General features: G+C 37.1%; 7 protein-coding genes across 8 annotated transcripts in view; 3 read left to right on the top strand and 4 right to left on the bottom strand.

The window, feature by feature from the left end:
• Positions 1 to 15666: 15666 nt before the first annotated feature.
• LOC129741494 (translation initiation factor eIF-2B subunit gamma-like) lies at positions 15667 to 17334 on the bottom strand. 2 transcript variants are annotated; one of them, XM_055733237.1, is made up of 3 exons: positions 17242 to 17334; positions 17019 to 17175; positions 15667 to 16958 (listed from the first exon to the last, which is right to left on the bottom strand). In XM_055733237.1, the coding sequence occupies exons 2-3, from the start codon at positions 17172 to 17174 to the stop codon at positions 15750 to 15752; spliced, it is 1365 nt and encodes a 454-aa protein (XP_055589212.1). In that variant the 5' UTR covers position 17175; positions 17242 to 17334; the 3' UTR covers positions 15667 to 15749. The 2 variants fall into 2 exon arrangements, with proteins under 2 accessions (XP_055589212.1, XP_055589219.1); XM_055733244.1 differs by lacking the exon at positions 17242 to 17334 and having other exon boundaries at positions 17019 to 17192.
• Positions 17335 to 18281: 947 nt separating this feature from the next.
• LOC129741508 (glutathione-specific gamma-glutamylcyclotransferase 1-like) lies at positions 18282 to 24594 on the top strand. Its single transcript, XM_055733253.1, has 4 exons — positions 18282 to 18833; positions 21709 to 23016; positions 23585 to 23620; positions 23693 to 24594. The coding sequence occupies exons 2-4, from the start codon at positions 22795 to 22797 to the stop codon at positions 24206 to 24208; spliced, it is 774 nt and encodes a 257-aa protein (XP_055589228.1). The 5' UTR covers positions 18282 to 18833; positions 21709 to 22794; the 3' UTR covers positions 24209 to 24594.
• Positions 24595 to 24749: 155 nt separating this feature from the next.
• Positions 24750 to 26879, bottom strand: LOC129739483 (nucleoporin Ndc1-like). The gene is made up of 3 exons (XM_055730956.1): positions 26741 to 26879; positions 26359 to 26679; positions 24750 to 26298 (listed from the first exon to the last, which is right to left on the bottom strand). Exons 2-3 carry the CDS (start codon positions 26673 to 26675, stop codon positions 24867 to 24869), a joined length of 1749 nt encoding a protein of 582 aa, XP_055586931.1. The 5' UTR covers positions 26676 to 26679; positions 26741 to 26879; the 3' UTR covers positions 24750 to 24866.
• Positions 26880 to 29024: 2145 nt separating this feature from the next.
• Positions 29025 to 78930, top strand: LOC129741529 (unconventional myosin-Ia-like). The gene is made up of 20 exons (XM_055733273.1): positions 29025 to 29830; positions 35588 to 35846; positions 35911 to 36026; positions 43140 to 43449; positions 43507 to 44094; positions 44160 to 44223; positions 44313 to 44326; positions 44396 to 44480; positions 44545 to 44639; positions 44699 to 44846; positions 44984 to 45333; positions 45399 to 45652; positions 45720 to 46052; positions 46110 to 46476; positions 46540 to 46626; positions 51911 to 52291; positions 52353 to 52505; positions 53081 to 53140; positions 74382 to 74509; positions 74596 to 78930. The coding sequence occupies exons 2-20, from the start codon at positions 35733 to 35735 to the stop codon at positions 74720 to 74722; spliced, it is 3774 nt and encodes a 1257-aa protein (XP_055589248.1). The 5' UTR covers positions 29025 to 29830; positions 35588 to 35732; the 3' UTR covers positions 74723 to 78930.
• On the top strand, positions 64294 to 68010 carry LOC129741520 (uncharacterized). Its single transcript, XM_055733263.1, has one exon. It carries the CDS (start codon positions 65783 to 65785, stop codon positions 67922 to 67924), a length of 2142 nt encoding a protein of 713 aa, XP_055589238.1. The 5' UTR covers positions 64294 to 65782; the 3' UTR covers positions 67925 to 68010.
• A 173-nt stretch (positions 78931 to 79103) lies between the features above and the next one.
• Positions 79104 to 79919, bottom strand: LOC129740032 (28S ribosomal protein S24, mitochondrial-like). The gene is made up of 3 exons (XM_055731614.1): positions 79791 to 79919; positions 79556 to 79733; positions 79104 to 79466 (listed from the first exon to the last, which is right to left on the bottom strand). Exons 1-3 carry the CDS (start codon positions 79818 to 79820, stop codon positions 79177 to 79179), a joined length of 498 nt encoding a protein of 165 aa, XP_055587589.1. The 5' UTR covers positions 79821 to 79919; the 3' UTR covers positions 79104 to 79176.
• A 5797-nt stretch (positions 79920 to 85716) lies between these two features.
• Positions 85717 to 144179, bottom strand: part of LOC129741546 (CCR4-NOT transcription complex subunit 6) — a 307192-nt gene continuing 248729 nt past the window's right edge. Inside the window, exons 4-7 of the mRNA XM_055733291.1 lie at positions 93929 to 93997; positions 90047 to 90153; positions 89776 to 89981; positions 85717 to 89291 (exon numbers count right to left, since the gene is read on the bottom strand). Coding sequence (XP_055589266.1) covers positions 88508 to 89291; positions 89776 to 89981; positions 90047 to 90153; positions 93929 to 93997 — 1166 coding nt within the window. The 3' untranslated portion in view covers positions 85717 to 88507. The remainder of the gene's footprint in view (positions 89292 to 89775; positions 89982 to 90046; positions 90154 to 93928; positions 93998 to 144179) is intronic.

Here is a 144179-nt window from a genome sequence, read left to right on the forward strand (position 1 = left end):
AAAACAACTATTGAATGATTGATTGAATGATTGTATTATTTGAACTGATAAAACACTCATTTGAGTTTCAGGATTCAAACCATTCAAAATCTAGCCAACTATTTTTTGATTTCCTTAACCTGAACTAATAGTTAATTGTAACCGACAAACTGCGTTAATAAATTACAAATTACATGAATAATTCCTACAATAACATATTATGTGAGTAAAATGTAAAACAAGTTAATAAATCAAAATGAGTGAGAAAAATGGAGCGTGTGTTTATGTAAACAACAATTTTCGACCACGTGGTGACGGAAATTCAAAACATTATCAGGGATGCCAATTTGATGAAAATTTCATTATTCCTTAAAAATCTTGGGCAACAATTCGATTTACATTACTTTGGGATAATTCCTCTAAAGAAATGGTATCTAGTGTAATGATACCGGATAGGCTGGTTTTACGCGGATTTTCTAAGAAAAAAAATTAGGAAAGCGAGGTTTGGGGGTGGTATGTATTTGAAGGAAAAAAGCTCGATTTTTACCCAGGATATATCCACAATTTTGGCGAGCTCCTATAAAACTAACGATATATGATTTTTGCGTCAAATAACAATTTTTGCTTAATTAAATTGAACTTATAACCATTTTATAAAATTATAAATAAGATCAATGCCACTCAGGTGTCTCGAGAAAATATAATTTTTCATGTTTAAATTTCGCAATTCCTGAAATTCTATAAAAATATTGGGATTTGGACTGATTAGCCCGGTTTTTAATTTGAAAATTTTGAGTTCCAATGAGCGGATTTTGCAAAGATTTTTGGTCAATATGTCCAGGTTTGTGCGGCCTGGATACGTTCTGGAAAGGTTAATCATGTGACATTTTGGATTTTGTCACTGTCCTGAATATATCCAAAAACTCTATAAGATTTCACAATCATTTACCCACAAGGTTTAGCGTAGGAACAACAAAACTATACTTAACAAATAGCTACAAAAGTAGAGACAAAATTTCTATAATTTTCCAACAAAAACTAAATATCACTACTATCATGTTTGCGATGGTGATCAAATAAGTCTTAAAAGTAAGTTTGGATAACCATTTCTACTACGGTTTCATGTAAGCTGGGTTGAAGTGTCATTTAAAAGCCAAACAAAAACTATATTTAAAACAATAAATTGATAAGAAAAAATTTCAAATAATAAAATCTTTTCAATGATTAATCACAATTATTAGCGCTTCTTTTCAATCGCTCACTGTCATCATCTACGTTTCCCCTTCTGTGGAAAAAATCTACGATGTTTCCTGTATTCAAAAAAGGGAATAAACAGGACATACAGAACTACCGAGGGATTACATCTTTGTGCGCTGGCTCAAAGCTATTCGAGATATTCATTACCCAAAGCATCCTGAGTCAAATTAAAACGTACATTTCTTTTGACCAGCACGGTTTTTTTCCCGGAAGATCAATTTGTACTAACCTCACCCAGTTTACATAATTTTGCCTAAAAAATATTGAGAACGGACTTCAAATTGATACGATATACACAGATTTAAAGGCAGCATTTGATCGAGTGAACCACCAACTGCTACTAGCAAAGCTTGATAAACTCGGTGTTTCACAAGCTTTCATCACTTTGCTAGCGTCCTACCTCCAGAACAGACAAGTGACGGTTAAACTAGGATCTTATGAATCTACTGAATTTTGCAATCCATCTGGCGTGCCGCAAGGCAGCAATCTAGGCCCGTTACTTTTCTCGCTCTTTTTTAATGATATACTGCTCAATCTACCGAATGAATGCCGACTTTGCTATGCAGATGACCTGAAGCTTTTCCACAAAATAAAATCCGAAAGCGACTGCACCATACTACAATCCATCATTGATACATTTGAGCATTGGTGCACGATTAATAAGCTGACAATTAGTGTGTCAAAATGTGCTGTTATTTCATTCGCACGCAAAACTAATGTAATTAATTGGACATACAGAATCTCTAACGTGGCGCTAGAACGAGTATCCTCGTTTAAGGATCTTGGAGTCATTCTCGACGAAAAAATAACATTTCGTGAGCATTTGAACGGTCTTATATCGAAAGCCAACAGGAACTTGGGATTTATAACAAGACTATCGAAGGAGTTCAAGGACCCATACTGCCTTCGTTCGCTGTACTATTCGCTGGTTCGTTCCCACCTTGAAACAGCTTCAATTGTGTGGTGCCCTCATACAGCATACTGGTCTCAAAGAATCGAAGCAATTCAATCGAGATTTTTGAAGTATGCCCTACGATTTCTTCCATGGAACAACCCAAACGAGCTTCCAGACTACAAACACCGCTGCCTCCTTTTAGACATGGAAACACTCTACGAAAGGCGTGTGATAGCACGTGCTGTTTTTGTGAAAAAGCTGATCAATGCAGAAATCGACTGTCCAGCCTTGCTTAGACAGGTCGATATCAATGTACGCCCTCGTACTTTTAGGAGTTCGGAATTTCTTCGGATCAACTTTCAGCGGACCAACTACGGACAACAAGAGCCACTACGCGCTATGTTTAAGGTGTTCAATTGGTTCTACCAGTTAAACGATTTTCACACGTCCACAGAGACTTTCAAATCAAACATAAGAAAATCTCATCTATTACGCAGCTATACTCATGTAAATTGTTGATGTTTCTTATTGTATAGTTTTAAATTACCTTAGTTTGTTAAGAATTCATGTAGACTCAGAATGTCAGATGAAATAATAATAATAATAATAATAATTATTATTTCGTCTATAAGCTGAAATTTTGGGTTAATTTGAATTGATTAATATTTAATCTTTCTGAGATATTTTAGTTTACAATATTAGAAAAACTTTGTTTTCGAAAGTATTTCTAGTAAATTAGAAATCGACGTATCTCTATATGAAAATTCAATAAGTTTAACACAGTTCGGTTGTAAAATTTTGTCATTTTTTCAATGTAGATGCTAAATATAGATAAAATCCGGTTTTCCAGCTCCCAGCGTTTGTTAGTTTCTATTCAGTTATAATAATGTTTAGAATAAAAGAAATAATAGTTTAAGGAATTATTAATTGTGGCAAAAATTTTACGAAAATAAATTAAACATACTGCAACTGGCAACTTTGCCACCGTCCAAAAAGTAAACAAACCGGGAAAAATTCGAAAAGTTTTTCGCGATTTAAACCATTTTCACCACCTCATTCGGCATCAACACCGAGCGCAAATGATGCGGGACATTAATGGAAATCTTTGGAACTCTTCAAAAAGTGTGCCACCCTCACCGAAAAAAAAAGAAAAATGCAAGTAGATTTTTTTCCATACAAAGTTTTACCAAAAAGAACCAATTTGATCAGCGCTACCTGTTAGTGAATAGTGAACTAGGGTGTCAAAAATCATACGCCATTGATCCCTAATATATGGGTACAAATGATCCCGGTATATTCTTCTTCTCAATGGATCGTGGTCATTGCTGATTACGGGATTACTAATATTTATCCAATAGCTAATATTCATCCATCAATTATCTGAAGAAAAGGGGCAAAATAATTGATTTTCTCTTGTTTATAAAAAATTGCGCCGGTAAGTATGAAATGTCATAAGGGTTGAGAATAAGCTATAGAATTTTTTTTCTGACAATTATAGATTGTGAAATGAGAACAAAAATGACCAAAATAGTCAATTAACATTCTATCTTGGGGTTTTGTTTGGTTTTTTTCCATGGATTAGGGCTTCCTGAATAAGGGATCAAGTCTCCCTTAACTTCAAAAATATCGCAATTTTTTTACTCCCACGAAAATGCTTCTAGTTCATCTACGGGTTCAAGTATCGTTCTAATTTTAGGAGCACAGAAACTTGAAGTTACACGCTGTCAGAAAACGTAAAAGAGTGCGAGTTGCAAAAATTTTCCAAAAAGATACGGTGAAAATAAGAAAAGGGGATCAAGTATCCCCACTATCCCCTATATTTGAAGATATTTATTCCAGTATTATGAAATTAATGACTCATCAAAGCTCAAAACTCATTTCTAAGATTGTAAATTTATTTCAATATTCTACGAATTTATTCCAAATATTGGTCTTTGAGTGATATTTGTGACTGATTGATAGTAATGAAAATACCATGGGTTAATACACTGACTCGATTTGTAAGAGTAAATTCAATATTTTGTATTGAAAAATCAACATCATTTTTGTTTTCCGTGGAACCGAGTCTGTTAATGGTTTTTGTTTCAATTTATAAATTCTCTAAAAAAAATTTCCGTTGAACAACTTCGTATAAGACCGTAACTTCGTATCTTGTTAGGCAAAAAAGTTATTAGGTTTTGAATAGGGGCATGTCTTTTAGCATTAAAAATAAATAATTTCAATTGACATTACTGCTAGATGCCCAGCAAGGTATTGGATGATAACTTTGAAGCTCAACAAATCAAAAACCAATGTTTATTTAGTAAATTATTTTACTAAAGGTAACAAATTGCATCCAAAATCATGAATCACACTAATAACGGAGATATGTTAAAAAAATCCTAAACCAAAGCACGAGTTATCTAAATACGCCAAACATCATCTCACATCTGGCGGTACCTTGAGATAAACCGATCGTGCCTTCTGTTACTTTTCTCTCGTTTAAAAAAAAACGAAAACGATCGCCTTTACCAACAGAACAAAATTCACGCTTTTTCTCCTTACCCTAACCCGAGCGGACGAAAAACAACATTCAAAGCAAAGAAAATTTCGTTTTGTTGTGACACTTTTTCTCGAGCTCCGTGAAAAGGGACAAATTGGTTGAGGAGTGTTGTAGCATCTCTATAGGCTTTTCCAACATCTCGCGTCGCGGGCCCTCATTTGTTGTGTACTTATTAGTTGTTGCATGTGTGTGTAAATCTCTGGGAGGAGGAGCCAGATTATGTATCCGCCTCTTCCCTCTCTCTCGACGCTCAGTTTTTCAAAAAACAAGTAACAGACGGTTGGATAACTTTCTTCAGATAAGTCAGATCTAAATTGTTGTCAGGCAGCAAATCACTTGAGACTAAGCTCTCATATTTTCTTAGCATAGCTTTAGGCGTTTCCAGAGCTGCTAATTTGCAACGCTTTACCGATATTCATGATCCAATCCTGGAAGTTACAATAAAAATGCGTGATTTAAACTTTTTAAATTTGGTCATTTTTTGTCACCTTTATCATTTTAGTATTTTTTCCATCTGTCATTTTAGTTAGTTTTATCGGTTTTATCATTGTTTTTATTCTTGTCATCTTTGTCAATTGTCATTCTTGTAATTTTTATCATTTTTTCTATTTATGCAATTTTTGTTTTCGTTTTTGTCATTTCATCATAATTTTCAAGTTTTGAAGTGTTTTTTTCTCAACTGTCACTTTGTAAGATTTTTTGGCCCTTTTCGTTTTTAAACTCTGTGTAATTTGTCATTAGTGAAATTTCCATGACGCGAACCACAAAACCTTAAAATGAAATTGATAGGGTTTAGATAGAGCAAAAATGATGTAACTTGTTTTAGCGTGTATCCATGAGCATAAAAATAAAAACAGAATCCCTTTGTACGTTGTAGAGTAAACACGTTGCTTTTATTGCTGCTACAATCCGGCCGAAAGTACTATCGCGTAACTCCTGGTTACAACAGTTATTGGCGACGAGACGGAAGAATCAACGTGTGCCTACAGCAGGAATCTTCAATCAAGTCGGAATACTACACGGTTTCACGAAATTTCGAATTCCGGCAGCATCACCCAGAAAATTTCGGACGCATCATCATTTGGCCCCAAGGCGTACCACCAAAGCCGTTGACGTTGGATAAAGGGATTGCCATAACACACACCACGTTACACAGTGTGTTGTGGACTATTATTGCTGTTACCAAACCAAACACCACGATACACAAGGTGTTGGAAAAAAGTATTGTCATAACACACGCTACGTTACACAGTGTGTTATGGACTATCATTGCTGTTAAACACCACGATACAATAGGTGTTGTACAAATACATTGACGTGAAGGCGACGTTTTTTTCTGGCGATACCAAAGTCATCGCATTCATCGCAAACGTCATTACTGCTGTTGTTGGGAACGTTGCTGCTGCTGCTACTAAACGATGGCCAACCTACAAGATCCTGCTGTTGATGCTGCTGCTGGGAGAGAAATGCTGGGTAACTTCACCATCGAACCGTACGACAAAGACAAAACGAAGTGGGCAAGATGGGTGAAGCGTCTTGAAGGAGCATTTCGAATTTTCAATGTTCCCGAAGAAAGGATGAAGGATTTTCTGCTATACTATATGGGTTCCTCCGCTTACGATTTGTTATGCGATCACATCACCCCAGCCGAACCGGAAGAAAAAACGTACCAACAATTGGTTACGATACTTACTGCGTTTTTTGATCCCGAACCGTTGGAAATGGTTGAGGTTTGGAGATTCCGGTCATTGAATCAAAGCGAGGGAGAGTCCATTACGGAGTTCATCACTACTTTGAAAAGGGAGGCCAAATTTTGCAAGTTCGAGAATTACTTGGCGAAGGAGCTCCGAAATCAGCTGGTGTTCGGCATACGTTCGGAAAGGATCCGAGCTCGTCTGATCGAAGAAAGAGAATTAACCTTTGAACGAGCCAAGGACATTGCTATTTCCATGGAAGTATCCGGAGAAGGTGCCAGGGCGTTGGAGAAAAAGGCACATAGCGTTAACTACACCGAGCAGAAGGCGTTTCACCGAGGATTAGGAAATAAGGTAACTAACAAAGCTAACACTAAATACTGCTATAGATGCGGAGATGAAAATCATCTCGCAAGTACTTGCAAATATGTTGATGCTATTTGCAAATATTGTGGCAATAAAGGCCACCTTTACAAAGTTTGTCTAAAGAAAGAATTAAATAATAAAAGTAGTCGAATAAGAAAAGAAAAAAGTAAACTCCATACAAATATGATCGAAAAGGAGGATGATAAAGATTTGTCTTCGGAGAGTGGAGAATCAGATATAGATGAGGTTTGTGTCTTGGACATTTGTACTGTAAATCAAAAATCAAAATCCCTCTCGAAGATACTTTTGAAATTAAATACGAACAGAGTAGTTATTGAATATGAGGTAGACTGTGGATCGCCTGTTTCGGTAATGAGTTTGAGCGATAAGAAGACTTTTCTGACTGACTTAAAATTACATCCAACGAATATTGAATTGAGGAGCTATTGCGGTAACAGAATTGAGGTATACGGATTTGTAAATGTAGAGGTACAGTACCAAAACATAATCAGCTATTTACGTTTGTTTATTGTTGACACTAAACGACATCCATTGTTAGGTCGGGAATGGATGCGTGAAATACAGATCGATTGGAATAAATTAATTCGTAATTCATACTTCAGTGTAGATACTATTTCATTACGTGTTCCTCTAGCGGGAGATGTGAAGAATCTCATTGAGAGGTTTCCGAATGTGTTCGCTGACTCAGTTGGTACAATACGTAACATTCAAGCTTCTTTAGCCTTAAAACCGAATAGTAATCCGGTATTTTTGAAAGCTCGCACCTTGCCATTTTCTATTCGCGATACCGTAGAACTCGAAATTCGTAACATGGTCAAAAACGGAATTCTAGTAAAAGTAAACCGAAGCTCTTGGGCCACACCGGTGGTTCCCGTCGTGAAATCTGCTGGCCGTGTGCGTTTATGCGGCGATTATAAAGTAACCGTCAACAAGTGTCTCCACGTGGATGAGCACCCTTTACCTACGATCGATGAGCTTTTCGCTAACATGGCAGGGGGGAAAAAGTTCACAAAATTGGATCTTGCACAAGCTTATTTACAGATGGAAGTGCGGGAAGAGGATCGCGAGCTTCTCACACTAAACACTCACCTAGGTTTATTTCAGCCAACGAGACTGATGTATGGGATTTCGTCGGCCCCGGCTATATTTCAACGTGAAATTTCACAGGTTTTGGGAAATCTCCCCGGAGTTTCTGTTTTCTTAGATGATATCAAAATAACGGGACCCGATGACGTCACTCATTTGAAAAGACTTGAAACCGTTTTGAGGATATTAGATGAATATAATATGCGTGTGAATGTCTCCAAATGCGATTTTTTCGCGGATCGTATTGAATACTGTGGGTTTGTTATCGGTCGCGACGGTATACGTAAAATGAAAAACAAGGTCGACGCGATACAAGAAATGCCGCGTCCAAACAATCGCGATCAAGTAAGAGCCTACGTTGGCCTTATAAATTATTACGGTCGATTTATTAAAGATCTCAGCACACACATCTACCCTATTAATAATTTATTGAAGGAAAATGTTTCTTTCCATTGGGATGATAAATGTGAAACTGCTTTCCAATGGGTGAAAAGAGAAATGCAGTCAGACAATGTACTCGTGCATTACGACCCAAAGCTACCCCTAGTTCTCGCGACAGATGCATCGCCTTATGGTGTCGGTGCTGTTCTGAGCCATCAGTTCCCGGATGGAACAGAAAGGCCAATTCAATATGCCTCGCAAACCCTGAATAAAACTCAACAAAACTACATGCAAGTAGATAAAGAGGCTTACGCGATTATTTTCGGAGTAAAAAAGTTTTACCAATATTTATATGGTCGTAAATTTATACTTGTTACAGATAATAAACCTGTTTCTCAGATCCTTGCGCCGAATAAAGGTCTTCCTACGTTATCCGCTCTTAGAATGCAGCATTACGCTGTTTTTATGGAATCGTTTGATTATGAGATTCGGTATCGGACTTCGAAAGCAAATGCTAACGCGGACGGCATGTCGCGCCTTCCTATCGTCGACACACGGAATAAGAATCGCGTTGAAGAAGTGGATATCGTCGAAATAAATCAGATTGAAACATTACCGGTTACGGTAGACGAACTTGCTGAATGTACACGGGAGGATGGTAACGTACGGAATCTTTTACAAGGACTTAAGTTTGGGAGGATAATCGAAGGCCGCGATAGGTTTGGTATCAACCAAAATGAATTTTCACTTCAGAAAGGTTGTATTTTAAAAGGCATCCGCGTATACATCCCACCAAAACTGCGTAAACGTATTTTGGATGAACTTCACACGGGTCATTTCGGTATATCACGAATGAAGTCATTAGCGCGATCTTACTGTTGGTGGGAAACTGTAGACCGGGATATTGAAGACGTTTCAAAGAATTGTACTGATTGCGCTTACGTTCGGAAAAATCCACCTAAAGTTACAACTCACTCTTGGGAAAATCCAAAAGAACCTTTTCATCGTGTGCACATCGATTTTGCAGGTCCATTTCTTGGATTATATTTTCTGGTAATAGTAGACGCGTTTACCAAATGGCCTGACGTGAAAATAGTGCCAGATATTACAACTGATACGACAATAGATCATCTTCGCGAATATTTTGTAACATATGGTGTCCCTAGTGTTATCGTAAGTGATCGTGGAGTGCAATTCACTTCAGAACAATTCCAGACTTTCCTTAAAAAAAACGGTGTAACTCACAAAATGGGTGCACCATATCATCCGGCTACAAATGGTCAAGCCGAGCGTTTCGTGCAAACATTTAAAGATAAATTAAAGTCCCTGAAATGCGAGCGAAAAACTGTACGTGTCGAACTACATAAAATCTTGATGGCTTATAGAAGAACGGTACATCCTGCGACGGGTAAATCTCCTTCGATGTTAGTTTTCGGGCGTCAAATGAAATCGCGACTCGATCTCATTATTCCTTCCGGAGGGAACGATTTTTCTAGAGGGGAGGAAGGAGGAGTGCGAGAATTCGCGATCAACGATAGAGTTTCCGCTCGTGATTACTTGGGATCGTCCAAATGGAAATTTGGAACTGTTTCAGAGAGATTGGGAAAACTTCATTATATGATTGAGCTTGACGACGGGCGTCTCTGGAAGAGACATATTGATCAGCTGAGATTGGCTCCTGTTCGGCAGGCCTCTGAATCGGATTTGGATCCTATTAACGACGAGATTTACAACCGCAACCGCTGTATAGATGCAATACCTCCTCTACCGAGTCAAGCCCTGACTAGACAGACTAGGGATGACTCGGAAGACGGTGTAGACATAACTGTGACCACTGACGCTAACTTTGAAGATCGTATGAGATCGAGTCATCAAATCGCAGAAACTCCTATCGTTAACAAGGATAATTCGAATAACGATTCAGCCATAGAAATGGATCGCAAGTGTGACACTGTAATTGTTGATAAGCGCTTCACGCCAAGGCGATCCACAAGAGTAGTAAGACCCCCACAGAAATTAGATCTATAATCATTGTATTATTAACACTACTAACAACTGTATTCAGGACCTTGTTTAGGGATTTCTCTTTAAGGGGGGAAGAGCTGATAGGGTTTAGATAGAGCAAAAATGATGTAACTTGTTTTAGCGTGTATCCATGAGCATAAAAATAAAAACAGAATCCCTTTGTACGTTGTAGAGTAAACACGTTGCTTTTATTGCTGCTACAATCCGGCCGAAAGTACTATCGCGTAACTCCTGGTTACAACAGAAATGTTTTCTACTTGCACAATTTTTGTTTTTTTTTTTGTTTTCATTTACTTTCATAAAAGAGGGTGGCGAGAGTAACAAATAAAAAAATACGAATTTTAGATGCCTTATGAATAATAATTAATGAAATAGTTTGCATGTGATTTTTTAGCGAATTCAATACTCCATAAAAAGGCACTATAGCTCTATAGTTTTCCTAAAACCCTGGAATCTCCCAAAAAGTCTATTTTCTATTCGTTTTTTTAATGTTATGTTTCCATGTAAAACTGTTGCAAATCTGCTGTTTTATGAAGAATAAGGTTTGCTAAATAAATTTATTATTAAGTATCTAGCATTATTTATAGACATATGGACATGAGAACTGTTACAGTAGAGGATGTAATTTGAACATTGACATCTTTGATTCTCTTGAAGTATGGGGTTCAGCAGAGTTCAAGAAAAACACGTCTTGGAAGTTTGAAGTTATATTTGCGAATGATTGAAAAAACTTAAAGCTAATGACATTGGAGTATCTCGATTGCTGTGATTAGTTTCACTTGAGATCGGCCTACTCCAACACTCCTCCTCGATCGGTTGATTGTAATCCAGCGTCGATCGCCAACTTCTTGAGTCGTGTAGCCGAAAGGGGTTTCGTCAATAGATCGGCTACCATGTCTTCAGTCGGGCAATAGACGACGTCGATCTCCTTCTTCTGCTTGAGGTCTCGAACGAAGTGGTATTTTGTTGCTATATGCTTCGTCCGATTGCTGAACTTCTCGGTATCCAGCATGTTAAGACAACTCTGGTTGTCCTCGTTGATCATAACGTCTCCATTCTCATCCATGTCGGCCAACAGGCGGGTCAGCCAGATCGCTTCCTGTGACGCCTCGGATAATGCGATGAATTCGGCCTCCGCTGTGGATAAGGAAACGCACGTTTGCTTCCTGCAGCTCCAGCTTATGGTACCTCCGCAAAACTTGAAGACTTGACCACTGTTGGATTTTCGGTCTTCAATGTTCTCCGCCCAATCTGAGTCAGCGAATCCTATCAGTCCGGACCTATCTCCAGCTCTGCTCAATCGAAGACGATAGTGGCTGGTTCCCTTCAGGTAGCGGATTACCCTTTTTACCTCGTTCCAATCTCTTTGCGTGGGGCAGCTGGTATGGCGCCTCCTTCCTTTCCTGTTTGATATATCCCGGATCCAACGGAATTTTTGAGTCCTTGGCATCCGCCATACCCGTCTCTCGAATGATTTGTTCGATGTACTGCTGCTGGTTAACGAAGAAATCGCCTTTCTCGTCTCGCTGAACCTCAATCCCGAGATAGTAATGGATGTCTCCGAGCTCACTCAGTTCGAATTGCTTCTTCAAAGCAGCAATCAAAGTTTCGCAAAGCTCAATTTCCTCGCTGGCTACTACCAAGTCGTCAACGTAAACCAGCACGTAACAGGCTTTTCCGTCCTTCACCTTCCGATAGAGACATGGATCTGCTTTGCAGCGCTGGAAACCCTGCTTGCAAAGCGCGGAATGCAGCTTGGAATTCCATGCCCTGGCAGCTTGTTTCAGGCCGTAGAGGCTCTTCCTCAGTCTGCACACCTTGTGTTCTGCTCCTTCTGCGATGAATCCGGGTGGTTGCCGCATGTATATCTCCTCCTCAAGATCGCCGTGGAGAAATGCGGTCTTGATATCGTACTGCTTAACCACCATTTTACGCTTAGCAGCAACGGCCAATAACGTGCGGAAGGTAGTCTGGCGCACCACCGGGGCGAATACTTCGTCGTAGTCGCATCCAAACTTTTGTGTGAACCCTTGGGCTACCAGGCGGGCTTTGTAGCGAATGATGGTTCCTCGTTCGTCCTGTTTCGTCTTGTACGTCCACTTGCAGCCAACGACCTTTCGACTTTTCGGTGGATCGACCAATTCCCAGGTTCCGTTTTTCATCAGCGCGTCGTACTCCTCCTGCATTGCAGCCGACCAACGATCGCCGTCATCACCGCCAAGGGCCTCTCGGGGGGTTTGGGGATCACCTGTTGACCGTTTGGATTTCTGGGCTCGTTTGGAACTGCGACACGTCACTACCAGCCCCTGCTTGGACTCGGATGCCTGAGCGTTACCACCAGTTGGCTTGTGGCGACCAGATCTGCTTGACTCGTGCGATGAAGCTGAAATTTCACGAGCAGGTATACTACCTTTGAAACCAATCAAATAGTCAAGCAACTTGCCTGGAACTGCGCGCTCCCGTCCGCTGCGCCTCAACACCTGTGACACGGGTGGATTTGAAGTAGAGTGCGGGGGGAGCGCAGTGGGAATAGTCACGTCACGTGAAGGATGTAGTTGTCGGTCTTCTTCATCTGATTCGTCATCGGTAAGGATGTCTTCCATTGATTTGGGACCCTCGGATGCCGGAACGTTTCGTGAAGTAGTCGGAACCATCGTCACAGGGGTAACTGGAACGTTTCGTGCAGGTTGCTGGTCCACCGGTTCCTCAAAGTCCAGCTGTATGTACACCGGCTGAGGATGTTGAACCCTGATGGCAACCGATGCAGATTGCGACTTTGCTCTCCCTTCATCCAGAAACGTAACATCCCGGACCTTCGTCGTAGAGCGTGTCTTGATGTTATACACTCTATACGCCTTGGAGTCTTCCTCGTAGCCAACAAGGATGCACTCTTCAGCTTTGGCGTCCCATTTGCGTCGTTTTTGTTTCGGAACGTGAGCCATTACCGTAGTTCCGAAAATTCTCAGATGCGATAAATCCGGCTTTCTTCCTGACCAGATTTCCTCAGGCGTCTTGGCGTGACCCTTGGTTGGTGACCGATTCAACAGGTAAACGGATGTGGATACCGCTTCTGCCCAGAAGCGCTTCGGAAGACCGGCTTCGAAGAGTAAACACCGGGCTCGTTCGACGATAGACCTGTTGACTCGCTCCGCCAAGCCGTTTTGCTCCGGGGTGTAATCGGTGGTTGTTTGATGTTTGATGCCAAGTCGTTCCAAAAACCTTTGGAAACCTCGATTTGTGTACTCCTTCCCATTGTCCGTTCGAATGGTCTTGATCTTGCAACCCTGTTGTCTTTCGGCCAAACTGTGGAAGGACTGGAACGCTTGTAGCACCTCGGACCCGGACTTCGTCGCCAAAAAATAGACGAAGATCTTCCTGGATTTATCGTCCACAAACGTGATGTAGTACCGATTCTTCCCAATCGAAGGTTCCTCCATCGGCCCGCAAACGTCTGAATGGACCACCTCGAGCACCTCGTTCGCTCGTGAACCGTCTTTGCTGAAAGGTAAACGGGTTTGTTTTCCAAGGGGACAAATCTTACATGCATCACCATCATCATCTTGAAATTGGACTCCGGATACCAGGCCATTTCGGAGTTGCTTCAGACTTCTTATGTGTAGGTGACCCATTCTGCTGTGCCAAATCGATTGAGTTCCACCGGACGAGCAAGCCAAAGAATGATGCGACTTCTGACCATCGAACTTGAATAAACCATTCACCTTCGTTCCGGTTGCGAAAACCTCTCCTTCGGAATTGACAACAGCGCACCCGCTGTTTTCGAAGATGACCTTGTTCCCGTTCTCGACAATTTGGCTAACGGACAGTAAGTTTGTCGAGAGACCCGGAGTAAACTGGACATTTCGAACTTTGATTTCACCTTGGTTGACTCGTGACTTCAGCTTCGCATCTCCGATGGATACAACATCCATCGCTTCTTGATTGGCAGCAACCACGGTACCACTGCCTCGGCGCCGATTCTCGAGCAGATTTTCGTCGTTGGTTAAATGGGATGTGGCCCCTGAGTCGAAGTACCACTCACCATTTCGAGCTTGATCCACCGTCGACAGCACCGTGCAAAATGCGTTGTCCTTTCTGACTCCTTTCCGGTTCCTCTTCGGGCAATTCCTGGCAATGTGTCCGACCTTCGAACACGTATGGCATCTCGGACCCTTCGGCTCTTCGTTGTGGGATTTCGATTCATGATGACTTCTCGGTTGGGATTGAGAATTGTGTTGGACCTTCCGGTAGTTCTTGGAAACGAATGCAGAACCTACCGCCGGATCCTCGCATTCTTGAGGCAGCTTGGTTTTGATGAGATCGCCTTTGATCTCGAAGCCGGAATTCGAAATCGCCATCACCATCGGACGAAACTCGGAGGGAAGGCCAGCAAGCAGCAATGCTCCAACCCATTCGTCGCTAACGTCAAATCCGATGCCTCTCAGTTGGTGGGACGTTGACATGATTCGATTAACGTACTCGGCCATCGAACCACAGTTCTCAAGCTTCGTGTTAATCAAGTTTCTCAGCAAACCAACCTTGCGTTCCGTGCCGGAATCTTCAAACGCTCTCTCCAGATTCGACCAGACCTCATGTGCAGTTTCGGCTTCCTGAACGTGCACATAATTAATCGGATCCAAAAGCAGGATTATCTTCGCCTTCGCCTTGCGATCTTTTCTAGGATCAATCGTTGGCCTCGCACCGGTAGCAGTAACGGTCGGCTTCACCACATCCCACAGCTCCTCCAATTCCAGGTATGTACGCACGGCAAACTTCCAACTGGACCAGTTGTCGCGCCCTGTTAGCCTTTGGATTCCGGGTAGACTTGAGATTGAAGCGCTCGGACCATCACCGCCACCAGAACTTCCAACTGCAGAAAACATCTTCGGTTCTTCAAATCTTCCTGACTGGGCCCATAACCTCTTGAAGTATGGGGTTCAGCAGAGTTCAAGAAAAACACGTCTTGGAAGTTTGAAGTTATATTTGCGAATGATTGAAAAAACTTAAAGCTAATGACATTGGAGTATCTCGATTGCTGTGATTAGTTTCACTTGAGATCGGCCTACTCCAACAGATTCTATCGGTTTCAACAAACAACACGTGATCAAAAACACATAGTTGAATTAGTCTTGCTGGCAGTTTTGCTGTCACTTAGTGAGAAATATTCTCTCTCAATTCACAATGAACTCTCTCAGATATCTTTTATTCTCATTTCTCTTTCAATCGTCTGAATAACAAAATAAACAGCATAAATGAACGCATTAGGGTGTGCAATTCCAAATTAGTCGCTGTTGTGCTGCCTTCTATTCAAATAATCATAATTATGATGGAGAAAAGTGAAGAATATTTAATGATCTTTTGCTCAAGAGGAGTAATTGAAACAGGGCCATAGAAACAGAGAAAAAACAACGAAACGAAACAGATTTCATCCAACAACACTGCTTTTATTATTCTTCGATTCTTTATTTCCAAGCATTTCCGTGATTGAAAAAGTTGTCAACTGTTCTTAAATTTCCATAAATCTTTCAGCATTGGAGAGGTGCTGATTTTCTTTCTTCGATCCGGTGGTCACGGTATAGTTGGATCCGATAAGGCAGTTCTTCAGCGTTACTCCGCTCTCCACGATTGTTTTTTCACCAACGATGCAGTTTTCGAGGATCACATTTTCACCGATACTCACATGATCCATTAGGGTGCAGTTAATCAGGCGTGACTTGGGATTGACAGTGCAATGAGATCCGATTATTGATCCGGAGATTGAAGTTTTCTCGCAAATTTTGGCCTGTTCTCCGATAGCAGATTCCATCAGCTGATTTGATTTAATATCTGAATTGGTTCCATTCAAGGCTGTAACCGGAAGATCAGTAACACTGGGGAAAAATTTCATCACTTGTTGATTTGCGCGCCAGTACGAAGCCATCGTATTAACACGTGTGCCAAAACTGTTTTCCGGGGCGATAACTACATAGCACCGTATTCGATTGTTTGCCAATAGGTCACTACCTTGATTGAAGATCGAAGACGAAGTTATCTTTCGATCCATTTCGGTATTTGGAACATAGTGATGAATGTTTCGGGCCTCAAAGTTTACGTTATGCTCGGATGTTGGTTTTTCCGTGCTCGCTTGTACCTTGGAACTGGAAGACATTTGCTTTTTCACAATCAATGGTAGCAGTTCACCTTTTAGGGTGGAGATATCCGTACTTGCTTCAAGGTAATCAAAAACCCATTTACTTATTACATAAATGTGCGTGTCCAACAGACCGCTTCTGATGTCCATTTCTTCGTTAAGTCTTAACAAGTGTCCCGATATTGTAAAATTCTCCTCAAAGTCGCTTTCCGAACCCATAAACAGCAAGCGATTGTTTTGAGAGTTGATTCCGAATAGATCCCTCTCCAGTTTGTGCTTCATCTTGGGTCCCGGTACGGTGACCTTCTGCAGCCCACCATTCTGGACCAACAGACTAACGAAGGAAGCTCTCTGTTCTCGGAACTGTTTCAACAGCGGATAAAGACTTAGCTCAACGATGGTATCGCTAGAAACTACCACCACGTCTGATTTTATTCTATCTGCCACCATGCGGAGGGAATCTGCAGTTCCGATGTCTGAATCTCCAGTAATCGTGAAAAACTCCAGCTTCATTTTGAGTTGCGTTTTTTCAATCCGTTGCTGTATTTCACTTTTTTCGTGTTCCAGCACAATCACGATTGCATCCTGAAAATTAAAACAAAGTAACAACGATTTCCATAGTATAAAACAGATTCATTTACTTACCTGGAATCCGTGTCGCTGGAGCATCCTGAGCGGGTACCATATCAGGGGGTACGTTCCGATTGGCAGCAGACACTTAGGTCGTCCCTCGAGCAGCTCCGGGAAACGACTTCCCTTACCAGCAGCCAGCACAACCGCTTGGAACTCTAGCAGACCCATGCTGGGAAAAACGGATTCACCTATGAAATGATTTCATTAAGGTTGTTAATTTTTTCGAATAACTTACGCTATATTTTGCAGAATATTTCAATGCTTGCACATAAATTCCGGACACGGTTGCAAACTTTGCGAAACGTCAAACTTGTTGTTTACATTAGGGTGGTAAATTTTTACTAACTTCTTTTTAAAAAAAAATAATAACAACGTAGCTCATGAAATTCAAAAATTGTGTATGTATTATGTATTTCTGTTCCTAATTTTAAAAAAAAAATATTCAAGATTTAAAAAATATGATTTCGAATTATCGTGATAGGAAAACTGATTCAAATTTAAATTTGACTCCATATCATGGTTCTCAACTCTCAACATATTTTTTTATCATTCCTTCTCGTTTAATTTTCTTACTCTCTTGATTACTGGCATTTCCATATTTTTATTATCAATTCTAATTTATATTTAAATTCTATGATTTCTAAAATTTTGAATCCAAAACCTTGAATATACAAATATAAACAGTAAAAAACAAACAGTTCAAATCTGATTAAAGATTTATGGTGTGAATTAGGCAAATTTGAGGTTTGAGTTTTGTTAATAAGTTTTCTGATTGCAAGTGGTTCTGAATTCTTTTTATTGCAAATTGTAATGATGAAGAATTTTGTTATAGAGTTTATATTTCGAGTTTTGATTTATAGATTATTTACATATTCTAGATAAACTTTAAACTTGTATCAAGAATAATGTGGAGTTATTTGTGTAGTTATCAGGTCTGAGAGTTAAATTTTAAAATTAAAATACTGCAGGCTGATGCAACATTTCTTACTTATTTCAACAAATGAACTGATTGCGATGAAGAATTTCCAAACGCTATGCTGTCAGTTTAACACACAAGAGAATTCTCCCTCTCAATTTCGTTCGGGTATATGAGAAACGTGAGCAAGCACATGGCAAAAATAAACAAATCACGGATGATGTTTTGAATACAAGTAACGGCCAGACAGCTAAATCATTTAGCCCGAGTTTAATCAGAGACTGGTCCAACAAGTGCATTTTGCTACTACGTTATCGAACTAACGGTTTATTGCGTATTTTTAGTGCTGTTCGGCTTTCGCGACTTGTGGGGTGCCAGCCAGAAGAGTAACCCATTCATATCGGTTGTTGTTGTTGCATCGATTTTCCCGTTTCGATTCGCAGCTGAGCTAGTGTCAGTCAGTTTTTCATCATCTGCCTTTGTGGTTGGGAGTGTTTGGGTTGTTGTGGGAGAAAACAGGAGTTCATCAGCATTGTCGTTTTTCCACGTCGGCAGCTATTGAAAAACCATTGCTACTTCTGCGCACACAAATTGCAAAAAGACTCAGAAAACTCATAGTGAACAAAAAACAGAATCAAATTCCGAGAAAACCAAAACTGCAATCGACAGTTCTTTGCCCTCTGCAGCTTCCCTCAAACCTGATTAAATTCCTCTGAAAAGGACTGCCGCACAAATCACGAAAAGACTGATCTCGTTTTTCCTTATTTGACATTGCTAAGAAGACATTCGCGAAACTATCACACAATGGCTGGCGGTATTTGTTGCGGTTGTAGTGGTTGTTTCTAAAACGACCGAGGGCACCAGCAGGCGATAATTTGGCAGCAGTTTCCCATCGGGCGGATCGACTTGGCGTAAGTAAAACTAAAGAAAAAAAAATTTCCCCTCAAAATATGACCGGTTTCACAACCCTTTGCCAAAAAGAAATGTCCTTGAAAGAAGGTCTTTGAAAGAGGGAAGCACAAATTGCGTTTTTGGTTTTGCTGTTATTAGAGAACAAGAATGCAATGTACGAATCTTATCAGTTTATGATAAATAATTTTAATTTAACTATCAATTTTATTTAGACACAAATTAAATTTGTCATTTAGGAAAAACTGTGTCCTCCAGAATAAAACCAGTTTTCAGAAAACCGAACATTCAAACTTTGCTGAGGGCTTTTTATGGACAGTGACTTAGGTACTTATACGTAAAAATAGGGTAACAAACATATAATTTCTTTATCGATTTCAACTCTTATGAACGGCACCGTAGATTACTCGACAATAGAAATTAATCTCCTAATTTTAAATCCTAATATTTGAAATCGTTAACGTACGACGAAGGCATAAAATGTGTGAAAAAAATTAAATGTACATTGTATATGTATTTATTTTTCCCTAATAAAAGGTAAACAAATTAGGTGGTCTTTCCACATCAATCAGCTTATCAGAACTTCACACTCGAAGGAGTCATTAACTCTTATCTCACACTTCCGACAGCGCGTTTCTATGGTAGAAATTAGATGGCCTCCTAATTATTCTATAAAAAAAAACACCCCGTATCGTAGATTGGTTAATCATTAGACTATCCATTAGTACCTGTTTGTCATAAATTGTGTATACTTGGCTCTTGAAAAATCCTTATAATTGATCTATTTACTTAACTGAAATATTATCTTTTGGTTTTACTGTTGGCCCTTGACCAGCATTATGGCTTTAAAAGTAGGTCATTGCTTGTAGATAACTTTTTTATCCAAAAAAAAAAAACGTGATATAATGGAGTTTGAATCAACAGTTGAGTATCATTAACAATCAAAAGGTGTATCTTTCAACTTTACCATTTCGGTTTCGATCGAAATGAAATTGGCATTATCTCCTCCCGCGGGATCCCGCCTAATGAATCGCGAAGATAACAAAAATCGGATATGTTAATCGTCTCTACCGCAAGGGGGTGTGTCTGCTGGCTGAACTAGTCCCCTACAGCTAGGGAATATTCGTCTTTACCCACCTAAATTCGCTACATATGTTTGTCAGACGAAATGTATTCACATTAAAATTAATGAACCTGTCCTTTTGTTAGCAGAAGCAGAAAAAAATAAACACCCACAAAGGCACGTTTCGTTCATACGATTGCTGATTAGCAAGAGCGTTGAAGCAGGTTTTCCACCCATCCTCATTTATACAAAGTTGTACGGTTTAAACTAATGCGCAAAATTTTCAACGGCAACCGTTCCTCGGTCGGAAAATATTTTCTATTTCTCTGAGACGTGACCCATTTTCGGTTTCGATATTTGTTTGTTGTGAGTTTTTTTTTCCTTGTATAGTTCGTAAGTCGATTCCCCATCCTTCTTATACTCTTGTTACCGCGCTGACAAAGGATTCTCGTGTCCGTCGTCCCTCCTGTCTGTATGGATGGTCAAGCGGGGCGCGCATTTCGCAAAACACAAGTCCATCGACAGCGACGTGCACACGGCACCAAACAGTCAGTGGTGTCTTCATCGCGCCGATTTGTGTCCGGTCCTGCGTCCGTGGCGAGGCGAGTGTGTGCGCGCACGAAGTTCCGAGAGGTGGCGGGCATGATGGATGGAAATTGGTGTGATTATTATGATCACGTTATGGTTGCATGATTTTTTCCCTACTTACTTTGCGCGTTTCTTTCTAACAAAGTCCAAGCCGAGATCATGGCCTCCGGTCATAGGTGCAGGAAAGTGGGAGTTATTGATGAACGATGCAGTGAGTAGTTTTTAATTGAAAACAAAGTAAATTGTTAGATAATCAAATCAACAACTGAATTATTCTGAAAAAAAAAACGAAATTATTTTTAAAAAAATTTACAAAATGTTAATCACCTTAGCCAACAGTTATAGCCAAGCATTACAAGCATTAGGTTCTTCAATTCAGTAACTAATGGTAGCGGCACTGGCATTCGATGGTCACTGATGTGAGGTTTATTTGAATGTTTTCAGCCCACTCTGAAGGTTCTACCAACTTAGGCCAGTGATTTCCCACATATGATGCCATTCTAATTAACCCTAACTCGTTCCGCTTATTACCTAGTAGATTCGGAAACACTTTTATGATAAATCCTTCATTGAACCTAATCGTAACTAATATGTATAAAACAAGTTAGTGGTGCTCAAACGAATAACTTCTAAACATACCAATATGCAGAAAATTGTTCTCAAATGTTTAACGATCTAAGAAAATAAGAAAAAAGATAGGCATTTAATCGTAATGTGAAAATATGCGTACATTATTTCCATGTTACTGACCAAATCTTTTTTCATCCCTGAGCCCTAATATTGAATCAGGTACCTATTATTAACCTTTTGTTAACGTCATAAATCTGAACCCGTAATTTTAAATTGGGATTCAAGATACAAAAAGTACATTCAGAGTTTTGTTTGTATGAATTCTGAATTCTAATTTCAAATCCTTGAAAATTTTTCGAACAAAAATTTAAATGGTGGATATTTTCTAACTAACACCCCCAATCATCTCCAAATGAATGCGCCAATGGGCGAGATTGTTTATTGCTTGTTTTTTTTTTTGTTTCTCTCGATACTGACGAGATTACGGACGCAGACTCAGTCGGTGTGCGCACGCACACAGACGAGCAGCATTCCAAGTGTGGGCTGGGTCTGTCCGGCTACTCACACATGAAAATGGAACTGCTATAGAAGAGTGTGTCGTATTCAACGTGTATAATACAGGTTTCGTTGATTGAATTTTTCGATTTCCTTTGCAGAATATGAAGGGGCCATCAGTAGCAGTTAGTGATAGCAGCAGCAGCAGCACCAGCAGTCGCAGAAGTATCGGAAATACCAACCACATCAGTCAACAACGGCAACAACTGCGCCCACAGCTGCGAGTCGTGAAGAACAGAATACTTCCGGATAGACACCAACAGCAGCAAGTTCAACACGTCCACCCGCTGCATGATCTGCAACAGCATCGCCATCAGAAGTGGCGCCATCTGTTTCCGTTCCGTCGTTTAGCACCACCGCGCGAAGAACGGGTGCCACCAATCTTGGCCATCTTTTAGTGATCTCACCGTTGGATTAATAAAAAAACCAAAATGAAAACAATCTAATCTCAAAGAAGGAAGCACAAGTGCACCACACTAGTGCTCTAGGGTATAGTGTAGTTTTGTTTTGAAGTTCTCGAGACGTAGTAGGCGCGCCTGGTAGGTTATACGCTGTCTGTGGTGATCGAATGGTGCGAAACAAAAAGGACAATGAAGATGCGCGTGTTGTACTGTGATGATCCTTTGAATCTAACTAGTTAGCCTCCGACGTGCCAATCTGTATCGCTCACATCACACGCCTACCACGATTGGTGACCAGTAGAAACAAAAAAAAAACGTTTTTCTACCTCTGGTGAAGAAAAGGCAACAAGTGCGGAGGAAAATCAAAACAGCATCACATGTCTGTGTCGTGTAAAAACTTGTTGATCGTGCATTTCAAGACCGCATTCGGACGTCCGTTTGTTGTCGCGCAAAATTAAAAGCAACAAAAAAATCCAAGCAAATTAACTGTAAACTGGCAAATTTATTTTTTACGAGTGCCCCAAGAGCCGGCATGTTAAACACGATCCTCGACGCGCATTAGTATCCTTTTAAAAGATGTATTAGCAATTGTGTTGTCTCGATTTTTAAATCCGGTTAAATCGTCCTATTCGTGATCGGTTAGTGAAAAAAAAACTAACCCGGGACAGAACCCCTAAAAAAGCATCACATTACAAAATTAAGTAACCGTGCAGTCTAGCCCGATTCTCGGCCGCTTTCGCAAGCACTCTAGTCGTAGACCCGAGATTAGACTAGCAGCACCACAATATGGCAGCCTGGCTGGATCGCAACGGAAACCCTGAAGCTGCTGCTGCAGCAGCCGACGGCGAAGAAAACACTCGGGACGACGCATCGGTTTGGATCTTTGGTTACGGTAGCCTCTGCTGGTATCCGGGTTTTGAGTACGAAAAGTGCATCACCGGCTACATACGTGGGTACGTGCGGCGTTTCTGGCAGGGTAATACGACCCACCGAGGAACGGCTGAGAAGGTGAGTGAGTGAGAATAAGACATCAACCATCGATCGAAACAACGACACGTTTTTGTGGCTTTGCCAACGTTTTAATTTCTCGCTTGAACCGCATTCGGGTTGGAGCACAGCATAACTGCTTGCTAGGTACCAAGCTTGTGGTCAATTTGTGAAAGCATTCGTCTCATATTCCAGCGTAGGGCTGAACTGGAAACATATTAAATAACGTCTAGCGTGACCTTCTCTCCATTTCACAAAAAGGTCTATTCTTTTAATGTTGTAGAATTCGACACACGTTGTTGAAATTGAAATTAACATTTTCATAAGGTCCAAATTGGGTCAACCTGTTTGTATTTTTGGACTTTTGGACTACTTTTCAATGATCGTCCGTCAATTTTTCTAATAGAAATAAAATTGAAAAAAAAAATTGACGTTATTTCGAAGAACAAATTTCGATTACAATTTAACATGCAAAACACAGCATTTTACACCAGCTATGGAAAAATACTATTGATCAAGCGAAATATGCAAACCTGCAGCATCACAAAAAAATTATTTTGTGTTTTTTTCTTTTATATTTTTTTTTCAGCCTGGACGTGTAGCAACATTGATCGAAGACCGAGATGTGAGTCAGAAACAAACGGAATCGCGTTTACGCCATTACTAATTAGTTCTATCGTTCCTTTCGATCCATCAGGGCATCACCTGGGGCTGTGCGTTTAAGGTGGTCGGTCAGCTAGCGCTGGATTACCTGAAGCAGCGTGAATGTACCCTCGGGGGATACGCAACGGATTACATTCGATTTTTTCCGCGCGTGGCCAGTGAAAATTCCGGCTTCAGCGGAGAAGCCTTCCCAGCACTGGTGTACATTGCCACTCCGAAAAATGACCTTTGGATCGGAGAGGAACCTTTGGTCCAAACGGCTCGCCAGATTTCCGAATGTCGTGGCCCGAGCGGACACAACGTGGAGTATCTCATCCGGTTGGCAATTTTTATGCGCGAAGAACTGCCAGGAGCCGCCGACGAGCATCTGTTTGAGCTGGAAGGACTGGTGCGACGCTTTGTAGCCGAAGCCGGCCTGTCGATGTTCAGCTTGCTGGGATCCAATCCTCGTCGCATCCGGCGCGATTCGCACGAAGAAGTACGGCGACACGTGTCCTTCGAGTACACTTCACGCGTACCGGAAAAGAATCTCAGGTGCTTGCACATCTAGTGGCTGGCTGAGTATTAAACATTACAGCGATCGCTTTTTCACTACTTCACTAATGGGCACATTTATTCCTTTTATCTATGATAATATAACGCCACATGACTCACAGAGCTGTTAAGATTTATTTAAGCTTTAAGTTTAGTAAGCGAAAAGATGTAATTGTTGTTCTTTTGTATAAATTCGAATAAGTTATAAATACAGGTTTAATAAGCAGTTCAAATTACATATTATATCGATAAGAAAAATATATTGAAAATTGCAAATGTCTATTGCATAAAAGTATACCCATAGGGCTTTTGCATAACATTAAATTCTGCCTCATGTCACAGCTTGTTGCGTGCGGAATCAACAGCTTAGCATACCTCATGAAATAATAATTATCAATGTATTTAGAACATAATCAATTGCCCAACCTTCTTCAAGATGACACTCCCGATTGGAACATTGAAATAAAATTAAAAAAAAAGCTCTTAAGTCTAAGCTTTTTAATACTCGGAATGATGGCAATGGCACTGTTTCGGATTACTACGTAACTCTGAGCATATTTTATATTCAAATTTTAATTTTATTCGCTAAGTCATAAGAAGTTAACTAAAAACATAAAGGAAAGAAAGAAAAATAGAAAAAAAAATCAAGCATACCTTACACTAGTCGGCCATTCTCAGATTTCCCTGTAGCTCACAAACCCTTGCAGAGCTTTAACGTCGTTCGGATCCAGCACAATATCATTCAGGTAGTCGGCAAAGGCATGAGCAATCCGGTAAAGGCTTCTCTTGGTCGCTGCCTTCAGGGCCACGTAGCGTCGATCCACTTTCTTCATATCCAGCTGGATGGAACCGACCTTGTCGACGACCTGTTTCAGCTGCAACAACGTTCGTATGATCAGTGGCAGATCGTTCTGAACCACCCCGAATTGGTCTTCGCGAATCGAATGAGCTGCCAGAGATCCTAGCGCTTGAGATATCCAGATCATTTGCTGCGATTGACTCGACAGAAGGTAGCAAGTTTTGGCAGCTTTAGGTTCTCCGAATAGATAGAAAATTCCAGGTATATTGCGAAGTGTTTGGCGCAATGAATCCAACTTTCGATCTATGGTTTTACAGATAACATCCGGTTGACTTGGAGGAATGGCGTTGTTAGGCGGTACAGTTGTAGATAAACTTCGAATTCCGAAGCTTTCGTTGTATTGTTTCATGAGTATTTTTTCGGCATCCATCGAAGCGGTGGGACGGAGTTTTGACACTTCAGGATGCACCTTGGGAGTGGCACCTTCCATTGATTTAGATAGTTCATTGGTGAACTCACGGATCAATCGAATACATTCGCCAGAAACGATTCGCCAATTGTACGGGTGACCTCCGGGAATGGATAATGCGTAGAGTCGAATTCGTCGAGATACGTCGCAACTGTCGGCAATAGTGAAAAGATCCAAAGCTGCCAGCTGCTGTACGATGGGAATTTTATCGCAAGCCAAGGCTTCCACCAGCGAGACCTCAGCATCATTGCTTATAGTAGATTTTTCAACTGGGAACGTCCGATATTCGGTCAGAAAAATGTGGAACAAGACCTGCATGAGATTCATATTGCTCAGAACTTGCGAGGACAAGATCCAGCAGTATACGACCAATCGGACATCAGACACGGTTGTGTAAAACGCTCCCAGGAAAGATTCCTCGGCTAGCACAGTTCCTTGGAAGAGTGCAGCAAGCTTGTACCGGAAATAGAGGCAACAGAAGGTGTAGAAGAAACTCACGTAAATCAACGTTGGAACGAAGGATTTGAACATCGAGTGGTACACGATGCTGTATAGGTTGGCTCTTATCTGCTGGTAACGTGGTTGTTGAATGACCGGAAAGCTAACAAAGGATGCTTTATCGTCCACTGTGCGGTTATTTTTCACGAAAAAGTAAACTCCTGCGAATGTCCCGCCCAACAAAAGGAACAGGAATTTTTCATTCAGTACCGATAATCCTTTGTCAGTGTTCAGGAAAAGCAACCGATAATCGTCCCGTAGGAACCTTGTGTATAACCATCCGGTCAGGAAGCCAATCACACAGTTAATCAGCAGCAAGACCGACTTTTGAATAAGGGTGCTGAAAAAATACGAAAACGTGAACAAAAAATGCGTGATTTTAATGAGAAGACTATAATACCGATACAGTAGCTGGAATCTCGTCGGACAGTAGCTGCTGGCCGAAAGATATGCCTTAGCTAGAAAAATGCCATGCACAATGACGGCACTAACGAGTGGCATTATCCAGAGCCAGGTCGAGAGCGAGAGGAGCAACCGGAAGGAGCCCAAAATCCAAACGACCGGATGAAGTAAACTAAAGTTGACTAGCAGCAGGAACACCGTTAACAGCAGATACTGGGCAGCGACGCTGTACAGGATGGCATAGATAAACCGCTCTACACAAATTTTGCGACATTCGAGATCCCGGGAGGAGACGGGCTCCATTGCTGCTGCCATATTCCTGTGAAAACAATTTCTAATGTTACCAAACGGGCTACCAGTTTTAACTATGTTTTACTTACCAGACAATCCGCAATCAGAAGTTAACGGTAACAATTTTCATCAACTAGAATACAAAAATTATTGAGAAAACCCCTTCAATTTTCCGAAATTCAATCCACACATGCCGGCGTTCGGTGTTCTGTCTGCGCGCAAACGTTTTTTGTTTGAATGAAACAAAAACAAACGCAATTTGCATTTTTGCGCGACCGTTGGAATGGTTCAACGCAGCCCTGCAGCAAACGCTTCAAAACGAACGACTTGATGAACATTTGTAGTGTTTCGGTGTTAGGGATATCGGTGGACATATAGCTCGTCGTTGGGATATTTTAAAATCAAAATTTGATGTACTTCTATTAAACGGAAAATTTAATTTAATAAAATTTAATTTTAATGTTATTACTTATTGAAATAGATTACCCGTTTTCCTAATATTAATTTCCAATATTAATTACCTTGACCTGATAAAAAGAGCTGTGCAAAAAGATTTTCGTTGACGAGCTTATAGTTATAGTAATTAGTTTAAACTCGTGTGTTATTAATCAACAATAAGATCGCTGCTCAAATCACTTGCTATTCCTATCTATTAAAGAATATAGAACAAAAGGGAATTATAAATCACATTTTACTGCATTGAAGTGTTCTCTGGATAGAATCGCAGGCGAATTTGGGTGATGGTTTTCTATATGAGTGCGAGTGGGATGCAGCTTTAATTTCACCCATCTTTTCACAGATCTTCCATCGCGCATAACAAAATAAGGCTATAAAATTTAAAAAAAAAACGTTTTAAATCATATTAATATTTATCGTATTCTTATTCTACTCTATTCTATATTTTTTATTTATAGAGGATTTTAACCAACTTGGCCATTCGCCCTCTGTATTATTATTGTTTCTACAAATTGAAATTTGCGTATAAGTTTGGCAATGCGCTTCGCTATGTATGGCGGATTCATGCGTTCAGGAACCTCAGGAACAGCAGCTATCACTAGGCTAAGTCATCGCTCATCGTTGAGTTGCTTTGAAATGCCTTGAAACTCGTCTTTTCGGATATGTTTTAAGGTTCATTATTAAAACCTTTATTTTTGACAAGTTATCGTATTCTGGATAACTTTAATAATTCACAACTCTATGATAAAATTATTTATCCGATTATAAAGAAACCTTAAGAAATTTAGTGATGGAACTGTCCGACAGGATGAAAATCCAAGAAAAAAAGAAAATTGGATTAGAAATGTACCAAAAATTAGCGTAAATGTGTGCATTATTATCTAGCTTCACTCACATAGATTAGAAAGTTGCCGTGCTGTGGGAACATCTTTCATGATTTGGACTTTTTTTGTCAGATTTCTTTTACCAGGCAAACAGTAATGAGATTAGAGTCGTTAATTGCGATGCGGATATGTATCCCCGTACAAGTGGATTAGTTTTCAATCAAATAGGATTAGTTTTCAATCAAATAGCACGCTTACTTAAAAGCATGCTTCCAAAAACTTCTATTTTATAAATAGGAATAGAACTTAAAAAGAAAAACCCCTATGAGAATGTCACTAGAACGACTCACATTTCTCAATTCTGTTTTATTAGCGATTCAGTTGTTTCCATTGTTCCAGTAACTAGTGTATCTTGTAAAGAATCTAAATTTAAAACCAAAATTAGATATTCTTTTTAATTAAGTGAAAATTACCTTCAATTTTAAAAAAAAACTAATAAGAATACATTTTTTGACTGATTAACAACTTAAAATAAGTATCTTTGAAAATTTATCATACTTTGGTTATTTTTCATATAGAACAATAAACAGACGTTGACTTCAGTGTTTAATCTGTGCAACTGGAATGTATGTATGATTTCGTTGTGTATCGCTTTTACGATATGTAGTGAAGTTCATACAGCATTAAAATTTCTATCATTTTGCGCTTTTTCTCAATATTTTCTACGAAGTTTAATGCTTCAAAGACTGATTTTTGAAAAGCTTTTCTGATAGGAAAGCTTGTTATGAAAAAGTTCTTAGAAAGTCAGGTCGTCGTGATCCGACCTTTGTTCACCAATCATGAATAAAATTGATCGAAACATTACATAAACAAATATATCCCTAGTAGATGTACGAACTGATTTGTTCGTCCATCCCTAAGTCTGGGAAATCCATGACGGACAGTTTTCTCACTGTCTCCTGTCAAATCCGTATTTTTCTTTTTCCAGATTTTCCCTACACACTCGCTCACCACCAACCAACACAATCGTAAAACGGGGAGGGAAAATCGAGAGAGAGTGCAGTAGCAAAAGTATTTGAAGAAAATTGGATAAGTTTGTCACACACGGAAAAACGAGCTCGCAGAGGAAAAATCATTGCTAGCGCCTGATTAGGGCGTCGATTGGTGCCAAAAGTATTCGGAAATTGTGCTCCCCGATCCGTGACATCCGGTATCGTTCGAGTTCGGTCGATTCGGTCGCGACAAGAGGCCTTTTAGCGCCAGGAAAATGTGACCCGTGCCTGATAAGTGCCAATTCTCAAAGGGTAGTTTTTCCAAGGGGTGGAATGCAAAAACTACCCCCACTACCACCACCATCACCTAACTTCGAGTTTTCATTCCTGCCTGATGATGATGGGAAGGATGTCACCATACCACGGTGAGTGAGTAGACAACGAGGACGACCGATTGTCTCTGTTTGGTTCCATTCCAGCACTCTTCTGCTGTGTGCTCGCTCTGTGTAGCAATAAATATCCTGCCTGAAGGAGAGGTGGAGCGAAAGTGGGGTCGATTGGTTGCATACCCATCGGGCGCTTTCTAACCTAGAAGAAAAAAATGTGTAAGCAATGTTACTAGCGAATTAATGTTTCCAACCCAGTAACCTAGAGAGGAAAAGATAAAAGTGCTTCAGATTCGAGCCTTTAAAAAAAACGAAAGAAAACAGAAGAAAGGAGTTCAAGTGCGTGTTCAAGGATTCGTTCGCAAAATTTGCCCTATTTAGCTTATCCGTAATCCAGTTTGTTCGTTCCTGTTCGGGTTCGCGTGTGTTGTGGATTGAAAATGTTTCCTATCGTCATCAAGGTTCAATTGAACTTTTGCTGAAAACATCCAGTATCCAGTAAATAAGCTGCATTTGAGGAGGTGAGCAAAACAAATGTTGTGCATTCTTACTAGCTTTTAATTTTTGAAGGAAAAATAGCTTTAAAATTTCCCTGTAGAAAAAAAAGATTTCATGAATAGGTATGATTTGGACGAGTTTGGGCTGATGGATCATAATTAACATTTTTTTGTATCAGTACATAAAATGATATATTTATTGAGTTGTAAAATGAATTAGAATTTTTAACATCGAATGTACTCAAATACTTTGTTTTGAGTCGTCATGATTATCAGGGGGAGGGTATAGTTAAAAAAAATGCAATTGAAAAATAGACACGAATACGAAGATTGCAAAATATTCCAGCTTCCACGGTTTGCTTTAGGTCCCTGAAGTTGTATGAATATTCTATGAAATTACCAATTTGATCGCGAAACTCGAAAGATTGTAAAATTTATCCCTTTAGATATTGCAACAATTTAGAAGAAAGTGCGTGGAGCGTGGAGCAATTATTTCAGATAAATTACATCTGACTTCAGTTGTCAGATGTTTCAAAAATTTATTGTTATAGACATCATTAAGATGTCGATCCCAATCAAGCACTTGAAAGATAGGCATCCTACTTAAAAACATTCAGTTAGGCTGATGTCATGCTGAAGCAACTAGCAACGCGACCTACAACGCAACGTTCACACGACTAACCAGCTCTCATTTGATCTCCATGGAAATCGCGCAGACCTGTCATACTGGTCGCTTTGTATAGCGCGACCAATCTGATGCCAATGTGTTTTGTAGCGCGACTAGTAGGAAATACAATAGGAATATTGTTTTTTCTCGATTTGAAGCAGTGATTCCGGGTTTTAAGCACAATAGTACGAAGATCTGTCCGAACTTGTGATAATAAACTAAAAAATATCTTAATCGGCGAGAAAATTTTCATGAATTCTTAGTTCCGGCAAAAAAAACAAGGAATTTTGTCGGTTCAAATTTTGGCATTCTTGCAATCCGGGTCGTGATTTGATGAGTTTTTGATGGCTCCCGAAAGAAAGGAGACGATTCAAAGCATTATCAGATGTAGAGAAGTGATGATTTGTAGGGAATTTCAAAGTGACAGGTCGCGCCAGCATGACATACCAACGCGTTGCAACGCAATCTTATTGGAACGTTGCGTTGCGTTGCGTTGCTAGTTGCTTCAGCATGACATCAGCCTTACACTATCGATGGAGTAACTTTTTTTCATTTGATTGCAATTGGACTTATTAACAAACAAAAGCGCCTCGACCGACAGCCTCGTCCAAACTCGGCTACTTGAACTGCGATTTCGGTTGGTGGAGCGGGCCATACTACACAAATTGGCTTGGGCAAATTCGATGATTCCACGGCGATTGTTTGATCTATGCTCGCCCACACACGATACAAACATATTTCTTTTTTTTTTTTTAATTTGCTTGTCCCGCTAGGGGACGGCTGAGACCATTATAATCAAACATATTTCACGCGAACACAAACGATTGCTGGCGAAAACAGCAACAGGAACAAAAAAAAACATCTCTGCCCCGGCTGGGAGGATGGTTTGTACAAAATATTTCGATCCCGACCGATTTTACTCAAACCGTTTGGGCACTCATTCAAGCAGTGCAATACACGATGCAAACCGTGTTCACAGCGACAAAATTTCATCGAATTTCATCGCATTTGTACAAATGTTGTGTAGTCTGTGGTCCGCTTCAATTGCAAATATCAATTTATTCTTTTGTAACGAAAATTTATACGAGAATGGCACAAATTTTAAAGAAAAACACGTTTTGAAATGAAAATGAATTCTGATTTCATTTTTAATGGGTTGCACGACCTCTTATATATTATGTTACGAAGTTTGTTTGTCCTTTAAAGATTGCATTATGTTTTTTTCTTATTTTTTATCACTGAATGCAGTGTTTTCAGATTTCACGGGAACACAACCTCCTTGTTGATAAACGCCCTAAAGCTAGAATTCATCAATAATCGACTCAAAACACAAGGAACATTAAAATGGAAGAAATAGAAGGAAATTGAAATAATCGCTTTTGTATTTTTCAATGAAAACTCAATAGAATATTCGACCGAAAATTCGTATGGCCGAATAGTTGAAAAGGTCAATATTCGGTTATCGGCCGTTCGCCGAATACCACTATTCGGTACATCTCTAAAATGGATTAATAATCGCATTGCTAGTAGAAAAATAATTGAATGATAAAAAGTGAAAAAAAAATTAACAAAATGACACATATTGAAAAAGGACAAAAATCACACAAACGTAAAAAATGACAAAAATAACAAAAATGAGCAAATATTGAAAATTACAAACAAAAAAATAAAAATTATGAAAATGATAAAAATGAAAAAAACATCTCAAAAATCTCGTAACACTTTAGAAGATTCGTTGAATGAATTTCATAGCAGTGAGATGTTGAAAATTGTAATCCCTAATTTTATTAAATACCTACCAAATAATAGAGAGAGAATAATATATCATTTATTTTATTTGTTCTATAAATAATTTGTTATATGAAGAGTCAAAGCCTTTTAAATACAAGCACGGTTGTAACAATTGTATTTCGAATTATTTATTTATTTATTTATTTAATAGTTTTATTTAAACAATTAATACTTAAAAAGGAATTATTTTATAAAAATTAATTTTAATTTTAACTGATTCATATACAAGTGAAATCAATCATTTCAGTGTATTGATCAATTTAATGAAAGTTGGAAAAAAATTGAAAGAACTGTGAAACTGTACACATTTTATATTTATTTTTCAAATTGAAGTTTCTTAATAATTTTCAAATTTTTTAAAATTTCTTTAAAATTTGAGATGCAACAAAAAGAGAATTGATTTTTTATTTACAAACTTGCTGATCCCGCATGAACTTCGTTTCGCATTAACTTTTGAAATGTGATGAACTCCAATTTTTTCAAAAACCCGAAGTGGGGAATAAATAAAATTTAAGGCATTTTAAACAAAAATTTGATACATTCTTCAAAAAATCAAACAGTTGAAAGAGCGAAAGCCAAACTGTCGAAGATGGAAGTAATGTGGTAATATCACTTGTTGTTTAAGATTTTTTTTCAAATGTTTGATCTAAATTTTTTTCGATTTTTTGATTTTATGCAAGCCAACTTTTGTTCAATTTTTTTTTCCAATTTATTGTAAATTTGAATTAATTTTCATTACAACCTCCCCCCTCCCCCCTCCTCGTGATATTTAAACTCCAAATGACAAAAGATAGATTTCAAATTTGTTCCGGCCATATAAAAAAAAGATGACACCTGCTTTACTTGAAAATTTTGTTACTCACAACACGATTTTGTTTTCATATTAGTAAGAAAATAACATTCCAGGGAAAAATAAAAAAATGCAGAAATCTTCAGACAAATTTTGCAGTGTTTCATAATATCAGATAAAATCCCACGTTTTTTTCAATTTTATCCAGGAAATTTGAAAAAAAATCATTTATTTGAACAAATGCAAAATATTTAGAAAACGAAATAAAAAATTTGCAAAAATCTGATGACTTAAGATCCGACAACTTAAAGTGAATTGAGAGAATATTTTCAGGTAACAGTATAACATCAAATCAACCACTTAAAATTGTTGAAAACAAAGTTGATGTTGAGATTTTGTAATCTTTTTTGTCCTTTTTATCGAAAAAAAAACAATGAAAGGCATTAGGATCAGTTCGTGTACTTTTGACAAAAATGAACAATCTTGAATTTTTGCTTGAAAACTTAAATTCTACCACATTTTTACATACACGAGTGCCTCCAAAACCACTGATTTATGCAATCAAACAGAAAAAAAAAGGTCGATTTTTTTTTAAGTTTTATATAAAACACATTATCATCCTTGTGATACCCGTGTCTACGGTTTTAAAATCAATTAAAAATGAAAAGTATGAAAATGTTCAAAAATCATCAAAAGAGGATAAAAGATTTTCAACAAAGATGTTTGGTTTTAAAATCTAGGTGAATTGTTTAAAATTTGGACTTAAGTGTAAGAAGTAAGTCTAATTTATTTCCTAGTCCCAAATATTTGTTCATGAAGTTCTCACACTAGCTTAGCTCAAAAAATAAATGAAGTGTCCGTTAAAATATGTCATTTTATACTTAATAATTTATAATAAATTAAAGTGGGGTTTTCAAAAAGAGCAAGTCAAACACTGAAACACGTCTGTTTCATTTGGAAGCCAGAATCAAAGAGACTGGTCCGTTTAATCTTTATATTTAACAAAGCCTCGCCAGCGAGGTTAACATGTCGATTGGGTAAACAGAGTGGTATCGGACCTGCATCTCGAAGAATTCAACTAGCTAATCACTACAATAAATAACTAAATTTTCAAAAAAAAGCGGAAACATTTTTTCCAGAATAAAACCCCATAAATGCTCTTTACTTCAGATGATCCTGAACATGAAAGATGAAAGATTGATTTTTTTAATGTAAATAAACCGTCCTTAACATTTATAGACTCTACAATAGATGGCCCCAAATTTGTATGGGAAATTTCAAGCTTGTGAAATGTTATGTGCTGCAGGTTTAAATTGATGCTAGGCCTAGTAGAAGGTCTCATGCCAAATTTGGACCAGATCGGATCAAGGGAAGAGGTCGCTCAACGAGCCTAAAGTCTGTATGGCATATTGGGATATTTTGTTCGGGAAGAACATGAAAATCCAGTTTTTCATGAATAACTTTGGTCCCCTTTGGTCGATTTCTTTTGAAAACGGTTTTTCTTTAAGCCTTAGTTATGACAAATATTTCATCCGAAGACTGCATTTCGATTCGACTTATGATAACAACGTTATTAGACTTCAAAAATGGGGTAACTTTTTCAGGGTGATATTCCTCACTATCACTGCTGCGTTAAAATGTTCGAAGCAGTGTCTCTTATTAATAGTGATGAACATAACCTTTTAAAAAGATATCTATTTTTTAAGCTTAATAATGATGGCATCTCTAGACTATTGCCAAATCGTCCAAATAAAAGCTTTATTAGAGTTTAAATGAAGCATAGAACACGTGTTGGCTTTTTTGAAGTTTAATGCTATATTCCTAAAGAAGTTGCACTGACTGAAAATGTCATCATCCGCCTTCTCTAAATACGATAGGCAAAATGAATGTTTGCAAACCTATCAAATATCCGTTGAAATTGAAAAACTCCCGAGTGTCGTAACATCGTCGTCAAACCGTGCACCGGAATAATCGTTAAATAAACCAACCTCAGGTCCCAGACGGCACAGCATCCGCCAAACAATAGTGGCAGAAGGAAGCTGGCTTTACTAATTCCCTTTGTGAATCCTTTTATTTTATTTCGCTTTTCTTCGCCACGACATCTGGAAAATTGTAGGCCCCAAAGACACTCGAGCCGTTTGGCAAGCATGTTCTGCTCTACCTTCTTGTTCAGAAGAGCTCTGGAAAGCCACTCCGGTTCGTTCTTTGATAAATGACTTGAACACAGAACAGCGTCATCTTGAGAAACGAAGAAAATTCTCACCACCCGCACTCCCAAGCCGAAGAAAGGGGAAAATGAAAAATTTATGCCGATTCTTATCAGCGCCCTTCCTGATATACCTACATATGAAGATATACCTAACTTTCGTTTCGATCAGAAAGCATTGGGGATGCTCTCTCGGTCGGATGTCTGTCTATTCGAAATCTTATGGCGGATTTGTTTCCTTGAGAAAAAAACACTATACCTATACCAATTTAAAATGTAGATAGTAATTCATGCAGAATGACTTTTCTTCTTCTGTCTGTATTGCAGGAAGCACGATGTAAGCTGGAAGCGAGAAACTCCTACCGGATTTATCGATACTATACACTACAACGAGGACTAGTGGAAAGACACTAGCAAAATACTACAACAGAATTTACTCGCAAAAGTAAAAAAACGACAAAACTAGTCAAACATGATGATGATGGAACAGGAAATCGGAAGCTGGGACTCGGTTTTGCTGGAAAACCTTTCCGAGGACAGTTTCATTACCAATCTTCATCAGCGCTACAAACGGGATTTGATTTATGTGAGTATTTAGTGCACTGTATCGGTTTTACTTTATTTGAACAAATGATTTTTCTTCTTTTTAGACCTACATTGGCACATTTCTGGTGGCTCTCAATCCGTACAAACCGTTGGCAATCTATACGCCGGATCTGGTGCGGAAGTATGCCAACAAGAGCCTTTTCCAGCTACCACCGCACATGTAAGTTTAAATAATACCACCTTTAACATTCAAGGGAATTAAAAAAAGGTGTTTTCAAAAGTTTAAACCAACAATCTGCTAAGGGAAGTCTTCCTTTATTTTTTTTTTCAACCTTCTCCTAGTACGAGGATTTGGATTTCGACCCGTGCCGTGTTTTGATACCACATGTGTGACACGGAGAAAATGCACCTTGGACCACTTTTTTTCGCACTTTCAATGAATGAAAATTAGGTCTAAATTAATCAACATTTTCTGTGCTCATACAATTTAGGCGAAGATATTTGATATGCAAGTTAGAGCTTCTTTTGATCTTTATTAGCAGATAGCTGTCAAACTCCTTCAGGCCACTGATATCTGACTCAAATCTTAATTAATTTCAATGTTGTAATTTGGCTAGTTATTAAGTGCCTTGTGATAATCAAATGACTTGAGAGTAATCTAAACAACACATTCAGTATCTATGTGTTTTATCTTCTATGTGGTTTATCTATAGGTGGGGACAGACTCGGTAGGCTGTGGCCGTCGATGACGGACGTGTTTAACTTTTGAAGAAAATTTTCGAGACCGTTCAAATTCCAGTTCAAACCTAGTTAAAGTGTTCCTGAAGTTAATTTCAAGTCAAAACCAAAGGTTTTCCGGTATCAGCCCTAAAAGACGTAGAAATTTTCAAGAGGTCTCAAACCCTCATTTCAGAAGTTTATTTACCAAAACGCTACGAACCTATGATTCTTGGACTGGAATCATCTGGCATCAAGCTGACAGCGGACATTGTTAAAGCCAAGATTCTTCAAGATGTGAAGGTGTGCGATTCACAATCTGGCTCAAGTGAAGAAGCATTTTATTCGAACCCGAAAGCGCAGAAGGGCGGTGAGAAATCGTCGATAAAATGTTACCGTTGCAACAAAATGGACCATTATGCGTCCGAATGCAAGCAGCAAGGTGAGAGGAAAAGATCCACGAAATCGGGGCGAGACGGAAAGCAAAGCGGACATGCAGCATTCTTCGCTGCGTACAACACAGTGGAGATGTGCCCACAAACCGAAGAAGAGCGGAACGCCATGAGCAACGTACCTTTCCGGGAACTAGTAGGAGGTCTTCAGTTTTTGGTACAAGGTACTCGACCCGATATCGTTTATGCTACGAATGCTGTTAGTCACTTTAGTAGTAATCCAGGGAAAGCACATTGGACGGCTGCAAAACGTATCCTGAGGTACCTAAAGCACACGAAAGAAATGAAACTGATCTATTCGAAGAAAGCTGATCGAAGGTTCTAGGCTACAGCGATGCAGACTGGGCAAACGATCCTGATTCAAGACGATCTATCACCGGATTCGTTTTCCTTCAATCCGGCGGACCGATAACATGGAGCTGTAGAAAACAAACCACGGTGGCGTTGTCAACGACCGAAGCGGAATACATGGCGGTTTCTGCTGCTACACAGGAAGCGATCTGGTGGAAGGGAATGCGGAAAGAGCTGTTTGGAGATTCAGACCCGGTGACAATCTACTGCGATAACAAGAGTACCACCTGCCTTGCCGAAAATGAAGTTGGATATTCACAGCGAAGTAAACATATAGACATCCGACATCATTTTGTGCGGGAGAAAGTTGCTGACAAATCTCTCAAGCTGGAACATATTGGATCCAAACATCAAACGGCGGACCTGTTGACCAAATCTCTACCATTGGCCACTTTCGAAACCGGAAGACAAGCACTTGGTATACAATAGTCACGGTTAAGGGGGGATGTTGGAATAGTAACCATTGACTTACATAGTTCTTAATAAACTCATTCTGTTATCAACCCTCAACCCAACCAGTCTATTATATCAGTCCTGTCTTCCTGGAATGTTGTCGGCCACTCATACTAATCGGGGATGAACCTTCGGAGTCATGTAGGGTAAAACTGTACAAAACGCACCAGCTAAGCATAATTGCTATTTATAGCGATACCATTCATTTAAGAACTAAATTGAAAGTTGACGGGGATTCAGGGATGAAATTTACGTATTATCGAAAAGAAAAAATATGATAAAAACTCGATTTTGACTATGTTTTTGCAAAAAAACTAAAACAGCCAGAAAACAAACCGCGGGGTAGAATGCCAAAACTAGTGGACAGAACGCACCAAACAGGAAGGGTGGTAAGAAATAGAACAATGATTATACGGAATGTAATTATTGAAACACCAAATGTTTAATTACATGTTCATCGTATTTTTTTAAACTACCATTCTTTGGCTAAAAATCATTTAGTATTGCTAAACTCATCGAAAATTTCGCTTTTCAAAATACACTTTTTAATATCCTCATTTATAAAACGCCTTCAAGTAGGCAACGAAATACAACAAAATATTTATAGTCTTCCGAAAGTGCACATGAGTGGTAAAACGATAAGCTGTAGTTTGGTCAGATTGCGCAAGCTGTTTTACCATAAAACCTTATATGTTACTTATGAAAAATTACAAGTTTCACGCTGATTCCATTAATTCCTCTGTTTCTAAGAACTAAAGTAGATTTTGTGAACTTTTTATCTATTGAATGATGAAAAAGCTTGTTTGCTACAATAAAAATGAAGAAAAACATCATTCGAAGCCGTAAGTTAGTGTATATTTGAAAAAGAATGACATGGGCCATCTTACCCCGCTGGTGCGTCTTGTACAGTTTTCCCCTATTGATGTTTGGTATCCGCCATCCGGAAATCGTTAAAGCTAAGTATTCTCATATTTTATGTATAATCAGTTGATCAAAACTTGTAAGTTTAATTTAAATACTTAAATGTTGTCAATGTTAAAAAATATTCACAAATATTCGTGCCACATTAATAATGCCGCAAAAAAAAACATTTCGTAATTTTGATAAAATGATTTTCAATGTTTATATTAACCGCAGCGCACTAAATTGGACTGCGCACTCATGACTGCGGATAACTGCGACTGCAAAACATTGCATGAAGTCCAATTTTCAATGAAAGAGATAATTAGTGGTATGAATAAGGTTTAGCAATTGCTTCGGCAGCTTTTACTTAGCTCGAAATCAAGCAAAGCAAAAGACCAAAGCATTTGCTTAGTTTGGTATGAATAAACATTTGCTTAGCGGATGTGTACTAAAGTCTTAGAACATAGCTTTTGCTTCGAAAAATAGAGCTATCCAACCAGCAGAATCTGAAGTTTTCTAAAGTTAAATGAAAGAAAACGATCAGAACATTGAAAAGTACGGCTAAAATAGCCATGAAGTCGACGGTGCGGATGGTGGGTGTAAGAACGACCGGAAAGTTTTTGGTTAATGCGTGCTCGTATGTTGATGTTTAAAGAAAAATGAATACATATTCGAATATAGTCAAACAACAAATGGCCTAACTTTAACATTTATCATAGCTCTCCCACACGTATTCGGATCGGGATAATCCGATGTATAAAAAATAGGCAATAGGCACGCATCTTAATTTAAATTTTTTTTCAAATCTTAGGATTATAAGAAAAAATCATATAAATATGGAAGTCTGAATTATGTTTTAAATTATTACAATTTTCTTCCAACTTCAAGCCGATTGGGACTTCTTCCACTATAGCCGGAATTTTTAATTTGGAATATTTACTGATTGATTTGTTTAGTTTCACCTTAGGCGAATCATTTCATACAACGACAGGAATACGAAAAAAAGCTGGATTATCACTGCGACTTTTCTTTATCCATGTTGAAAATGCCTTTTTGAATTGTATTGAAGCGTAATATTGCTATTTTAATAAATTCATGACATTGCTAAAGAATTTTTTATTGGAAAAGTCTGCTACCGAGCATGCTTAGAAAATAAAGCAATTGCTAGGAGATTTGTCGAGCGATTACTTCAGATTTGGGCTTTATTCATACCAAATTAGCTTGTTCTAAAAGTAAAAGCTCCTGACAGAGAAAACAGCTGTCAAAAAAAACTTTATTCATATCAACCGAAGCAATTGCTTTAAGCGACTGCTCGACTGCTCGATTTGGTTTAGCAAAAGCAATTGCTAGGTTTTTTTCATACCACCTAATAAACTAATCGTTATTTCACCAATTCAAAATTAAAATTTAATCAGTTCTATTACAAAATTGGTCCTTTTTGGTTTAAAAAATTAAGATGGATTGACTTATTCAATATCTTGTTTAGAATTTCAAAATTTCTCACCAATTTTTCCTTATTCAAATGTTCGAAACTTTAAAGCGATCGTTATTCATTTATATCATGATTAAATCATGATCATAGGCTTAAGTTAAATCTGGATGTTTCGGATCATATGCGAGAAGTCGTTACATAATAATTCAATCAAAATTGCTGAAAAATTGACATAGTTTTCATTCTCTTCCTTTCTCTTTAAAAAAAAAGAGTAAAACGTTCTATTTGCCCTTGATTTTTCCAATAATACAATTCACTTTTTTATTTCAATCTATTTCCCAATTTTTCTCCACGTACGTTTTTAAATTCCTACATTAATATGATTAAGGACATCAGTTCGAATATCCTTTCGAACTATAACACATACAGATGAAGATGGGAATCAAGTTTATACGATTGAATTCGAATGTGTTTGAGTCATAATCACCTTTCAAAATTGTTGTTGTTTTATTTCGCTAAAATGTTCAAATAAATTAAAAAAATATTTGAGGAGAAAAAGCTATCAGCATAACACTAGTCAAAAGTTTTTCCTAATTATTTCCTTTTCCCACATTCTTAATCAAACTTTATTTTGCAAGGATGCAGAGGTGACCTCGGTCCTTAGGCATAAAGTTGTTCCTTTATCCCTTTCTCATTTTCCCAACCTATCTATTGACTACTAGGACGTGGCCGGCGCCGTTATTGATGTTTAAAGAGAGAGCATCAGTTTTGTGCATTGTGAATGTGTAGCCAATCCCAGGTTCCGTTCATTTGATCTTTGAACAAAATTGATGACCTCCGTCAATCACGGAGTAGCAACCATTGGCGATGTGTAACTCGTTCTACTGAGCCACTCCTGCGATCTTGGATCCGAAATGTATTGAATGTATTTAAACCATGTTTAGAAATCAATCACAGAGTATACTAGAATACTTTTAAATTAAAAGACTTTTTAAGGTGCATTTCGGGTTCAATGATTCAAGGTGGATGTGAGTAGTGAATCAAGCTAAGCTAAGCTATGTGGTTTATCTATAGGTGGGGACAATTAAAATCTTTAGTAATAGTTTGTTGTATCCATACAGTTGTTTATGAACGATTGTGACGTAACGCGACGCCATCACGGAGTTAAGTGTTAAGCGCTCAAATGTAGCCATGGATACTTATTACACGGAAAAAAAATTGAGTGGTCATCCCAAAGACGCTGTCATGATAATTTTACCATTTCAGCGCTATAGTATTTTCAACCACGAAAAGTTTAACATCGATTTTGCGAAAGTGCGCATGAAACAATATTGAAATTACTATGTACCTGGTAATTTACGATAACTCTCAATGTTTGTTGTCGAAAATACTATGGTCATGATAATTTCATCATCATTTCTATCACAACTACCGTCCGCATAGTAATTTTGACATTGTGGCACCAATTCATATCAACAAAATACTACGCACATCGTACTTTTGAGAACAAAACATATTTGACTCAAAAACATAAGTGCGTATGATAATTTTACTATGGTAAACATTCTTGTTGTTTACACTAATTCAGGATCATTAATCATCAAACCCGTTTGTAAAAAAAACTAATTTTGAGCTGCTTTATAGTTACATAACTTTGAAAATCATTCCAGAGCATCGGGAGAACACACTAACATTGACCGGCGTGTGTCGGAAGTGTGAATTTTCATGTTTCAAATAATGTCATAATGCATGCATGCAAATAAACAAACAAACATACATAGTAATTTTACTATTTAAATCAAGCTCCTCGCTCCTCCTAATCTTTATCATAACACATACTAGTTTCATCATGAAACATATTAATTTTACTAGGGACAAAGTAAAACAATGCATCATTTCATTGACAATTTTACTAAAACGCAGTCGAATTTACTATGCGCAGCCAAATTGAGCACATGGTAAAATAGCTATGCGTATGGTATTATAAACAACAAAACATATTTGACTCAAAAATATGGTCGCCTGTTGTTCGTTTAAACCACGGATTTAGTAATTTTACTATGCTTTTTTTTGTGTGTAGGAGGAATGTTTGTGACGCAAATTAAGATGTTTATTATTTAGAACAACCAGCGTCGCCGTGCTGCACGTCAGGAAGAAAAAAGCGTAAATGAAGGTGCTTTGATTGTGATTTATGAAATTACATGAAATATTGTATGCCGTCAGTGAATGGCGACTTCAACGCCGAGACGCTCATGGACGTTTGTGACGTAGCAATCAAAACCATTGAAAAAACTGATTCTCAGGACGACCTCCCAATGGCTCTGGCCCGATGACCTTCAATGATTCAATGGCTCTTCCAATGGCTTGTTCCAGCCCGACGACCTCCAGTTGGCTTTCCGACTTCATGCCTTCCGGTAAGTCTTTCAGGGGATCTTGGTTTGACGGCCACCACCTGGTTTCTGACTTGGTGACCTTCCCCCGCCAATCTTCTATGGCTTCAAAAAAGATGACCTCCCTGTAGCTCTGGCATACGACCGCGTCGTATCCTCAGTCCAACGATCTTCCATGGCACCGGTCCAACGATCTCCCAGTGGTTCCGCTTCGACCCTCCCGGGTCGCAGACCTTCCAATAGATCCCAGTCTGCTCACAATACATCCGGCCCAAGGACCTTCCAGGGCATCTGTCCAACGAGCTCCCGTGTTTCCAGACTTATCGACCTCCACCCTGCTTCCCGATCCGATGATATACCTCAACACTGGCAAGATTTCTTGGTCCAAGGTCGTTGACCGATAAGTATCCATTTTAACAAAAGCAGATGCGAATACCAAATTTGGTTGTTAATTTGGTTGTTAATGGTAAAGTTTCCTTACCCACAGGAATATTACTGAAGTCGGGGAAAACTTCATTCTACAAAGGTTTCACAATCGGTTTAGAAAGTTAATTTGGACTGTCGAACGAGAAATTTAAATCGGGTTTGAATACGAGTGACATGAATTTCTGATCAATTGAATTTTTTTTCTGTAGCTTTGCACTGGCCAACTCGGCCCACCAGTTCCTGCTCAACTACAACGAGGACCAGTGTATTGTGATGTTCGGTGAAAGTGGGGCCGGAAAAACCGAATCCGCCCGGATGATTGTCCACTTCCTGACGCAGCTGTCGGAGATGCGCCGCAGCCGGACCCCCATGTTTGCTTTGAAAGGATCCAACCCGAGCTCCCGGCAAACGACACCGAAGCACTGTACCATAACCCGAGTGGGATCATCGTTCGAGAGCGGTTCCGGTACAGGGGGGGCTGGTCGGCTGGACAGCATCATGAAGTACAACACATCGAGGGTAACTGATAGCTTGAATTTTCAAAATTTAATCAGTACTAAAGCCTTTTTTTTGTAGAAATGTTCGCACGAAAAAACGGTCGAGTTCGATCTGATTGCACATCACAAGAGTACCGAGAATTTGGCAGCCATGGCCATGGGTAGTGGTCCCGGCAGTGGGAGCTTCTCGACCGGAAGCACACCGAAATGTCTGAAACACTCGAACCAATCGATCAGCCGATCAACGGAAGGAAGTGATTTTCCCACCAAGTCCACTCTAAAGTCAGCCTTTGCTTCCCCCGCCAGTTGTCCCAGGCACAATTGTACTAGCGCCGGAAGTAGCCACATGGATCTGCATCGAATGTGCGGTGGTGGTTCGTTCAATTCTCCGTCCTTGCAGAAGCGATGCAATTTGGGTAGATGCTGCCATCAGAGCAGTACCCGATCTATCCACAAGTCTTCCTCGTCGATTGCGCTGACCTATGACCACAGTAATAATATGTCGCCTTCGGTGCACCGGAGACAGATTCTGAAATCGATCACCAAGGAGGTGTACCTGCGAGATCTGGAACTGTACCGAATGCGGGACCGGGTGGCACACGCTGAAGTGTTCCTGGAGGCCATGGGCAATGCTTCGACCATCAAAAACAGCAATTCGAGCAGATTTGTGAGTTGTTCGTTGAGGTTTATTGGTTTGGAATGGGAATCTTACCAACCACTCATATGTTACAGGGAAAATTTTTCGATATAGAATTTGACTACAAGGGAGATCCGGCCGGAGGACATCTCACTTTGTGTAAGTAAATTAAAAAAATGAATGTAAAAATATTACAAATCTTACTTACCGTGTTTCCCGATCAATTTTGACATGCTCAACATTTATAGATATGTTGGAAAAGGTATTCTTCATCTGTTCAAATACATCGTCTGAGATAAGCTTGACTAAAACTGTTCCTTTTATTTTTCAGTCACGTGTCACATCGCGCAGTCCCGGAGAACGAAATTTCCATATATTTTACCAGCTACTGTCGGGCGCTGACATCCACTTGCTCAGTAAGATTAAATTCTAGCAATTAGCAATTTCCTGCGGAGAATACTAAAATTCTCAATTTTCCAGAATCACTGAGATTGCAGCGCAACATCGATAAGTACGACTTGCTCAAATACAGTTTCACGAACGAGGACGATCGAACCAATTTTGGCTTTACGAAGGTATGTTTTGAACTTTGACCTGCGATCAACCAATTCATGTTCGACCCTCTGTTCCACAGCGATCCCTGGAGGTGATTGGATTTAGCCAGGAGGAGATATTCTCCATCTTCACCATCCTGGCGGTCGTCCTGAAGTTGGGTAATCTTGTGTTCATATCCACGACGAACATCGACGGTTGTGAAGGTTGTGAAATTTCCAACGAATACGGTAGGTTTTTTTTTTCTGGGGTCAAACATAAACTTAGCCAATCACCATCTTGAAGGCCTTTATGTGTCGTTTTAAAAACGACTATACATATTTGTGATCTCGATTCGATTATATAACCAAAAATCATTTTGTTTTAGAGCTGGAAGAAATCGCTCAACTGCTGCAAGTGGACAGCCACCTGTTGTTCTACTGCCTGACGCGCATCGGCGAAAACTGGGACCACATCGAAACGGATGGGTCCGAGATCGATGCCATGTACGCGTCCAAAATCAAAGCCACCCTGTGCCGGACGCTGTACGGGCGCCTTTTTGCGCTGATAGCGGCCCGCATCAACGAGCAGCTCAAACTCAAACAGTACGGTATGGTGGCCAGTAGTACGGTACGGGGTCGCACCATCGGGCTGCTCGATTTCTACGGCTTCGAGGTGCTGGAGAAGAACTCGTTCGAACAGCTCGCCATCAACTATTGCAACGAACGATTGCAACAGGTTGGTTAAGATTTTTTCTCTTTATGTTCGTGCTCTTTGATGACTTTTTCTTTTGTTACCTTTAGCATTACGTAAAAAATGTGCTCAAATATCAGCAAGACTTGTATATGGCCGAGGGTCTTGACTGGATCAAGATTGACTACTTTGACAATCAGCCGATCTGTGAACTCATCGATAAACCGTGCTATGGAGTGCTACATCTGCTAGATGAGCCACAGGTTATCAACGATGGCATCCTGCTAACTCGGCTACACCAATGCTGCACCGGGCATACAAATTTCCTCTCCAGAGATCCAAGTTTGCCTTCGAATGCTTTTCAGTAAGTTTTGCTAGCTAGAGGTTCAAGAAACACATTATACCATCCAATGTTTTTCTTTTGCGCGTAGAATTCGTCACTTTGAAGGACCAGTGCTGTACTCGAGCCTCGGTTTCACGGAGAAAAACCTCGACCTATTGCCGAAGCATGTCAGTGCCTGTCTGTACCAGAACTGTGAGCTGCCAATAGTGGCCAGCCTGTTTCCGGAGGGAAATCCGAAGCGGCACAGTGTCGGTCGCAAGCCCACCAGTCTCAGCACAACGCTTCGTACCTCGCTGCAAACGCTGCTGAAGCAGGTCGAACAGCGCTACAACCACTACATCTTCTGCATCAAACCGAACGAGCTGAAGCAGCCCAAAATGTTCGAACTGGGTTTGGTGCAGCATCAAGTTCGTTACATGTGGTAAGATTATTTTGTAGTCTAAAACCGAAAGGAATTTCAAGACTAATATCTCCATAGCCTAATGCCACTGATAAACCTCTGGCGAAACGGTCATTACTTCAATATGGTGCATTCGCGCTTCGTTCAACGCTATAAACTGCTGTGTCAGTACACGTGGCCCCACTTCAGCGGGAGCATGATCGATGGGGTGGCCCTGATTGTACGAAGCGTTCCTTTACCGGCGGCAGAGTTCACCATCGGTCGCAAGAAGGTGTTCATCCGGAGTCCACGAACCGTGTACGAGCTGGACGAGTTCCGGAAGGTGCGACTAAACGAGCTGGCCGTGTTGATCCAGAAAACGTATCGGTGCTACACCAAACGGAAACGCTTTGTGACACTTCGACGCAGCCAGCTTGTAATCGCCGGGTTCTGGAGGACGTGGCGGGTATGTTGAAACAATGTTTGTTAGATCTCAGAAGTTTACACTATCAAACTTTATCCTATCCAGGAGCGGGAAAATATCCGGATAGCTGAGTTCAAAAAACAGGCTAGATGGGCCGTGCAAGTGATTGCTCGATTTTTTGTGCTGATTAAGGTGAGTCACAACACTGTTGCCAATACGTAGCCATACAATTCGTGACTGAATAACGAACACGAAATTATTGCGATACCGAAAATGTCATGCCAATTTTCTTATAATGTTTAGAATCAAACTTAAATTTGAGGATAGTTTTATACATATATTTACTTCAAAATCAAAAGAAAAATTAATCGATGGAGCCTTGAGTGTGAAATTGAACGCATTTTCGCTTGATGCCCTCCATCAAATTCTTTACAGTGTCATCCGGTAGCTTCTCGTCTATGACTGTCTTATTGCTTTTCCGAAGTTCCCGCTTCATTATTGCCCAGTACTGCTCCACCGGGCGCAGCTCTAGACAGTTACAAGTGACTTGACAAATTTTGCCTGCTAGTGAATCGGATTCAGCGTTAAGTGGTGCTGCTCCAATTTTTAAGTGGTGTTGCTGATTTTCCCAAATTTTCACAACCGAAGACAATATGAATTCCCCGACCCAGAAAGTGAAGAAAATAGATGCTCTGATTTTCCGCAGGGAACATGAGTTCCAAAAAGTGAAAAAGATTTTCCATGTGGTCTATCCTAGTGATAATTTGAGTATGCAGATGACTGTAGGAAGAATCAGAGCCTACTTTATGTTCATTGGCCAAGCACAAGAAGAATTTTATGCCGCTCATAAACAAATCCTTGATCTAGCTCCCTTCAAAGATCTTGAAGCCCATTTCCAGTATCTAAGTGCCTTTGAGTTGCTCTGTTCCGAAGTTTTGATCGCTCTCCAGAAATTGTCTTCCCAGAATTCCATAAGTTATGTGAGATCAACTTCCGCCTTAAGTTATGCACCATGTGTTAAAAGTGAAATTCCAATTAATAAGTTAAGTGAAAGTTTCCCAATCAAAGAAGAACACATCTGCCAAAATTTTGAACAAACCTCCGATCAAAATTCAAAATATGAAAAAACAAGAAAAGAGAAAATCCATGTTATTTCCGAAGAAACCAATTCCACTCCCGAAAAATCTGATTATTCCAAAAATTATGAAGATGTTAATTCAAAAACTGTTAAAAATAAGTTCAACCCAGACAAAGATAGTTTCCCCCGAGAAAGTGAAGTGAAGTTTCCTCCAAAAAAAGGTGCAACTAAGATGCATCTTTCTGTTCCGCTCCAGAATGAAGTTCCGTCTGCTGCCGACAAGAAAGTTTTTAATGATACAGTGTTCCCTTCCAATGAATCCTTCCACTTTAAGTGTAAACTTGGAAAGTGTAAATTCGGAAAAGAAAATCTAAGCGACATATCTCGATGAAAAGTTTTCCTGCAGTCGCTGAAAATTCTCCGGATAAAATTCCTATTTTTGAGTGTAACAAACAATCCAAGAACAAGTCCGCCGTGAAAATTTTTCCAACAATCATTGAAAAACTTCCCAACGAAACTCCTAAGTGTAAGTCAAGCTATCCTACCAAAAGATTCAAGAATTTAAGGTTTTCCCACAAACATTTTGAGTGCTTTGAAGTAAATAGACCGTTCATGAGTTCCAGCATAACTTCCAACTCAAAGTTCCCAGTTTTTCAACCAAATGAATGTCCTTTGCTGCAAGCTCTTGTTGGAATTTTCCTTCGTTGTCATCCTGAAGCCGATTCCTCGGCACTTATGGAAAATTATTGGTGTCAGTCCTGGTTCCGAAGTGCGAGGTCGAAAGTGCGCAAAAAACTTGGTATTGCGTGCACTACTCCAAGGTCCCCAACGTTCCTAACAGCCCGACGACGAGGAAGATTGAAATTCCGAAGATTCCCCGGGGGAGTATGTTCGAGCCAAACTCGAAGAATTGGCAACGTCGCAATTGCGCCACCAACGAAATAAGTCATCACCGATCACCGCCTGCTACTTTTGTGTGTTGTTTGTCCATTCAAGGATATGCATTCATATGTGTACATAGGAAACGCCGGTAAACGCCGGCCGGCGTACAACAACAATTGCATGCTGTTACTTCAGTCAGCGAGCAGTGGAAAGTTCCATTGCGCACACAGATGTTTGTGTGCGTGTGAATGAAGCAATCATTCAAGCAACCTGCGTGTTCGCCAATCCATTCAGATCCATTCCATCCGTCGACAAGTGAAGACGTCGAATTTAAGTCAAGTCAAGTGTTCCTCCATTCTAGAAGTTTGTTCCTCCAAGTTAAGATTCCTTCCTACGAGTTTGTTCCTGCTAAGTTAAGTTTCCTTCCTCCTTTAATTCCTTCCAAGTTTCCAAGTTAAGTTAAGTTAAGTTTTCCTTCCTCCGTTTAGTTATGATTCCTCCAATTAATTTAAGTGTATATAGTGTAAATAAAACTGTATATAGAGAAAATTTTAGTGCCTCGTTATAAGTGAAAATCCCTCCAATTAGCATCCGGGAAATTGTGTCTTCGGACTTATCGAACGGTCCCCAAGTCGAGCAAAATACAGTCCACGGCTCTTTCATTGGTCCGATTCGAACCGGATAAGAACTTTGACTGTTTCGAAAGTCTGCTGCGCTCCGGGTGCAAAGTTTTAAGTGAAAAAAGCCCTCAAAAAACTTAAGTGTAAAAGCTTTACCGTAAAAGTGATTGGACTAAATTTTCCTGCCAGTGAATCGGATTCAGCTGCTCCGATTTTTAAGTGAATTGTGCTGATTTTCCCAAAATTTCACCACCACAAACAATATGAATTCCCCGACCCAGAAAATGAAGAAAATAGATGCTCTGATTCTCCGCAGGGAGTATGAGCTCCAAAAAGTGCAAAAAATTGCAAGTGCGCTACATCAGTATGACGGCTTAAGTTTCCAGATTTCCGTAGGAAGAATAAGAGCCTACTTTAATTTTATCGGCCAAGCCCAAGAAGAATATTTTGCCGCTCATAAACAAATTCTAGATCTTGCTTCCTTCAAAGATCTTGAAGCCCACTTTGAGCATCTAAGTGCCTTTGAATTGCTCTGTTCCGAAGTTTTGAATGCTCTCCAGAAACTGTCTTCTGAGATTTCCATAAAATATGTGAGAATAACTTCCGCCTTAAGTCATGCACCATTTGTTAAATGTGAAGTTCCGAATAACACGTTAAGTGAAAGTTTCGCAATCCAAGAAGAACATATCTGTCAAAATTTTGAACAATCCTCACATCAGAATTCAAAATGTGAAGAAATAAGTGAAGATGAAACCTATATTATTCCCGAAGAAACCAAATCCAATCCCGAAAAAATTAATTCCTCCAAAAATAGTGAAGAAAAGTCCAACTCTGAAGAAGATAAATTTTCCCAAGAAAGTGAATTGAAGTTTCCTCCAAAAAAGGATCCAATTAAGAAGCAACTTCCGGTTCTGCTTCAGAATGAAGTTCCGTCATCTGCCAACAAGAAAATTCCCAAGGATCTAGTGTTCCCTTCCAACAAATCCTTCCACTTTAAGTGTAAACCAATCCGAAAAGGGAAATTTAAGCATCATATAAAGAAGAAAAATTTTCCTGCCGTCCGCGTCGCTGAAAAGGCTCCGGAAAAAATTCCAATTTTTGAATGTAACAAACAATCCAAGAAAAAGAGTGCCATAAGAAATTTTCCAATAATCGTGGAAAATTTTCCAAATCATCCTTCAAAGTTAAGCAAACCTCCCGAAAGATCTAAGATCATAACAATGTTCCCACATTTCCAACCGAATGGCTATCCTTTGATGCAATCTCCTGATGGCATTTTGCTTCGTCGTCATCCTCAAGCAGATCCCTTGGCACTCTTGGAAAATTACTTGTGCCAGTCCTGGTTCATGAGTGCGAGGTCGACAGTGCGCAAAAACTTGGTATTGCGTGCACTACTCCGAGGTTCCTAGCGTACCGGACAGCCCGACGACGAGGAAGATTGAAAATCCGAAGATTCCCCGGGGGAGTATGTTCGAGCCAAACTCGAAGAATTGGCAACGTCGCAATTTTGCCACCAACGAAAAAATCATCACCGATCACCGCCTGTGTGTTGTTTGTCCATTCAAGGCCATGAATTCATACGTGCGCATAAAAAACGCCGGCCGGCGTACAACAACAATTGCATGCAGTTGCGTCAGCCAGCCGCCAGTGGAAATTTCCGTTGCGCACACAGATGTGTGTATGTGTATGAATAAAACAATCATCCAATCCAAGCAACCGGCGTGTTCGCCACTCGATTCAGATCCTTTCAAGTTTCCGGCCAGTTAAGACGTGGCTCTTTAAGAAGAAGTTCCTGCTGAGTTAAGTTCCTCCTTAAGATTCCTTCCCACAAGTTGAAGTTAATTCCTTCCAAGTTTTCAAGTTAAGTTAAGTTAAGTTTTCCTTCCTCCTTGAGTTATGATTCCTACAAATAAGTCCAAGTGTAAATAGTGTAAATAAAACTGTACATAGAGAATATTTCAGTGATTCATTATTCAAGTTCCCCCCCTCTCAACACATCCGGTAAATTGTGTCTTCGGACTTTCGAACGGTCCCCAAATCGAGCAAAAATACAGTCCACGGCTCTTTCAGATGGGTTCATGTCTTTCGGAACAAAATGAAAAGAGTTGGCCTCATACCACTCGAGCACACTTTTAGAATAGTGGCATGATGCCAAATCAGGAAGAAAAACCGGAGCATTGTCGTGCTGTTGCAACAACGACGAAAGGCGCTTCTCGAGGCACTCAGATTTGTTGATCTCACCATTTACTGTGCCCTTTGTCACGAAAGACTCACTCCTCAGTCCGCAAGAGCAGATGGTCTGCCAAACAAGATATTTGAAGGCGAATTTCGACATTTTCTTCTTCGTAAATTTGTCGTCCACATCGAACTTGCTCTTGCCGGTGAAAAAAGCCAACCTCGGAATTTGTTTAAAATCGGCTTTCATATGCGTTTCGTCGTCCATCACACAGCAACCATTTTTTGTCAGCAGGTTTTCTTCCAGCTCCTTTGCCGTGGTCCAACGTCAACCGCTCCTGGAGCCACTTCAACACTCTGGAGACGGTTGATTGGTGAATGTTCAACATTTTTCCCAACTGCCGGTGCGACAGGTCAGAGAATTCCAGGTGTTTGGAAAGAATTTGTTCTCTCGACTCGCGTTGGTTCACCTCCATTTTCGTTGAATCGAAAAACACGACTTCGAGTTTGACAGCATGTAAACAATACACATTAATGAGAAAGTGTGCAAAATTTGGTTGATTTTTACCTAATGGTAAACAAGTTATGCCTTGTTGAATGTGTCGCAATAATTTCGTGTTCGCCCTCTATGAACGAAGGTGTAGTGTGGAATACTTATATTACTTTCTATCGATGTAAATTTAAGTGATTTTACTAATCAACCAAAATTACTAACCCCCAGACTCGGGAGTTCCTGCTGACGTTGCTGCTTCGACTGCCCCATGACAACATGAGTCCCATCTGCCATGATTGGCCTCCGGCACCGTCCTTCCTGGCCGAAACTTCCCAGCTGCTGCGGAACATTTTCCATCGATGGCGATGCTACAAGTACCGGAAGTCGTTCGATCAGCCGGCCCGGAATCGGATGCGCGAGAAGGTCACGGCCAGCATCATCTTCAAGGATCGCAAAATTTCCTACCCACGAACGGTGGCCCACCCTTTCCACGGTGACTACATCCGGCTGCGGCAGAACGTCCAGTGGAAGCGAGTTAGCTGCGAGCACAACGATCAGTACGTGGTGTTTGCCGACATGATTAACAAGATCACACGATCCAGTGGAAAGGTATAACCGGCTGATCCATTGACATTTGAATCCAAGTTAAAATTGCGCTAATTTTTTGTAGTTCATTCCCATCCTGCTGGTGGTGTCCACAAACTCGATGCTTCTGTTGGATCAAAAAACGATGCAGATCAAGTATCGGATACCGGCCTCGGAGATCTACCGGATGTCTCTGAGTCCGTACTTCGACGACATCGCGGTCATCCACATAAGAGCTGTAAGTAGTCGCAATATTCCTAGATCGGTAGATGCTTTACTGGCCTGTTGTGTGATGATGATTAAATACAAATTTAGCGAAAAAATTATAGAGTCATAGACCATTTAGACATGTCCCAAAAACTGCACCACCGACCTATTTTCTGATAGTAGACTTTTGTGTGTTTTTTCTTCCCCCGTTTTTTTTTTCGAAACGATCAACCGCTTATCGTGTCGCATCCTTGAAATCTCATTCAACCCACAAAACAAAACAAACCAACAACAACCCGCCGTGATGTGTACAAAAACAATCATGCTTCCTCGCCAAAAAACAAAACAAAACCATGCTATTGTTGCTGTGTTGTTGCTGCCGGGATGACGCTCCCGGGGCATTTCCCGTGGTCCATGTGTGCCTCCTCACGTATTTTGAACCTTTGTAAACACCAACCGTGTTATGAATGTTGCGATCCCTTGTACCCATGCCACACCATCAATGTGAATCCATGTGTCCATTCGTCTGTGTGTGGGTGTCCGTGTATGTGTGTGCATTTTTGTTCTGTTCTGTGTTCCGTGGACCAATGCGCGCGCTTTCCGTAGGATAACTATAGTTCCAACATGTCGGACCGCTCGGAGTCACCAACGGGGTGTCTATTTCAGGTAACTTTTCTCTGTTTCAGCATTTTGCTTGTTTTCATTTGATTTCATAAGCTTTGAGCACAATGTTTTCTGACCCACACTTTTTTTAAAGACCATTTTGTATGACGTAGGTTATTAAAAAATGTCGCCATGGCTGCACAAATAAACACCATTATGTTTGAAATGTTTTCTGGAGTAATCAAGGAATCAGCGTTACCTCATTCTAATCTGTACCACAGAGAACAGACGTACAAGCTCGAACAAAAAATCTTTAAAAAAGTGTGTAAAATTTCAAATGCTGACACCCAAATAATACGTTGAACAGTGAAAACAGTGACATCTATAGCGCCGTTCAAAAGTTACAAATCAAATTTTCACAGCTCTCTTTGGCGTATTTGGAGACATCTGGTGGTTAAGCCAAAAAGGAAAAATTGGTTAAAATGTTCGTTGGAAATTTTACACAAGTTTCGTGAGATAGCTTGTACGTCTGTTCTCTGTGTCTGTACTATCAACCGAAATTCCTCGTTATTTAGGCATATCAGTGCTAAAAAATTGAACAAAGGCTTGGTCGCCCACATGTGTTTATTGTTAAAATGGGCTTCTTGTAGGTTAATAAATGAATTTTCAAGGGAATTTTTCGAATTTGCATAAAATTGTAAACGCAACTCATTGTAAAATTCCTTTTTTATGCACTCGACGCATAATTATGCACTCGACGCATAATTAATGAATTAATTAATAATTCAATTTGCCGTGTAGGGGAAAGGTTTCCTAAATGGGCCTATCGGGTTAAATGACCCTACGGCTGTTTGATGAAATGGCTGACTAGACAGCTTATCTGACCAATGCATTTTGAGGGTGATACGCTTAGAACATAAGGCAAGAAAGAATTTTATGAATTAACAAACTCAAAAAAAATTAAAAAAATCATACAAGGTTTTGCTACATTTTGATGTAATATTTCGACTTTTAAAAATTATACGTAAAGAAGCTTAAAACAAAAACTAGGATGGTTTTTGTTTCTTACTCAAATGAACTTAAGAAATACAACATATTTCAGCTTTTGTGGAGGTTTAATATTGATTATATAGTGGAATAATTGAGTGTTTTTGTATGCCCCTATCATGTTTGTAAAATGCCTCCATCCTAAAATAACAGATTAAATAGAATAAATAAATGATTTTTATCATTGAACCTTCAAATCTAAGCTCTGAATAACATCTTAAGAGAGAATTGAAGATCTAAAAACAGATTTGATAAAGTTTTTCTCATGGATGAACTGCCTCCATAGCATGGCAACCCTAACTTTTGTTTTATTCTATAAAATTATAATATACATAGATTTTTATAAAACTTCAGCTTTGTCGTACGGAAATTATTACTTTCTAGCAGTTTCAATGAAATTATACGGAAATATTGCACAAAAAACTGAAATTTTGTTCAAAACATAAATAGGCGCATTTAGCCCGCACGGTTTGAGGTTCGGCATTTTAGACAACACTTATAATAAAATCATTTTCTTGGAAACAGAAGAAAATTTTAAGATAAAAATTACTCCAATGTATAGAAAACAGATTTCTGCATACGTATATATAGTTTTTGTACACATATTCCATGTGATATTTGATTAAATCAGTGTTCTGCTTAATAGGCGCATATAGCCCGCTCCTCCCCTATTCAGATTAATTCTCGACAACGAACCACTGAACATTACTATTCCATCGTCGAAGTTTAAAATTCACGTTAAGCGACGTTATTTTTGATTGAAAATTGTACAATTTACTCTTGAAAGTTGATAGTTTCAAGTTTCAATGCCATAACAGTATATTAAGAGGAAAAATAATATCTTTTGTTGACAGTTTTTTCTCCGTTTTTATTTGAATTTCCCGGTGCTATTTTCAATGCGTTTTTCCGGTTCTGGCCACCCTGTTTAAAACTTAATGTTGCTTTGAATTTATCACTTTTTAAAAAAAAGTTATCTTCAATTTTATTTGAATGCGAGCAATTTTAAGATATGAATTACAACTTTTTTATAATGACAACTTCTATACTCGAAATAAAGTGAGCATGTCCACGTGGACATACCCCTACTCCCTTCTACGTGGACATTTCCAGGATTTTATGACAAATATGAATATTTGCTCGCATTTTTTCTCGAATTTTAACTCAATTTTCCACTATCAGCATTACCTACACATTCGCTTACAACTTTGCAGATTTAAATGATGTCATGCTTAAGGGGGGGAGAGGGAGTTTCGATTTTTGTGACATGGGTGGAGGGGGGTCTCAGCTTGAACGTGACATCACATATTGTTACAAAAAAAGACAAAACAATAATAAATAATTTTATCCTAAACTCAATAAAATTATACTAAATATCTAAACATTATGAGCATAAGAATGTTCACAAGAACACTTCCACTGCAACACTTAGGAAAGTCTGCCCCACTAAAATTGTGGCAAAACGTGAACAGGAATGCTTGGCTATTCTAACCTGTGGAGAAGATTTGGATTGCGAATTGATTGAAGAAAATGCACTAGGTTTAAATGATTCTACATAAACCGTTGTGACCGACCTAATGGTAGGGTACTTCTGTCTATAATGCCTTTGCGGGGTAAAATGCCAGCGACTATATTTTGATAAATTTTAGAGATTTGCGAAGTTTTTTTACACAAATGTGTTCTTATAATCAACACACAAAATTTCCGAGGCCGAAAATTAGCAAAATTTTGCTCAAATTTGACCAGCTAAAAACTTAGCAATCAATTTAGCAATTTTTTTTAACTAAAATTTTAGCAAAATAGCTAAATGTGTCCTGACTAAGTTTTTACTAATTTTCCAGTAACTGAAATCTCTCATTGCTAAATTCTTAGCAAAAATGTTTTTGCCCCCTAAAATTACTAGAATTTTAGTAAATTTAAGATTTTAAATTATCCGTTGTAGTTCTATTTAGAAATGAATATATGTAATGCATTTTGGATTTATTTCATTTTATTTTACACTTTATGAAGTATACTCAAACAATTTTAAACACCTGCTTAGGAAGGGAGTAGTAACAAGCCGTTAGCCTTGATTATAGTAACCACAGCAACAACCGTCCGAAGGATGCACTATTTTTCATCTCCCGCTGGTGTTTTTTCAATACTTGATGGCGTTCCATGAATGCCGAAGATATTGATATAAGAACCTCACATGGCTCACATCCTCCGGAATCTGAGAATTGGAAAACAAATTAAATTGTTAGTAATGCTGGACAGATTAAGTCACATTGAAGAACAATATATTAGATTTTTTTTTGAGGTGGGATAAATCTTTATATTAGAAGAAAACCTCCAAAAACTCGAAACAGAAAGTAGAAAATAGTTGTCTTAAGATTCTGTTTCATGTACAGAATTCAGATTTCCATTCTTACATTTGATATGGGTATGTAAAATTTCGTTTTATTGCAGCCGATATTATGAATATGGATAAAAAAACACGTTCATCATCTAATTATTTATGTAACGATATTTTTTGCAAAGAATTTCATTTAGAACATAAGTAAACTTAAATGATGGCTGACAAAAATTCGCCTTGAAAACGTTCAGGGGGCGAAAACTTATTTCGAGTTTGAAATTTACATTAATTTACCAAACCATTTCAAGACAAAGGGTTGAAAGAGCAAAAAAAACTATTTTCAACAAAACACGCTTCCAAGTTGACGTATGTTGTGATTTTCCATATATTTTTCGCAAAGTGGTAGTTTTTGATCGATCAAAAAGCATGAGCAAGCAAGTAAAGCTTAATATTGGGCAAATCAGATTTTCAGATAGATTTTAATTTAGAGAATCGTTGAGCGTTATTAATCTTAATAGAACAGTTTTCCACTCATACCTCTTGGGCGCTTATGGTCTTATTTTATATTAGAATGTTTGTCTACAAAAAAAACTTTTCAACTTACCTTTTTCTCCTTATGATACCAAAATCGAAGCCGTTTAATCTTTGTTGGTGAGATCATAGAGTAGCACAGAGGGTTTTGTTGAAGTTCTCACTTGGTAGTTCCAATCTGCGAATGAATAAACTTATTGAACTATAGGCTACATCGTTTAATTAAATCAAATAATTACCACTTTCAATATGCTAGAGTTTCTTACATCTCATCGACTCATTCTTTTCTCTTTCTATCATTTCCTCGGTGCTTGACATGTACCGGTTGATATCCATATATGATTCCATTACGATGCACAATGCTTGACTGCATAACGTTAATAGCAGTTCCAGAAGACGTATAAATTTTGAAAATCTGAAATAATGGAAAAAAATTCTTTCAAATTCAAATTCAATGCAGAAATTGCTACGAACGAGGTAACTGTTGCGAAAGACACAATATTGATTGAGCGAATTATATTAATTTAAAAAAAACTTACCAACCTTGGGTTCTTTTTATGGCAAACACAAAAAAAAGTCCTTCCGGCAACGATTTTTTCGCCTCTAGCAACGTAAACGAAAACCGACATTTTCATGCCCATTGATCTAGACGGCAGAGTGAGAGCGGTCTGAATCTGGATCACAGAGCCAGCGGGGCCAAATGACCATCGAATCGGCAGAACATCAGTATGATTTTTTGAACAGGAGCACGAGCACGAGCCACGAGCAGGGGCAGAAAAATTTTATAACCTGAAAACAAAGAAAACATCAAATATAAAAAAAAAGAAGTTGTAATTTTCATGTAACCCTTTAAGCACGGAATGCAACACGAATACAGAACAACGGCTTTCTCCTAATTTTACCTACAGTCCACTTTGCACTTACTTATAAAGGTTTTGTGTTGTTGGTTTCGGTGCAGCCATTCCAAACAGGTTTCTACCAACCAGAAGGGGAAAAAAATTGTGCTTGGCCTTTGGTCTGACTACCCAGATAATCATGAGAAGCTGGCTGATTTCCGGAAACCCTGCAGTGGTTTGCCTTAGAAAACTTGGGGGCCGTTCCGCTTCCTCTTCCTATACTCGCTAGTGGTGGCCATGGACGAGTGGCTTTGGGGGTAATCAAGCTGGATATGCAGGTGGAGTCAGGGGCGTCAACGATAGACAGCAGCAGCAAGGTGAAATAATACTCACCCAAATCGTCATCCCGGGCGGGCGATCACCCGTCGTCTTCCGACAGGATTTCTCGGGAACACTCAAAACCACGATTCAGCTCGGAGGGAACCCATCGATTGTGCACGGCCGCCCATTCTATCTGATGAAGGTTCTTTCATCCAGGAGAAAACGGAATGCAATATAAAACGCAAGCGACCCGTAAACGTTCTGAAATCGCGACCGCCCGAAAAGAAAACAAAAATAAAATTCCTCTGTCAAACGAAACGCGGTTCATGTACAAACTAAAAGTTCGAGTCCATGCTACTGGAAATACTAAAATTAGTAGCAAATGGGTTATTTTTACTCAACTTGAGCAAAAAGGAAGACAAAATTAGAAAGTGCTAACTCAACATTAAAAAAATATTTTTGCTAACGGAAAGTAACAGCGAATTTTTGCTAAGTGGAGCCCCGAAAGTTTTGTGTGAATACCTTGTAATTTTAGTAAAAATCATTACCAGATATTCATATAGACACTATAATTTCATATAGTCTGGCAAAGAGAATGACGGGAGCCAATCGAACTGTCATTCGCGGGAGCCAATCGAGCAAACTTTCTAAATATTTGAAAATCATGGTTGAGGTATTGTGATTCACAAAGCTTTGTTGGCTTTTTAGTCATATTAACTAAAGTTATTTAGCATAATTTTCACTATTTTTTATTTAATAGCTCATGATATATTTTTCAAAATCGATTTAGAGTTCAATTAACAAAAATAGCATTAAATTTTCGAATATAAAAAACTATTTTATACTTCGCAACGGGAGAGAGTTATGAAGAGCTTGAACATTATCATAGAATGCTCGATTGGCTCCGCGCAAATGACAGTTCGATTGGCTCCCGTCATTCTCTTTGCCAGACTATATGAAATTATAGTGTCTATAGATATTCATTAAGACGCAAATAACAGTCAAATTAATTTTTTTTGTGACTATTCATCACTTAAGTTGTAAAAAGTGATCAAATGAAATAGGCTTTTACACCAAGATGATTTCTCAAAACACAGGGCTAGAAGTTGGTCACTTTTTAGTAACTTTGTCACTTTTTTCAGGCTGGTCACTGACAAGTTACTATTTTTGAAATTTGGTCACTAAAGTCACTATTTTTCTAATAATTTTCTTACAACCGAGCCTATTTTTTAAACTTTATCTACTCATTATTCATCAGTTAATTCGTTTATTATTTATTTGACGGGTTCCTTTTCTTTCCTTTCCTTTTTTAATTTATACGACCTAAATTGGGAGAATGGCTCAGATTCAGTAAGGAAAATTATTGTTTTGTTTTGCTTACACTTCAAAAATGTTTGGATGAAAATTTACATTTAAACAAAAAAAAGGTTTTTCGCCAAAAAAAACAAGTATTTTTTTGATTTTTTTGTGACACTTTACCAACGGTTTTGACATTCTTGTCAAGAAAAACAGAAGTATGATTTATAAAATTATTCCATAAAATATTTTCTATACTCTTACAGCATGTTTAACCACAAGATTTGGAGTGTTATGACTTTTAAAGCTAGAATTTGTTAAAATATAATTCTCAACTCAATTTTTAAAAAAATCACTCTTAGGTGTATTTTAAATCGCAAGAAAAACACCAGTTTTCGGAAATCAATTTATCGCTAAGTAGCTATCAATATTTTTTCAAAAAATATTTGAAACTCTAGAAGAAGACCTTAAAGTTGATTCTATTTACTTTTTAAGAGATCCAAACTTTTGGACGATAACTTAACTGTCTATTTTATAAATTAAAAATACATTTTTAAATTTTTGCACAAATTTTTTTATTGTGTTTTTAGAAGTAAAGAATAAGGATTCTTATGCAACTCAAATTTTGAAATTTGGTCCACACTATCCCGAGATAATGGGCTTTGAATATTGAGAGCGATTTTTTGAAAATGTTCTAAATATAGGTTAAGTTTAAGGTACAAAACTAAAATATTATTTCTGGCCAAAATACCTCTAAAAAGCTATTGTTCGTTATCTTTCAAATGAGATCAGAAGATTTGCAATATGTCTTAAGACGGCTGAGATATGAACGATCAAAATTGGCATGTTCTTTAGTGGGTGATCCCAAACTTTTGGTCGGCAGTGTAGATATCAATTTAAGATTTCAAAACCTATTTAAAATTTTCGATAACTAAGTCATTTCTGTATCTTTTTAGAGGTTTACTGATATTTTTCTGAGGTTTTTCTTGGATCTATTAATTTTTTCAAAAAATTGTCGTGTTAAATCATTTATGAATATTTGCAACGGAATTTATGATATGGTTTATGATATTTTTTTTGTCGCAGATTTCGTGATTGATTAAAAACAGTTAGATTTTGTCTGGACACATTTTTTGCAGCTTACTTGTAAATGTAGTATATTAACAAGTAAATTACAAGAAAAGTGTCCAGACAAAATCCAACAGTTTTTATTCAATTACAACCTCTGCGATTAAAAGAAAAATCATTAAAATTAAATATCAGTCGTTTTGAATTACCTAAGAAATTACTCTCCCATGAAATGTTCTGTAAATGTTAATCTTAACACAATTTCAAGTAAATTCTTAAAAATGTTGGTTGAACATGTGCTGGTTTTCTATTTGCATTTGTAGATTTCTCACATATAACAAATTCGTTAAAATTTTTGGTTTCTGTAAATTCATTAAGAATTGTTAACTTTTTTCAATATAATTTTAGACTTTTCAGTGACATTGAAAAAAATCTGATTTTATTTTATTTTTTTTAGTTTCCGAAGTCATTTTTTAGTTTTTTTTCGTCTTGATCAGGTCAATCAAGTCGCCCTGAAAACATTCTTACCATTGATTTTATTGGTTGTTCAAATTGAAAGCTCGAATATTTAGAGCTATCAATTGATGAAAAAAATGTGGTAAATTGTTATTTTATTGTAAACGGAAGATTTATTAAATTTTATATAACCGATCAAAATGCCCCCATAATTTTTTTTTTGTATGGGTTTATGAGCTACCTGGCTGACCCGGAAAGGAAAAACAGATCGGGGGACAGAAGAGGAAAATTTACATGAGAGTAGAATAGCTTAGAGTAGGATAGCGGCAACAGAGCCCAAGGGTTCTGAAGCACCAGTTTAGGGAAGCGTTAAGATAGTGCTCGACGGACTGGGACAATTGGGCCCTACATGAGCTTCGAGTTAACCCAACCTCCAATTCAACCGAGCAGTAACAGTATGACAACATACGCCAAAGTCTCGATATCATTGTCAGAAGGGTTCACTATCTTACCGTAGTTGAGTTATCCCTACCTGTCACCTAACCTTACTCGATTCAATAACTTTGAATTTATGATCGTTTTTACTCGAGATTGACATAAATTGACTAATAAAACATATTTCCCGAATTCAGAACAAAACATCTAGATAAGAAGCTATCTCTTAATGCAGCAATTAACTAATAGAATTTCGCTAAACACAAGTAAAAATTGTACCAAGTTTTTTAGAAAATTAAAAAATAAAATAGAGAAACAATTATTCATTGCACGATCAATATCTTTTGTACTATCATTGACTTATCAAAACAACAGGATATAAACCATAATGCAAATGGCGATACTGTTCTTCTAAAACCTCATTGCTTATTTTGAACAACTTCTCAAAACAACCTTCCTCAATCTTTGGTTTGGTTAAAATGAATGTCAATTTTTAAAACCCCGTTATTATTTTTCTTGACGAGTAGGTTCTTATTTATCTACATCCTTATTTGAATTTCAGACATAATCGAGCTATAGATCGAACTATAAAAACAAAAAGTATTAAAACGAGAAAGAACTATATCAGATGGATTGGGTAATTAAAGATATTTCCCAATGTGTGATTCTTTAGGGATTCAAAATAAATACGCGGCTGGTCTGTAATTACATTAACAACTTGGATATCATAAAACAGAATTTCTAATTAAAGGTGTCTATCACTTTAACTTTTGTAATAATTTTACGTTATACAAACAATAAAATAAATAAAATGATTGACATAATAATCGAACTTAACAGCCGGACCATACTGCTAATGACAATGTAGTTTTTCTAAAATCTCGAACTCTTAACAACTTCTCAGAGCAACTTTTCTTAATCTGTTTCGGATGAAATAATACACTCCTATTTATAAATCTCCAATATTATTTTCTGGACTATCATATATCTTTTACTTCTTAATTTGAATTTCACACCTAACCAAAAAATAAATAAATCTATTAAAAAGTATTGAAACGAAAAGAAAATATTCTTGACAGGAAACAGCATCTTGATCCAATTAGCCTCTAGTTCTTGTAAAATGCTTGAATTAAGAATAAGTCTTCGAAATTCATAAACCGCAAATGCACATTTACTAGAGCATTGGGGAGAAGAATTACCTATTACTTTACCTTGCCTAGTAGCACATTGAACATTGAATACCTAACCATGTGCCAATTGTTAACATCCTCATCCAACTAATTCTTGTACCATTAAATTGCCTATCTAATTTTGGCAGTTATCTTTCATTTACAATACTGTCTATTCTAATCTAACTTGCGCATGGTGGAAAAGCGGAAATATCAACATTTAAAGGGGCTAATTGTGATATTTCCACTGCGCAATGCTGTTGTTGTCCAACGGAAGGGAGGGCAAGTGGTTCAACTCCCATTCACCTTATCAACATGGATCATCAAAGAAAAAGTATACGATATTGATGAACCACCTTTTAATTTATTTTCTATGATCTCATATTGAATAAGGCTACGTGCAACCGCCCTTTCAGGTTTATGTTAGTTTAGAGTCTCTTTCCAAACCGTCAACTTCCATAAACACAGTAATGCACGCCGTCGCCGTGACCCATTACAGCCTAGGGTACGGTATTAAATTTTATATAACCAATCAAAATGCCCCCATCAATTTTAGGACAAATCGCCCTCCTCTCAAGGTGCTGTTCGGTAAGATGTAAACAAAACCACGTGTTTTATTCTAAGTTTTGGAGTGCAGTTTTCCATGAATACAGACCAACTATCGAAACGATTAATCGATCTTCATCTTTGCTTAGTCCTAAATTATCATAGGATGCATAATTATTACAACTTTCGGTCGGATTTGAGTGAATAACGTGCACTGAAAATTGAATCGGTTCGCTAAATTTGTCGCCAAAAGCAGCAGAAAAAATTACTTTAAAACTGACACAGTTCAAAATAAAGACAAAAATTTCAATAAAATTCCTTTTTTCATTGAGAAATGTTAACAAACCACTTGTTTTTATGTGTAGATAAACTTGTAAAAAAATTCTTTTTTTTCAAGTTTTTCCGAATAAAATAACAGAATTAATTTATTTTCACTGTGAATATTGTGTTGGTTTTGAGTCGTTTTGATCCAATGTATGGTGGCACCATTTGCCTACACTGGGGCGTTTCACACCCAATGATTTCAAAGTTTGCTTTTAACGGCGTCTGTAAAAAATCTAATATTTTCATAGTTTTTACAATAAAAAGTAAAATTTTTGGCAGAATATAAGTAGAAGAAAGAAATACGAAGCACATGTTGCAATGCACTCGGGTGTTCAGCTGTGTTCAGCTTATGTATTCCGCGTACTCAGTCAATTCCTTTAACAAATGCATATTCCCCCGAATTACTCTAAATTAGTGATGCGCGAGCGCTCAAGAGCCGCTCATTTGAACCGGTTCTTCAAAAAGAACGAACGACCCGTGGCTCTTAAAAAAAGAGCCGCGGTTCAAAAATGAACCGTGACCCGCCGCTCATCACCGATTGAAATATTTAACCGCTACAATATGCAAGAGCGGAAAGTGGAGAGCCGTCCGTTCTTCGAATCAAACGAGTCACGGTTCGTTCGTTCTTTCCAAAAGAGCCGGTTCAAATCAACAGCTCTTGGTTGCTCTCCCATCACCAAACAAGCAACACAAATTGAAGAGCGGAGAACAGCAGAAATCCGTTCGTTCGCTCTCCCGAACCAAAAGAACCGAAGTGGGTGGTGGTGTTACATCATCTTGGATTCGATTAAAATTAACAAACATGTTGTGAGAAGAAACATTCGTGTAGAGTTTCTAAAATCGAAGTTCAGCTGTACCGCAAAGAATCACCGACACTCACCGTCACTCACGAGCTTCTCAACTGTCACTGCATCCATCAAGTCCGTTTCCGGTTATAAGTTCAACTCATGCAAATGATGTATAAATATGTGCCGCTACTTGATGTGCGATAAAATTGGTGAAAAACAATTGTTCGGTTATATATAGTTCCTGTTCAGGAGATCACTCCAACAATTCTTGCTACAGTGTTCCTAAAGAACGTGCAAGAATCACCTGAAGCACTCTCCGACCGATTCCGAAATCGAAACCGATCCTGCAGACAGAACTGCAAACCTGGCCAAGAATAATTTATTACACCATCATCAGTGTGCCTAACCTCATCAAGACGGAAACAATCTAACCGAACACGGGAAGCATCGGAACCATCACGACCTAGACACGATAGGCAGAGGAGCATCAAATTCCGGCTCACCTGTAAAGAGAGTCTTGCCAGAATCCACCGCATTACAGGGTGAACCGACGTCGCATCCTGGGAAGATCAGACTTCCTGAACAGCCTAGATAAATACATGGTCCTTAACAACCAGGTGGAAATTGAGGCTGGGTGTCGTCAGAGCATAAGCAGCACCGCACGGGAACCAGTGGATTTGAAAAGGTCCTCAACTGAGAAAACGCCTGCAAGGCTGCAACGACAGCTCAACATCTGAGTCGCCTTGGATCAGATCAACTGTGGCAAACCCCTCATCACTCGTGTGCGTGTGGCGCAATTTGCCCTAATCGAAGTCACCTTCCCAGGGAGGACCTAAGCATGCGTGTCACTGTAATATTGTGAACGAAGCATGAACGGAGAGAGTCGAAATCATCATCGTCAGCTAGAGATCATCGTCATCGAATGTTGTGCTCAGACTTGCGCATGATTGCATGGACAGTCGAGCATATATGCATGTAGTGCCTGAAGAAGTGACGGAGCCGTGTGCGAGTGTGTGAAAGAAAGCCGAGCCAGTGTGCGCGCATGCATAGGATTTGCACGCATCCTAGATTTGCTCACACGTGTAAGCGGACAGCACGTTGCCGTTTGGACGAGTGTTCGAGACCGGGGCCCCGTCGACTTCTAGCAGGGAGAGCTGATTTATTGGCAGCGGTACCAAGGAGTACAGGTGCTTAGTAATAAGTTGTACCTTAATATTAAGTCCAAACAGTTTATATCAATAATGCAATATTTTGCTGTAATGCTTCTTGTGATTATAGGATGCCCTTAGCATCACATCACCAAATTTAATACGTGCTATTTTCTTTATTTGAGCTTATGGTTGAGCCAATATATGAGCCATATTTGAGTCTTTTCTGACATAGCCATCGAGTATCAGTTTGTCGATTCCGAGTTTCAATTGCGTGATTGGTCTGCCAAAGATCGATATTAGCAAAATAGTAACATTGGCGCCCAACGAAATAAACCCACATTAGTTGAAATCATAAATAACGTTCTAGTTCTGTCAACAGTCAAAGTGAGTGAAAAATTGTGTGACATGATGGACATCAACCACTTGGAAGATGATGAGCTTACTTTTGAGCTGGCACTGCGTGGAGTGAGGCCAAATTTAATTGTACACCGATCAGTGAAACTTAAAAACCTGAAAACGATTCTCGACAAAGAAGCCAAGGAGAAGAACATCCCAACATCTTCAACGAATGTGATGTCAGATGTAGATAATATCTACAACTGCCAAGCAAAAATATCACCTATAGTTCACTTGGTAGAAACAGCTATTCGACAAAAATTATATTCCGACCTGAAAAAGTATCGCTCACGTTTGCTGCATTACCGCTTTCGTTTGACATTGATAACTGACTCAATGATAACGGCGAACGCTAACAAAACAATTTCAAAACTAGAGGCAGCATTGACTAGGATAGAAGACTGCTTACAACAACAACAACAACAACCTGCCAACGTAGGAGGGCGGCCAGGAGATCAGGATATCCTGCCCACGGAGAAGGAAACGTTAGATAGACTTAAACATTCAAATTTGCAGTCGAGCATAAAGGAGGTGGTGCAGCAACATGTACTGCTGGGCCAGCAACATAACAACGATCGAGCGGAGCAACAAAGGAATCTAGTGCTACAGGATCAACAGGAACGGGAACAGCAAGGAAACCTCCCGCAGCAGCGAGAACAACAAGAACTAATCCAACAACAATTTCAACAACTGCAAGAGCCGCAACAATGGGATCGTCAACCGTGGACACAACAGCAACAACCGACCACACCGGCACCTTTGAATTCGTCGCAACATCCCCTGCAAGCGGACCAAACTTTACACGCACAATTTCAAAATTTAATACGTCAGCAACAAGAGCAAATACAACAGTTTGCCCAATTACAAGTGCAGTATGGACAACTTCAACAAAGCTTGGAAGAAGAGAAGCAAAGACGTTTCCAGCTCGAGCATGAAATTTCGATCCAAAGGCAAGGTACATATCAAAATTACTACGCCCACGATGCTGTAAGGAGAGAACCTTTTGAGCCGTATGCTAACGGATTAACATCGCCGCTTAACGCGCATGCTGCCCAACAAAGCAGAACGGCAGAAAATGGTCACCCAAGCAGATTTTCCCAACCCCTACATAGATGGAAAATAGAAGAGTACGGAGGAGAAAACAACATCCAGAAGCTAGGCGAATTTCTTAACCAGATCAAAATGTACGCGGAAACCGAAGGCATGGATGACACCACGCTGCTGCGATCAGTTAAGCAACTGCTCAAAGGTCGTGCATTCGAGTGGTACACCAGGACGTATCGCTATATCCACACATGGGAAGCATTCAAATTGGAAATCAAAAAAGAATTTCTGCCACCATATTATTCGGAGATTTTCAAACAAGATTTGTACCTAAGATTCCAAGGAGCAAACGAATCGTTCACATCTTTCTACAGAGATTTGTTATCAATTTTTGAAATCATCGAGCCTCCGATGCCAGAATCTGAGAAGCTGTTCATCATAAAATCCCATCTTAACACCGAATTTGTGCCAATAGCAGCAGCGTCTCAGGTCACAACGGTGCAGCAACTAGTGAAAGTCTGTAAAGACTTTGAAGTATCCCGATCGTATGCCATGAAGAACCGCCCATCAGCAATGTATCGTCCACCGTGGAACAAGCCATTCCAACCTCAAAATACTAGGATAACCGGGAACAACTCGCCTGCTCAACAACTGCCATATCGAAACATTGGTCGACAACAAGTCAATATGTTAGAGAACAACGTCATAGAACAGGAATCGGAGTTAGAACGAGAAGAATATCAGGAAAGAGAACTAACGCAACTAGAAACAGCAATGAATGCAGAGGAAGAGATGCTGACGATAACTGAGAACATCAACGCTCTACACTTGAGGCAAGGACCATTCAACAGAAACCCAAGATACTCAGAGGACTCGACAAATACAAATGGTCAGAAAACGAAGATAACACTCACATGCTGGCAGTGCGAAACACCAGGACATACCTACCTCATGTGCCAAAACCCGAGAACATTCGTATTCTGTTTCACCTGTGGCCGAAAGGGTTGCACTACAAGGAACTGTCAGAGTTGTCAAGCAAGATGGAGGCAACTAGCACCAGAAAATCAACAGAGTTTTTCGGGAAACGGGAAAAGGGAGAGCCTTTAGAGGGGAAGGAGAACTCTTCCAACTCAAACAAGATCCCCAACATCGCTACATTACCACATTTTCGAGAAATTGCATCGCTTCTAATCAACCCCATCAATACGGACAACCGTCCATACGCAGAAGTCACCGTCCTAGGTCGAACTCTTCGAGGGCTACTTGACAGTGGAGCTACGTGTTCATTGATTGGCGGGGAGTTAACAAAAATCTCAAACGATCTCGGATTGACAAAATATCCTGTTGAAGGAGAAATAAGAACGGTTGACAACTCACCTCATCAAGTATCCTACTTTGCATATCTACCAATAGCATACAACAACAAAACACAAACACTACCGGTTCTGTTCATCGAATCCATGCCAAAATCCTTTATATTAGGCATGGATTTCTGGCAAGCGTTTGGCATTCGGGCAATGGTGTGTGGAGTAACAATTTCATCGAACGTTAACAAGGACATCGTGGATTCTCTTACTCCGACTGAAATCCAGCATCTTAAACAAACAATCTCGAAGTTTCCGACAATGCAAAACACCGGAAGACTAGGTCTGACAAACATATATCAGCATACAATTGACACCGGAAGTGCCGCGCCCTTCAAACAGAAATACTATCCAATGGCGAAGTTCGTGTTGGATGACCTTAACAAGGAGGTTGATCGTATGCTGCAATTAAACGTAATAGAGGAAGCAATGTGTTGCCCGTGGAATAACGCAACAGTGGCCGTCAAAAAGAAAGATGGTTCTATGAGGCTTTGTCTTGACGCCAGAAAATTGAACTCAATAATCGTCCAGGAAGCTTATCCTATCCCACACATTGCATCGATAATGAACAACCTGAGTGGTTCAAAATTTCTCTCGTCTATAGATCTAGAATCTGCCTTCTGGCAAATACCTCTAGAGCCATCATCCAGACCAAAAACAGCTTTTACCATCCCACAGCGCGGACACTATCAATTTAAAGTTGTACCATTTGGATTATCCACAGCAAGTCAAGCACTTTCCCGCGTCATGAACCACATTTTCATCGACTTAGAACCACGAGTTTTCGTTTACCTTGACGACCTCATCCTCGCCACAGAAACCTTCCAAGAGCATCTGGTTCATCTGAAGGAGATAGCTTTTAGATTAGGCAAAGCCGGATTAACCATCAACTCGGAGAAATCGATATTCTGTAGAAAATCTCTTAATTATCTTGGGTATGTTCTTGATGAGAAAGGCTGGCACGTAGATGACTCCAAAGTTGATGCGATCAGCAAATTCCCGACACCCTCGACCAAAAAAGAAGTACAAAGGTTCATCGGTTTATGTGGATGGTATCGACGCTTCATACGAAACTTTTCGGAGACAGCAGTTCCTCTGACAGAGCTTACGCGGGCGAAAACGAAATTTAAATGGTCTGAAGAGTGTGAGAAAGCTTTCCAAACTCTGAAGAATCAGCTAACCTCAGCCCCTGTGCTAACGACACCAGATTACTCAAAACCCTTCTCAGTTGCTTGTGATGCTAGTGACATGGCCATAGGTGCAGTACTTACACAGGAATCTAGCAAAGGAGAACAAGTCGTGTGCTACTTTTCGCAGAAATTGTCCCCCGCTGAAAGGAAGTATTCTGTAACCCAACGGGAATGCTTGGCCGTCATAAGATCCATAGAAAAGTTCAGAGGATATCTTGAAGGCACCCACTTCACAGTTTTCTGCGATCACTCCAGTCTTTTGTACTTAAAAACTATGAAGAATCCTACCCCACTACTGGCTCGATGGATCCTGAGGCTAAACGCATACTCATTTGATATAAAATACAGAAAAGGAAGCGCAAACATTGTTCCAGATTGTTTGAGCAGAATTGAAATGATAAACGAAATCTCAGCGGTGACGACGCCTTCCACGATGGATTCATGGTACAATGAACTGTGGAAGAAAGTCATCACAGACAAGGATAGCTTCCCAGACTTCCGAATCGTGGCAGGATTTTTGTATAAAAATTGTTCGATCGTTAATGAGGTTGGAGGCCGAGCACATCGCTGGAAGAAAGTCGTTCCTGCACCGGAGAGGCCGGAGATAATGCGAAGATTTCATGACATACCAACGGCAGCACACTTGGGATACGAACGAACCTTCCAGAAGATACAACGAGACCATTACTGGCCAAACATGTCAGTAGACATAAAGAAATATATTAGAAGTTGTGAAATATGTAAAGCCTCTAAAGCACCGAATTGTACCCTAACACCCACATTAGGAAACCCCAAACCTGCAAAGTTACCCTGGGAGCTAATCTCGGTAGACTGGGTTGGACCCATGACCAGATCTCGAAAAGGTTTCAGCGTACTGCTCGTCGTGGTCGACTGGATTACAAAATTCGTAATTGTGGAACCCTTTCGATCTGCAAACGCCCAGCAAATGGTTAATTTTTTGGAAAACTACGTGTTTTTACGTTTCTCGACCCCAAGAATCATCGTTTCTGACTCTGGATCCCAATTCTTGTCGCAGGTTTTCCAATCGTTCCTGAGAAGATACAGAGTAACACACATGAAGACAGCTTTTTACACTCCCATGTGTAATGCTGCAGAAAGGACGAATCGCACCCTAGTCACCTGTATAAGATCTCTATTAGACGTGGACCAACGTGACTGGGACCAGCACCTACAACAAATAGTGTGTGCAATAAACACGACCAAGCATGACACATTAGGCTGCAGTCCACACTATTGCAACTTCGGGAGGGACCACATCCTTTTTACAGAAGCTTACCCCATGGCGAATCTCAACACGGTAGATGATCCAGTAAAAGCTCAAGGATTGCGACTTGAGGTCATCAAGAACATCCAGGAGTTCGTTCTGAGTCGCATCAAGAAAGCTCACGAAACCAGCAAACAACGTTACGACTTGCGGGCACGCAACCGAGAATTCGCTGAAGGAGACGTAGTGTGGAGACGTTCATTCGAGCAATCTTCATCAATAGATCATCGTACGAAGAAACTAGGACCCAAATTTATTCCCTGCATTGTCCGACAAAAACAAGGTTCCAACAACTACTTATTAGAAGACATAAAGAGCGGAAAAACCGGAGTTTATCACGCCAAAGACATCAAGGAGGACTGATATACCAGCTATGTACACAGCAACACGTTAACCAAAAAGCTCAACGCCACGAAAATATGCTCCATAATTTTACTAGCAACCCTGTAACAGGTTTAACCTGATCAATTATGGTAGCAGCCTTAACAACTCATTCAAATTACCAGACTAGAACAAATTTTCAACTACAGTGCCACTCAAATTAAATTTTTGCATTTATTATCACCACGCACAAAGCTCAACTAACTCAATTAAAACGCCAGCTCAACCTAAATTAAGCACTCCAAGAAGCACAGCATTTTAAAACAGATTGCATGAAACAACTTCTATCATTGATAACAAAGAAGTCTAAAATCCAAGCGCAGAAACCTACCAAGAATTCGATTAATTATAAAACTAAAAGCAGCCAGTAAACCAAATCAGTTTTAACCATACTGCGCAGCATGGAAACCAAATCTAATCTTGCTTTTTTTGTCACTATCGTTGTGAGAGCAAGCAAATCTTATGATAACTTAATAAGTCTTGTATTGCACAGTCTTGCAAACTGTATTCGAGGTCCACTGATTGGAAATTTTGTTGAATCAGTGAATATACATAAGTGAAGGTCTATAACATAAGCGAAACCGCATTCGAATTCTTAGAAAACTGTATTTGAGGTCCAAACTTGGAAAATTTTGTCAAAACAGTAGTAGCTGATAAACCAAGAATAGAAGAGGATAAATCAACATTAGCGAAATTTTCGGGAATTCGTTAATATTCCCGAAAATTTCTTTCGGGATAAAATTGGAGTTGTTACATCATCTTGGATTCGATTAAAATTAACAAACATGTTGTGAGAAGAAACATTCGTGTAGAGTTTCTAAAATCGAAGTTCAGCTGTACCGCAAAGAATCACCGACACTCACCGTCACTCACGAGCTTCTCAACTGTCACTGCATCCATCAAGTCCGTTTCCGGTTATAAGTTCAACTCATGCAAATGATGTATAAATATGTGCCGCTACTTGATGTGCGATAAAATTGGTGAAAAACAATTGTTCGGTTATATATAGTTCCTGTTCAGGAGATCACTCCAACAATTCTTGCTACAGTGTTCCTAAAGAACGTGCAAGAATCACCTGAAGCACTCTCCGACCGATTCCGAAATCGAAACCGATCCTGCAGACAGAACTGCAAACCTGGCCAAGAATAATTTATTACACCATCATCAGTGTGCCTAACCTCATCAAGACGGAAACAATCTAACCGAACACGGGAAGCATCGGAACCATCACGACCTAGACACGATAGGCAGAGGAGCATCAAATTCCGGCTCACCTGTAAAGAGAGTCTTGCCAGAATCCACCGCATTACAGGGTGAACCGACGTCGCATCCTGGGAAGATCAGACTTCCTGAACAGCCTAGATAAATACATGGTCCTTAACAACCAGGTGGAAATTGAGGCTGGGTGTCGTCAGAGCATAAGCAGCACCGCACGGGAACCAGTGGATTTGAAAAGGTCCTCAACTGAGAAAACGCCTGCAAGGCTGCAACGACAGCTCAACATCTGAGTCGCCTTGGATCAGATCAACTGTGGCAAACCCCTCATCACTCGTGTGCGTGTGGCGCAATTTGCCCTAATCGAAGTCACCTTCCCAGGGAGGACCTAAGCATGCGTGTCACTGTAATATTGTGAACGAAGCATGAACGGAGAGAGTCGAAATCATCATCGTCAGCTAGAGATCATCGTCATCGAATGTTGTGCTCAGACTTGCGCATGATTGCATGGACAGTCGAGCATATATGCATGTAGTGCCTGAAGAAGTGACGGAGCCGTGTGCGAGTGTGTGAAAGAAAGCCGAGCCAGTGTGCGCGCATGCATAGGATTTAAAAAGCATGCATAGGGTGGTTTAAAAAGAGCTACAGGACGGCTCGAAAAAAAAAACCGAACAGAGCATCCGAGCCGAGCCGTTTATTTGATCAAATTGAACGGCTCTCCATACTCCGCTCTTGCCGTTCAGATTGTAAACCAGAGTTGAGCGAGTCGCGGTTCTTTTTTAAGCGGTTCTTTTTTGAGCGGTTCTTTTTTGAGCGGTTCTTTTTTGAGCGGTTCTTTTTTGAGCGGTTCTTTTTTGAGCCGTTCTTTTGCGAGCCGTTTTTCGACTCTTTTTTGAACCACCACCCAGCACGGTTCCTTTGAGACGGTTCGAGAGAACGATCGAACGGCTTTCTGCTGTTCTTCGCTCCTCAGTCTATGTTACCTGTGATTTGATGGGCAAAGAACCAAAAGCTGCAAATTTGAAGCAAAAGCAGATCAACACACAAAATAGGGATGCGCTGGATTCTTTGATTTTTCAGCCATATCGCGTGTTCCGTATACGTATTCGTATCGTATACAATATTAACAAAATTCAGACACTCGAAAATGTGAGCCTATAATGTAATTTTAACTTTAATTTAGATAATGTGAGAAAGCTGCTAAAGTGTGCTAGAGATAAATGAACGAAAATTGAGGACTCCAGCGGACATGTTTCTGTGTAATTGAACATGTTTTTTTATAACATTAAACATTAATCCCGAGTTTATATTCGTAGTAAAGTTTAATACGTAATGTTGCTTTGAATTTAGCACTTTAAAAAAAAAGTTATTTATAATTTTCATTAAAATGCTAGATATTTTAAAATATTAATTACAATTTCATAATATCTATTCAATGTTAAAAAATATTTATGGAGTGAGTATGTCCACGTGGACATGACTCAAATTCCTACCCCCCTCTACATGGAAATTTCCAAACCATCCCCCCCCCCCCCCACCCCCTTCCCTTATGGTTGACCACGTGGTATGTGAACGGCTCCAGTGTTAACAGCGTGACACGGTTCATTTTTGAGCCGTTCAAATGAACCGGCTCATTGAATTGAGCGAACGGCTCTGAGCCGCTCACTGAAATGAGCCGTTTTGCCCACCTCTACTCTAAATATAACGCTTTCCTTATTGAAAACGTTTTCAAAAATAATTTCTTTTCATATACCCCGTGGTCATCTGATGACGTGAGCCTGAGTTCGGAAGAACTCAAAACCAACATCAGATTGGCGTCAAATTTGCTATTGAGATACTTTATTGACTAGGCGCTATAGCGATTGACTAGCGCTGTAATGTAATCTTCGATCAGCCTACACTGTTACTTTTTTTGCATCATTTAGTGTCTGTTTTAATAGCTTCAATGACGGATGCAAGAACATTAAAAATGAATAGAAATTGGAATACCAACACCAAACTCAACCATAACGATTGACGGGCACTGTACTAAAAATGTTTAATATCCATAGTTTTTCAAATCTTTCATTCTTTGCAACGAACCTGATCTCACACTAATTTACCAACACTCCTAAATATCTCATTTTCAGTCGGAGATCGGCAAAAAGAAGGGCGACTTTGTGTTTCAATCCGCTCACTCGATCGAGATCGTCACCAAGCTGTTCCTGGTCATCCAGAATGCCACCGCCAAATCACCGGAAATCGTCATAAGTACCGAGTGAGTATATATGCAGATACATACACATATGTCATCCTGAATGTTCCTTGCAAAATCTAACTTCACGTTTTACTCCCAACACCCAGATTCGAGGCCAACTTCGCCCAGCAGACGGTAGTGTTTACGTTCAAATGTGGCGGCATGCTGGACAGTCCCTACAGCAGCCAAACGCGGGTCCAGCGCAAGGGCAACCGGATGGAGGTGATCGTGTAACAAAGGGCCTCACCGGAGCGTGTTGGCTGCGGGACAATCACCACGTGTCAACCACCACCGAAAGCGGACGGCCATCATCATCTAGCGGCCATGGGGCTGTTCGACTACGACGACGAGGACGGAATGGAGTTTGGCGTGCGCGGTTTGGAGTTCGATTGATGATCGTAAGGACACTCCCTTCATTGTAACTCACACAAATATGTATAGGCTCATTAGAAAAGCAATAAGCAATTTGGCCGCAAAGAACTCGCTGCCACCACGTGGTCACCATCAGTGGAAAATTTGGCCCAACAAACAACACAACCGCAAAATATGATAGAACGTTGGGAAGGAGCAAAAGTTCCTACGGACGGGAACATGGCATAATGTAGTAAGAAAATAAAACTTAAAAAAACCAAAAACAAAAACAGCGGACGATTCGGGTGTAACTTTGTCTACAACTTACAGGTGAATGACATAAATCAATTAAGGCAAACTACTAGCAATTAAAAGAGGGAAAGAAAAAAAACTTTAGGAACATTACACAAATTGAACACATACACTCACACAAACACACACACACAAACACAAATCATAGAAGAATAATTCTAAAAACCAGTACCATATAGACGACAAACAACAACAGAAAAATAGCAATTGTAGCATTACCTAGTACCAATGATGGATAAATGAAAAGGGAGAATGATATCGATTTAACCAACACTTTTTGCGATTGAAACGAAAACTTTTTTCTTACTTTTCTTACTCGGTTGGTTGAACGATGTTTTTAATATTAATTCTAGGGTAAAAATTCTCGGCTACATCTATTTCTCTAGTGGCATGTACTGAATATGTAGTCGACGAATCGCCAAAGAAGCACTATCTGGAGATTAACCGGTTATGTCGGTAAGAACATTCAAAGGTTTCTGTCCTTTTTTTGAAAAATTTGCGACATCGGACGCTTTCTCAACGTACCCAAATAACATTTTACAAAGCCAATCGGTGAACATGTTCAATGTGTTGTTAGAATGATTCCCAGTTGTTAAATTTCGGAAGATCGAGGATAATCTGTTTTTTTCTTCTCTGATTTAAGGAATTTTATTGTTTTTTCTTTTGATACCATAAATATAAATTGATTTGCAATTTTATTAAAAAATAAATAAAATAAAGAAATTCTAAGTTAGCCAGTTGACTGTAAAAATTCAAAGAAGAAGAATTACTATTGAAATTGGATTTTATGGAGATAAACTACTTAGAGCAAGTTCACTGGTGTTGGGAAAAAGTGGTAGAAATTTTGACATTTTGAAAATTTTATTATGCAAAAATGTTTTCAAGATCTTGGGGCGTTGTATTTTTCTACAACACTGTATCTATTTCAGCCGTATGTGATAGAAATATTGCTATTTTTGCTTCACAGCATGCGAAAATACAACACGTGTTGTAAAAAAACTAGAAGGCCACAGGTCTTGAAAATGTTTTTGCATGGTAAAATTTTCAAAATGTGCCGTAAGTGTCAAAATTTTTACCACTTTTTCCCAACACTAGTGAACTTGCTCTTTAAAAAACGAAGGATAAATCTTACATCAGAAAAGTTGATGAAGTGACAGTTTTTAAATGAAATAAAAAACAACCAAGCAACCATACTGTGTATAGTTCTAATCGGATTGATTCTGGCCAAATTATGAACAAAAAAATAGGCAATGTTAAACTATAACAACGGCAAAAATAGATAAATATTAAAAGTATTAGGTTTGAAATCGACAGTTTAAAAAATAAATAGAATGTATGAAAATAATTGAAAAAATCGTAATACCTATTCCAGAACATCCGCAGCTTGCAAAATGTAAGTGTTTGTGTTTAAACTTATCTGTTAGGTCGGAACAAATACCAAATTATTCTTTTGTCAAACCCGCCCTTTCGCCTTCAAAATTTTCGAAAAAGTCGAGTTTTTTCGAGTTTTAAGAATTCCATGGAGTATTTGATAAATTAATAGAATATTCAAACAATTTCAAAGGTAAAAAAGCAAACTGTAGCAGCTGGAATTGTTTTTTTGAGCGTTTTTCGTATTCTTATTTTATTCAAGTGTTTGATGTGAAATAGCTCGAATTTTTTATTCTGTTCAATTAAGATTGTATGCAGTTTTGTTGCATTCAAAGTTTTGTTAAATTTGTTCCAATTGTTTTTTATCCCTTCCTCCACTCATCGAAATATCTCAACTCCAAGTGACAAGTAAAGGATTTCAAAATTGTTGCTTTATTGCCCACTTTTCAGGGATTCACACAGGCAAGCACACACATACGCTTACATTTTCGCCCTCTGAAAATATACGAAGAATCAAGCTGACAAACGATGCGGGCCGCCTCCCAATAATCGCAGTTGTGAAAAACTGATAAAAAAAAATAACTCAATGACGCTTATTACTATGACAGATATAACTAGATTCCATATTAAACTATAAACAAACAAAGGAGATAAAAATTGTCATCCGAAAAAGGAAAAACCTTAATCACGTCCCCCAGCGATAAATATACGATTTCGGGGCGAAGAAAAGTAATGACAAATTAATACCCAATAGAGAAAAAAGTTGATATTAAACAGCAGCAGTCGAATAAAATGGAACTACACAGCCATACAAGTATAAGTAATAAAAAATAATCAAATATTTGACTCGATGAGTTTGATCTGTTAGTTTATTCCTTTTTTTCTAGCAAATTTCATCAATCTGACAAAAGAAGATGATACAAAAAAAAATCATTGGAACTAAAAACGTGTCAAGTTTAGATGTTGTACAAAGTTTTAATCAAAATTCGAAATCTTTAATACATATTTCGTCTTGTAACAGGCAATGTACCATCGCACCATAAATGATGAAAAAATGTGCCAAATAGCTACCTAATTGTGAATTGTACGATTGGTATCGGTATTTTTGCGTGCCAAATTTTCTATAAGATGGTATGGATTTTTTTCCTATTACTAACATGTATACAGGTAGAAGAACGTTAAACAAAGTAAACGGAAACTGGCTTTAGGTTGAACAAAATCGAGATCTTCACTTGGCGCCAATCGAGCGAGAGATGTTATTTTTAAACGATTTAAACTTTTTTCTATACGATCAAACTTTTTTAAAATTAACAAAACGAATTCAAACTCAATAAAACGAAAATCATCAAAAGAGAAAAAAAAACTTAATCTTTGACGCGATTGTATGAGAGTCATATTAGCCCAAATATAGTCCTTACTCTATTAAAACAAGAAAACCCAGATAAGTAGAACAATTTAGAGCATAACTAAAAAAAAATATAAAAAAACCAACAAATATGAATCAGAAGTAGAGTACCTAACACAACAGACACAGTAACAAAAGAAAAAGAAAATAACAAATAAACAATTAACAAACCCCGCAAGGTGTTAGCACAGATGAACAAAGAAAAAAAAAACAATGTTACAGTTAACAGTTAAACAGCGCGCGAATGTGGATCAACAAACACCTATATGTATTAGCCAACAGCAATGAAAGAAATTTGTGCCATAACTACCCATAAGAATAGGAAACCACTCTAGTTTGCGAAATCGATTCGAGATTTTATCATCATCCTTTTACTTTGTCCGGAAACGTCAATATAACATTTTTTTTTGGAGATTTAACCAAAGTTTTGGCATTTGTGTCCGAGAAATTCTTAAACTGACACAACTTAACATTTGTTTGACTTTTGGTAAAAATATAAAGAGATTGTTGAAAGTTAGGTGAATCGTTCAAAAAATGAGACTCAACGGGTGCAAACTTTGAAAGCCTTCCAAGAATAATTCAACTTTTGGATGAAGGTTACACTAATTTTAAAAGAGTAACCTCATAAACCATCATTATCAGGTTGGCTGTAGACCGAAACCAATAGAGAAAACCTCAATGCCAAAAGAAAACCTTCGTACTGTGCCAGAAAATGTTTAAATAAAAACGGAAAACCAATTTTACAATATGGAAAATATTATTTCGTTTCGAATAAGTCAAAAGGTTCCAAGGTAAATGAATTGAATGCGAATTTCTAGCAAGCGCGCGATGAGTTGGTATCTAGTTAAAATATGATTGAAGCAAGAGATTTTATTGCGAAAAGAAAACCCATCCCTTCACGCAAGCAAATAATAATTTTCGATTATATGAATACATATCTCATTCAGTGAAACGAAGAAAAAAACAGAAACAAAACTAATAAAAAGCGATTACTAGAATAAAACTTTTCCAAGAGTTTTTTTTTCGTAGTGCAGTTTTCACAGTCCTACATCTTTTAATAATGAAAAATGGTTTTTTAATCCTCAACTTCAAAAAATCTCATACCACACCCTTCCTCGCCCTCGGAAGACGAAAAATCGGCTTTCGGAAGATTAATACCATCGTTTGTGTTGTTAATTCAAATCATTATACTACAATCAAACGTATAAGGAAGGAGGAACCTTATCCGTAACACGCCTCACCTTAGCGACTAGATGTACTTAAAGATGACGTCCTTCCGGTCGTCGGTGGTTTGCAGCTCCAGCGTCACTGGACACTGCAGCCAGTTGGCCAGCAGCTCCTCGCAGTAACCGATCAGGAAGTACATCTTGCGGGCCGTGATGCCGCGCCTCAGGATGGCCGCGACCCGGACGTGGTTGTGCTGCCGCTTGATGATCACCTCGGACAGGACCAGCCCGTGCCAGGTGCCGGTCATGAAGCGCCGAATGAAGTCGTCCTCCAGCATCGTTTGCGATGGGCGCAGTTCATCCTGCAGATTGGCTGGAACGAGAAAACATCCGCGTTTGGATTTTTTTTTTTCAAGTCGTCCCACATGTGGGTGGTTTTTTTATAAAAAAAAAGGCACTTACAGGTATTCCACGAGTTCCAAGCCTTGCGGTGGCCAATCAGATGGGGTGGGTTGGCCATCTCGTAGGTTAGCGGCCGGTCCCCGCGGGTTGTGATTTTGTACCGGCCCGATTGTGATTTGGAGCAGGCTGCAGTCAGGTGAATCGACCGGCGGAAGCTGTTGCCGGGAGTGAGCTGGAGCTAAAATAAAGGTCAATTATTATAGATGGACAATAGCTACCCGGAATCGGAACGCACCAATCTAATCGAGCTTTGTAGGGCGTTCATTTTAGTGAACACAAATCGCGGTTTTCTGTATACGGGAAATGCGAGCTGGATTTTTATGCAACCATTGAGATGTTTTTTAACTGCGAGCGGCAGCAAAGATCGATTGTTTTGGTGTTGTGTTTGGTCGATTTTTTACTTGTTCGTCGATTTTCAGGGTTGTATCTCTGTAGCATAATGGAGGAACAGTACAAAAGAAAAGGGAGCATTTGTGAAGCGATCATCTTATATTAAATATAAATTTTTATAATTTCGGTATACCTATCATGGAGTTTTCACAAAAATCGTGATTAAATCCAAGGTTCTTAGATACACTAGGTTCTCCGACTTTCACAGTAAGTAGGCGAGAAGTGAGCGGGGCTCTCATTGAGTTTGTTTATTTTTTGCTCAGCTTTTCTGTGATTTGTTGGTAAACAAACTTCATGAGTTCCGTATAGTTGCATAGCCTACATAGCCAAAATGGCTGAATCGGGAATTTGTTATTCGGGAACACCTCCTGAACATATACCCACCTTGATTAAATCACAAATTTTGTGGAAAAAAAAATATTTTGCTGTTATCCATCGGTAGTATACCGGGAGGCCTAATAGTGTCAATCGTAACTAAATACTATTTCTAATACCTCAATCCGTGCCCACGGAAGAAGTCCAAATGACTTACTATTTTTGAAACGGTAATCGTGTTCAATTACCGTAATAGAAATTTTCGTTAATAATTTCCTATCCACAAGACTCAGCCGGCACATGGAGGCTGAATTGGGTTGGTCCTAAATAATGAGGAAATTTCTCCTTTACTCTTAGGTCAATCTGTATTATAGGGGGAAGTGTTCCTAAATGCGCATGTTGGGTAATATGCGCATACAGCCGATTGACGATATGGCTAGAGATTCATCATATCTAATCAGTGCAGTTTGAGGGTAAGGCGGCATCCATAAATTACGTAAAGCGGGCCACAGACTACACAACATTTGTACAAATGCGATGAAATTCGATGAAATTTTGTCGCTGTGAGCACGATTTGCATAGTGTATGGCACTGCTTGAATGAGCGCCCAAACGGTTGGAGTAAAATCGGTCGGGATCGAAATATTTTGTACAAAACATTCTCCCAGCCGGGGTGGAGATGGTTTTTTTTGTTGCTGTTGCTGTTTTCGCCAGCAATCATTTGTGTTCGCGTGAAATATGTTTGTATAGTGTGTGGGCGAGCATAGATCAAACAATCGACGCGGAATCATCGAATTTGTACAGGCCAATTTGTGTAGTCTATGGCCCGCTTAACGCAAAAAATGCAGTTTTTTGACCCCCTCCCCCCCGTATGTCACAAATCGTAACGCTAGGACGTACCCCCCTTTGAAAATTACGTAACGCTGATAATTACCCCCCCCCCCCCCTTTCTTCTAATGTTTTAACGATTTACAAAACGGAATTTATATCCATCCAAATCGCTTCTTAGTACTCAATGATGATAACTTTTTGATAAAATAAATTGATTGTCTTAATCCGAGTTGCTCTGTGCTTGTTCACTAATGATGATCTACCTTGTTTACTTTAGTTTGTTAAAGGAGTATACTTGTTATGCAAAATATATTCCACTTAGTAGTATTCGTCGGAATAATCAAAATTGCATTTTTTTTTAAATCAATTGAGAAAAAATAGTAAAATTTCCGTCTTAAGGTTGAACTGAGTTCTTGGGAGTAAATGAAGCTAATATTCGGTTTTCCAACGGTTATTTCACGGATTTTTAATTCGGATATTCAATCAATGCCGGAGTCCATCTCAAAATCTTTGAAGGGGAAAGAATACAAACCAGTTTCAATCATGTTGAAGCCTACAAATTTTAATCAGATTTTGGTATGTTTATCATTCTGCGAAAATGGCATGACATCAAAATAGCTGCGATTAAGTAAACTAAAATTTTTAAGGAAAAAAATCGTTACGTAACGATGAGCATACCTCCCCCCTCCCCTATGTCACAATTCGTAACGGTCGAGCTTACTCCCTCCCCTCCCCTAGGAGCGTTACGTAATTTATGGATGCCCCCTAATACGCTTTTAACACATGGCATGAAAAAATTAAATTGTTATATAAAGCCAAAAAAATTTAAAAATTCAAACAAGATTTTCGTCAATTTTGTTATAATATATTGAACTTTAATTATTGTGCGTACAGATTCTGTGAACAACAATTTTAGTGGTTTTTCTTTCTTATTCAACTGGAAATAGGAAATGCAACAAATTGAAGCTTTTGGCAAAGTTGTAAATGAAAAGATTTTGGAATAAGAGACAGGTTTTGAATGCCCACATCAAGGCAGGTTAAATGCCTATATCAAGAAAAATAGATAAGTCTTATAAATTTTTTACTTTCTATCATTTAAACATTAAATCTTCGCTCAAATCACGATCTTACAGCGAAAAAAGAAGAACTTCCTACTGATCCGATAAAAACACAATATGAACAAAATATTACCCTGAAATATGGCCATATGGCATACTTAACAATGTTTCATGCAAAAGAACTAGTGATGTAAAAAATTTCACCATAATTTCAGCCTTGACGTATGCTTAGCATCCGTTTCTACAATTTTCAATTAAATAATTTCAAAATATTGCAATTGTAAATGAAATATAGCTTAAAACATAAATATGCGCATTTAGCCCGCCGGTTTCGGAAATCGGCTATTTTGACTTCTTTTATTATAAAATTATTTTCACAAAAACTGTAAGAGATTTTAACAGAAAAGTTGCTCTTACGTATAGAAAACAGATGTCCGCTCATGTGCATATAGTTTTCAGACTCCTATCTATTTGAATATGGGAGAAAATGAGGGCTTTCCTTAATACGCGCATATAGCCCGCCTCTCCCCTATATAGTTTTAGGGTAAGAACTAAAACAACAACATGAAATCTAATAATCTATCTATTCCTATTCTCACGTTATTGCGCACGAAATAAATCTTCTACCGCAATGACAAACACAACTTACCTCAACAAACGGGTTCGGAAAATAGTTCTCTTTATTTCGAGGTGAATTGTACCGTTTAGTTCAGTGCAATCCAGGTCAACTTCACTGCGCTACGAGGTAGCTTTATCTTGAAGAGGTAGAAAGTATCTCTTTTGAATTCTTTTTTTTCTAGGTGAATTCTACCTTTTTTGTCGGCTCGATTCAGGTAAACTTCACCTCGTTGTGAGATGAGCTTCCACCAAGGTAAGGTAAAAGTAATCATTTTGGATTTCACAAATATTCACCCCTTTATCTCGATAATTTTGACCTTTTTACTATTTTCCGTGTATCATGGCCCATGGGGTTTTCACTTCATATATCGTATATATAGGGTAACGGACTTATTTTAGACCACAGGACCAATTTTGGACCATGCACCTTGTCTAGCTCTCTTATAAAACAAATTATCATTAAATTTTTTGGCAAATATTGTTGAAGCCCGTGCACTTAAAGTAATGCACTAATTTTTTTCATTATTAGTTGCTTTATAAGAGAGCTAGACAAGGTGGTCCAAAATTGGTCCCCTGGTCCAAAATAAGTCCGTTACCGTATATAACGAAATCGTGAATAAATCTCAATTTTTGTTGGCACCTGCTGTATGTAGTGAAAAAAAAATTTCTGTTATCCATCGGTAGTATACCGAGAGGCTTAATAGCCCCTATCGCAGCTAACTTTTGTTTCAGTAGTGTCTCATCCTTCTTCCGGAAGGTTTTAATAACAAAGAGTTTATGAAACGGTAAACGCGCATTCAATTACCGTGATAAGTATAATTCTGAAATCTAGATTGGATTATCTAGTTTAAAATCGTACGCAGCCTTTTAGAACTTTTTCACCTTAACCCTGATAACGCGTGCGTAGATGGATGTCAAAGCACTCGACTCAGAGTTTATAACGTTCATGAGGAGCTGTTTTAAAGTTCTTATAGTATTCATTTGCCAACATGAAAGAATTTTTTTTGCCAGGATTTACCAAAAAAGGGAAATTTTATCTTATAGAAACATTTAAAACACATTTTTTTTAATTCATTGCTCAGACGTTCGTCTTTTGATTCTTTTGAAAAGTGCAAAAGATTAAAGACCGATTCTTCGTGTTCATCGGAAACTATTTTTTTAATTGATTTTTTGGATCCGAACCATTAAAGCATTAAAAACCAATTTTCATCGCCGTTCCTCTTTGTTGAAAGCAAGCAGTTTATTTGATATTTTCTTATATTTATGTTTAAGATTTGATGAATGATCTAAAAGACTTTATATTTTTGTGTTGACGTTGACATATCAATTTCAACAAGTTTTTATTCAAATCGCACAAGAAAAAGATCACAAGACATAAATATCATAAATTTTTTATTTTGGATCGTCAAAAAAGTCCATTGCATTAAATTGCATATAACTTTTTTAGCTATGTCGAAAAGCCAAATATTGTTTGTTACATTGAAATGGATCAGTGCATATTTTTCGCAAAGTTTTGAAGATTATCAATTTGTTGAAAAATGTGAAGAGGTAAAAAATTATTGAAAACTGCGTTCCGTAATATTTGGAGGATTTCTCGAAAGAAACTCGGTATGTCCTGCAAGCAGGAATAAGGAAGTGCAAAAGCTGATCCATCGATAGTATAACCGGAGGCTTCAGAGAGTCGACTCACTACATTTTACTAAACAATTTACAAACATGCACACCGGCAATAACGCCGTTTCCTATTGGAACCAGTTTTTGAAACGATTGTTTTTAGAAAACAATCGTAGAAACAATAGAGTTTAATCAATTGTTGTTCTGGATAAACCGTATAACAGATCGGCAGATTCAAAATTGGTAACATCCGATTACAATATTTTTCCTGGGTGGCCATCAATATTTTCTTAAATCGTGGAACTGGTGAAACAACAATCAGACTACTTTAAATCAAGGGGCTGAAAGAGAAGGAAATTTCCGAACTGACATTTCAGTACCGCACTGACGTTTTGGTACCAAAATGCCATTGAAATCAAAGGGGAACTGACGTTCTGGTTCCAAAAAGTCGGTACGGTACGTTTGTATATCATTTGACAGTTGCTTCAGTCCTTTGCTTTAAAATAGCGGAAATTACGCTCAGTGATGGCTTTGTTGTTTTGATTGAATAATTTTACTACAAAAGATTCCCTTTAATTTCCTTTTTTAAATAAAGGAAATCTTTCGGTGGCTTTGATTCAGCCACATTTTAACTTTTTCACTTCAGCAATGGTCAAAATCCGTACTACCCCTTTTTTATCACATTCGCATAATTTCGATAAATTAAATGAGAATACGTGTGTACAAAACAAAATGAAAAACAAAGGACATTTTCTTTCAAATCACAAATCGACCGTAGCCAAAATACAAAAAAAAAGATAGAAGCAGCGTGATTCAAATTTTTAAATAGTTTTTTTTTCAATCATTTTTTTATTAATTTTCCTTTCCTTTTCTTCATCTTCTTTCCCTCACTTGTTGTTTTTCTTTTTGTCCTTGTTTTTATATGTACGGTACGTGTGTGGATGAATGTGTGATTTTTTCCCGTAAGTTGTTGCTGTGTGAGTGTTTTTATTATTGTTTTCTCTCTCGTTATGTGCTTCCGTCTCAGCCGGTCAGCTCTCTCTTTCCCTCTTTCAGGTTGTTTGTTCTGAATTTTGTTCAATTTGTTATTTTTTTGCACGTCTTAATTTTTTTTTCACAGATTTCCCACTTTTTTGTCTCTCAAGGGGCAAATCCTAACAAAATTTAAACAAAAATAACTTAATCGTAACGTCGTTAGTACTGTGAGACGAAAGTTAGTCTCACTCACAAACGACTTTTGTATTTTTTAATGGTTGTTTTATTTTCATTTTTATTTGTTATTTTATCCTTAACAGCATTTGCGGTTCGTCGACTTTTTTTACTGTTTTTCCCAACAGTTAAGTTTTTTCTAAACAATTCATGTATGGTTGTATGTATGTGAAGAAAAGGGGAAACGGAAGAGATTTAAATCTTAATTCTGAAATCAGTTGACACGTCCGTTAAAAATGGATTTGAGTTCCCAAAAACATGCCAACACGCCAAATTTTCATAGAAACGTCTTTAAGTTGCATTCAGACAAAGTATATATTATTTTCTTTAAAATTTATCTATACTCATTGTTTCTCTTTTCAAAATGTTTGAACTTTTGCAGCATCAAAGATGAAAATTTTTGATGAAAAAAAAAACTTTGACTTATTAGTTTGATTAGAAGGGTGCGTACAAATATAGAAACTCTTTTGTATTTACTTGTTTGTAGTGTTTTTTTTACATTCCTGTATTAAATTTTCTTCCTCTTCTAAAGAGGTTTAAGATTATCTCCTTAAAAATTATGGAATCGTTTTTTAGGGAGAGAGGACTTGAAGGAGGGAATTTAAAATTTGCTTAACATTTACAACTTTTCTCCGTTTACAAACGATTTACGTACTATGAATCTCCTCGGAGTTTGGATATTTTTTCTATATGAGTGTGTGTTGACAATGGTTGTAAATTATAATTTGTTCGTTTTTTTTCTTCAAAGGTATTCCCCGTTTTTTGCGAGAGACGAGAGTTGACATGGATTATGAGTTGTAGTTTCGGGATCGAAAGTCAGATAATCGATAGAAAAATTTCATCACATATTTTGAGAGGTTGGATTCGGTAATTTTTTTTTGTTTTTCTCAAGAAGGGGAAAGGTGTTCCCGTAGAACAAACAAGAAGTACATTAAACTTAAAGAGAGAAAACAAAAATGCTTAAAGCTTCTGCTTGTTGATTTCCACTGTGTGTGTGTGTTGTGTATGTGTGTGTCTGTCTGTGTATGTGTGTGTGTGTGTCTGTCTGTGTATGTGTGTGTCTGTCTGTCTGTGTGTGTGTATATTGTGATTTTTTTTTAATTATTTATAAACACACGACGACCGAAAAACGTCAAAGCTGTTGTTTAGGTGTTGGGTTTCATTTTCCATGATCTCTATATTTTCTGTATTTTAAAAAAATAAACTTTATTCCTAAGCTGGCCACTCTGATGGGATTTTCTTGTTTTTTTCTTTATGAAGCGGATCTGCATCTGCATTGGTTGGTTGACATTTTTTTCTCAAGGCAGGTGGAGGGGGGAGGACACGAGCTGGATTTTCTAAAGGTGAGGACATTTCGGTTTCAAATTTAACGATTTGCCGCGATTGTTCCGCCGTTTTTTTTTCGAACAATTTGTTCGCATATGGATTTGAATCGATGAATGTGTATTTTTTGAATGTACGAACAAGAATGCAATATTTTTAGCTCGATATATTCGTTAGCATTTTTATGTTCATCTTCTTCCTAAACTGAAATCCGAGGATTGGTTTCCAAACTAACGAATGGTACAATTTTAATTGTTATAAAGTTCTAAGTAAAAAATAAATATCACAAAAAATAAATTCCAGTTTCAGCTTTCTACAAAGGTAGGTATTAAGGATATACAATTTTTAATTTTTTTCTTTTTCAAAAATTGATACTAAAACTGGGAAACTTAAGCTGTCTGAGTTTCGTTTTTTTTTACTAAGAGTGGGGTTGGTTTATTATTATTGGTTGCACTTTTTGGTTTCCTAAACAATTGCATACTCGCTAGAAATTGTACGTGTGTGAATGTGTGTTGTTGTGGGTGGTGTGTTGCGGTTTATGTGTGTTTTGTGTTGTTGCTATTAGTTAGTTCGTCCATTCATCGATTGCGCGCGTACTCAGCCTTATCGGGACATCCGTTTTGTGTTGACGCTCTACTTGCAGAATTGGTTGAGATTCAAACTGATCTCGGGTGATTGGATCTAGATGGGCATTATACCTTGGTATTTTGTTGATGTTGTTTCTTATAAATGTGGGTGGGAGTCTGGATTGTTATAAAATCCTAAAAGGGGTTTATCGGTTCCTCTAGGTTTTGTTTGGTTTACTTGTTGTTGCTTCCGTTTCCGCATCATTTGTTTGGCGTATTCTTTGCCTGCGGGGGAGTATGTAGGATTTTTTTTCATTTTTTGGGAGAAAGATTTGGGTCACATCATAATTACACATTCTTTCCGTTTTGTTTTTTTTCCTTTGTTTGCACTATATTGGTGGTGAACGCTCTGGTTCCTACTACACCTGCTTTAAGTAGTAGTAATGCCTTTTCATTCGCGATTAAAAAGAAGACAGGGATTTGGTAAGGATGAACACTACCATATGAAGCAGCAATTGGGGGCGGGTCTCTGGTGTTTGCTGGTGATTCACATTTACCCACTTCTGAATGATGATGCCGGCCGCTACTACTTTTACTATTACTAGTCGTTGTTTTAGTCTATGTCGTCAAGGTCAAATTCGTATTACTATCCATTTGGTGAGGGTTTGGCAGCTCCTGCTTCTTCTGACACTGCCAGAACGGGGCGATGATATTTTTTTATGGATACTTTATAATGATGATGATGATAGGGGGTGGCTGCTGAGAACTTTTAAGCCTTTTCTTCGTTACGAAAGGTTTTGCACTACTACATTTAACATTTTTCGCTGCTACAATTTTTAATTATTTTTTTTTCTGTTTCTGCTAGGAAGAAGTGATGATGACGATTCATTGTATTGCTGTAGCTGCGTTTTTTGCGACTGTAGTTCTTGTGGTTTGTGGTTTGTTGTGGGCTGTTGTGTGTTGTTGTTGGTGGTGATGGTGGTGGTGCTGTTGTTGTTGTTGTTCCAGTTTTGGGCGTAAGTTTTATTGCTACCTCCGATTGATGATTCCGTTCGGCGGTTGATTACTGGCCATGTGGATCAGCTCCAGCTCAACCAGCAGGGGAAAATGATCCGACGGTATGTGCGGGTGTGGACATCCCACCACCTTGTTTTCCCGCAGCCAATCGCTCGAAATCGGCCCGAGCAAACCCAGCGGGATCATGCCTTGCTTCGAGTAAAATATATAATCAATAATACCTTTAAAATCGAATGTATAATTTGTATATGGCATTATATCTTCACTGTACGCAGACGCTAGCTTAAAGGAATGAGTAAATTCATTTGGTGTATCACAATTTGATATACGCTGCAGGCAGGATTTGTAGCCCAGCTCTTTGAAATCTTGGTGGTCCATTGATACACGTCCGGCGCTCAGAAACTCAATCACCCCAGAGTCCGGCAGCGAGTTGAAATCCCCGCACAGGACCAGCTGTACATTGTTGGCGTCCAACTTCTGCCCGGCCCGAAAGCTGTGGCTTGCCTCGTCCAGTATCGTCTTCAGCTCGTTGCTCAGCATCATCGTCTGGATCAGCTTGACGTCGCAAAACTCCGGATCCCAGTGGATGTGAGCGGTACAAACGAGAATCGGCTGAGCCATACTGCCCTGCTCGCTGGCTGGCAATCCTTCCCAGGCCGATTCCTTCACCTTGAGCAGGGCGGCCAGCCCGATATTGTCCTTCGGCATCACCCGGTTCAGCATATTGTCCGATCCCTCCGAGTTGGCCATCGCCAGTTGGTTGAACTCAACTAGGGTTTCCTTGATCAGGGAGAATCTGAAAAACAACAAAAACAAATCATTACCATTGATTGGAACAAATTTTCCCGTGGAACGAACCGCTCCGACTTCCACCGTATGAGCAGAGATGTGCCCTGATATCCCTAACCACACTTGAAAAGCGTCGTATCGAATTGCAGCAAGTTTTCATTTTTAATACCTTGACTCACCGCGTCGACTCCCCGTACATACTTCAACGTGTCAATATCTACGTTCCTACAAGGTCACTTCGACAACGCCAGTTTCTTTGGATACCCTATCATCGTACCGCATATGGCAGAAATCATCCTATTGACAAGTGTTGTGAACGTTTTAACTCAGTGTGTCACTTGTTTGATTTTAATATGTGTAAACGTAGGTTTAAATTAGCACTTAGCAGAATTTTTTAGATTTAAGCTATTAGTCTGGACGGTAATTCAACCAAAGACGATAATAAAATAATAAGCTGTCCAAATTGTCATTTATTGACAGGGGTTACTCACTTGGAGGAACGGAAGAAGATGGCGCACCCGTCGACGTACTTCCGATCCGACTCGGACATCGTCTTGGCGCGGGACTTTGGCGAGAAAATTCCCTCGTAGCCGTCGTTTTTCAATTCCGGCTTGAAGAAGTTGAAGAACTGATCCGTCTCCACCTCCTGCAGATTGATGATGTCGGCCGAGTAGTGTCGGATTTCGTCCAGGATTGCCTGTAAATGTTGAAAAAAGGAATTTGTATGACTTCGTAAGACACTCTTAGCTAGGACGAGGTCACCTTTTTCCGATACTCCCAACTCAGCGCCCAACTTGGACAGTAGCCGTACATCTGTCTGGTAGCGTACTTGTCACATAGTACGTTATAGCACATGACGGTGAATATGCCTGCGGAAAAAAAACAAATGGTTCAGATGAGTTTCTATTCTGGATTCTTTGCAATGAATGATCTGAGTGAAATTTAGCAAAAACAGCCCCAGTTAAAGTCCAGAGCGTACATAAGGTCCAAAGTCCAACATCATACCGATGGTACCATAATTCATTCAGAGATCCACACACTTTGTTGAGTCTACAACCAATAATAACAAAAATGACAAAAATGATAAAAATGATAAAATTAGAGAAATTACAAAAATGACAAGAATGACAAAAATGACAAAAATGACAAAAATGACAAAAATGATAAAAATGACAAAAATGACAAAACTGACAAAAAAGACAAAAATGACAAAAATGACTACAATGGTACACATTACACAAAAGGACATAATGACAAAAATTACAAAAATGACAAAAATTTCAAAAATGATAAAAATGACAAAAATGGCAAAAATGACAAAAATGACAACAATGACAAAAATGTCACAAATTTAAAAAAAAATTACAACAATGACAAGAATTACAACAATGACAAAAAAAGGACGAAAATGACAAAAAATTACAAAAATGACAAAACTGACAAAAATGACAACAATGACGAAAATGACAAACAATGCCGAAAATGGCAAAAAGCACAAAAATGTCAAAAATAGAATAAAAAAAAACAATGACAACATGAAAAAAGAACGAAAATGGCAAACAATGCCGAAAATAACCAAAAATGACAAAAATGTCAAAAGGAAAAAAATGACAAAAATGACAACAATGACAAAAATGACGAAAATGACAAAAATGGCAACAATGACAACAATGAGAAAAATGATAAATAGACAAACAACGACGAAAAAGACAAAAATGACAACAATGGCACTAATTACAAAAATGACAAAAATTACAAAAATGACAACAATGGAAAAAATTACAAAAATGACTACAATGGCACAAATAACAAATAGGGCATAACGATAAAAATAACAAAAATTATAAAAATGACGAAAATGGCAAAAATCACAAAAATGACAAAAATGACCAAAATGAGAAAAATGACAAAATGACAAACAGTGACGAAAATGACAAAATTAAAAAAATGACAAAAGAGACCAAAAAGACAAAAATGAATAAATGACAAAAATGACAAAATTGACAAACATGACAAAAATAACAAAAATGACAAAAATGACCAAAATGACAAAAATGACAAAAATGACAAAAATGACAAAAATGACAAAAATGACAAAAATGACAAAAATGACAAAAATGACAAAAATGACAACAATGACGAAAATGACAAACAATGCCGAAAATGGCAAAAAGCACAAAAATGACAAAAATAGAATAAAAAAAAACAATGACAACACGAAAAAAGAACGAAAATGACAAAAATGGCAAACAATGCCGAAAATAACAAAAATGACAAAAATGTCAAAAGGAAAAAAAATTACAAAAATGACAGCAATGACAAAAATGACGAAAATGACAAAAATGACAAAAATTACAAAAATGACAAATAGACAAACAACGACGAAAATGATAAAAATGACAACAATGGCACTAATTACAAAAATGACAAAACAGACAAAAATTACAAAAATGACAACAATGGAAAAAATTACAAAAATGACGAAAATGGCAAAAATCACAAAAATGACAACAATGACCAAAATGAGAAAAATGACAAAATGACAAACAGTGACGAAAATGACAAAATTAAAAAAATGACAAAAGAGACCAAACAGACAAAAATGAATAAATGACAAAAATGACAAAATTGACAAACATGACAAAAATAACAAAAATGACAACAATGACAAAAATGACAAAAAAACGAAAATGACAAAAATGACAAAAATGACAAAAACGACAAAAATGAGAAAAATGACAAACAATGACGAAATTGACAAAAATTACAAAAATGACAAAAATTACAAAAATGACAAAAATGAAAAAATTAACGAAAATGACAATTATGACAAAAAAGACAAAAAATGACAAAAGTGAAAAAAAATGACTTAACATTCCAAAATAAAAAATAAAAAATTACAAAAATGACAGAAAAAACAAAAATGAAAAAATGACAAAATCGACAAAAATGACAAAGAGAAACAATAATGGCAAAATTAACAAAAATGACAAAAGTGAGAAAAATGACAAAACAATAAAAATTACAAAAATGTCAAGAATGACAAAAATGACAAAAAACGACAAAAATGTCAAAAATGTCAAAATTGACAAAAATAACAAAAATGACAAAAACGACAAACATGGTAAAAATGACAAAAATGACAAAAATGACAAAATTGACAGAATTGATAAAAATTACAAAAATGACAACAATGGCACAAAAACAAAAATGACAAAAATTACAAAAGTGACAAAAATGACAAAAATGACAACAATGACGAGACTACAATGAAAAAAAATGACAAAAATGAAAAATGTCAAAAATGTCAAAATTGGCAAAAATGACAAAAAAACGAAAATGACAAAAATGACAAAAACGACAAAAATGAGAAAAATTACAAAAATGACAAACAATGACAAAATTGACAAAAATGACAAAAATGGCAAAAATGACAAAAATGACAAAAAATGACAAAAATGACAACAAAAATGACCAAAATGACAAAAATGACAAAAATGACAAAAATGACGAAAATGACAAAAATGACAAAAATGACAAAAATGACAAAAATGACAAAAATGACAAAAATGACAAAAATGACAAAAATGACAAAAATGACAAAAATGACAAAAATGACAAAAATGACAAAAATGACAAAAATGACAAAGAATGACAAAAATGACAAAAATGGCAAAAAATGGCAAAAATGACAAAAGTGACAAAAAATGACAAAAATGACAAAATGACGAAAATGACAAAACGATGAAATATTGAAAATGACAAAAATGACAAAAATGATAAAAAAGGAAATGATAAAAAAGACAAAAATGACAAAAATGACGAAAATGCCAAAAATGACAAAAATGACAAAAAATGACAAAAATGATTAATATGACAAAAATGACAAAAATAAAAAAAATGACAAAAATAACAAAAATGACAAAAATGACAAAAATGAAAAAAATGACAAAAATGACAAAAATGACAAAAATGACAATAATGACAATAATGACAAAAATGCTAAAAATGACAAAAATGACAAAAATAACAAAAATATCAAAAATGACAAAAATTACAAAAATGACAAAAATGACAAAAATGCTACAATTGACAACAATGACAAAAATGACAAAAATAACAGAAATAACAGAAATGACAGAAATGACAAAAATGATAAAATGACAGAAAAGATCAAAATGACATAAATGACCGAAATGACAAAAAACAAAAATGACAAAAATGAAAAAAATGACAAAATTTACAAGAATTACAAAAATGAAAAAAGTGGCAAAAATGACAAAAACGACAAATTTAACAAAAATAACAAAAATGACAAAAATAACCAAAATGACAGAAATGACAAAATGACAACAATGACAAAAATTACAAAAATGACAAAAAGACAAAATTGACATAAATGACAAAAATGAAAAAAAAAACGACAAAAATAAAAAAAAATGATTAAAAGACAAAAAGGACAAAACTGTAGAAAATGACAACATCGATCAGACATTTGTTATTAAATCTACAACATTTTCTAGCATTTGATCAAATCAAAGAAATTTAGTTCAGTCAATCAACTATGAAAATTTCAATGCTCAATTTTTATATGTTGACTGTAGAACTTTTTTTTTTGATAAATTGTGTCTGTCTTCTACTTACATGCTCCTCGGGTCCGATTAGGCCTTGCTAAAGGAATCCAGGGACGTTGCGGTGGTGGGGCAACCGTGACTGAAATGAGAAAAAAACGAGGAAAAAATTTTATAAATCGGCTTTTATATGTTCCGAGCTTACATTCAAAATAAAACTGAAAACTGAGAAAAATTGTAGTGGACTAGGGATTCAATTGAATCGAACTTAAACGAAGGTGAAAATGATTTCCACAGAGAATGTGAAAATGGCGTTTTGGTTCAACCTTTTAAGGTCACGCCGCTGCCGTTTTGGAACCCTCCCTTAAAATCAAAATGCACATGCATTTAGCATGCAGGGATTTCGGCACCGGAACAGAGAGAGAGAAGGAAATGAAAAATCGACAACAACGACTTAAACCTGTAGTAAGACAATTGGATTGCCCATAACCATCACCTTCATGGGGGTGCTTGGTGGCGCGCATGCCTAAATCTGGAACCTTAAGCGATCCAAGAAGTAGTTCCGAAGGGATTGGCTTTGGGCTTCACCGGGGATTGTCTAACACGAACCCTTTTGAACCACGCGCGGGTAGATTGCCCTCCTTACTAGGGCGCACTAATAACCCCTCCTATAATAAATCAGATACAGCGAGCGAAGTTACATTACGATTTTTTTCCTTTCTTGTTAAGAAAAAAAAATTAGGTCACACCAATCCTGCCTGCGATACGAGGGTTGGTTAAATCTGCTTGGTCCAGAAAAAAATTGTTATTGCACCACCCCCAGTCGAATGCCGATTGATTTCTATCGGAGCTGCGAAATAGTTCGATACTAATTAAAAACTAGGCTCGTTTGTTGCTTTCAGATTTAAGAAATATCTCTCGGAGGTTCCGAAACTGTAACACACCATTCGACCGATTTTGGCATTACCGATCTTGAACGAGCTCGATTCGAATGGAACGTTTCGAGATGATCTACTACCCGGTTTACTCGAAATCTAGTACATTAAAATTTAGAACTCGAACGAGATACGTAAAACGATTCTAATTCGATTCGAGTTGAAACTCGAAACGAGTATCTCGAATCGAATAGGATTCATAATTTCACCCCAGAATCCCTCTTTTGATTCTTTGGAAAGAAACAACTTATCGATAGTAAAAACAATGGTCATCATGTGTTTAAATCTTTGAACTGAACTAGAACGGAAAAACGAGAATTTCCTTCTGATGTTGTAGAGTCACAACACATTTTTCCACATCCATTCGGAGAAAATAGAAAAAAAAATTACATCAAGATTGATATGTATTGTGTCATTTTTGTCATTTTTGCAATTTTTGTCATTTTTGTCATTTTTGTCATTTTTGTCATTTTTCTCATTTTTGTCATTTTTGTCATTTTTGTCATTTTTGTCATTTTTGTCATTTTTGTCATTTTTGCCATTTTTGTCATTTTTGTCATTTTTGTCATTTTTGTCATTTTTGTCATTTTTGTCATTTTTGTCATTTTTGTCTTTTTTGTCTTTTTTGTCATTTTTGTCATTTTTGTCATTTTGACATTTTTGTCATTTTTTGTCATTTTTGTCATTTTTGTCATTTTTGTCATTTTTGTCATTTTTGTCATTTTTGTCATTTTTGTCATTTTTGTCATTTTTGTCATTTTTGTCATTTTTGTCATTTTTGTCATTTTTGTCATTTTTGTCATTTTTGTCATTTTTGTCATTTTTGTCATTTTTGTCATTTTTGTCATTTTTGTCATTTTTGTCATTTTTGTCATTTTTGTCATTTTTGTCATTTTTGTCATTTTTGTCATTTTTGTCATTTTTGTCATTTTTGTCATTTTTGTCATTTTTGTCATTTTTGTCATTTTTGTCATTTTTGTCATTTTTGCCATTTTTGTCATTTTTGTCATTTTTGTCATTTTTGTCATTTTTGTCATTTTTGTCATTTTTGTCATTTTTGTCATTTTTGTCATTTTTGTCATTTTTGTCATTTTTGTCATTTTTGTCATTTTTGTCATTTTTGTCATTTTTGTCATTTTTGTCATTTTTGTCTTTTTTGTCATTTTTGTCATTTTTGTCATTTTGGCATTTTTGTCATTTTTTATCATTTTTGTCATTTTTGTCATTTTTGTCATTTTTGTCATTTTTGTCATTTTTGTCATTTTTGTCATTTTTGTCATTTTTGCCATTTTTGCCATTTTTGTCATTTTTGTCATTTTTGTCATTTTTGTCATTTTTGTCATTTTTGTCATTTTTGTCATTTTTGTCATTTTTGTCATTTTTGTCATTTTTGTCATTTTTGTCATTTTTGTCATTTTTGTCATTTTTGTCATTTTTGTCATTTTTGTCATTTTTGTCATTTTTGTCATTTTTGTCATTTTTGTCATTTTTGTCATTTTTGTCATTTTTGTCATTTTTGTCATTTTTGTCATTTTTGTCATTTTTGTCATTTTTGTCATTTTTGTCATTTTTGTCATTTTTGTCATTTTTGTCATTTTTGTCATTTTTGTCATTTTTGTCATTTTTGTCATTTTTGTCATTTTTGTCATTTTTGTCATTTTTGTCATTTTTGTCATTTTTGTCATTTTTGTCATTTTTGTCATTTTTGTCATTTTTGTCATTTTTGTCATTTTTGTCATTTTTGTCATTTTTGTCATTTTTGTCATTTTTGTCATTTTTGTCATTTTTGTCAGTTTTGGCATTTTTGTCATTTTTGTCCTTTTTTTTATTTTTGTCATTTTGTGATTTTTGTCATTTTTATCTTTTTGCCATTTTTGCCATATTTGCCATTTTTGCCAATTTTTGTGATTTTTGCCAATTTTTGTGATTTTTTTGTAATTTATTCGTTTTTGTTATTTTTTTATTTTTATCATTGTTTGTCATTTTTGTCATTTTTGTTATTTTTATCATTTTTGTAATTTTTGTCATTTTTGTCATTTAAGCAATTTTTGTCATTTTCGTCATTTTTATCTTTTTTTTGTCATTTTTTTATCATTTTTTTTGTGTCATTTTGTGTCATTTTGGTGTCATTTTTTTTTCATTTGTGTGATTTTGGTGTCATTTTTTTCATTGGTGTCATTTTTGTAATTTTTTCGTAATTTTTTTTTTTATTTTTGTCATTTCATATGTTTTTGTCATTTTCGTCGTTGACGTTGTTTGTCATTTTTGGTCATTTTTGTTATTTTTTTTATTTTTGTCATTTTTGTCATTGTTGTCATTTTTGTCATTTTTGTGATTTTTGTGATTTTTGTCATTATTGTCATTTTTGTCTTTTGACATTTCTGTCGTTTTTGTCAGTTTTGTCTTTGTTGTCGTTTTTGTCATTTTTATATTTTTTGTCGATGTGGTCATTTTTGACATTTCGAACAACGTTGAAACATACATGGCGCTTCACATAATTGGCAACGAATGCAACCTTATAATCCCGCTTCTAGGGAGAATTTGCGACAAACATCGATAGATTGACGATCGATAATTCGAATCACAGGCCTAGGGAGAGAAGAAGCAAAACATGGAATATGTCGACATGATCGTTGCCAAGTGCTTTTAGACTGGGGGCCTCACCCCAGAAACGCGAAGACTTCGCAAGCCCGAAAGGTTGATCCCGGCCAGCACCAGATTTATTGCTTTATTATCTGTCGATCGAGACAGAGGGTTCTCGCACTACTTGCCTATATCGTATCAGATCGTTCGTATAAGGATTGTGTCTGCTACAGCTCTGGTTTTGCACCCATCGTCTTGCTCCATTTGATGTTTGATTGGCATGACGGAGTCTACCTTTCGGACGCGATTCTCGCGCGCAGATTTCTTGGCCACGCTTCAATTGACCTCCTCAGGTGTGGCTGGCAAGGGACAGCACACCGTTCCGAATGAGGTTATTTCTCACAGGGCAACCGGTGCAAATCTGATAGCAAACTTTGTAGCCAAACAAGTTTTGCAAATCTTAATTTGTGTTGTTTCTAAACCTTAGTGACCCTAAAAGCCTTGCTTTCTGTTTTAGTATTTTTTTTTACTAAAACATGAAACCAGATGGGTTCAGTTGACCTCATGAGACAGTCACGCGTAGAAGCCTAGATATGGTAACAAATTCGTCGTCTCGACATCAAATCGCTTCTTAGTAAAAAAAAGAGCGAAAAAAAATCAAATTTCATCACCCCTTAAAACAAAAGACAAAATCCGTAAAGTTGACAACAAAGACACGACATCTGATATAGTCAGGGGGTAGATAGTAAAAAAAAATCTCCCAGACGAAAGCCTCACTGCAACTTTATGTATTTATCTCCACTAGTTGAGGTTCAAAGACACCATCACCACTATTCAGATGAGAACAGTGAATGATTTCGCGGATTACGCGCAAATTAGTTCATTTCGAGGTGCATGTCCCTTCCCCCAATCATAAACCCAAAACAACCTAGGACCCACCAACCCAATCAGAAGGTAAGACAGGCGTACGACATATCCGAAGCGTAGCTATTACTATAGGGTGGCTCTTGTTTCTCGACGTTCCCAAAGACCAGCTTCCTATGTCGAGTCTATATTATTTAATGTTATATTTATAATTTTTTTTTATCAAAGTCACTTTTTATCAAAAACATATTTTTGATTGGCTCTCGGAAAACCATAAACATAAAACATTTAAATGTATATAGGATTCAACTATACATATCTCTGGATGTTTATGCATTCAACTATAAATATAGTAGATTCAGCAATATCCTCCGATTGATTTGAAATTTGCCTTCAACTTTTAATATAATGGTGTTGTGTCAGACAGGGTCGTAGGAAGAACTGCCTCATGGGGGAGATTTTGGTGACAAAATTTTCCCTATAACATGTTTGCTTCAGAAATGCATACATAAAGAATAGTAAAAAAAATGAATAGTATATAAATAATGTTAAACAACAAACCAATCAAATATATTTCCAGCTGAATTTTCCTAAAGCTGAAGATTGTGTACAAGTTTCTTATCAACAAAAAAAAATATTTATAATTTATTTAATTATTAAATCCTGTGAAATTTGGATTATCCAAAGAACGTAATCTTGCAAATGAATTGAGATCTTATTTTCTAATAGAGGTATTCACTTGGTTTGTGTTTTTTCTTTAACAATTCTTTAATTTTAATTCCGATTCCGAATCTGAACTCTGAATTTTGAACCTGAATAAAAAATTCTGAATTCCTCATTTGAAATTGATTTTTAAATCTGAATGAAAAACAAAATTTCTCAATAAGATTGAACCAAAAAGGGCATTTCATAACAGAATCCTTATTAACCAGGAATATCTTATTTGAATTTTAAAATTCTTGATTTTGTAGGTATATGAATTCTTTTTTCAATTATTTATTCTTAATTCAACTAGTCATTCTGAATTAAATTTGGTTACTTTTAATTAATCGGCCTTAGCGGTGAAAAGTGATGTCTTTTTTAGTAGGGACATCTAAAGATTATGAAATTTTTATATAGATGGGATAGAAGGTTAGATGAAGTGAAAGATGATGAAAATGAGCGGGTAGAATTTATTTAGAAGCATTATCATCACATCTACCCGCTCATTTTCATCATCTTTCACTTCAACTTACCTTCTATCCCATCTATATAAAAAATCATAATCTTTAGATGTCCCTACTAAAAAGGACATCACTTTTCACCGCTAAGGCCGATTAATTAAAAGTAACAAATATAAATTACGGTGGTTAATCTCTTCATAGAATTAAATTTCCGAATAATGAAACTCTCATATTTCGATTCTGAATCACTATTATGAGGCTTTTCAAAATTTCCATTCTGTATAAGAATTATAAGTAAGAAGTTCAAATCCAAATATTATGAATGGTTTGTAATTTTTAATGTATTCTTTTAATCTTCCTGAATGATGAGTTTCGAACATGAAAAAAATCGAATTTTAGTTTCACATGCAAAACCAAGATTCGAATCATGATGAACAAAACAGACAATCAAAAATAATAAATTTAATACAGATTCCACAATCCGCGGGCAGAGCAAATTCGAGTTATCTGATTTAAAAATCTTGCAAAATCCAGGTATTCGATTTAAAACTTTACAACTCAAAATCTGGGCACTATCCAGTCAAATTAGGGAATTCTTCAAAATCAACGAAAAAAAAATCGAAAAATGTTTTTTTACATCAAACACATCAGCCAGTTTGTTTGTATAAAATTTGCTCAAAAAATTGTTTTGGACGCAAAATACATAATTGTGATCAAGCAACTTGAATGTTTCTTTAATTTAGCAAAGAAAGTGAAAACATTCGGGCACAATCCGGGCAATCTGGCAACCTTAATGAGTCTAACCTTATTGAAAATTCGATGTTCGGGACTAAAAACTGTACCCTAATTTCAAATCGCTAATCAAGTATTCACAAAAAAAGTTGGTTTGTGAATATTTGATAAGCGATTTTCGAGTACAGTCTTTGAATATCTATCAACAAGTGAGAAATCGTTTGAAAAACTGTAGTAGAATTGTGAACCTGTGATAAAATGTTGAGGTTTTGGTCATAGTTCTGAGTCGAGATTGTTATGTTACTTTTGATTCACTATATGTAGTTGTTTATCACAATTTGTTTACGAATTTAAAATTTTGATTTTAGAAAAGAACATTTTGCTGTCCCCCGTTCCTGGTGTTAGACCATTTCGGATATTAAAAAAGAAACAACTTGTTTGAAGAACGGTTAACACTAAAGAGGAATTTTATTCGATTTATAATTAAAATTACTACTCTTCTCGCGATTTTGAACAATACAAGAGTACATTACGGGCTGGCAACATTATGAGTTAAAAATGGCTGGCCTACTCTAAGGCGTTCCAGGGTGACCAATACATTCGAGATCGAACAAATGGATTAACTTTTTTAATATTGATTAAAGGCGACTTTAAACTATAAATATGGTCAATTGTACTATATTTTTCTAATGGCTAAACTGTATTTCCAAACTTAGTGCTTAGATTGTTGTAAAACATTGAAAGTACTTCTTTTATTGCGAAAAAAGGAAGATAGGGTTACGGTGTATTTTTTGGAACTTTGAAAAGGTAAAATCGGCTTTGAGACTCTGCCCCCCCTCTAACGCATTATTCAGCGAAATAATCGATCGGGTTGTCTAGAGTAAGGTTGCCAGAATTTTTTCAGTACGTATCCGGGCCGGACAAACAGGGCAATTTTTATATAAAAACTTGGCAAAATCCGGGCATTCGATTTCAAATTGACGACCATGAATCCGGGCAATATCCGGGCAAATTTTGTCAAAATTCAGTAATTCCTCACTAAAAATCAAGAAAAAAATTTGAAATTTTTTTTTTCGTCAAAACTTATCGATTGATTTTGAACTGTATTTTAGACTTCCAAAAATTATAAAATGATTATTTTTATAAAACTTGCTCAAAAAATTTCGTTTTGGAGGAGTTTGTTGTTTTTTTTTGTTCAATTTGTCAAATAAAGAGAAAAAATCCGGGCAAAATCCATTTCAATCCGGGCATTTTTCAATGAAATCCGGGCCGGACTGTTCCTTAGTTTAGTATTAAATATCCGGGCAAACCCGGATAAAACCGGGAAATCTGGCAACCTTAGTCTAGAGCAACTCTTTTTTTGAAGATTTGCGAACAAAATACACGAGCAAAATTTTCAAGAACTTGAAATTTTATATTTTTGAGCCTAGAAGTGTTAAGATTCCTTCAAATATAAATAATCACTTCAAAATCTATATATATATAAAAAGCAATTATCTGTATGTTTGTTTGTTTGTTTGTTTGTTTGTCCTCTATAGACTCAGCCGTCTTAAGAGCTAGAGATCTGAAATTTGGCATGGATGCTCATTAGGACCAGGAATGATGAAAAATGTTTTTAGACTTTTGGACGACCCCTTCTGAAGGGGGTCGTCCATACAAGACAAATATTGTTTTCACGTTATTGACGTTCTTTTCCGTCGGATTGTGATGAAAATTTGCACATGAGTGTTTTGAGAGACGAGCAATCAATTACAGTTATCAAATTTAGGGTCAGGGGTCGGCCAAAGGGGTCGTCCATATCAACTGATTAATGTTTTTGCGATATTGGCGTTATTATACACCGGATTGAGATGAAAATTTGCACATGAGTGTTTCGAGAGACGAGCAATCGATTACATTTATCAAATTTGGAGATAGGGGTCGGCAAAAGGGGTCGTCCATATCCACTGATTTATGTTATTGCGATATTGGCGTTATTATACACCGGATTGTGATGAAAATTTGCACATGAGTGTTTTGAGAGACGAGCAATCAATTACAGTTATCAAATTTAGGGTTTGAGGTCGGCAAAAGGGGTCGTCAATATCCACTGATTAATGTTTTTGCGATATTGGCTTTATTTTACATTGGATTGTGATGAAAATTTGCACATGAGTGTTTTGAGAGACGAGCAATCGATTACAGTTATCAAACTTAGGGTCAGGGATCGTCCATATTCACTGATTAATGTTTTTGCGATATTTCTTGTTATTATACACCGAATTATGATGAAAATTTGCACATGAGTGTTTTGAAAGACGAGCAATCGATTTCAAGTTTCGAATTGCGGATAAGAAGTCGGCTGAAGGAGTCGTCCATACCCAACTTTAATGTTTTTGCGATTTTGACGTTATTCTACATTGGATTGAGATGACAATTTCCGCATAGGAGTTTTGAGGGACGCTCTTTTGCTTTCAGGTTTCAAATCTTGACTCAGGGGTCGGCAAAAGGGGTTATTATCTGTTCACTGTTTTTACGATATTCCCTTGATTGAGCATAGAATTATAATGAAAATTGACACATGGTAGTTTAACAGAAAAGATAATTGATTTCAGGTGTCAAGTTTTGAGTCGTGGTCAAAAACAAGGCCGTCCATGTTAGTTGCTCACTGTTTTCGCGATATTGTCGTGATCATGCATCGGATTGAGATGAAAATGTTCAGATGAGGGTTATAAACTATGAACAATTGACTCCAGGTAGCATGTTCCGTGTCAAGGGTCGGCGAAAGGGGCGTCTATATTCACTGTTCACTGTTTTCAAGTTCCTGACGTTATTTTACATATAATTTGAAAAGAAAAAATGGCACAAGGGAGTTTTGAGGAACGTAAAATTGGTTTCAATTATCCAATTTCGGGCCATGGGACAGAAAAAGAGGGTTTCATTGAAAGTTCAGTGTTTTGTGCAATAATTTTGTTGGAGGCAGTTGACCTTCACACTTAAATTGATACCAATTCAAGTGTGAAGGTCAAGCAAAAGAGTCGTGCACACAAACAATTAGTACATGTTTCTGCCATAATGTCTAGATTTTGCAACCGATCGAGAAGAAAACACTCTCACATAAATTTTAGTAAAAAGCCAATCAACCGTTTAATTTGAATTTCAAGTAATAGTAATAGTAGCGACTTTAAACACTGTTGAATATTTCCCCAAAATTATCGAAAGAATGTTTAGAATTCATTTTCTAAACTCATTTTGACGTACCAATCATTTAAAGCGAAACGAAGTTCGTACGGGATCAGCTAGTTTTTAATAAAAATGATTTTTGATCAATAACTTTGGCAAAAAGGCCCCCTTCTCCCCTCCCTCCCCTTCCAGAATGAGGGAGGAGTCTCCAACAATTATAGAAACCTTCCCCAGCCTCAAAAGCACCCAGCTACCAAGTTTCAAGCAAATTGGTTCAGTAGTTTCCGAGACTATAGAAACAGACAGACAGACAAAAATTCATTTTTATAGATTGCAAAAAGTTTTTCTACAACAGCAAATTTTGGAATTAAAAAAAAAATCAGAGAAAATTGTTGAATTGTGAACAACACTAAATTACATATGACAAAACGAAAACAACTTTCACAGTGTTTCCAGAAATGTTGTTTTTTTTTCTACAATAAATTTTCACTCTGTCTATCTTCAAGCAAGTTTACGGTCCAATATCCAGTTGTCCAATTTTAAATTTGATTTACGTTTTCGTGTATCGAGTACTGGCTCTGGAAAATTTCTTTTACATCGAGCTAAGAGCCACCCTACTTATTCTTCTCGGCCCAGCTCGCTTGAAAGGCTCGTTTTATGTGAAATTGTTTACTGGCTAAACTTGATGGCCGTGGCCGGTTTTTGTTACATTTAGGAAGGGGGGATCGAATATGACTAAGTATCGTCAAAATAAGTTCGGCTTATCAATAAGTTCGGAATTATTACTCCCAAATTCGCTAACGGGAAAGGTGTTTTAGAACACTTTTAGTTCAGATCATCCTTCTAATGATTGTACTCACGGCTAGCGGTCTGGGACCTGGGATTTTCAATTTGCAAACACGATGAATGAACATACAGAACATAAACGGGGTCCAAACCGGTCCCATGAGCGCCTCCGATTTGTCTGGAAAATCGCTACGATAGGTTTTGTGGGGGCCGCAAGCTTAAGGTTGCTAGTCTTGCTTGAAGACCATTTGTGTAGGCATTTGCACTGGCTACGCTAAACCTACAGAGTTTTGTGAGAGACATTTGGGATATTTCACCGTTGACAAACTTTTCGCATCAACCAACATGTTTGTTTAAATTGCAAGGAACAAACACAACTACTGTCTCTTCACACTCTTAGATAGTGTCTCCGGCTTCAGGATTGTTTTTTTTTTAAGTTCCTTCTTCGGCGTCGATTGAAGAGTTTTCGTGAAGTGTCTCACCAGCAAGTAGCAATGAACCGCAACGACAAACTCCCACGACAGACCTGGTGACACAGTTTTTGAAACGAATTCTAGTTTCCCAGTGTCTCAATTGCTCTCAGGACACATGCAGTACAGGAAGTGCTAAGCGTGGGTGAAGTCTTTATTGGCACCTTGCTGAACTATTTGATTCCTTCTTTGATTTTTATTGTTGTACCCACTTATCGTGGATTGAACGTAAATCCCTGGAATTTTTGCAGAGTTCAACAACCTTTCATTAATTTCTTTTGCTTCACATACACGGAAACCCCGAAGCAGTTCTACATAATTAAAGGCTCGTTTGTGCTGTTTTATTTTCTTTCTTTCTTCGCTGACGTTAAAAAGTATACGAAATATAAAATTCGAATCACTCAGGCGTAATTAGGGTGACCAATTTTAGTGGAGTTCAATTTTGTAATGTAAACACTAACAAGAAATGTAAAAGTTTCTGATTCAATCAAAAAATGTTTTATTTACAAAACCCACGAGTCTGACTCGTGGTAGACAATTCAAGACATAAGCAAAAATTTAGAGTTTGCCCATGGCATAATTGTTGTATCAAGAGTTAATCTCAGGATTTTTTTAAGTTTATAAGAAATTTGAAATCCTTTTTTACAGTCTTTACTCGATAATTAGTTTTTATTTCAATTTTTACACTTTAAACAGATACCTAGGTACTAGGGTGACAATGATATACTTATGGAAAAAAATTGGTCGAATTTTGAAAACTGACCGTATACATTTTGTAGATTGGGCCAAAAAACTGACCTGTGAAAAATTTCAGCTCAATCAGACTTGATTTAGGGGTGCCTCAAAGCGCTCAAAGTTTCGGAGGAGAAAATTGGAAAAATTTATAAATAAATTTAGATGAAAAATGACTTAAAAATGCATAAAAAATCTAAATTTGGTGTTAACTTAAAAAAAATTGTCAAAAATCGACATTAAAATTACGATTCATAGGAATTTCGGAAAATCGATATTTTCATGTTGATTCCAAACAACTTAGCAATGCAAAAATCGAGATATGGTGATATCTTGAAAATTTTTTTAGCTTAAATCGAGTTTCTAGTTTTTTCCGAAATACGGCCCAGAAAGTCAATTTTTTCGAGATAACACCAGAGTTTAACTTTTTAGCCATTTTTTCTCCATTTGGCATGAAAATTGAAATTTCTATTGTTCCGATTTCCTTTGGTCCTTCCTTTGGTTATTTTTGAGGGTCAAAAAATCTTTGAAATTTTGCAAAGTTCAGTTTTTCGGTCCAATCCACGGAATTTTTATGATCGGATTTCTAAATTCTAAATGACCAAATTGGCTGCCACCCTATTAGGTACTCCAATTACACGTTTCAAGCCGCGCCAGACAGCAAGTCTACCGTGGCTCGAATTTGTTTGATTTTTTTCCTAAACTTTTCTCCTCAACCAGCAGCAAAACGCAATTAAAACTGTTTCATCCTTTCCACAGTTTGACGAGGCTAAAATCGTCAAACCTGTACCTATACACTTTAATTATCTTTGCACCGGCACATCAGCACCAGGCACATGGCAATTTTTTGCGTGTTGGTTTTTGTTCTAGTAAAAGGTGAATTCTTACTACACAACTTCGAAGCAAGCTAGGAGAGAGAGAGATTATACTTAAGTTGATGGTACAGGATTTCAAACTACCCCGGGTTGGTCTCGTGAACTTTTGGCTGGTTTCTTCCTGTTCACCTTTTATTTTGCCGAACATCCCAACGAAGAAGGAAAAAAAATTGTCCTCCTCGGATCAACGAGCGGCAATCAAATTAGATTTAACGATCCCGGAGCCAATCTGATTGCCATTAACGTGCCAAAAGTTTGGTACGCTTTCATGCTTTCGTTGATCCCACCAGCCACAGCATCCCGTTGATGTGATTTTTGTTTTTTTTTTGCCTTCATCTGATTAAGTGACGCGAGTGAGTGTGTTAGAAGCCATTTCGTTTGTCCGTGCATAATTTATGGTTGCGTCAATTCGGGGATTGGGAGTGATAAATCTATCGCGGCCAGGTAGGAAAAGAATACGAATTTTCCCACCAACAGTTGATCGTTTCCTTATTTCTACTCTAGAAGATCTGGAACGAAATGTCTTACCAAATGGAGTGGGATCATGGTGGATTTCAATTTTTTTTTTGTAGTGACATGAGCTGTGCGGTCACTATTTAACCGATTCGAATTACTAACAAACTTTAGTGAGGGATGAATGACATCCAGGTGTTAAAATCCTAAGGACCAAATAAATTTAAAAAAAAAAAAAAAAAACAAACTTTAGTGCAATTCAGTGCTGAAATGTGATCTTTTTGAAAGTTCTACTTTTGGTCTGAAACACAAAAACACAAGAAAAACTCAGTTCAACTTTTCTCGACGATTGCTTTCAAAAGAAGAAAAATCTAAAAATCTAAATCGTTAAAAAAATTTAACGGCCACGTTGAAGAAAAAAAAAACACCTATATTTTTCTATAAAAAATCAATGTACAGAGTGATTAAACTCGGTATAACAATTTTTTACGGTCGCCATACAAGAAAGAAATTACCAAAGCTCAAGTGATCTAGTTTAGTTTTACAATTGATGGTCCCATTTAAAAGAAGACAAGAAAAACATTGTTAAAGTACTCTCAAGACCTTTTTGTTTAGTTCCATTTTTGACGGTCGCCATTTATGGTAAAATACTGCATAAAGTACTCAAGAGTTTCTCCGACTTTTTTTCGTTTGGAAACTTTCTAATAAAACATTTTTTTTTTTGCTTTCACACCCTGAGTTTTGCCCAGATTGGCCTTCCTCGGCTTGTTCTACAAATAAATCCTGGAACAAATTCACGAAGGCGTCCAACAACTTTTCATTCGATGGCTTGCACTGCTTCATACATGCCACAGGACGAGACAGGAAAAAAGTTATGTCTCCCCACCAGATAGGCACGATGACAGCATAAATTTAAATAACTCCACCACAATTGTTTGTCACGATAATTGCTTGCAAATGTGCGAGCAATAAAAATAACTTATACGCCCATCCAGGTATCCCTCAGGCTGAGGGGCTCCATTCAAGAAGGTGGCCGGGAAATTGAGAGGTTTCCCCCCATTCAGCATTTCTAATGGGCACTTAGTTTGACGGCACACAATTGATTCACTTGCAATGACAGTAAATTAAATGTTGCACTTCCCGGTGTCGTCGTCGTCGTGCAAGGCGAATCATTGAGACACCTCGTGAGTATTTGGAGCGCGCAGTGACAAAATTTGCCATTGTTTTGAATGGGGCGACATCTCTAGCCGGGGGAAAAGGGCCGCGGGGAGTTGGCTGGCTAATGTGCATCTTCAAATGACAGCTTTCTTTGTCATTGCTCTCGAAATGAATGTAAGAGACGAAGGAAGGAAGCTAACACTATATCGTCGATCCTCCATTAGGTCACTTTGGACTTGTGAACGGAAATTGAATTAGGTCTTCCCTTTTTTGCGGTGTAATTCGATCTTAACTCGACTTAGTGAGATGACTGGGCAATGTGTCATATTATCTTGCTAAGTAGCCGCAAGGCGGTTTTGTTTCTGCCAAGACGTTGGAGATTATCTTTAAGATATGGACAATGCAACACACCGGATGTGAAGCTAGTAAATTAAAAGAACTCGGTAAAAAGAGGTAACAATTGTTGACGATAAGTTGAAAACTGCTTTAGCTTTAGGTACCTTTGATGATGAAATTCTCAAGACTGGAAATGTTGAAAAAATTTGAGGAAATCGACAAATTTTGCAAAATTGTCAAAGTCTCCAAAACTGTAAAAACTTAATTTCTTAATAAACTATAACAATTTTTTACGTATCCAGTTTTTAAAACTTATAAATAATTAATTTTTCATCAATTTCAAAATTTACCAAAATTGTCAAAATTTTAAAAAATTGGCAAAAATTTGAAATTTTAAAAATAACCAAAATAAGAAATATTCTTAAAATGGTCGAAACGATAAAAATGAAGGTGCAATTGTTAAAACGATAAAAGTACCAATATTTTGAGAATCATCAAAAGTGTCAAATTCATAATAAGATTTTGTCTTTCCTGTTAATATTGAAATATTAGATACTTGATAAGACAAAAATACAACAAGGATGGTAAAGTGTCAATAAAACCTTTAGAAAAAGATACTTGGTGGTTAAAATGATAAAAGTTTCGCAACTTTCTCAAAAATTAGTAAAAAAACCTGTCAAAGTTGTCATTGTTAAAATTCTCGAAATTGTCAATGTTGTGGAAATCAAGAACTCAAAATTGTCATAGCTGCCAAAAATAATAAAATTGTCATTGTCAAAATTGCTGTTTAAATCTAAATTGGCATAACTGTTACAACTATAAACAAATTAAAAATTCAAAAATGTGAGAATTTCATAAATTTAAGAAATTGTCGAAAGAATCATATTGACCAAAATTATAAAATTGATTAAAATTTAAAACTTGCACGAAAAAGATATATGACTACCTCGATGAACATACAGTGTCGGACAATAGAATAGGACCGCTCTAATGCAAAATATTCAAATCACCTTTAAACTGCCAATTCAAGTATAATAATATGCGACACCTAGCGGCAAGCACTTATTGTAGTATACCAACTTTGTATACTGCACGTTTGTTGCAATCAAAGCAACCCGTTTGTTCTACTCGACCAGAAAGCTGTCAAAGGGTGAAAAAAGTCGCGTCATAAAATAAGACCAGCTCATCGGTTCGGTTGTTCCGGCATTTTCAGCGCTCTAGATTTGAAAAAAAGGTGTTGTTTTCGGTGTTGTTTGTCCATTTTCGTGTCCTGGTAAGTATTTCCCATAAAATTAATCATGTAAATCATGAAAACAAACAAAAACAAAGATTACCTTCCTCTTACTCTGTTTTCAGCGAAAAAGCGATGGATCGGGCACAGCACTGCACGGAGGTCCAGCGAGCGATCATCCGGCATCTTTACAAGGCTGGCAAAAGCCAACGGGAGATTGCCGACTACTTAGGAAGGTCTAAAACTTTCGTTTTCAACGCGCTTCACAGCACCGACAAACGGGAACTGACCGGCCGCCCCCGCAAAACGACGCCGAAGGACGATTCGGCAATCAAGCGGGCCTCGCAAAAGGACCCTTTCAAAGCGTCCAAGTAGATCAGAGGCGAGCTGAACTTATTTGTGAGTTCCCGGACGGTTCAGCGACGGTTGGCGGAGAAGGGACTAGGAGGAAAAAGTCCCCGGAAGGTGCCGATGCTGACGCCGAAGCACTTGAAGGCGCGGCTGAAGTATGCGAAGGACCACTTCGATTGGGTCGGTACGGAAAAGGAGAAACTATGGAGAAATGTGCTGTGGTCGGATGAGACCAAAGTGAACCTCATCGGCTCGGACGGAAAGAGTTGGGTCCATCGCCCACTCGGCTGTGCGTATATACCCCAGTATACAAATAAAACATTCAAACATGGAGGAAGTAGCATCATGGTGTGGGGGTGCTTTTCTTGGTACGGGGTGGGTCCCTTGTACTGGATCGACCGGATTATGGACCAGCATCTCTACGCCCAGATACTTCGGGAAGTAATGCTGCCACACGTCGAGTGGGAGATGCCCCTAAAGTGGCAGTTCCAGCAGGACAACGACCCCAAAAATACCGCTAAAACGGTTAAAAAGTGGTTCCAGGATAACGGGTAGACGGGATAAAGGTAGACGTTATGGAGTGGCCAGCACAGTCCCCTGATCTCAATCCCTTAGAGAACCTATGGGAAATAGTTAAACGTAAGGTGTACACCAAAAAATCAAAAAACAAGCAGCAGCTGTGGGAGAGAATCCAGGCGGTGTGGTACGCTATCCCGGTGAGAACGTGCCAAAAACTGGTGGAGTCGATGCCGAACCGGGTGCGAGAAGTGATGCGTAATAAGGGTTATACCACCAAGTACTAAACCTGCAAATCGATCACGGTATGAATTTCCTTTTTTTTTAATTTTTTTTTATCTGGTGTTTTCACGATACCAATTTTAATGATTTTTTTCGCTGACAAAAAAGAAAAAAAATTATAAAAAAAGACAAAAATTACAAAAATGATAAATATAATCGAATTTTCTTAGGGCGATGGAAAGATCAGATATCAAAGAAAGAAAAACATAAGCCGCTAATGACATAAATTTGATGGGTGGTGGTAGGGAAACAACAGAGAGATCAATAGTGGGCAAAGAACACATTCGAGATATACATTCGAGATATATACATAGATTATTTGGTAACCGTAGCTCGGATTATTCACAACAGACAGTTTTCCACTTAAATTTGATAAGTGTACTGGAATATGCTGCACCTGTTTGGGCACCTTACCAATCCGTTCACATCGAAAGGATAGAGAGGGTCCAGAAAAAATTTCTTCGCTATGCACTACGAAGATTGCCCTGGCGAGATTCTGTACGTTTACCACCTTATTCCGAGAGATGTAGTCTTCTGTCACTGACGTCCTGAGTAATAGGAGGACGTCCTTGCAACGGATCTTCGTGTACGACATCTTAACAAACGTTATTGATTGCCCGCAACTGCTGCATTCTCTCAATTTGCACGCTCCAGCTCGACAACTACGCAATCAAAATTTTCTCTGGATACCAAGAAGCAGAACGAGTTTTGGCCAAAATCATCCACTACATCGATGCTGTCATGCTTTCAACGAAGTTTCCCACCTGTTCGACTTTAACGTATCAAATTCGATGTTTAAACGTTCGATCCGTGATTTAACTTAATTTTAAAATGATACATTGTATGTTACTTAGGTTAATTTTTAATTTTAAGACTTTAACACGTTCGTCGCCACGTCACCCATATATGGGTGACGGCTCTCTTAAGCAAGGTTGCCGCTCAGTTCTGCCACGCGTTGTAAATCTGAAGCTCTCTCGCTTTACTTTCATGCTCTGAGATTTTTTTTGGGCGACGAACGTGTTAAGTCTGTATGACTTCACGGTCAAAGACTCCAAATAAATAAATAAATAAATTTGATCTTTTTGATAACATTTTTTATGATAGAACTCTACTGCAACAACGTTGACCCATGGTCAGACATCTCCCCAATAAGATCAGGTCATTCAGATGAGTTGAAAACGAACCACAGTAAAAATTATAAATTTACATAATCAGTGGATCACTAGAAAATATTTAAAGATTTCCTACACCTACTTCCTCAACGTGGTTTTTTCAGTCCAAAGTTGCCAAAATACCGGTAATATTTACCGAACTAACGAAATGAATAGATTTGGAATAAGTGTTACCGAAAGGTTCGGTAAAGAAACCATTCGCAGTCAAGCTTCCATGAGAAGGCTTTCATCTCTGGAAAAGTGTCAGCGTTTATAACGCAATTAACCTTTCGCCAACGTGAATTATAATCATCCCTTCGAATAGGAAATCACCAATAGTATTGGAGAAAAATAATCAAACAATCACTCCAACACTTATTTCGAAAGTTGTTAGTCCTTGACGGCCACAACAGTAACTGTAAGTGCGAATTACAGTCTCTAAGAAGCATTTGACACTAAATACTTGGCAGGTGTAAATGGCACTTGAGCTCCAGCAATTTACTCGATCTATTACTTCGGTTAGCACTCTTCCACATACTACTAAACGGTACCTCTCTCGTGACATTCTAGTGCGGGATAATTAATTGCATTTATGCAACTTTCAGATGCCTTGTAGAGAGGGCGACTGTTGACATTTGACTAGCCGGAATCCGGAGATTGTGAACGGAGTGTGCGTATCCGAGATTAATCGACTTTAGGAAATAAACGATACAGCGTAAATGGAATAACTCGAAAAAGTATTCATGTAATTATTTCATAATTATTTTGAAACTATTAGACCTCTCAATGCATCAAAAAATCACAAATCGGACAGTTTTTTCTAAAACTATTGTAAAATTTGGTTGATCCGACGACTCTTTTTTTCAGCTCTATCCAGGAATATTGAACAATCGAACTCTTTAGTTGTCGGCTATGTGCGCCATTCTTGGAAACGCCGTCGTGACACGGCTCATTGCATTTGCAAGTCCGTCAGTCAACAGCAGACAGACAACTAAAAACGATGCAGATTCAAAACCCGGACCTGGATCTTCCGAAAAAGGCGAATCGAAGGGCATCTATCTCTCCATCTGTCGAAGTTGTTCTTCCTGGTACAGGGTTAGAGTGTGTGGGGCGATCAAGTCCATCATCAAAACTGTAATAAAACTTGTTTCGTCACTCCGCGAAGAAGATACCTTCCCCTTCGAGGGGACCTGAATGAAGGAGGACCCGAAGGCTTTAATTTGGTATGCACCGCTCCCAGTCACTGACACAATGGAGCAATAAAAGGTTTGAATCGATGCAGGGCGGTCGTGGAAAACAAAGTCGCACCTTTTCACAATAAATGACGGTCCCTCTCCTCTAGAGCTAGAAAGTGTTTTTCGGAACGAAACCAGGAACTTAAAGGCGATCCGAAATTTATCAACGTCACTCAAGTGTTATTGAAAATCAAAAATTGAACTATTAGAGATAGTCGAATCCAAGACTTCCTAAAAATTCAAGACTTCCAAATTTATCTTTTTACATCATGCTAAGGAACAGCGCAGCGCTTGCGCAGAGATGATTGTTTTTCTTTCGATATGATCAAGCTGTCCTCTCAACTCGCCTTTCAATTTGAAGTTGTCCTCTCAACTCACATGAAATTTTTATCGATATGATCAGGCTGTCCTCTCAACTCGCCTTCCAGTTTTAAGCTGTCCTCTCAACGCGCTTGAAATCTCTATTGTTATGATCAAGCAGTCCTCTCAACTCGCCTTCCAATTTCAAGTTGTCCTCTCAACTCTCATGGAATTTCAATCGATATTATCAGTCCTCTCAACTCGTCTTTCAATTTCAAGCTGTCTTCTCAACTCGCTTTAAATTTCATTCGATACGATCAGGCTGTCCTCTCAGCTCGCCTTTCAGTTTCAAGCTGTCCTCAACTCGCTTAAAATCTCTATCGATATGATCAGGCTGTCCTCTCAGCTCGCCTTTCAATTTCAAGCTGTCCTCTCAGCTCACATAAAATTTCTTTCGATATGATTAGGCTGTCCTCTCAATTCGTCTTTCAATTTCAAGCTGTCCTCTCAACTCGCTTGAAATTTCTAACGATATTATCTGTTCTCTCAACTCGCCTTTCAATTACAAGTTTTCTTCTAAACTTGCTTGAAATTTCTTTCGATACGATCAAGCTGTCCTCTCAACTAGCCTTTCAATTTTAAGTTGTCCTCTCAACTCACATGAAATCTCTATCGATATGATCAGGCTGTCCTCTCAACTCGCCTTTCAATTTCAAGTTGTCTTCTCTACTCGCTTGAAATTTCTTTCGATACGATCAGGCTCTCTTCTCAACTAGCCTTTCAACTTCAAGTTGTCTTCTCAAGTTGTCTTCTCAACTCACATGAAATTTTTATCGATATGATCAGGCTGTCCTCTCAGCTCGCCTTTCAATTTCAAGCTGTCCTCTCAACTCGCTTGAAATTTCTTCCGAAACGAACATGCTGTCCTCTCAACTCATCTTTCAATTTCAAGCTGTCCTCTCAACTCGCTTAAAATTTCAATCGATATTATCAGGCTGTTCTCTCAACTCGCCTTTCGATTTTAAGTTGTCTTTTCAACTCGCTTTAAATTTCTTTCGATACGATCAGGCTGTCTTCTCAACTAGCCTTTCAATTTTAAGTTGTCCTCTCAACTCACATGAAATCTCTATCGATATGATCAGGCTGTCCTCTCAACTCGCCTTTCAATTTCAAGTTGTCTTCTCTACTCGCTTGAAATTTCTTTCGATACGATCAGGCTCTCTTCTCAACTAGCCTTTCAACTTCAAGTTGTCTTCTCAAGTTGTCTTCTCAACTCACATGAAATTTTTATCGATATGATCAGGCTGTCCTCTCAGCTCGCCTTTCAATTTCAAGCTGTCCTCTCAACTCGCTTGAAATTTCTTCCGAAACGAACATGCTGTCCTCTCAACTCATCTTTCAATTTCAAGCTGTCCTCTCAACTCGCTTAAAATTTCAATCGATATTATCAGGCTGTTCTCTCAACTCGCCTTTCGATTTTAAGTTGTCTTTTCAACTCGCTTTAAATTTCTTTCGATACGATCAGGCTGTCTTCTCAACTAGCCTTTCAATTTCAAGTTGTCCTCTCAACTCACATGAAATTTCTATCGATATGATCAAGCTGTCCTCTCAGCTCGCCTTTCAGTTTCAAGCTGTCCTCAACTCGGTTGAAATCTCTATCGATATGATCAGGCTGTCCTCTCAGCTCGCCTTTCAATTTCAAGCTGTCCTCTCAGTTCACATGAAATTTCTTCCGATACGATCAGGCTTTCCTCTCAATTCGTCTTTGAATTTCAAGCTGTCCTCTCAACTTGCTTGAAATTTCTATCGATATTATCAGGCTGTTCTCTCAACTCGCCTTTCAATTACAAGTTGTCTTCTCAACTCGCTTGAAATTTCTATCGCAATTATCAGGCTGTTCTCTCAACTCGCCTTTCAATTACAAGTTGTCTTCTCAACTCGCTTGAAATTTCTTTCGATACGATCAGGCTGTTCTCTCAACTAGCCTTTCAATTTCAAGTTGTCCTCTCAACTCACATGAAATTTTTATCGATATCACCAGGCTGTCCTCTCAGCTCGCCTTTCAGTTTCAAGCTGTCCTCAACTCGATTGAAATCTCTATCGATATACCCTGGTCATCCTCTCAACTCGCCTTTTAATTTCAAACTGTCCTCTCAACTCGCTTGACATTTCTTTCGATATGATTAAGCTGTCCTCTCAACTCGCCTTTTAATTTCAAGCTGTCCTCTCAACTCGCTTGACATTACTTTCGATATGATTAAGCTGTCCTCTCAACTCGCCTTTCAATTTCAAGTTGTCTTCTCAACTCGCTTAAAATTTCTTTCGATATGATTAAGCTGTCCTCTCAACTCGCCTATCAATATCGAGCTGTCCTCTCAACTCGCTTGAAATTTCTTTCGATACGATCAGGCTATCCTCTCAACTCGCCTTTCAATTTTAAGTTGTCCTCTCAACGCGCTTGAAATTTCTATCGATACTTCACGCTGTACTCTCAACTCGCTTTTCAATTTCGAGCTGTCCTCTCTACTCGCTTGAAATTTCTTTCGATACGATCAGGCTGTCCTCTCAACTCGTCTTTCAATTTCAAGCTGTCCTCTCAACTCACATGAAATTTTTATCGATATCATCAGGCTGTCCTCTCAGCTCGCCTTTCAGTTTCAAGCTGTCCTGAACTCGATTGAAATCTCTATCGATATAGCCTGGTCATCCTCTCAACTCGCTTGACATTTCTTTCGATATGATTAAGCTGTCCTCTCAACTCGCCTTTCAATTTCAAGTTGTCTTCTCAACTCGCTTGAAATTTCTTTCGATATGATTAAGCTGTCCTCTCAACTCGTCTTTCAGTTTCAAGTTGTCTTCTCAACTCGCTTAAAATTTCTTTCGATATGATTAAGCTGTCCTCTCAACTCGTCTTTAAATTTCTATCGATATGATCAAGCTGTCCTCCCTACTCACCTTTCAATTTCAAGCTCGCATGAAATTCCTATCAATACTTCAGGCTGTCCTCTCAACTCGCTTTTCCATTTCGAGCTGTCCTCTCAACGCGCTTGACATTTCTATTCATATGATCAGGCTGTTCTCTCAACTCGCCTACCAATTTCAAGCTGTTCTCTCAACTCGCATGAAATTTCTATCGATATGATCAGGCTGTCCTCTCAACTCGCCTATCAATTTCGTGCCACCTAATGGACAAAATGTATCCTTTTTAAACTGTTTTCTATGTATGATATGTTTTGATGAAACACTGCGTTAGTTCTCACAGCTTCGGAACCGTAGAGTGGGACAGATGTCAACCTCAGATCGCATATCTAAATTGTCAATCGACACCTCGGATCGGAGGTGTGCCTGCACGCTCTGCATCGATCACTCACGTTCATTCAGTGGTATATTCGCTTGGAACTTCAACATCGCCTCCCGGTCACACCGACCGAGTGGCTGTGAAATTTCCCAATGCACCCAATTTAAATTTCGGTTTAGCCTCTTGAGATTTAAGATAATCCAAACTCAACAACCGAGCAAAAAAAAAAACCAACAAGTGGTGACCTATTCGCAATGAAGTGACGCAAATTTAGTACGCGCTTCTGTCATTCGTAGCTTTGTTGAGACGTCCATCGTTGGTTGAGACATAGAGTTGAGCATATCTTGGTCTTGGAAGGTCACTGCTCTTCGTCGCCTTTTCTTCTAGATTCAGTTGAGTTCAGCGCTGAGAGCATAAGGTGAAGTGACAGCAAATAAGGTCCAATTTTCCCATGGAACCATTCCACTACTGCGTGGGTAATTCTCGAGAGCAATGTGTCGTAAGGCTACTCAAATTATTACGAAAGTTTGCTCGGGCCTTTATCCATTCATCCAATTTGGCAATATGTTGAAAATTTCAAACAGCCCCCTGTTCGGCGGCCGTTGACCAGATGGTGTGATACTGATGATGACCGCCAACTGGAGCCAAAAAATTGAAAAAAAAACGAACTTTCCGTCAGCAGAAGTCTTTTTGTCGGGTGCAATCAGTTTGGGAAAATCTTAAGCCGAGATGAGGGTTTTAAACCCGGCACGTTGTAGAGAGTGAGAAAGGAGGAGAGATGAAGTCATAAAACCTGAGCTAGGTACCTTGAAACCTCTGGCTCCGGATTCATCGAAAGGACTGCACGGAGAGTTGTTGAGATCCGGACAGGAAAGTAACCGCCCTCCCTTTAACCGACACCAGGAACGAAAGGCATCTGGAACATCACATTGATGATGATGATAGGGGTCAATAGTGTAACTATGCACATCTACTTGTAGAAGGAACTATAAACGCTGACACCTTAACCCGTTCGTGAGTGCATTTGCCCAAAGTGCAACCCGACCCGGGCGAGCTTTGAATTGAATTATGATGGTTGTGCTTGCTTGCTTCCGCTGCTTACAAAGTATGTTTTACCTACTATAGTTTTTTTTCTCTACTACTGAGCTCTGCTGCTGAGTAGAGTGGCTAACGCTAATCAGTATCTTTTTACGATTTTCTTTCAGCTGAGTCATCAAACCACGACGGTTTTTCTAGCTTCCAGTTTAAGTGAAAGCATTAATGGGAAAGATTTTTTTCTCTACATTTAGCATAGATCAAACCTCAGCGATTTAAGAATATTGAGTGGGTACACTCGTAATTTCACTCAATCGCGATGATCGAGTACATACATTGATCTGTGATCATAAAAGCCAATGTTGCAACCAATACGGATGCCAAAGAGATCATCGTACTTGAATGAGAGTTATTTTTACGTTGACATCAGAGTTGGTTGATCTGAAAGAACGTACCAACAAAACCAAAAAAAAATACAAAACTTTTTTGAAAGCGATGTTGAAATCAGGGTAGAACTTATTTGGCGCAAATATTCAGTTCCAAATGGAACATGCATGTGTGAAAAATAATTTATATTTCAGTAATGAGCATATTTCAGCTAATATTTGAGAATTTAAATTTCCAAACAAATCTTTTCTTTGCTAGAAATTGCACCTAAACGGATGATCGGTAGCGAAAGCTTTTCCAGAACATAGGTTCACAGGACCCTAACAAACTTAGAACAGTTATGAATGGGGGCCGGCTGACCCTCGGGGCTCATGTCATCGGACGAAATGAATGGCATTTCAGCGTTTAACTTTCTTCCTAAAACCTCCATACAGTAGTCGGGCGAAGTTTGTTTGCTAGCTGTAATGCAATTCGTTACAATTCTTGACACCGTTTTAAGAACAACGACATGGACCTGTCATCTTGTATTTAGGTTTCTCACGATCCAGCTCCGGTATTAACTCTACTTGCATTGTAAGCAAGTGAATGAAGTTCAACAGAGCACAGAACAAACAGACAGAATCCTGGGCCAGCAACGGAATTGTGCAGTGAGATACCGACGACAGCTGGGCCCCTTGAAGCTCTTTTTTAAGCCATAATTTGCCAATGGATTGTTTTGTGTTGGCTGTTGCTGATCCGCGCAAATCTAGACCCTTGCGCTGGAGGCTTTGATATACACAGGAGGCTGGCTTGGTTTGTTTAAATACTGGCCGCTGGTTTCCCCGCCTCGCGTTCCATTTTCCTCTCGGCGGACGCCGCGGTTCTCAGCAGAGTTTCTCCTAACTACCATCAGCAATGATGGAATAGCCACTCAGCAACACCCTCAAGGGAACGTCGTTTTTGTTCCGTCCAAACCGACTATGCAGCAGCTGTTGTAAGAGCAAACAAGTAGATCACTGGGCTAAAATTTGCAACCACTTCTCTGCACATTGGGTTAGGGTTGGTGGTTTGATGAGGCTGCTGGCAGGGCCCAGGTTTCGGAAGATACCGAAACAAGTCATAATCTTGGGAGTCCCTCGGTCATTTTCCAGTCTTCAACTACTGCAACTGGACTGGCCAAATCAAGTGTGCTTGGGTCGCCCGACCCAATCGTACTCTGTGGTCGAGGACATGGCGATTTTTTTATGAGGAGAACCGGACCTAGTCAGCTGAGATGATGATGATATGTGATGAGCTTGCATCCACATTTGCAAATCCGAAGGGACCATCAACGACTTCTGCTTGGTGGACACACCTTTCAGTATGCTATTCTTCTTGAAACTGTTATCGTTAAAATCGTGATGTGTAAACTTGCACCGGCGTAGTCCGACCGAAGGATCTCTCCGGAACCGTTGCTAGACTGAACTGCTGTCAGCGGAAAATAAACATAATTATAAATTTAATTCACTTCACGTTTTTCTTCCAAAACAAAGTATTTTACTTTGGTACTTGATAATTACAGTTAATACTAAATATTTATAATATAATATGATATTATGATCTAGCGAGTTTTAAGTTTTCGATGCTGCAATGCGAAAAAACGGCGTGTTCGTAATTGTTTTTTTTTCTATCGAAGTGATTTTTTTGTATCGATGCTGGCGTTCGTAAATTATAAACAAACGTATGCAAACGCATTGGAAAGTGATTTGACATCTACCAAAAAAATCGATCGACTTAAGTAACACTTAAAAAAATCAATTTATTAGTATACCCACCGTTGGTTAGACAAATTCTTCATATTTAAGTATCAACAATAATGATGATTTGAAACAAACATTAAAATTTAATCGTTTTTCTTACATGACGATCAACATTAAAAAAATACAATAACAATAACGCAAAAATGCTTCCAGCCAGAATTGATGAAAAATATTGAAAAATTCAAACAGCAACTGAAGAGATCGCCTCAAAGCAAACTGCGCGCTTAACGATCAACACCCTTCAGCGTTATCAATCGATGCTCCAACAAGTTCCATTTCGGATCCCACTCGTCAGCTTGCTTTGATACACCGTTTGTCATCATAAGACCTGACCATGATTTGGTAGGCTTAATAAATTCTATTTTTGACACATTTGCCATTAGCTCTGGTAAATGTAATAAAACTATAAATCTATGAAATATCATTCAATTATTCATAATGATAAATGAGTGAAGGTCCCTAGTAGAAGAAATATCCGACCACGAGATTTTGGTCAATAATATTTGTATTATATCAATAGTATTCATTAAAATACTCTTATCATTTCCAACTACCGATTACAATACAAGGGGAGGATCTCTTTTTTTGAGATTGGTATAAAAAAGTTGGTTAAGAGACTGTCTTTATTCAAAAGAAGGCGATCCAAATTAGAAAGAATGGTGGGTTTACTCAATTCGAGTTTCAAAATTTTTAAGAATTCACATTTACTAACCTTATACCTACAAACTTTTTATCCAGGAATCAACCATTTGTTGGATTCTTCCCTAGCCTAAGATATAAGAAAAAAAATTACTAAGCCAACGTTCGGAAATCAGTTAAAAAAAATCACGAATGCGGTCTATTTTTTTAAGAGTTTCGCAAAATGATAGATAAAAACAAAAAAATTCCACGTGGATTTTCTCCCAAAAAAAAATTCTCGTTTATAAGCCCTTTCGAGACAAACAGAACAGTTGCAGTTTCGAGCGAAGAGAAAAAAAACCGCACTTGTATGCAGCATTGTACAGAACCGAAATAAGAGTATACATTTAGGCGTTTTTCGAGGGGTGCGTTCTTAAAATTGGAAGTGGCATAGCAAACCGCCAAGCGAATCGTAAGCGCCTGCAGGTTATGCAAATGAAGACTAATTCAAATATGAACCCCACTGTTCGATGTTTTGAAATTAGATACCTACAAGTATGAATAGATATACGATTTTTTTAGAAAGTCCTGGCCATGTAAACTATTTAAATATTTATGGACATACTACAATCATCCTAAGACTCCAACTCATGAGACAAATGAATAATTCATTGTCCTTGATTTAGTTAAAATTAAATCCCAAACTATTTTTTGTCAAGGGATTTTAAGCGACAATGGCTTATTCATCTCGAAATCCCAAACTATTTGATTAACGACCTTTTATACAATGTGCGATGAAAAATGTTTTGATTTCCAGAAAACCAACAAATAATCCAATTCTGACAATAGATTGTTTTATGATATTCATTAATTTTCTTCCCACGCATTATGATTAATATTTCGAGGAATTTTACAACTTTGTCAGTAAGAGAAATTTTCGGTTGCCCTTAAACTTTATGTACTATCTTAAAATTTGACAGTTTTGTCGAGTAGGGAAAAGTGGGGTTTCATTGGACCTGGGGAAATGTGGGCCACCCTCAATATCTCGGATGTGTGTTGAGAAAAAAAATCTCAATCCAACTGTCATCGTCGTCGCTCTGTGGGAAACCTAAATTTTGTTACGAATATATGATCATCTTTCGCGTGTTCTTTCATTACATCGTATGACACAAAATGTATACAAAGACTAGTAGCAAAATCTTTTTTTTCATTGCGAACCCGTCAATTGATTTTTTCTATCGAAGTGTGTGGTAGTTTGGCATTTCAACTTGAAATTATAGAAATCAAAGCAATCACTGTGAACTGAAAAAAATACAATTGTCAATGAACATAGGAAGATTTTGAATGAATACAAACATATACATTATTTACTCATAAGTCTCAGTTAAAAGCTATTTTCCCAAATTCAATCCGTAGATTCTCAGATTACAACATTGGCGAAGAGGCGCAAGGAGTGTTACAAGAAATGTTTTGCTGAGTAAGTAATAAATATGGTGCAATGGTACCCAAGAATCTTAAAGAAGATTTTCTCAAACTGTCCACAGGAGAAGACCAACATATTGGATTTCCTTCGTAAAGCAGATTTATATCACAAAATATGCATCCAAGAAGAATGACCAAAATGGGTTAAAAAAAAGCAAAAAAAGAAAATTCGACAAAATTATCTCAAAGCAGATATTTTAAAAGCCTTAAAAGGAGAGCTCAAAATAGTCTCAAAGGAGACCTAAGTGAAAGTCTCAATGTGGTGTAATCGGCATCATTTTGATTAAAATATTAGTCTCGAGATCTTTCCGTACCCTAGGCTGTAATGGGTCACGGCGACGGCGTGCATTACTGTGTTTATGGAAGTTGACGGTTTGGAAACAGACTCTAAACTAACATAAACCTGAGAGGGAGGTTGCACGCAGCCTTATTCGATATGAGATCATAGAAAATAAATTAAAAGGTGGTTCTTCAATATCGTATACTTTTTCTTTGATGATCCATGTTGATAAGGTGAATGGGAGTTGAAACACTTGCCCTCTCTTCCGTTGGACAACAACAGCATTGCGCAGTGGAAATATCACAACTAGCAGTTTAAATGTTGATATTTCCACTTTTCCACCATGCGCAAGTTAGATTAGAATAGAAAGTATTGTAAATGAATGATAACTGCCAAAATTAGATAGGCAATTTAATTGTACAAGAATTAGTTGGATGAAGATGTTAACAATTGGTTAACACATGGTTAGGTATTCAATGTTCAATGTGCTACTAGGCAAGGTAAAGTAATAGTATTCTTCTCCCCAATGCTCTAGTAAGTGTGCATTTGCGGTTTATGAATTTCAAAGGCTTATTCTTAAATCAAGCATTTCACAAGAACTAGGGGCTAATTGGATCAAGATGCTGTTTATACAGTTTCCTGTCAAGAATAATTCCTTTTCGTTGCAACACTTTTTGATAGATTTGTCTATTTTTGGTAAGGTGTGAAATTCAAGTTATGAAGTAAAAGATAGATGATAGTCCAGGAAAATAATATTGGAGATTTATAAATAGGAGTGTAATTTATTTCATCCGAAACAGATTGAGAAAAGTTGCGATAATTACAGAGCAGCCGCGTATTTATTCTGAATTCCTATAGAATCACACATCGGGGAACATCTTTCATTACCCATTCCATCTGATTCTAGTTCTTTATCATAGTTTTAATATATTTTTTTTTGTAGTTCGATCTATAGCTTGATTAGGTTTGTAATTGAAATAAAAATGTAGAAGATGTTTTTTCCTGAACAAAAACCTACTTGTCCAAGAAAACAATATCGGGGTTTTAAAAATTGACCTTCATTTTAACCAAACCAATTGCCATTTGCATTATGGTTTATATCCTGTTGTTTTGATAAGTCAATGATAGTACAAAAGATATTGATCGTGCAATTCATAATTGTATCTCTATTTTGTTTTTTAATTTTCTAAAAAGTTGGTACAATTATTATTTGTGTTTGGCGGAATTCTATTAGATAATTGCTGCATTGAGAGATAGTTTCTTATCTAGATGTTTTGTTCTGAATTCGGGAAATATGTTTTATAAGTCAATCAATCTCTAGTAAAAACGATCATAAATTGAAAGTGATTGAATCGAGTAAGGTTGGGTGACAGGTAGGGATAACTCAACTACGGTAAGATAGTGAACCCTTCTGACAATGATATCGAGACTTTGGCGTATGTTGTCATACTGTTACTGCTCGGTTGAATTGGAGGTTGGGTTAACTCGAAGCTCAAGTAGGGCCCAATTGTCCCAGTCCGTCGAGCACTATCTTAACGCTTCCCTCAACTGGTGCTTCAGAACCTTCGGGCTCTGTTGCCGCTATCCTGCTCTAAGCTATTCTACTCTCATGTAAATTTTCCTCTTCTGTCCCCCGATCTGTTTTTTTGTTTCCGGGTCAGCCAGGTAGCTCATAAACCCATACAAAAAAAAAATTATTAGTCTTGAGATCTTTGAGAATTTAAAGGAGGTTCGAGTAGGAATTTCTTTTGAAAACAGGCGGAATTCAAAAATATACATTAAATCAACAACTTCTGTCTCTATAGCAACCTGTCCATTGCATGGCAGCTCTTGAACAGCTTAGCAACACGTTTTAGAGTTCGTTGCGTTAAATGAAATCAACTGCAGCCGAATTCCGGTACTTGAAGAAAATCACCAAAAATCTCTTCTAGAAAAGAAATTCTAAAATTGTCGTTCTCTTCATAAAAATGTCTTTTCTTCTTGGCTGATTCCGAAAAAGTAAAGAGAAAAAAAAAACAAATATAAGAGAAGAAAAAAGTATAGTTTATCTATTCACCGCTAGACGTCTTTGACGTTTGTTGTCGGTGAGACTTTTCAAAACGACTTATTGTTGGCACCGTCTTTCTCCCATGTTAGTTTGTTTCCCGATATTGAGCATGGAAAAAACATATCGTTGAGTATTGAAAGCATAATTGGACATTTTGAAAAATGCAGCTAGAAAGTTACGTGTTTGTGTTGAAAGGCGACGATGTTAATAATTTTACTACAGAATTTGACAAGTACGTTAGAAAGTGTCATACTAATTGATTTAGATTAATTAGGTTTAATCGATTACCTGAGCCAAGATATAGCAATATTGTTAAAACTTGTAAATGTACAGGAATTGTTGTGGTTCTTTCATCCTTCAATGTGATAGCGTTAAATGGTTGATCCAATAAGTTAATAAACTTCTCAGACAAACATTTTGGCTTTCGAAAGAGTTTTTCAAATTTCCATCCGAAATATCAAATGGATTACTAATATCGCTCAAATATCGACGATGCCGAAGTAGTTCGATTTTTCTTGGCGTTTATACCACATATTTTTTGCATAGTAATATGATACAATCATTTGCTCCATTATTTTCAAATTATAATAGGTATTAACGTTTAATTTAACAAAAATCCTCACTGAAAAGAAATGTCTTTTAAATTTCCGAAGCAAAAATGCCGAAGAAATTAAAAATCTCGTTTTCTATTTCAAACGTCAAAAAATGTCTTCTTTGAATTGACCGTAATGTCAATCTAAGAAAATTTCGCAACATAAAAAATCCGAAGAAATTGAAAATCATGTTTTCTTTTTTAAACGTAAAAAAATATCTTCTTTAAATTCACCGGAATTCCAAGATAAGAAAATTTTAAAAATGTCTTAGATAATTTCTTTTCTTTTACGACATTTTTTGCCCGGAATTCGGCTGCTGGATCATGAAAAATCTAGATATGAAGGATGCTGATCTGGCGGCGTTCTCAGATGCAAGGTTTGGCTGCTTTCCTGAAGCTGAAAATATTCCGAAAGCAATAACAACGAGCAAACGTGATTGGCACCCAGCTCGCAATATCAAATTCGGGTCTGTAGATACATCAAGGAACCTCCACAAAAAAAAACGATCGTCTAGGTCCCGTTTGAATTTTTATCCGGAAACAACGTAGTACACAGCAAAAATTATTTCCTGAAAAATTACGCAAAGGTCCTGTAACAAAAAAGAGTCCTGTAACGAAAAACAAATTACGTGACATTTAATTTTTAGTGTACAACTTTTTTACAGGACATTTGCTGTAATAACAAATGAATCTTCGTTAACTTTAAAGGAAAACAATTTAAAATTACAGGTTTTGTTAATTACAGATTGATTTATTTTAAAGGTTGCAGTTTCAGTGACACGTAATAGTCAACATTTTTTTCTGTGTACGTAGTCCAGATCCGAGGTGCAACTTAAGCCACTGGGATGAAGGGGCAAACTTATTCCGAAAAGCGTAGGGGTGGTCGTAAACTGAACCTTACAGGCTGCGCAATCAAAACGAAAAACCAAAATTATCGGTCTTCAACGGAGATTCCCAGGTTACAACAAAGTGATTTTTTTTTTAATCGATGCTGGCGTTCGTAAATTAAAACCAATAAAACTACGGAATATTTTGTCCAGACAACAAATATTCTAAATCAGTTCGTAACAGTTCGCAAGCTGATTTTTTTTGGGAGATGCATCAGTCGATTGATTTTTTTTTGGTAGATGTCAAAGCACTTTCCAAAGCCTTATTGGTTTTTATAAAAGCCAATAAGGCTTTGAAAAGTGCTTTGACATCTACAAAAAAAAAATCAATCGACTGATGGCATCACCCAAAAAAAATCAACTTGCGAACTGTTACGAACTGATTTAGAATATTTGCTTTCTGGACAACATATTCTAGATTTGGAATACACGTTTTTTACGCTGTTTTCCCAACTTTTGCAGCCGTTTTCTGCGAAACCTTCAGATGTTTAATACGCCGTGAGATATGCTGTTGGTCATAGTTTTGTCTTCCTATTTCACGTGGAAATGGAATTTTTCATAAAGTCACTCAAACGCAGCCAATTTGCAAATCATAGCTGAAGTATCATGGGCCACCTTTTTATATTTTAGTGTTTTAATACACATTCATAGCTTAAAATACATTGTTCCGATCTATGAAGTTTTCTTATATGCCAAATGAAGAGTTTTGAAAAATATTCTATCAATTTTATTGAATGCCTTATAGAGACAAATTCTATATGAGGAATTTTGCCAAAACGTACGCGAAGTTATGGAGCTAAGGAAAACAAGTGGCCCAAAATACCCCACTCCCCTATTTTTAATTTCGAAATGACGTGCATTTTGTCAATTTTGTTAACTTGCTCAGTTTTGGTATAACTTTGAAGATTTAGTCCTTGCCTTTAATTTTCGATTTTTGTTATCAGGTATCAGAATGGGGGTAGGCTTAATAGCGGCACGTTATCCAAACATACGGGAAAATTGTGCCTAGCCTTTTTTTATCCAAGATTTCATCATTTACCTGAGAAATCTGAAAAACCTATAAAAGGAAGAAATAAATTCAATCTATTTAAGATGGCATAAAGCCTTTCCACAAGGGATTATTAGCATTAAAGCTCTTTTCTACATTCGGTAAGGAATGATAGAATGTTTTTTAAGTTTAATTTCTTAAAATCAGATTCGCTTAAAGCGTAAGATCCCAGAGTACGAAAACGTAGTCTGGCAAATGAGGGACAGTTACATATAAGATGGAAGGGATTTTCCACATCTGATTCACAACTACCACATACTGGAAATTCAGCACGCTGAATGTTGTGCATGTGATAGTTGAGTTTACAATGACCGGAGAGTGCTCTGATCAAGATGCTGCAATGAGATTTATCTAAAGTTAATAAGTAACTCGATATGATTGGAGATGGTTTTTCTAAAAATAATTTAGTTTGACGACAAGTGTCCAACTCTTCCCAGTATCGTTCATGCTGGTTAGAGGACCAAGTTTGAATTTGGTTTCTGAACCAACATGGTGATATTGGGACAGCCGGCTCTGGTCCGTAAAATTCCTTTTCCGACCCAGCTCTAGCGAGTTCGTCGGCGCATTCGTTTCCAAAAATTCCCTTATGTCCGGGTACCCATAGAAGGTTTAATCCATTGCCTTCAGCAAGTTCTTCGATTGCTTTCCGGCATGCGATTACCAGTTTTGATCTAGAACTGGAAGCACTGAGTGATTTGATAGCTGCTTGGCTATCTGAACAGAAATAAATTGTTCTGAACATAATCTTCTTTTGAAGTGCAATTTGCACTCCATACATAATAGCATATAGCTCAGCCTGAAAGACTGTACAATATTTTCCTAGAGGTTGAGCATATTCTATGTTCAACTCGTGACAGTAAATTCCTGCACCTGCACGGCCGTTTGATAATGAACCGTCAGTATAGAATACAATATGAGAGGACATTTGGTCCTCTACGAAACCTGATAACCATTCTTGAGGAGAAGGAAATTTGACTTTAAACCCCATGTAGGGAAAACTACTCGAGAGTGTTAAATCGTTTGGCGCTAGATTAAACTTGTTTAATCTAACTAATTCAGGCCACACATTTGTATGACTCGATGATCTTTCGATATTTCCTGACAGCCAGAGACCAACTGCCTGTAGACGAAAAGCACATGAGAAGGCTTCCTGTTTTAGGAACAAGTGTAGAGGTTTGATAGAAAACAGAGCTTCTAGTGCTGCAGTAGGAGTTGTAGTGAACGATCCGGACATCCCCAAAAGACACATTCTTTGAAGGTGATTTAGTTTTGTCCGAACTGTTGCAACTTCTCCTTTCTGCCACCACACTAGACACCCATAGGCCAGAATTGGTCTTACTATTGTGGAGTAAATCCAGTGAATATGTTTGGGTTTGAGTCCCCAGTTTTTTCCGATTGCACGTCGGCATTGTCCGAAAGCCATGCATGCTTTTTTGATTCTGAATTCGATGTGATCAGACCAGTTTAATTTGGAGTCAAGAATGACACCCAAATATTTAACTTGATTAGGCACGGTGATTTCGGAACCATAAAACAGCAGAGGGCGCACCCCGCGGGTGATACGTGTTTTAGTAAATAAAACAATATTAGTTTTTAGAGGATTAACTGAAAGTTCTACATGAGAACACCATCGTTCAACAGAGCGCAGAGCTTGTTGCATTATATCAAATAATGTGCTTATGCACAAACCTCTTACCAGCAGAAGATAATCATCTGCGAATCCATAGGTTGGTATTCGACGGTCATTGAGTTTTCTCAACAAGCCGTCTGCAACTAGGTTCCACAAAAGAGGTGATAGTACACCTCCCTGTGGGCAACCACGTGTGCTAACTTTTGTTATTGAAGCCTGTCTTAAAGACGAATGAAGATTCCTGTTACTTAGCATTGCAAAATACCCCACTCCCCTATTTTTAATTTCGAAATGACGTGCATTTTGTCAATTTTGTTAACTTGCTCAGTTTTGGTATAACTTTGAAGATTTAGTCCTTGCCTTTAATTTTCGATTTTTGTTAAGTATAAATAATTATTTATAAATTTACAAACAGGGCAAGATTATTCTCTCATTTTATATTGAAAGGAAAACATATATTATTGCTACTTGGTCGGTTCAGTAAATTTTATCAATTTGGATAATTTTGACAATTTTGATAACTTTTTCAATATTTGTAATCTTGACAGTGAAAAAAAAAATTGGCATGATTTTTCTCAATTTGTATGTTTTGGTATACTAAGTTTGTCAGTGAATTTTGACTTTGGGAACAATTTTGACAATTTGAGAAACTCGCACAGTTTTAAAAATTGTCTCAAATGACGAGAGTTTTGTTAGTTTTGCTAACTTGTCAATAAGATTCAAGTTTGTAAATTTATCAAATTTGATCATCAATTTGATCAGTTTTGAAAAAATAAAAATTATATTAACTTTAGAAATTTAATATTTTTTTAAATTTTCCAATTTTTTTTTTAAATTTTGTCAATGATTCAATTTAGTCAGTTTTCCTTATTTTTCCAATAATTTTTTTTTGTTTATTTAATTTTTTTTAAATCAGAAAAACAAGTAAAATTGACAATTTATAATTTTTTATCAATTCAATTTTTTATTCAAATTGACGGGTTTAAAAAAAATGACAGTCAGTTATAAAAGCTTAAATCAAAATATTAGTCAATTTTGGAAGTTCTATCTTTAATGAAATCCAAATCAGTTCACAAAATCATTTTTGCTTATAATTTTTTAAATACATAGATATTCCTCAAACGTGCTCGAAACAAATTTTCAACACAAATTCACCAGGATAGTTCTCTAGAGTCTAGAATTTATCAGGTGTGCTATAAATTTGGTTCTTGTAAATTTATTTCTAACCCTAAATCAATCAGAAACGCGCATTTATTATAGGGTAGGTAAACGTTGCATTCAATTGATCCAAAAAAAAAGCAACGGAACGTCTAGTGAATTCGTAGTTGAGGGATCATTTCGAATTCCACACCTGTAACTATCACAGATTCCAATGACCAAAAGCCGTCATTCAGCAGGATCTAGCGCTCTGGCTGACCGATAAATCGTCGGTTCGTTGTCCGATCGAAAAATTAAAAAAAAAATGAAGCGCGCGCCTTTGCTACGTGATGACTGGCCTAATAAATTGCTCAAAGTCGAACGGACGCAGAAACCTTGAACTGCGTGCGTTCTGGAGTGTGTAGCGAGTTTGTACCTATCAATTTTTTTCTTTTTTGTTTTGTTTTATCCGACACTCATCCATCAATTAGAACTTTTCGGATCAAATTTGGCCGTTTTACGATTGAGGTTACAAACGTTAAATCGAACCCAGGACGGAGAAAAACGGCGCAAACCGGTTTCCAACTTTTGATTGGAAATCTTCCATTTTTCGAGTTTCGGGCTTATTTCGGGTAGGTTAAGTTTAAATGCAATTGATTGAAAACGGAAGCCCCTGACCAAATGGAACACTGAATGCATCCGTCGCTAAACGATTCGATCCATCCCAGAGGAAGGGCTGCTTCTGATGTTCGAGTAACTCCACTTTCAAATTTGTATTCATACGTACCTGTTATTGTTGTAACGAGCCATGAAAAAGGAAAGAGAGAACAAATTGAAAAGTTAGTTAAGTAATTGCAATCGGCATTTTCGTTTGGTGTTGTTAAAGTTGATTGGATTGAGCAAAGCGCCCAGCATGATTTGAATTCGATATAATAAAAATAATCATAAATCAAGTTTTATCATGTTTCTTTAAAAGGAAGATAAAGTTGTACCTTTGAAGTTTATGACGATAAAATGCTTTCTTTCGTATAAAACGAAAATAAAGAATCAGATTCAAAATTGTCAAAATTGTTCAAATTGTGTCAAAATTGTCAAAATTGTCAGAATAGTCAAAATTTTCAAAATTGTCGAAATTGTCAAAATTGTCAAAATTGTCAAAATTGTTAAAATTGTCAAAATTGTCAAGTTGTCAAAACTGTCATAATTGTCAAAATTGTCCAAATTGTCAAAACTGTTAATATTTTCAAAATTGTGAAAATTTTCAAATTTGTCGAAATTGTCAAAATTGTCAAAATTGGCAAAAATGTCAAAACTATCAAAATTGTTAAAATGGGCAAAATTATCAAAATTGTAAAAATTGTCAAAATTAACAAAATTGTCAAAACTGTCAAAATTGTCAAAATTGTCAAAATTGTCAAAACTGAAAAAATTGTCCGAATATTCAAAATTGTCAAAATTGTCAAAACTGTCAAAATTGTCAAAATTGGCAAAATTGTCAAAATTGTCAAAATTGTCAAAATTGTCAAAATTGTCAAAATTTGTCAAAATAGTCAAATTGTCAAATTGTCAAATTGTCAAATTGTCAAAATTGTCAAAATTGTCAAAATTGCCAAAATCGTGAAAATTTTCAAAATTGTCAAAATTGTCAAAACTGTCCTAATGATCAAAATTGTCAAAACTGTTAAAATTGTCAAAATTGTCAAAATTGTCAAAATTGTCAAAATTGTCAAAACTGTCAAAATTGTCAAAATTGGCAAAATTGGCAAAATTGTCAAAATTGTCAAAATTGTCAAAATTTGTCAAAATAGTCAAATTGTCAAATTGTCAAAATTGTCAAAATTGTCAAAATTGTCAAAATTGCCAAAATCGTGAAAATTTTCAAAATTGTCAAAATTGTCAAAACTGTTCTAATGATCAAAATTGTCAAAACTGTTAAAATTGTCAAAATTGTCAAAATTCTCAAAATTATCGAAATTGTCAAAATAGTCAAAATGTCCAAAATTGTTGAAATTGTTGAATTCGGCTAAACTGTCAAAATTGTCAAAATGTACAAATTTTCAAAATTGTCAAAATTTGTCAAAATTATCAAAATGGTCAAAATTGTCAAAATTGTCAAAATTGTCAAAATTGTCAAAATTGTCAAAATTGTCAAAATTGTCAAAATTGTCAAAATTGTCAAAATTGTCAAAATTGTCAAAATTGTCAAAATTGTCAAAGTTGTCAAAATTGTTAAAATTTTCAAAATTGTCAAAATTGTCAAAATTGTCAAAATTGTCAAAATTGTCAAAATTGTCAAAATTGTCAAAATTGTCAAAATTGTCAAAATTGTCAAAATTGTCAAAATTGTCAAAATTGTCAAAATTGTCAAAATTGTCAAAATTGTCAAAATTGTCAAAATTGTCAAAATTGTCAAAATTATCAAAATTGTCAAAATTGTCATAATTTGTAAAAATTGTCAAAATTGTCAAAATTTTCAAAATTGTCAAAATTATCAAAATTGTCAAAATTGTCAAAATTGTCAAAATTGTCAAAATTGTCAAAATTGTCAAAAATTGTCAAAATTGTCAAATTGTCAAAATTGTCAAAATTGTCAAAATTGTCAAAATTGTCAAAATTGTCAAAATTGTCAAAATTGTCAAAATTGTCAAAATTGTCAAATTGTCAAAATTGTCAAAATTGTCAAAATTGTCAAAATTGTCAAAATTGTCAAAATTGTCAAAATTGTCAAAATTGTCAAAATTGTCAAAATTGTCAAAATTGTCAAAATTGTCAAAATTGTCAAAATTGTCAAAATTGTCAAAATTGTCAAAATTGTCAAAATTGTCAAAATTGTCAAAATTGTCAAAATTGTCAAAATTGTCAAAATTGTCAAAATTGTCGAAATTGTCAAAATTGTCAGAATTGTCAAAATTGTCAAAATTGTTAAAATTGTCAAATATGTCAAAATTGTCAAAATTGTCAAAATTGTCAAAATTGTCAAAATTGTCAAAATTGTCAAAATTGTCAAGATTGTCAAAACTGTCAAAATTGACAAAATTGACAAAATTGTCAAAATTGTGAAAATTGTCAAAATTGTAGAAATTGTAAAAATTGTAAAAATTGTAAAAATTGTCAAAATTGTCAAAATTGTCAAAATTGTCAAAATTGTCAAAATTGTCAAAATTGTCAAAATTGTCAAAATTGTCAAAATTGTCAAAATTGTCAAAATTATCAAAATTGTCAAAATTGTCAAAATTGTCAAAATTGTCAAATTTGTCAAATTTGTCAAAATTGTCAAAATTGTCGAAATTGTCAAAATTGTCAAAATTGTCAAAATTGTCAAAATTGTCAAAATTGTCAAAATTGTCAAAATTGTCAAAATTGTCAAAATTGTCAAAATTGTAAAAATTATCAAAATTGTCAAAATTGTCAAAATTGTCAAAATTGTCAAAATTGTCAAAATTGTCGAAATTGTAAAAATTGTCAAAATTGTCAAAATTATCAAAATTGTCAAAGTTGTCAAAATTGTCAAAATTTCCAAAATTTTCAAATTTGTTGAAACTGACAGAACTGTCAAAATTGTCAAAATTGTCGAAATTGTCAAAATTGTCAAAATTGTCAAAATTGTCAAAATTGTCAAAATTGTCAAAATTGTCAAAATTGTCAAAATTGTCAAAATTGTCAAAATTGTCAAAATTGTCAAAACTGTCGAAATTGTCAAAATTGTCAAAATTGTCGAAACTGTCAACATTGTCAAAATTGTCAAAATTGTCAAAATTGTCAAAATTGTCAAAGTTGTCAAAATTGTCAAAATTGTCAAAATTGTCAAAATTTTCCAAATTGTCAACATTGTCAAAATTGCCAGAATTGTCAGAATTGTCAAAATTGTCAAAATGGTCAAAATTGTTAAAATTGTCAAAATTGTCAAAATTGTCAAAATTGTCAAAATTTTCAAAATTGTAAAAATTGTAAAAATTGTCAAAATTGTCAAAATTGTCAAAATTGTCAAAATTGTCAAAATTGTCAAAATTGTCAAAATTGTCAAATTTGTCAAAATTGTCAAAATTGTCAAATTTGTCAAAATAGTCTAAATTGTCAAAATTGTCAAAATTGTCAAAATTGTCAAAATTGTCAAAATTGTCAAAATTGTCAAAATTGTCAAAATTGTCAAAATTGTCAAAATTGTCAAATTGTCAAATTGTCAAAATTGTCAAAATTGTCAAAATTGTCAAAATTGTTAAAATGGTCAAAATTTTCAAAATTTTCAAAATTTGCCAAAATTGTCAAAATTGTTAAATTTGTCAAAATTGTCAAAAATGACAAAATTGTCAAAATTGTAAAAATTGTGAAAATTGTCAAAATAGTTACAATTGTTAGAATTATTAGAATTGGTAAAGAGAAGAAGAGCAAAAGAGCAAAAGAACAAAAGAGCAAAAAGCAATAAAAGAGCAAAATAACAAAAGAGCAAAAGAAAAAATAGAGCAAAAGAGCAAAGGAGAAATACGCAAAAAGTTAGAATATTGAATTATTTAAATTTTACCATTGAATTGGTTGTATGGTAATGGTTTTTGAGGTATTATGAGTTTTTTTTTCATGTAAAATAAACCCAACGTTTCGAATTTTACCAATCTTTTTTCAAGGAAAATATGAAAACAAAAATCCAGATATGATCTTTGTGAATTGTATCTTTCATTTCGTATTGATATTTTGGGTGCCTCAAGGAAATAATGTGATGTTTTGGTTTGTGGACGAATTCATGTCATGGGAACAACGGAGCATTGTTTCGAGTGAAAGAATCGAAAAACAAAACCTAACGAGACGATCAAAAAAGGCGCATTCAAAATAGGAACACACGCTAAGCACCCAAGCTAATGACTAATTTATGAATTCAATGCAGTGACCATGAACTGTAATTAGTCTTAGGCAAACGGTTTTTCTAGCATTTTTTTTGTCTCCTTTCTTTCCTCAAACGAAGGTCTTCCACATATCATAATCTGAGTCACGATCAACCGGCCAAACAATCGAATCTGAGAGAGGAAAAAAAGCTGTAAAACGCCCATACATAATAAACGGTATGCGCGATGATGATCAATTGCATGGCTCGGCGGCCCAACATAATTAGGGTTTCGATTTTTCGAACAGCCAGCAGTATGGTCACAGTCAAATTTCATATTTAGCATGAACTCAATCATATCGGACAACAATGAATGCGGCCAGTTGTTTTTTGTCTTTTCATATTTTTTTTGTCTAGCATCTTTGGATAGAGTCATTCACTGGAACGAGCCTCGACTTTGAATGGGCAAATCAAAAATCATATGTTTAATCTTGATTAGTGTTGAAGGTTTCCGTTTCATATTTCGTTGAGGTTGTTTGTTGTGTTTCAATATTTTCTCCTTGGCGCAAATTTTTTATGATTGTCTCGGTTAAGTCCAAGGTTATAGTCCCACTAATTGGCTCTTTTTTTATTGAGAAAGTATGAATAAAAACTGCTTCCACACCCTGAAATCGAATGTGTCTGGAGTTTCTTTTGTCGGCTACTGGTAACTTGACCCTAACTTTGCGATCGAGGATATCCCAGCGTGAGGCCTTTTTCCAAGATTGAGGTAACTCGTTATCAAGTGTCGTCATTCGAGAGACCTGTGTCACAGAAATCTTACCCGCCGAGAAGTAGCGAAACCTCACTCGGGTTTTAATTTTTTACGAGAATGTGTCTTTTTTTTTCGCTCGCCAAAGGAAGGTGTGGCCATCTTGCGTCAAACAACCTAGTAGAAACTTGCAAGGTAAAGCGAGAATCTCAATTAGTCGTATTTACTCTTTCAATTCTTTTAATTAGCGAAAACGTTTGCCCGTGAATATCGCGTGTTAATCTGAAAGAGAAATATTTACCGGTCAATTCCTGGTCGCACTTTGTCGGGCTAAGTGACGTTCTTCGGAGTGTTAGGTGATCATTTAAACGTTTGCGGTTTTATCAACTGGAAGGCATTTTAATGTTTTTGTTTCGTTTCTAATAACTCTTCTAAATGCCTGTCTTAAGGACTGAAAAATTGACAAAATTGTCAGAATCGTTAAAATCGTTTAACGTTATCGCAATTCAAAACTGTCAGAATTCTCAAAAATCGATAAAAATTGACAACATTGTAAAAAATTTCAAAATCAACAAAATTGTCGAAATTGTCAAAACTGACCAAATTGTCAAAATTTAAAAGTTGCTAAATTTCAAAATTGTCTAAATTTTCAAAATTTTGTGAATATTTACAAAATGATCAAAATTGGCAATATTTTGAAGTATGTCATAATTATTAAAGTTTTCCAGACTTTTGGAATTTTAAAATCTCGCAAAAATATTAAAATTGTTTTAATTTTCAAATTTGATTGACTGATTGGTTGTTTGATTAGAGAGACTTTAATTTTCAAATTTGATAAAATTATGAAAATTGTCAAAACCATATCATGTCAATCATTCATACACATTATTCAAAATTATTATTCAAAACATATTTAAAAAATCTGTTATTTTTTGTTTTCCGCCACGAACATCTAATTTTTGGTCTTGAAGGCCTTCATAGAGCGTATCACAATTTTAATTTTTGATTTCCCGCATTTTCCCGACTTTTTCCCGCTTGGTCTAACCTAACACATTTCCGATTCTCAAACAAAAACAATCATTAAAGCCTTAATCGTTTTCCACCTTAAATTAGTGATTTCATATTTTAAGATTTCCATCTTCCAAAAACCTTACTGTGACCAGCTCTAATTCGGCGTATTTTTATCTTTCGCTAACGAGAAAACTTAATTTAAAATCTATAACAAAATTAAAAAAAAAAGCCTTATCAAATCAATAAAAATGCGCGAAGTTTGGAACTGAACGGCTCGTGAAATTGATGATAATTTTTCAAAAAAAGAAAAATTAGAAACATGTACATTTTAAATTTAATGTATTTTTCCATTGAGACATTTTAAACAGAATGGAAAGATGTTCACTCTATTATGTGTTGTGAGCCTACTTGGTTGAATAATTCTAACGAATCAAAGCAATCGAAAGATTCCCTTTAATTCAATAAATGAATTAAAAGGAATCTTTCGATTGCTTAGATTCAGAGTAAAGATTTTGTTTTATCGAAAATTTCACACTTAGAGCAAGTTTACTGGCGTTGGGAAAAAGTGGTAGAAATTTTGTCACATTTGATAGTTTTTGAAAATTTTGCCATGCAAAAACATTTTCAAGATCTGCGGCCTTCAAGTTTTTTAACAACACATGTTGTAGTTTTGCATGCTGTGATGCAAAAATAGCAATATTTATATCACATACGGCTGAAATAGAAATAGTGCTGTGAGGAATACAACGCCCAACGACCTTGAAAACATTTTTGCATGGTAATTTTTCAAAATGTCAAAATTTCTACCACTTTTTCCCAACAGCAGTGAATTTGCTCTTAGAGTATGAATATGATAAAAATGTATAATGTTGTTAAACTGTTTCTTATTAGTGCCAAATTTGACATCCTTCTCTTGTCACTGAGTTAAGATATAACGAGGGGGTTGATAATGAAAAAAATTATAAAAAAAATTGGAATATATCGGACAAATCTTGCATGCAAAAAAGGCATAAAATACACATTGCACAAAAACGAAAAAAAGTAGTTATTTTTTATCGAAATAAAAAAAAAAGAAATATAAATAATGATAAAGTTCCTATCTTCCCATTCTTCGTTCTTGGCTCTTATAGTTGTTTGAAAGTTTGAATATTTGAATGATTGAGGTTGGGACTTGAGTGTTAACACTAAAGGCTATCATCCTACAAATGCTAAAACCACAAAAAGAGTACTACGTATGCCATGACTAAGACTCGATCACATGACTTCTGGCTTAGAAGACTTAGACGCTATCCTCTAGGCCAAAAATGTTGTATGAAAATAATATCCAAATTAACAAAGTTAAACTGAAATTTGTTTTATAAAATCGCATTATTGAAAAATGAGATATCGCGATGCAAAACCAAAACTGGTCGTTTTTTAAAAAAAAATTTGAAACAGTTCCGGGATAGCGGTAATTTTTATTTATTCATTTGTGGATAGATTTATTCTTAACAATTCCAAATATTTTTGAATCAGCTCAATAAAATAAACTTGTAAGAAGGTATATGCTGGGACTTTTATCATTCGTGGTCGACCACAGGTTATTCATTAAAACATATTGCACCTAGTTTTAGAATGTAGAGAAACTAAAATAAATTTCCTACAAAATGCTTGAAATCGGTCAACATTTGTGGCCAGGGGAATTATAAATTACCTAAATGTGCACGAAATTTTTAGCGAACGGCACACAGTGGGCCAGGAACCACACTTTTGTAGTCAAAATTGACCATTGATGGATTTGAATTAGTTTTCTTTTTCTCCGCAAGGTGGCGCCAAAATCTAACTTTTTACAGAAGCAAGATACAGGCATGTTTTGTTCAACAAAGTTGTTAATTATATCCTTCACATCAACTTTATAAAACATTGTTTAGCTGTATGTTGTTTGCTTACCTTGTTAAACTAATATTAAACAAAAGCATGAAAAAATGGTTTTTCCACTTATTTTCATTTTTAACTACCTAATACAATACCCCAAGTTCCACAGTTCTCGGTTGAAAAAGAATTATATGAGATATTATCGTTCCATCGATGGCTAGGTAGATTTCTTATTTTCGTTTTGTGCGGATGTTCCAACTGGATTGAGTTGTCGCATACGGTCAACGGTCAGAAATCTTGGCCTAACTATTTTCGATTATCGGAACGATGTTTTGTAATTGATTTTTATAGCCGAATTATTTTTATTATTTTAAGAGGAGAAATCACGATATCGCACAATAGAAGACTTAACAGAGCAACCACATGCTAAAAATTTTTTGTCCGTTCGGCACATGTGCACACTCACATGGCAGTCGAACCATCCATAATTAACTGTATCGAAAAATGTAGTGCCTTCTCTATTGGGTACTACTTCTTCAATACAGTTAATTGGTGTGGGACAAAGAATTTAGTATGTGGTCAAGCTTCTATTTCAAATGCTCTTCGCTCTTTTCACCACCTTAGAATTTTCTTCTGATCTTCTATCCGTCTTTCATTTCAACTCTTTAACCCTCACCGATAAAGCCGCAAATTCATTTCATAAAACAAATTCACGGTGATTTCTCCTCTTAAAATAAGTACGTATTTTCTTAAACAAATTTTCATAAGGACTTGTTTCGTACTACCCATAGTATTAATTTTTCACCAAAAAAGAAATATCCTTTTCATCTTTACAGAAATATTAAATAATAACCAGCTAGGTTCTCAAGTGACGAAAATATTATAATTTTTGAGCACCACCAAATAAGGCCGATGACATAGTAAATACGATGCGATGTGATGCGGCGAATGCGATTCAATGCGGTGATCCACATTTGAAGGAAATGTATGTGAATCGCTTAAACCTGACATACTCAACGCGGCGAAGCAGATGTCAATTTGTTCCGCCGCTCGAGTTCGCATAGGCTACGTCCGTAAATTTTCCGCCAATTCGCATCGCATCGCACTCACTATGTCATCGGCCTAAGCTTTTATGACCTTTAAATCATCTTGATCTGAAATGTACGCACTGCAACATGATCTACACATTGTTTCTCAATTTTCAACATCATAAATTTTTTGATTTTTCACTTTAATCAATTTTAAAACGCTTTTTTACTTTAATTTGTTCACTAGAGGCGAACAGAGCACTATCAATGAAGGCATAATGAGCATTTTCTGCCGGGGAATCTAGCAGCGAATTCAACTCGATGAAGTCAACTGAATAATATCACTACAGCTTGACTTGTATCGTCTGTCGATTTGGCCTATTGGAAAGGTGTCGGAGAGGTAATCAGTAGACTCGAGTTCGATTCCTGTTCGAGGGGATTTTTTTTGCACATACCATTCATGATTGATTTTTTTTTATTGTTGCATTATACGGCTAATAGCATCAAAGCATCATCCGTCAAACAAAACACCAAAAACATAATGTATGAGCATGTGTTAATTCTTTGAATTCTACAAACAGACCTAGATTATTTTGTTATTGCTTCGTTTGATGAATCTACGCCTCACCGTTTAGTGCAATCATAATCATGAATGATAAATGAAAAAAAATCATCTCGACCAGGAATCGAACTCGAGTCTACTGATTACCTCTCCGACATCTTACCAATATGCCAAAACGTCAGACGATACAAGTCAAGCTGTAGCTCTATTACTCAGTTGACTTCATCGAGTCGAATTTGCTGCTAGAATCCCCGGCAGAAAACGCTCATTATGCCTTCATTAATGGTGCTCATACTGCCTCGGGGGGTTTCTCATTATGCCTCTACAGTGACTGGTTTTCAGCTTTCGGCAAAAATTTTTAAAATGCATTTTTAAACGTTTTTATCTACTTTTTCAAGTTTCATCCAATTAGGCAATAGACTATTTGAGTGTCGAAACACGAAACAATGATGTAATTCACATATTACAGCTGTTCTCTATGGTTAAATAAGCGTTTTCCTTAAGGTGGCCATTATGCCCCCATACGCCAAATGGCGAATAAGCAAGTTATTGCAATTTGAAAAATGTACAATTTTTACCTATTTTTGCGATTATGACAAAAAAATCTGCATAACAAATAAGTTTCCCACAAGAATATCTCATTTCAGTCTTTTTCAACCAAGTACCGTGGAATTTGTAGGTAATGTATTAGCTAAAAACCAAATAAATTTAAAAAAAAATCATGCTTTTTTTTAATATTATTTTTACAAGGTAAGCAAACAACACATTGCTAAACTAAGGTTGCCAGATTGCCCGGTTTTACCCGGGTTTGCCCGGATATTTAATACAAAATTTGGGAAATATCCGGTCTGGCCCGGTTGCCCAGACATTGAACCCGATTGTATCCCATTTACCCAAAAACCATTGCCCAGAATGAATTTTTCCCAGAATGACAAATACCCGAAATCAAACCCCAGAATGAACAATTTCCCAGAAAAAAATTCCCCAGAATGCACCATTTACCAGAAATTTTTTTCCCAGAAAAAAATCTATTCAAAACTAATGTTTAATTTATATATCAATGGAAAGCCAATAACTTGACCAACAAAACCCACTTAAAAAATTATCCGAACTCGTCCGAACTCTTAAGGTTATAACTTACTGAAAAAAGGCATTATTTAGGATATTTTGTAGTATATCTCCTTTCTTAGTTGAAATATGTATTTGAAATATTCTACAAAATTGTGTGTTTTAACAATTTGAACAACTTTCTCCAATATACCAAGTTTGTAAATCGTTTATTTAAAAAGATATTAAATAAAAACTCAAAATTACTTTTTAAAATTCTCGTTATTTTTTAAATGCTCGTAACTTTTTTGAATTTCATGCGATCTTTATGATGTCTTCAACAAAGTTGCTTAAAATAATAAGATCTACACTTTTTGTGAAGACATCAAGTCTCTATACTAATTATTTCAAGAAATTTTTTTTTATCTCCCTTCCAGGTGAAAAAATCACTTTTTTCTTTCAAGAATTTGATAGATCATCAAAAAATATAAAAATGTTGCGAAGACATCAAATGTCTATCGTTTACCGTTTGTCCGCAAATAATTTTGATCGATTATTAGGTGCATTTACCCCTGTGTGCGGCGGGTCGGCGGCCACCTCGGATTTGGGAGCTTCGGCGGCTTTGTGCCGCCTCAGCCCCTTTATCCTCGTTGGTTGCGGCTGTGCCGCAAAAGAATTAAGTTATGAAACCCCATTTTTTGTAACAATTCCTTTTTTTTTTTTTTATTAATTACAAGTAGGGATAAATGTTTTCAATTTTCTGGGAAATGGTTCTTCTGGCGAAAAAATTTCTGGTAAATGGTTCATTCTGGTGAAAAAATTTCTGGGAAATGGTACATTCCTGCGAAAAATTTTCTGGGGAATGGTTCGTCTGGGGAAAAAAATTCTGGGGAATGGTTCTTTTTGGCGATTGGAATTCTGGGGATTTTTCATTCTGGGCAATGGTTTTCGGGTAAATGGAGCACAACCATTGAACCCACATTGAAAAAAGCCCGAATTTGCCCCGGATTATTTTCACTTGGTTCAAAAACTATTGAAAAAATGTACGAATTGTGTAATTTTTTTTTATTTATGTGTCCAAAATGATTTGAGCAATTAAAAAAAAAAAGAATCATACAAAGGTTATTTAGAAGCCTAAGATACAATTCAAAAACTGCTGATCAGTTTTGAAAAAAGGTTTTTTATTCTGGTACATTTCAAGGCGCTGAAATGTATGCACAGAGCAGAAAGGCTAAAATGAAAAATGTTTCATATATGTAAAATGAACTACAATTTTTTTAAATTTTGAATTCGTTATGAAAACAGTGGCCTTTGAGAGCTTTCCAGATTTAAAAGAAAATCGGAGGAAAACGAGTGCAATGTTTGTTTTGTTTTACAGCACACTGCAAGTCATTCTTGCGTATGTTAAAGTTGATTTTTTTTAGAACAAAAATTCTAAAAATGAACCGTAAAAACATGTCATCTCGTCTCTAATAAGAAAATTGGAGTCCAGAATAAACTGTTGCCGAAATGGTTCTAGTCGTTATGGATTTATAAGATATTTGAAGAAATAAAGAACTTATAGTACTCTTAGAAAATCTTTTGAAACTTTGACTGTTGCTTGAGAATGACACCAATTTATTCGTTAGGATAACCGATATTATTGTCTCATTTTCTTCTAACAAATCTTCTAAACGGGTGTCGATTACATCTCGCATTTGGCCGATAAAAAAAATAAACCAATCAATCGAAGGGTATCGAAATACAATTACGAATTCATATAGAGGTATTACTAGAAAAAAATGAACGTTTTATTGTTAGCTCAAATCAGGATCTGGAACCATTCCCGATGGTTAACCAGCTAGCTCGTTCAGCCGCCAACCGGTCAGCCAGCAAACCGTTTCGCTAAATTAGGTGTTTAATAATGTAAATGATTTAATTGGCCAATTTTGTTGGCACGCCAAAAGGCGTATTTACGTGCCACTATAGCAGCAGCATATCAAGGAACAATTGGCGGCTTATTTTTTGCCCATCTTTTGTCGAACAAAATCAACCGGGCAGCCGCAGGCTCAGCCTGTTTGTAAGTTTTTTTTTTAATTATTTTTTTGCTGACCGATCGATGTTTGATTGCGGCCGATGATCGAATATCATCGCGTAATGGTCATTGAACAGTAAAAACGGCTTTCAATTTGCGCGAGTTGTTTTTAGGTGTAGGTACCATTTTTGCTTCTTCAAACAATAATTGGCCTGAACTTCAATTGCCTGGATTGAAAATGATACTTGTTTGAAAAAAAATTATTGAAAATTAAAAAAAGAAGAATATCATTTTTTTTAATTCGTTATTTGTCAAATACATCGTCAATGCTTCAGTCAACTTAAAAAAGATATCTGTTTTAACTGCCCCTCAAATTTTCTAAAGTGTTAGATTTCCCCTTTCTGCATAAATATAAATTTGCATTAAACGTCAAGATTTTTGACGGTCGCCATGTATTTTTTATTAAAAAAATTTTTGTTTAGTTTTGTTCAAGTTATTGAGTCTGAATAAATTTTAAATTGAAATTAATCTTGATCATCATTTCTGTTATGACCTGAGCGATTTGTTTACGAACAACACGAAGAAATTCCAATTAGTTCCAACAGGTTCCAGAGTGTTTTAGAGGATCTTTTTTAACGCGGTCAATGCACCAACACCTTGCATGTTCTCTCCAAATCTGGCACGAACCAGCATAAACCGATTCAAAACCACAGAATGGAGAACAAAATCAATGGAAGAAGTCAACGTCGTCGCTTCATTGAAACGGCCACCGATTAATTCCAATTAATTTGCACATATTTTAAATAGAAAAAGGATCACAACGCGTAAACTGACAGCCGTCGTCCCCCTTCCCTCTCCCCAAACCACCACCCACAATCCTGATCAAGTAAAGGCACAGGCACAGTGGCATTATTTAAATACATTTTCAATTGACACGCAATATTGACCGGTTGCAATGCAATCGCATTCGTTCCTTTCTGAGCAAAGTCTATCGATCGTTCCGAAGGAGCTTCTTCTTCCAGTCGGTGTGTGTGTGGTCAACTCAAGCAACTTTAAGCCGAACGGATTGAAGTTCAAGGGAACCATCATCACCCAAACCCATCTCAAGTCGCGCTTGTGGTTAATTATTTTTAAGTTGGCATGCGACTGGTGAGCTTTCGCTTTTGCGATCACGACAACCTATTTAAAGCGGTAGCTACACACCAAAAATTTTATAAAATTACTCGAGACAGAAACGCTTGAAGACCTAATTATGTTTCGCCCTAATTAGGAATTGATTTAATTTCACATCATTATCAATCTAAACTTAACAAACACCCAAGCTTACGGACCATAATTTTCGAAAGACTTAACTGTATCATGATCTAATTCATTAAAGATGTAATTTTCAATCACATTGAATATAAACTTATAAAAGGGACCTAAATTTAAATTGAAGAAGATGTAAAATTATGTGCAAGGTAACAATTTGACAACCCTGCAAAAAAAAAAAAATAGAAACAAAACAAATAAAAGCAACTGCATTTTATTTTGGTGCGTATTGTCACGGGAAATTTAAGCCAGAAAGTGTTCCTTCGGGTGAAAAAGGCGACTGCCTCTTGTTGTGATAAACACAAATATGATTTGAACAACGAGATAGTAGCTCGATTACACAAACAAAAACTGCACGAAACATTGCTAGCAGAAACGAAACCACAAGTGGCATAAACA

Source organism: Uranotaenia lowii, chromosome 1 (assembly GCF_029784155.1).
Source record: "Uranotaenia lowii strain MFRU-FL chromosome 1, ASM2978415v1, whole genome shotgun sequence".
Classification (NCBI taxonomy): domain Eukaryota; kingdom Metazoa; phylum Arthropoda; class Insecta; order Diptera; family Culicidae; genus Uranotaenia; species Uranotaenia lowii.

Excerpts from the sequence above, each read along its gene's own strand:
- LOC129741494 (XM_055733237.1), bottom strand. The coding sequence starts at position 17,174 with ATGGGTCTGCTAGAGTTCCAAGCGGTTGTGCTGGCTGCTGGTAAGGGA. Across the intron at positions 16,959-17,018 it reads TCCAGCGACACGGATTCCAG|GATGCAATCGTGATTGTGCT; the intron begins GTAAGTAAATGA and ends TTTAATTTTCAG.
- LOC129741508 (XM_055733253.1), top strand. The coding sequence starts at position 22,795 with ATGGCAGCCTGGCTGGATCGCAACGGAAACCCTGAAGCTGCTGCTGCA. Across the intron at positions 23,017-23,584 it reads ACCGAGGAACGGCTGAGAAG|CCTGGACGTGTAGCAACATT; the intron begins GTGAGTGAGTGA and ends TTTTTTTTTCAG. Across the intron at positions 23,621-23,692 it reads CATTGATCGAAGACCGAGAT|GGCATCACCTGGGGCTGTGC; the intron begins GTGAGTCAGAAA and ends TCGATCCATCAG.
- LOC129739483 (XM_055730956.1), bottom strand. The coding sequence starts at position 26,675 with ATGGCAGCAGCAATGGAGCCCGTCTCCTCCCGGGATCTCGAATGTCGC. Across the intron at positions 26,299-26,358 it reads AGATTCCAGCTACTGTATCG|CACCCTTATTCAAAAGTCGG; the intron begins GTATTATAGTCT and ends GTATTTTTTCAG.
- LOC129741529 (XM_055733273.1), top strand. The coding sequence starts at position 35,733 with ATGATGATGATGGAACAGGAAATCGGAAGCTGGGACTCGGTTTTGCTG. Across the intron at positions 35,847-35,910 it reads ACAAACGGGATTTGATTTAT|ACCTACATTGGCACATTTCT; the intron begins GTGAGTATTTAG and ends TCTTCTTTTTAG. Across the intron at positions 44,481-44,544 it reads CGCTGACATCCACTTGCTCA|AATCACTGAGATTGCAGCGC; the intron begins GTAAGATTAAAT and ends TCAATTTTCCAG.
- LOC129741520 (XM_055733263.1), top strand. The coding sequence starts at position 65,783 with ATGATGGACATCAACCACTTGGAAGATGATGAGCTTACTTTTGAGCTG.
- LOC129740032 (XM_055731614.1), bottom strand. The coding sequence starts at position 79,820 with ATGAACGCCCTACAAAGCTCGATTAGATTG. Across the intron at positions 79,734-79,790 it reads TACAAAGCTCGATTAGATTG|CTCCAGCTCACTCCCGGCAA; the intron begins GTGCGTTCCGAT and ends CCTTTATTTTAG. Across the intron at positions 79,467-79,555 it reads TTGGAACTCGTGGAATACCT|CCAATCTGCAGGATGAACTG; the intron begins GTAAGTGCCTTT and ends TTCTCGTTCCAG.